The 144,179-nt window shown below is 39.9% G+C and overlaps 3 protein-coding genes across 7 annotated transcripts in view; 1 reads left to right on the plus strand and 2 right to left on the minus strand.

The window, feature by feature from the left end:
- Window positions 1-19,235: 19,235 nt before the first annotated feature.
- LOC149323684 (protein FAM240B-like) lies at window positions 19,236-47,776 on the minus strand. Of its 5 annotated transcripts, XM_089511986.1 has the most exons (4): window positions 29,039-29,086; window positions 26,100-26,128; window positions 25,518-25,660; window positions 19,236-19,685 (listed from the first exon to the last, which is right to left on the minus strand). In XM_089511986.1, exons 3-4 carry the CDS (start codon window positions 25,655-25,657, stop codon window positions 19,601-19,603), a joined length of 225 nt encoding a protein of 74 aa, XP_089368112.1. In that variant the 5' UTR covers window positions 25,658-25,660; window positions 26,100-26,128; window positions 29,039-29,086; the 3' UTR covers window positions 19,236-19,600. The 5 variants fall into 5 exon arrangements, with proteins under 5 accessions (XP_089368112.1, XP_089368103.1, XP_089368131.1 ...); XM_089511977.1 differs by lacking the exons at window positions 26,100-26,128; window positions 29,039-29,086 and adding an exon at window positions 47,729-47,776 and having other exon boundaries at window positions 25,518-25,678; XM_089512005.1 differs by lacking the exon at window positions 26,100-26,128 and having other exon boundaries at window positions 29,039-29,102.
- A 29,323-nt stretch (window positions 47,777-77,099) lies between these two features.
- Window positions 77,100-84,730, minus strand: LOC149323685 (cryptic protein-like). Its single transcript, XM_089512019.1, has 6 exons — window positions 84,708-84,730; window positions 83,810-83,859; window positions 83,520-83,699; window positions 80,919-81,033; window positions 80,722-80,828; window positions 77,100-77,233 (listed from the first exon to the last, which is right to left on the minus strand). The coding sequence occupies exons 1-6, from the start codon at window positions 84,728-84,730 to the stop codon at window positions 77,100-77,102; spliced, it is 609 nt and encodes a 202-aa protein (XP_089368145.1).
- A 47,600-nt stretch (window positions 84,731-132,330) lies between these two features.
- LRRC2 (leucine rich repeat containing 2) overlaps window positions 132,331-144,179 on the plus strand; it is a 75,688-nt gene continuing 63,839 nt past the window's right edge. Inside the window, exon 1 of the mRNA XM_089512032.1 lies at window positions 132,331-132,429. The gene's annotated coding sequence lies outside the window, so the exon portion shown is untranslated. The remainder of the gene's footprint in view (window positions 132,430-144,179) is intronic.

The raw sequence follows: 144,179 nt of genomic DNA on the forward strand, positions 1-144,179 counted from the left end.
GTTTAGCTCAAAGAGTAAGAGTGAAACTACTTTACTAATGTACTGAATAATGATTTCTAGGTACTTTTTAAAGAATAATCTTGACAGGAATCTTTCAAATTTAGCTAGTTCCTTATCAGTCCTAAAGTGGATTTTTTTTCATAAAAAGGCATGGAAACAAACAGGAAAGGAACAAGCAGAGCAGCTATTACCATAACAAGTAAATTTTCCAACAAAAGTAACTTTCCAAGCTCTCCTTAGGACTGCACTGTTAAGTGGCTTTAATAGAGAATGCTAAGAATTCATAGAAAATGCATTTTATGCTATTGGCTGTGATATGTAGGCAGATCTTCCTGATTGAGGAACAGTATAAAAAAGTAAAGGTTTTCTCTTGATATGAATGTCTAGTCCTAACTGACTGTAAGGGATGATGTTCATCTCTGTTACTAAGCTGAAGAACTAGAATTGTCTGAAGACGACTATGTAATCATGTGGCTGGCATGACTGCACTGAACACCGAGAAGCAAGATACCACTGAATAATAGTTTGGGGGAGTGAACGATGGAATTTTATTCCATTCATTTTCACAAAAATTACATCCTAATTCTCCTTCCCATTGCTAGTTATTCCTTTCATACTTTCATTTTCCTCTAGTCCTTTTCCTTTATGAATTATGTTCAAATTGCATGTATTTTTTCTTTTCTATATTCTTTTTCTTCCAATTTTTGAACCATTGTTCTATTTGCATATAAAGAAACCATGACATTTTTATTCCCCTAAGTTTCTCTTTTATATTTTCTCTTCCTATTTGTAATTCTATCCATTTTTATCTATCTTCCTTTCCTTTAATTCCTTATCTAATAAATTTCTTAAATTCTTTGGGAATGAGTTTACCATTATTATTGGTACTATCAATGAATTTTCATTCAAAAAATCTTTTTTTATGTTTATTCCATATTTCTAGTATATTTTTAATAAGTGGGTTTTCAATTTCTTTAATTTCTTTTCTACTAAATTCTTTAAAGAAAATATTCCCTATTTTCATATGTATTTCTTCTTTTCCTGTTCATAACCAATCCAGATCTGATATACTTAACATACTTTCTATTACATATCTTAATTAATTGCCCTCATAATATCCCTTTATATTAGGGAGGCCTAACCCTCCCTTTCCCTGGGATCTATACCAAAATTGCTTATTTACTCTAGTTATTTTTCCTCCATTACATTTACTAATTGTTGCCACTTATTTAATTCAGCTTCTGTTATTTTTAATGGTATCATTCTAAATAAAAATTTTAATTTTGGTAAGATTTTCACTTTAACTAGTGCTATTCTTCCAAACCATGATAATTTGATTTCCTTATATTTTACCTCTTTTTTTTTTCAAATTCTTTCCGTAATCTAACCAAAATATTATTTTTCTAAGGACAGAATTGTCCTTAGACAAAAAACAAAACAAAAAACAAAACAAAACCCAGCATTGATCCTAATGAGACCTTGGAAAATTACTTTTTAAAAAACTATTTTGGTGCTGAAAATATTGGTATTACATATTATTATTACAAGAGCTCACCCCTGAAGTAAGCACTGTGACTAGTTTAGACAAGTTTAGATGTTAGAGAAGTTTGCTCGTTCATAGCAACTTCACTTTCTAGTTCCATTTAGAAAGGCTCTATGTTATACAGTCAAGGAAGTCTCCTGGGTGTTCTTGTCTTTAATGACAATGAAGTATGACATATGTCAATAAAACATGTTGCACTAATTATCATGAAGATCATTTGTGGTATCCAGAAATTGTGCATGTAGGGGTGGCTGTTTGGCTCCATAGTCAATCTTTGCCCAGAGAGAAAAAAAGAGAGCAGGAAACTAATTATGGGAATTCAACACACTGACAGTTAAACAGTGAATAAAGCAATTAATTCATACAGTTGAACATCTCCTGAGATTATTTATTTATTTATTGCTCGACTGCATGTTGTAGAAGCCTGAACATGCATTATTAAATTTCTAGACATGCATTAAAAATGTAACTTATTTGTAAATGAAATTCCAAATTTTCCTGTCTTGTTTTTCCCCTTCATCTTTCAAGCTGTAACCATTCTGATGTTTACATAGGAATAAGTCCCATGGAACTCATTTATTTATCAGTAGACATGCTGTTTGTATTTGCAGATTAAATACTTATTTCCAGACTAAATGAATTTTTCCATTTTTCTGCTTTCATGTAGCTCTAATAAGGATCATTGCAGTGTAAGTTTAGTGAAAATGTCCATAAAAACTGTGGCTAGTAACAAAATTGTGTGTAATAGTGCCATTACCTGATTTTATGGATAACCACTGTCATACTTCTCACAGTGAATTTCCTTTTAAGCCCCAACCATGTATACTCTCTTTATGTGTGAGTGTGTATCAACATTTTGTGCATCTGATGAAATGAGTGATAGTTCACTTGATTAAGTTGATAAAACATACTATAATAAATAGCATGACTAAGGGCCTGTACAGACAGGCCAAAATGAAGCTGCTTCGAGTAACTTTGGAGGTATGCTGTTTAAATGACACACACATCTTAAGAGGCCAGAAGCTGCGCCAAAGCTGCGCTCCAGTCCTTACAACTGTGGCCCTGATCTAGTTGTGCCGCCCTTTGAGGCTGTATGTACAGCCTCTAAATCAGAACTTTGGGGCTGGCCACACTGCTTTGTGAACTGCTCTGTTCATGCCTGCCTGCATAAATACCCCTCCGTACCATCTGAACTGAGAACAACAACTACAACATCTTGAGAAAACGCAGGCCTATGATTAACATCATCATTTTTCCCCTCCTGTGTGATTTTTAACACCTTTGCTTGATGAAAAAGCCAGTGGAGTTTCGAAAGCTTGCAACATGTATATTGTGCATTTTGATTGGCCCAATAAAAATATCACTGTTTTGTAGATTTTGGATGATATTGTACTTTGCTATATGGTCAGTATGGCTACCAGTGGATATGTTTTCTCTTCTGCATTAGTGTGAAAAGGAAATCCTATATGTGCAATGTTATGTTTAAATCTAATTATTTTAATTTGAAAGATGCCTTGAGTCCCAAGCTGGAAGAAAGGTAGGGTATAAATAAAGTGAAGGATAATGATTATGACAATAATGATGTTGTTGCTATATACTTTCAAGTTGTTTCTCACTTATCGAAACCTTAAGGTGAACCTATCATGGGGTTTTCTTGGTAAGATTTGTTCAGGAGGGAATATCTTTGCCTTCCTTTGAGACTGAGAGAATGTGACCTGTCCACAGTTTCCATGGCTGAGCAGCAGTTCAAATCCTAGTCTCCAGAGTTGTATTCCAACACACAAATTAAATAATAATAATAATAATAATAATTCCTGTTTCTTTATCTGATCTACAATCTTGATTCTTAACACATTTAAAAAAAATTCCTTTAGAACGTTGTTTTACCTCTTTATACTGGAATATTTGTATCCTGCCTTTTAGCGCTAAAGAGAGCAACATTAAAAATAATACATATGAAAATAGGAACTAAAACATGACAGACAGAAGATAACAATCAAGAACCAATTAATCAATTAGTCAGCAGTAACTAGAAACCTTAATCCACTGGAAAGAAAAATATCTATTTACAGCAACAAGGGGGAGGTGATCCCTTCAAAGATTGCCTGAAGTCATTTCTAGAGTAACATAACCTTCAGCTGGTTATAACAGAGAAGAGTCAGATCAAACTCTCCCCAGGAAGGCACCTGTGCCACTGCTGAAAAAGCCTTATATGGGTAAATCTATGATCACTAATATTAAATACAAGTATGTCAGAGGAGAAAGCTAGCATGGTGTGATGTGAGTATTGGACAATGGAGATTATCGGATGGGGGATGGGACGTCCACATCCTGTCCTTGACTTATCCTTCCTATGCAATTACGGGAAGGACTTTCAGGTGACATCACACTGATCCTGTCATTGTCCCTTTAGTGAAGTGGGATTATACCATCCTTGCCCTTCATTTTGCATTAATTGAAGAACCCATTAATGTAATTCCACTTCACTGACAGGTTTATGACAGGATCAGTGTGACATGTGAGAATGTCTTTTGTGCAATCACTGTCACAGATGGGATAAGGACAGGCTTTGTTCTCACTCCCCTTCTGATAATCTCCAATGACTCTGTGGGCCAGGGTTCAAATTTCCATTTGTTCATGGAAACCCACTGGGCGATCTTGGGCAGGTCACCCTCTCTCAGCCTCAGAGAAAAGCTAGGGGACACCTCCTTTGAATAAATCTTGCTAAGAAAACCCCATAATAGGCTCATAAGTTGGAAACAATTTGAAAGCGTAGAACAACAGCAAAAACAACGAGTAAGGATGATACTTAGGCTGTGGAAATATATTTCCAAGGGGATAAAATCAGCGCGTATATTCCTTTTCCTGAAGCTTTCTAATCCATATTTTCTAGTTGCCATACTCTTATACCACCCATTAAGTTTTTTTTAAAATCTCTTGGAAATGAAATGATGAGATACCATTGAACTAGGAGCACATCCAAACTTTGGTTGATGTTCAGCATTACACAGAAGTCTCTCATTTTTCTTTTGACTACGAACCATATGCAGATTATACTTTGCTTTAATATTTTAATATTTTATTAAATTATTAAAGACTGACAATACAGTGGTTTATAATAATTATCAGCCACTGTATTGTCAGTCTTTGGTGAGACTGCGATCAGCAGTTCTATTATTAGCCTCTGTTTTGTAAGGCTTTATATCTTGTCTGTTAATAGTTATTCTGCAATGCAGGTTGACTCCTCTAACAATAACAGAATACTTCAGTATTCTGACTACTATTTTCTGCTTTTTAACTACTAAAGCTATTTTGAGCAAAATAAGAAGCCTGGTCCTTGAAGTGTTTTTAAAAACCAGTTAATTGTTATGGTCTTAGCTACCATGGCTCATTGGTATCGAGTTTTGGTAACTATAGTTTTGTGAGACATTCAGCCTTCTCTCTGTCAGAGAGCTCTGGTGCTACAAAAAGTACAATTCCCAGAATTCCATAGCATTGAGCCATGTGTTAAAGCTGTGTCAAACTGGATTATTTCTGCAGTGTGGATGCAGCCTAGGTGTGTGAGGGAGCTGGTTGAACCAGCATAAGAATATAACCAAGACAGTCTTGTTGAGTCAGAGGTTGTGAAAACTGTAAGAAGACTAGATTCTACTGTCTAAATCAAGCTTAACTTCCATTTATAGTTACCCCAAAAGTTTATTTTTTGAAGCTGGAGGAAGGTGTTGGTAATATCAAGTTTAAATTTTATTTTAAAAAGATCCCAACTATAGTTAAAAACATATAGTTCCTGAATATGATGAAATCACAGAAGAAATAGAAATGTACTACGGTGCTTGGTCTTATCTCTATAAACCCCACAAACCTTTTTTTAAAAATACCTTCACCTGATAATGAAATGCATATGTTTCAAAAGTTTGCACAATTAATTTTGTGCCTTTTTGGTGGGCTAATAAAGGTGTTGTAACAATATGGACTTTAAAGCCTTCAATCTGTCCCACACTCTTTATCTACACATTCACTGGCAGCAACTTCCCAAATAACTCAGGCTTGATTAAGGAACAGTTGTATAGTCCAAGGGATGGGTGGAACATGATGCCAACCTAGTTCCTTGTGTCCCTCCTCTTTCTTTAAGTGTACATTTTATAGAACTTTGATATGTAGTCTCTCTCTCCTCAGGATGAAAGGGGGCTCCTCTTTTAGTGCACAACCTAGGAATGGTGGCTAGGACTGCTGGACTGAAAACTGGAGAGGACTCTTCAAAGGGAATTTCAGCAGGTGTTGCTTGTCATGCAACCAGACTACAAGCAAGACTCTCTGAAATTCTATTCAGCCCTTAAGGATACAGCAGCAGCCCTCTCTAGTTTTCAGTCTGGTAATCCTAGTGGTGGCCACAGAAATAAAATGATAATCTCTTTTATAAAATAAAGAGTTCAATAGGCAACAGCACAAAATCTTGGCTCAGCCTGATCCTCTACATTTTTATTCCTTTACTCACGTTCAATACTGTATGAATTTTTTCGACAATTACAAGAAAAAAAGAAAGAAAAGGAAATCCAGAAAGTAAGTGGTGAAGAAGCAGAAGCAAAGAGCACCTTTTTCTCTTCAGCACTGGGCACGAGCCAGCATAAGTGCAGCAACTCCACCATTGACTGGAGTCCCTTGCCCTTGACTGGAGAATCCTGGAATCCACTGGCTAACCATTATTATTGACGTTGGCAGGGAGATTTTGGTGTTTCAGTTAAAAAAGTAACTTTTCCAAAGCTTGAGGGAAAGGTATGGCTGCCACTCTTAAGTAGTTCTGGACTCCTTTAAAGAGGTACAACACAATCAGATTATCTATAATGAGTCTTTCTCAGAAAGGGCCTATCCACCTGATCTTGCCTAGGATATCTACCCATCAATCCTTGACGATGACTCTGTGTAATTCTATTGCCATAAAACTGTTGCACTATGATAGCTAACATTTAATTGATATTATTATTGTTAATATGAAGTATTGTTTTGGATGTACTCCTTTTTATCGATTGTATTTGTATGTTTTTATTGGGTTGTAACCCCACCTTGATCCGTAGGGAGAGGCGGGGAAATATAAATAAAAATTATTATTATTATTATTATTTTGCAATTGCTTATGGCTTTTTTTGGCAGTTCCTTAGCACATTGGGAATAACCACTCTATGGGACACCAGAACCCTTTCATTGGCATGGATTTAATGAGGCCTCCCTAAAAGGAAAAGCTCTGCTTGAATAGCTGAAAGATTTGTGTGTGTTTGTACATGATACTGTAGAAAAAGTAATCAGATATAAACAATCCTTTAATCTGCTTACATCTCAGTCCTTTGTACATTTACTTGGAACAAAATCCTGCTGAAATCAGTACAACTTGCTTATGTCAAAAAGAAAGTGTTCTTATATCAAATAGAAGGTGTTCACCCATTGATTTTTACTTGGATTTGCTTTAGAACACTGTAGTTAGAGTGCAGTTACTGCAGTTAGAATGCATTGAGTGATGCATATTAATAGAAAGTAAATCTGAAAAATCTGTGACAATGTGGTTTCATGCAATTACCCCAGAATATAAAGGAGGTACACACTTTCTGTTGGCTAGAAAAAAGTTGTAGAAATAACTCAGAGACTATTGAAGAGTTCGTGTGACAGAGTGGGGTACCTCATGTTAGGTCTGTTACAGCAAAAACAACAAAGTACAAGTGGCAGAGTAGTTTGGCACCTTTTACTATGGAATGGGTTTTTGAGGACTACCATTCACTTTGTGCCTCTGCTGGAATGGAGTGTAGTCCATGAAAGATGGGGCCATAAGAATATTGGCTTATTCTGAAGGTGCCACAAGACTCCTGGTTTGTTGTTAATGATCCAGGGAAATTGCTTATGTGCAAAGGGTTATGGAGATGGAAGTTGAGGCAGGTTCTTAAGAAGGTGCACAGGCGCCTGACAGCTGTACAAGTCCTTCCCTTAAAGAATTGCAAATGATGGAGAAGGGCATATCGTTTATAGCCCTTTGTAAAGTGAATTGGATTGGATTGTAGTTGCCAGCTCCTTAGGGCATGCAGATATGATTTATCTAGCAGAACTCTTAGTTAAACTCCAATAGCTTTCTGCTCTTAATGTGAGCTCAATTACTGTAAAGCACATTGCATTAAAATCAATAGTACTTACTACTAAGTACTTGTGCTTAGGCTCAAGATGTAACTCCTGTTCAGGGGCTGCTAGAAGAATTACCAATCCTAAAGGGTTTATTCAGGAGTAAGCCCCATTTCTTAATGTAACCTCTTAATAATGTATTTAGGGAAGTTGCTTTTTTTTAGCAGGAGGTAAGGTCAAGAGTAGGTAATGAATAAATGTGATTAGGTAGAGAATGAACTATTTTATTCTTTAGGCATCTCTCTGTCTCATAAAGTAAAAACAAAATAAAAAATAAAGGAGAATAATTCCTAGAGACTTGTTTTCAAACTAGATGAAAAATATGCAAAAAATAGATCACAAATAGTAATGATTTCATCATAAACCCACAAGCTAGTTGCAAAGGGAGAATAGTACAAGGTTTTAAACACATGGCACTAAATGGGGTGTGTGAGCATGTGCTGAAAGCGCCTTTGTACTAGATAAGAAGCAGAAGAAAGTGATTTTCCAAACTGTATTTACTGTGTAAGGTATGCAATAGGAGTTGCAGTCATATTAATGCTAAATGAAATAAACAGTTTCAGTGTTTTGTATGAAAATATCTTTGGTTTATAATACAGAAAAGACAAAAATTCCAGTAAACCTATTTATTGAGGTGCAAGCTTTCATAAGTAATAGCTGACTTAATCTGATTTCTTTGTTTGCAATTTCTAGCATATTTTCCTCATTTTTTTAAAAAAAGTTTCTCCAAAAAAAATCAATATGTAACTAGTACGAAGATGACTGAGACGATGTTAGGTGAAATAAAGAGGGAGGAGACAGAAAAGTTTTTAGTTGACCAATAAACTGAATGAAATGTGGATTGATGAACTAATTAATAAGGTGAGAACGATAGATAATGAGAATGCAGAGGGCATAGTTGATAATTAATAAGGTGAGAACGATAGACAATGAGAAGAGAATATCTGCACTGAAATATCAGTACAGAGTAACTGACCACACAGGAAACAATCTTTTTTGTTGTGAGAGAATTACTCATAATCCCCATGTAGAATGTCTATGCCAAATTTGCTGTCCAAAGCTAATTCTACAGCCTCTTACTCCACTATTCTTTGCATTTTTATTTATAGCAACTCAGAAGGCAGAGATAGTGTCCATCTACTAATCCATTCCCATTGATGTCTTTATGTTCCCATTTGTATTATCTGATACATGTCTTTTCTAAAATGAGTTAACTTATCACATAAGTCTGCTATCTACTTTGTTTTGTATTTCCAGTATTCAGCACTCTCAGGCTGAAGCAGAGCAGCTACAGAAGACAGACTAGCAGAAAAAGTGCTGTTGAAGACAGATAGTGAGGTATAACAAGATACCAGTGACATACAGGACAGTTGGCACGTTTTCCTTCAAGGCAAATGGACCTGCTCCAGATCTTATGTCAGTCAACTGAAGCATTTCTGTTGGCCTCCGTGGGCATTTGGATTTGGTCACAAATGAAGAGAGTCCTTGAATCAGGCCTGAGGATATTTTAGGGTTATTTTAAAGTCTCATAAATCCTGGCTGTAGGATAAGGACAACTGTAGCTGAATACTAATTGGGTTGAATGCAGATTCTGATAGTAAATAGCCTACCTCTGACCAACAATCTTCCAACTAATTTCAGGGAGATTTTGACAAATGAATGCAATTAGCACAGTGTAGAGGTCAGCTCTGTTTCCTAGAAGTGTGACTGTCAATCATATGTACTGTACTGTTTTAGCATGAATATGAGTATGGAGACATAAGTTGACAGACATTTCTGGTTGTTGTGAGGTGTGTGTGTTGTGCCACAGTGTGAGGTCTGCTGTTATGTTCTGCTGAGATATAGAAGATGGAATACGGAAATCTGCATTGGTACAAGAAGAGTCAATGTGGTGCAGCGGTTGAAGTATTGGACCAGGGTTACATTCACACTACAGAATTATAGTGCTGTGATTCCACTTCAACTGTCACAGGATTCTATGAAATCCTGGGACTGACAGGTTGAGGGAAGGCATTTAGAATTCTCAGCTAGAGAGCTTTAACACCTTTGTTGGTTGCCTTCAAGTCATTTCAGACTCCTAAGGTGAACCTATCATGGAGTTTTCCTGGCAGGTTTCTTCAAAGGGCATGTGCCATTGCCATCCACTGAGGCTGAGAGAGGTGTGACTTGCCCAAGGTCATGGAGTGTCTAACTGAAAAACCCAGGATACCATAGGATGGAACCATGACAGTTAAAGTGGAACAATAGTGCTATAACTATGTAGTGTGAATAGCCCCCAGGATTCTGATAGATCAAGGTTGGAATTCCCAATCAACAATGGAATCCACCAGGTAACCTTGGACAAATCACAGTTTGGGGCTAAACCAGCTTGAAGTGCCAGCGTGGGGGTGGCGTGGTGTTTGGACGCCACCCCCCATGCCAGACCCAGGCCGGTATCACACCACCCGCCTGACTGCATGGCGAGTGGTGTCATGTTGCTCCTTTGGTGTGGTGTTCAGATGTGTATTTTTGTAAATTTCTTAGTGTTTTCATCTGATGTTACTATTTTGATAATAGATACGATACAGTTCTTTGGTCAGTATATTAGTATTGTTCATATGGTATTTTAATAATTTCATAGAAAGAAATTTATACTGTATTGTAAATCGGAGGTTCAAAACACACTTCAGAAATAATCCACTTTGAGATGGCTTTAACTGCCCTGGCCCAGTGCTAGGGAATTCTGTGAACTGTAGTTTCATAAGACATTTAGCCTTTTCTGTCAGGGAACTCTGGTACCACAATAAACTACAATTCCCAAGATTCCCTAGCACTGAGCCAGGGCATTTAAAGTGGTCTCAAACTGGATTATTTCTACACTGTGTTTTGGACCTGAGTTTCACATCTATTAACAATTCCAAATATCCTATACTGCAGATCGCAGGATCTCACATAGGCAGTTAAAGCACAATATAGCACTATAATTGTGTAGTATAAATGAGTCCCAGCTGCATAGACCTTTTGAGATTGAATTAATCCCTTAATGGTGATGCAACCTGGAAAATCCCATTCTTGAACAAACAACAGCTTCATTTATATACCACTTCATACTCAACTAACAGTGTCTAAGCAGTTTACAACTGTAAGCTAATTGCCCCCAACAATCTGGGTACTCATTTTAGCGACTTCGGAAGGATGCAAGCCTGAGTCAAGCTTGAGCCCTTTTGCTGGTATTGAACTCGCAACCTTATGGTTTTAAGTGAGTGGCTGCAGTATAGGCATTTAACCACTGCACCACCAGGGTAAGAGAAGTTGCCCAGCAATGAATGAATGCAATAAGATCTGCCTGAAGAAAGTTACATCCCATATCTATCCCAGCTGCGAAGCTAATGTGACAAACTACAAAATAGTTGTAGCATAAGCTTTTGTAGAGTTAGGTCTATTTTATTAGATGCATGGAGTGAGCTATTCAAGTGATCCTGAAGGGCAGCCCCATGTATAGCACATTTGTTGTTGTGTGCCTTCAAACAGTTTCTGAATTTGGTGATCCTAAGGAGAGCCTGTCACTAATCAGAAGATTTTCAGTGCATAAACAACTGGGGTCAGGTTATCCCTGTGCAAGGAAAGCCTGGGATGTAAGAAAAGTTCAGTAGAAAAAGTCATACAAAAAGTAGCATAACTAAATCCCGCTCTGAACAATAAATCCATATGGCCACTGGGTGACACTGTCAAGACACATTTCTGTTGTCTTTTTTGTTTTTATTAGAAACCAAGGCTTTTAACAAGAAAATTCTTCTACGTCAGGTCTACAAAAGTTCATCTAGTCCCCCTCGGACTGCTTGCCAAGAATGGTGTTACAGGATTAGCAAGAAATGACTTTGTTCCACTTGCAGTAGGTCATTGGTTCTCAAAGCACTGTCACATCCGATACCTTTTTTACAACAAAGCAAGCATAAGAAAACATATTCCAGGTCATTTTCAGTATAAGAGAACTCAAATATAAATTCAATTAAATATATTTGGGAATGTTGTCTGTTAACTAGTAAAAAGAGATCTGTTGGTTTATTGGCTGTTATCCGCACTAATAGCAGACCCTCAATACAGTACTGGCCAGCACTATCTGTGTTCTTTTGATAAATAGAAAATATAGTCCTCATAAAGAGAAACTGGGGGAGAAGTAGATTCAGACTGTTTCTGAACAAACCTTTATTCTGTACATTCATCACATTCATATTTTATGGAAGTGGGTGTTTTTGAATTGTCTCTCTGTCTCATATCCCCAGCTTTCTCTCCTTCTGTATGGAGCATGAACTTCAGTAGAAGAAAAAGATTGATAAAAGCTAAGAAAAATATATTTCACTGAAAATCAAAACCATAAGTGTGCCATGTAGCATCATTCAAAGAAAAACACAGGAAAATTATTTGTCTAGTAATGTACCACGTTGCTGGAATAAACCCTGATGAATGTTTTAAATAAAAAAGAGCACAGTGTGACATCTTCACCCATCTGACAAAACTTTTTTCATGCAAATGAGGAAAAAAGAGAAACGGGGCTAGAAAGGGAGAGGGAATATTTTTTGCCATCTAAAACTTTGATGAATTGTTAAGAAGGTACTTTGAAATCCAGTTCCTAATCTCAGGAATACAGTATAAATGTTAACTAGCATTCTGACCCTAAACATCTGCCACCAGTGCCTCTGTTTATATTCTTGGCACCACACCAGTGCTGCCTTGGCAAAATGCCTTTGTCATGAATATAGACATTTTCATGGACAGTCCAATGTTCCATAACAACTTTTCACAAGTCACCCACCTTGTGATAATCATAATTAAGACCAGTGGTGCAATTAGGCTATGGGATTCATTTATTGTTTGTTTACTCATTATTGACTGCATGTATTAGATGCATCATAAAATAAATTCTCTAGGCATTGCACACTTCAGATAAGAACAATGTCAATTAAAAAAATCCACAATAGATGGATAAAATCCAGTAGAACATACAACTACACAAACTCTGATATAATGGTTTTAAGGAAGTGTAGAGAGCTCTTTAGATGGTATGTATATTATGACTTATTTCCAAATGTGGTAAGGTCCCCTTTCTGTGTTTGGAGCTCTGCCCTGCTCATTCTGCTCATCCAACTCTGCTGTATAGAGTTCTGGGCTTCTTCCTCAGTGTTTTTCCTTGTGGAACCATTGATTCAAGGGGGAGAAGAGTCTCACGCAAAACTTTGCATATGTTGAAAGAAATGGAACTTAGAAAAATTACATTTTGGACTACACTTCCCATATTACACTCAACATCATTAGTGGCTATGCAGATGAAGGATTCTGGGAGGTGTCCAGGTGTCAAGACAACCTTTTAATGTAAAGATGTTCTTCCCATCAGGCTGTCACTTTCTATACATGGACAAGAACACTCTCTTTCCCTTACTCCCTCATAGTTTCTTAATGTAAATAACTAAATGCTTAAATAGGGCTATAACTAAATGCTTAAATAGGGCTAAAGATACAAAGAAGACCATAAATGTGCCCAATTTATTTCCGTGGGAACTGGACATGTTCAGAATGCACACAGTTATTGTAATATTTATTTACATCCCTCTCTGCTTGTGACGCAAAGTGGTTTACAACAGTTAAGAGACATAGCTAAAAATACATATATCAAATACAAAAGTTAAAAATATAATTAAACTACCCCTAAAATTAAAAAAAATTAAAAATAACTGCAAAAATGACAAATAAATAAAACTGTCAGCTTTCAAAGGCATGCTGATTTTTTTTAAAAAAAGTCTTAACTGTTTCAGAAAGACAGCAGGGAGAGTGCCAGTCTAACCTCTCTTCGAAGCAAGTTCCAATACCTAGGAGCCTCAGAAGATCCTATTTCATGTGAAGGTGATAGGATAAACAGAAGGACCTCTTCAGTAGATCTCAAAGCACGAGCAGGTTCATAAGAGAGACAAAGTCTTGCAGATAACTTGGATCTGAGCTGTATAACCTTAACTTTGAATTGTTAAAACAATTCAAAACAAACCAGAACCCAGTGGAGCTGTTGCAACAAAGGAGTTGTGTGCTTCCTGTAATCTGGTTGCAACTCTTTACACCAGATGGAATTTCTGAACACTCTTCAAAGGCAGCCTGACATACTATGCATTACAGTAATCCCACAGGGATGTAACTAAGGCATGTGTTACTGTTGACAGATCTGACATCTCAAGGAACTGGTGGAGCTTTAACTGTGCAAAGGCACTCCTGGCTACCAATGACACCTGGGCTTTGAGGCTTAAGACTGAATCCAGAAGTACACCCAAGCTGTGGACCTTTGTTTTCATGAAGAGTGTAACCCCATCTAGCACAGTCTGAATCCCTGTTCTCTGATCTTCCTTTCCACTGACCAAGAGCACCTGTCTTGTCTCAATTAAGCTTCAGTTTGTTTGTCCTTATCCAATTCTTTACTGATGACAGACACCAGTTTAGGATCAAAATAGGGTGGATTGGGGTGGAAAGGTGTAGTAGAGCTAACCATCACCTGCATATTGATAGTATCGCACCCCAAAAGTTTGGACAAGCTCTCCCAGAAATTTCATGGGAATGTTAAATAGCATGAGGGACAAACAGAACCATGGAGGACCTCATAGGTCAGCAGCCATGGGATCAAACAGGGGTCCTCCATCCCTCCTTCTGGGTTTGCTCATCCAGGAAGGAGCAGAGCCATTGTAAAATAGTACTTCTGAGTCCTATACCAGCAAGGTAGCCAAGAAAGATACTATCATCAATAGCATCAGAAACCACTGAGAGGTCCAGCAGAACTAATAGGGACACATCTCCCCTGTCCATTTCCCAGTGCTTCTGTCCCATAGCCAGGCCTGAAACCAGACTGAAATGGATCTAGATACTCCTTCTCATCCAGGAATCCCTGGAGCTGGGATGCCACCACATGCTCTGGTACCTTGCCTAGAAATGGAATATTAGAAGCTGGCCAATAATTGTCTAATACTGGGGAATCCAGAGAGGGATTTTTTCAACAGTAGTCTTACAGTTGCCTCCTTTAGGTATAATGGTACTATGTCTTCTTTTATTGAGGCATTGATCTCTCCCTCTGTCCAGTCAGCCAGTCCCTCTGGCTTTTTTGAGAAGGCAGGGGAAGGAGAGGATCTAACAAATGTGGTGACTCTCACCTCTCCAAGAATTCTGTCCACACCCTCAAGGTATACAAATTTAAAAGTATCACTGGTCATGCAGGGGCAACAGTTACATCCATTGGATGTAAAATAAATTTTGTCAGCTGTTCAGACAAGAAAAAACAATAGTGAGGAGGAGTGATACCATATTGCCATGTGGCTACTTATCTCATTTTCTTTTTAGAAGACTCAGCACAAACTTCAGGTCTGATAAACTATGGAAAAGAGGATGCTGCTATGCAGATATGGTTAAAAAAAATAACCCACTGTGGTCCTGAGAGTTTTGGTCTTTGATCATAAGACCACAATTGTAGTAGACCAGAAAGCTGTGATACTACCGTATGTTCCTTTGGGATATCTATTTTCAGACTTTTATGTGCTTTTTGAAAGATTGCAAGTTTTGTCTTTCTTCCTTTGATTTTTTTTCTTTATAAAGACCTTCAAGATGAATGAAAGATTTATACTCCTGTCTTTTCAACTTGCCTTAGATTTTATTGAGTAATGTTTCTGCTGCTGATTAAGTTTTTTTTCTTGGCATTTTAGACTTGAATTTTAGCTCTATTTTTTTCCTGATTGATCTTAAATTGTATTTATTACTAGGGAATGCATTATTTTTGCTGTCAGTAATTTATAAAATATCTAGCCGGATCACCCAATGAAAGAGAGAAGACAGAAAGAAATTGAATTTGGGATTTTGGTACTTGTATAAATATAGATAATATGACCCTGAATTCTAAATCTACCTCTGTAGAATCTGGATCTAAAATAATTCATCTAGACATTAAAAGTGAACTATAATGCAGAAGTTATTACAGAACCAAATCCAGCAATAAAATGTCTTTATAGCGAACTCATAAATGAAAAGTGAAATAAATGTATGAATCAAAAAAGTTTCAGCTTTCTTGTTTAACATGTCTCAATTCTTGCTACATGTAAAATTGTAGGATGAAAAAATATGCTAGGTGGTGGTTTGATCACGGGAAGCTAAGTCTTACTTTATGAAATAAGGTGTATCTAAAGGCACCAAATCCAATCTAATCTTGGACACTAGGGAGGGTTAGCCCTGGTTAGTACTTGGATGGAAGATGGCAAAACCAAATCCAAGAATTCCTTGCTTAGGAAAATCCTGTGAAATTCATGGGGTCGCCTTAAGTCAACAGGTGACTTCAAAATGCATGCACACACACATAAACACACTTGCACACACACATGTGCATGTGTGCACATGCACACACATAAACACACACAGTGTTTTCTATTTTACCTTTACGCTGTCCCAAGCCATACTAATACCTGAGGTGGATCAACACCTCACCAGGGCCCATACAATGGCAATTTAAATTCATCACTAGAAGCATGCAGTTAAGGTAACTTACATTTTGCCCCTCAGTTTGAACTACTAGCTAGATGGAGTAATTGCTGTAGAGACTCCCCAGATTGTCTCTCCCTTTAACAGCTGTCTGACCTTGACAGTATAGTCACCACTGGGTCTTCCAAACAGAGCTTGGAAAAAATATTTTTGAGGGACCACAACTCCAAGAATCCATTCACCATCAACATGCCTGCAGCCCCACCAGTATATATTGTCCTATGATCAAGTTCAGCAGTATCTCATTTATTATGTCAGGCTGAAGAAATCGGTCCTGCAACCACACCAGTGGGCACTAATAGTATTAATAGCCCATATATTTCCAATCACTCCCAAAGTTGTTGTTGTTGTGTGCCTTCAAACCATTTCTGATTTATGAGGACCCTCAAGTGAACTTATAATGGGGTTTTCTTGGCAAGTTTCTTCAGTGTGGATTTGCCATTGCCATCCTCTGAGGCTGAGAGAATGTGACTTACCCAGAGAGTGTGACTTTTCATGGCTGAGCCGGGATTTGAACCCTGGTCGCCAGAGTCCTAGGCTCAAATCATTACACCACACTGACTCGCTAAAAGACAGTACTGTAATTCTTTCCCTCCACATTCATTTATCTCTTTTCTTTTTCTCCCTCTTCTGTTTTTATGTTCCTTGTTAGGCATTGAATGCGAAAATGACTGTCACAAAACATGTGACACTATAAACACTATAAAATGTTTTTTCCATATTAAATATTTGCCAAATATCTTTGGTTATTAAAAAAAACTAAATAATCAAATGGATACCAAATACCCAGTAATATGGAAAATTATAATTAACCCCCCCCCCCAATGTGTGAGTTGTAATTTTGTAGGTGTATAATTTTTGTAATAGGAAAACCCAACAAACTTTTTTTAATGGATGGAAGGTGGGGCAAGTATGAAGCAGAGGAACAAGGGTGTTTTCTAAGAAATGAGACTTTGAATTGTGCTATGAGTCTGTCTCATGCTTACTGAGTTTCTAAAAATTGTAAGCCCTTAACTACAGGGTTCCTTTCTGCAAAGCAAAGAGAATAGAGAATTATGCACCTGAAAGGATGACTACAAAGGTCTTTGACATTTGCAAGAGCAGCGTAACAAAATGTTTGAGAACATCGCCTACTGTTTGCTGGTGACTGTAAAAAAAGCTATTTTATTATTCCATTTATCACAAGTTGGAGTGCTTTTGGACATTCACAGTATAGAAAGATATGCAGCCTAAAGAGTCTTGGGAGGAAATGTTGGGGAACTCTAAGAGAAGATGGATCTTTGGGCACATTTTCGCATATGCATATTCATTAGAACATAGAACAAAGATCAGAACCCTATTGATGTCTTATGCTGATACAACTGGGTGTTACCGAAATGCCTTTGTTTTCAACACTGTGCAAGGAGGTATCCTTATCTTTCCTTAGGCTGTAAACCTTAGCCTGATGACACCTTTATGGGGTGCCTCCACCTCAAAGGACCACTGACAGGCCACAGGAGTGTGTACTAGAAGAGCTCTCACATGGCTTCACTCTGTTGCCCTCCTGTATCCTCCCAGACCTCCAGCACAACTATGCTGCTGGAGCGGCACTGGTGTAAAAAAAGATTTTGGTTTACAACATTATCACTCGGGCTGCTGCCACACTGCAAAATTAATGCAGTTTGACACCTTTAACTGCTATTATGCTTTTCAGTGGAATCCTGAGATGTGTAGTTTGCTGTGGCCCCAGAGATCTCTGACAAGGCTAAATAGCTCACAGAACTACAAATCCCAGAATTTCATAGCTTTTAGCCTTGTCATTTAAAGCAACATCAAGCTGCATTATTTCTGCAGTGCAGGTGCAGTCTCAGATGTGAGAGGCAGTAATTAGAAATCAAAGGCCACAAGGAACTTTTTAATTACAGAGATGCTGAATACAGCGATTCCTATAATGCATAATGTTGTGGTTTGAGTGTTGGACTATGACTGGAGACCAGGGTCTGAATTCTCACTCAGCCTGGAAACCCACTGGGTGACCTTGGGCAAGTTACAGTCTCTTAGCCTCAGAGGAAGGCAAAGGCAAACCTCCTCTGAACCAATCTTGCCAAGAAAACCCTGTGATTGGTCACCTTAGGGTCGCCCTAAGTTGGAAAAGGCCTGAAGGCACACATCAAGAAGAACAACAATGTGACACTGAGCGATTTGCTTGCCAACCCTCACAGCAGTCTCATGTTTTTATACATTGGATCAACACAATCTACAGGGCAGCCCTACATTTAACCAGAGAGAGGCAACCAGTTCTGGTGAAAATTGTTGGAGATCAAGTAATGCAGCCACCTTGCAGTTCCTCTTGAGCTCTGCAACCATTCACCAGTTTTGAAGGAGAGAGTTCTTGGTGTCATGTTGTCTTTTTTTGTCTTTTCCAAAGTAAGCTGCTGCCCTCATATGACATTGCCTTGCCATTACAGTTGGTGTAAAATCCAGCTATCAGGCTGCTCCATTTTACTTCTGTACATGTCCTTTGCCTCAAGTATCAAAATGCTTGGGGTGGCCCTGACAGTCTATGCATGCTAAGCCATTAAAGTGTAAGGTGATGACTGTATGACTGGAAGGGGATGGCTCAAGACCAAAATGTTGGTATATTATGTTCCATATTTTATATATCATATATAAATATTATAAAATAAGGAGCATAATTAACAACATTTTGATCTTGAGTCACCTCCTTACAGTCTTACAGTCATCCCCTTTGGGTTTTTTGGGGTTTTCCTATTACAAAAAAAATAAATAAATACACATCTCTGGTGTATTTAGTCCTGTGGTAACGATGGAGTTCTGCTAAACCTATGTGAAGTGAATGTTGTCTAAACATGCCTTAACTCTAAAATCTTAGTAATTCATAAAACTTTGACTTTTGATTTCTTGAATGAATTTATTTGTGGCTCTTACATAATTTTGATCAAAAGCCACAAAATGACATATCACCAGAAGTATCTGAAAAACAATACAGTGAATTGTTTATTTATCATATTTATCAGTTGCCTCCTTGCCTAAAGGCAACCTAGGGCATTTTACAACATTATAAATCTAAAATCTACACTTTCAACAACATGAAATTACCAGTTAGGAAGGTGTGAGAGACTATGGCTAAGCAAGCATTCAGGTGGAATAGAAAGAGCAGCTTTTTGATAGCCAAAGTATGAAGTCAAATATTGAAAGACATACACAAACAGTAGTACCTACATTGCTTTCCCACATAAGCTTAGTGAAGTTTCTGAATTAATACAAGCCAGACACTAAAGCTTTGCATCAACACAAACTTTTATCTTTCACTTTAACTTATGGCAATATTTCTGTCAAACACAGAAGTGCATGATGATCCCATCTTCAGTTATTGCCTTCTTCATTCTCATCCTGTTCCTGTAGCATTTTCAGTCTTTTTTCCAGCCTCTCTTTCCATTCGTTTCTGAGCCTAATTGGGAGAAAGATATCTGGTTAGCATGTGCATTGCTTAGCAGGAAGAAAATTGATGGTCAATAAAATCTCCATTTTACTGTTCCTTTGGGCACTGGTTAGCTATATTCACATGGAGTCTTTTCACCATTCTGATCCCTCTGTTTGTGCCTGTAATGTACAATCGTCTTTAGAGAACTTGTGGTATATCAAGAGACCTCATGGGTATGTGGGACATAGGGCAGAACTTTCTTGTGGCTTTACATCACTGTGACTGGGGGTTATCATAGTATAACTACTTTTTCTGATGTTACACAAGGAGGAATCCAGTACCTCCTTGTGCAAATGGATTTGTCTTGCTTTGCAGTGGTTGCTGGATGGGCTCATCCCTGTCCATGCCCTGAAGTGTTGTGTGGGCATGTGCAGCACAGCTTCCTTGTGCTGCCACCCTACTGATCATCTTTACCTTTCCAGACCACCTGGTTCTTCATGCTATAGTGAATATTTGTAGTAACTCTGGCAGCTCCAAACAGAATCTTGGCTGCAGTCTTTTCTCTGTATGGGGGAAGAGAGCAGACCCATATCTTTGCCTAACTCCTCTCCACTGCACATAAGATGCATAGGGGGGACACAGGATTATTGTTATTGATATTTTATTCATTTATATTCTGTCTGTCTCTCAATAATGAGCCTCAAGGCAGTTAACAACATTTTAAAAAACAATGCAGGTTAAAAACTATACCAGAACTTCAATAAAAGCAAACCCATAAACCTTATTTAATAAACAGTTTATGAAGATAAAAACATTAAAGTTCATTTAAAGACTATATACAAATCACAAAAACAGCACCTGAAATGATACTCATTTTACTGATCTATGAAAGGATGGAAGGCTCATTCAGCCTGGAGCCCTCTGGGATTGAACTCACAATGTTGTGGCTGCAGTAACGATATTTAACCAGCCCACAGTGTTTTCAACATGGTGCCCCTATCACAGGGGTTTCTTGGCAATTTGATCAGAGGTTTGCCTCTGGCTTCCTCTGAAACTGTGGTTGTTTTGCCAGTTCCTTCCTCTGAGATATAGCCTACGGCATCTGGTATTCATTGGCAGTCTCCTATCCAAGTACTGAATTGGGCTCACCATGCTTAACTTCCAAAATCAGACGGGATCTTTAGGGTATTTGGGCCCCACAAATATAATATTCTAAATCTACGTTAATTCCAACTTTTGGAGATTCTGTTATAGGATTTTCTTATTGAGAGGAGTTTCGCTGTTGCCTTTCTTTAAGGCTGAAAGAATGTGACTTGCCAATTTCACCCAGTAGGTATCTGAGTGAGCATTTGATCCTGGTCCCCTAGAATCCCAGTGTAACACTTAAACCACTATACTACACTGGCTCTCAGGGGCTGAATAAAAACCCAAAGTTCTCTCAAATCCTTATGCTCCTGAAGTCTTAGGGGCAAAACAGATGGGCAGGAAAAAGTGGCTTGAAGCTGCCTTTTGTGAAGCCACATTGAAAACCCATCACCTCCACTGTTAGCTCCCAAGGCAGCTGGAGTGCTCATGTTATGACCACATGATATGGCTTCAAGCCAAGAAGAAGCTGAAAAAAGTTGCTTCTTTTTCAAATGGCTTTTCTCTGCATAAGGTGCATAGAGGGCACTTTCCTGCTGGCTTCAAGGCATGTGTCATCTAAATGCCACACCTTCAAGTCAGCCTGAAAGCACCTCTTTTTTGCCTGCCTGTTTAGCCTCTTAGTCTGATATTCAAATCGCTGTGCCAAGCTATTGAGTTGTAAATAAACACATATAAATCTTATTAAAATCTCACTTTCCCATATCCCTTATGAATGTAAATATAATTTCATTGATTTAGTAGTGGGTCAACACTAGTTGGAAACAGCAATTGGATTTTGTGTGAACTTTACCATCATTAATAAAAATCTGCAGATATTTGGAAGTGGTTGCTGTCATGATAACATAATCTTTTGCCATTCTGGATCTGCCAACTGCAATCACTCAGTACATTTATTGCATTTCTCTGTGGGAATGTGTGGCCAAGAATGATTGTAGCTGTATTTTGAACTGGCTCTGTGAAGGATGCTTACTGAAGCTCTGGAGAGCTTGGAGTCCTGAGAAATTAAAACAGCTTCTAGTCAGGTTTAGCCTCATGCATTCCAATGGGTTTATGTGCTCAGAGATGTGGTTTATAAATACAGTTTAAGAATTCTTGGAGATCTTCCTAAAAATCACTTTATAAACAAGGATTTTGATTTTGAGAAGGTTCTTACAATCTTCTAAAGCAACCCTGAACAAAATACCACTAGCCAATGCAGCGAATGGGGAGTAATTATTAGAATGTTTGAAAAATATCTGACCACCTGTGCCTAAAAGTCTAATGATTTTTTTTAAAAAAAAAAACCCAATTCATTATAATTGTTATATCCCACCCTGTATTAAAAATAAATATGGGCTGCATTTTTTTAAAAAACACACAACAAAACAGTAAATTCAGTTTAAACAACATAGAATGTAAAATAATAAAACATATTAAACAACTGAAAAAAATTATAACATTAAAACATTTGAAAACTAGATCTGGATAAATGCATCAGGCCTAAAAGGATTTACTGAAAAGTCAAATTTTAACTTATTATTGTGCTGGAATGAAACTAATGTTGGTGTCATCAGGTTTTCAAGGGGTGCCAATTGGCATGCCACAGTGGAAAAGGCCTTCTTCCACATCCTTACAGCATGGAGATTATCATATGGGGACAGGGACAGGATGGGACGGGAGTGGGTCGCTCTCCCATTCTTATCCAGTCCATGGAGTTTATCAGACAAGGGAAATTGGAAGTATAATCCAATGGCAATCTGAACGCAATCATGGGGTTTAAAGTTATTGCGTGATAGACTGCCACACACAAATTCAGGCAATGGGAAGTCAGTCCGAGCGCAAACATGGGGTTTCACGTTATTGTGTGATAGACTGCCACATGCAAATTCGGGCAATGGCATACTATTTTTGGGCAGTGGGGAGCCAGTTCAAATGCAATTAGCATTCACGTAATTTCACTAAACTAGTGACTTTAAATGAATGTGTTCTGGTCCCACTTTCTTTTCATACGAATTTAAGAGAAATTCCTTACGTGTGATAAACTCCCATGACTGCAATCATGCAAAAGAGGTTCACACATGTTGTCCTGTCAGTGAAGTGGACTAGTATTTATGGGTACCACTTTGGTACTGCTTCGGGAATTTACTCTTTTGGACCACAACTACCCAAATAATCCAGTCAGCATGCTCCAAAATAAAGAAAAGGGTAGGAGGGGAATATTTCCATTTTCTCAATTTTTTTCCACCTTATATCATGCAGATGCATATCTGACATAAACTTTGGAGTGGACAAGAAGAAATACAACCTTTTGCTAATCCCATTTATTGTGCTATTTCATTTCATCAGCCTTCCAATTTCACATGCCAGCCCGGATTTATAGGAGAAGTTATGAAGTGTGTGCAAAGGCCTTGGAAGCCCTGTTTCTATGTGTGTGTGCACCTTCAAGCCACCTGTTGACTTATAGCGACCTCATCAATTTCTAAGGTTTTCTTAGGCAAGGAATACACAAAAGTTGTTTTGCCAGTTCCTTTCCCTGAAATGTAGCCTACAGCACTTGGTATTAGCTGGCAGTCTCCCATCCAAGTACTAACCAGAGATGACCCTATTTTAGTTTCAAGATCTGGCAGGATCTAGTCCATACTGGGATCAATGCTCCTTCACTATTATATTTTAATTTTCTAAAAACATTCTTGTAGCAAAAATGATTTCCTTTTTTCCTCTTTAACCTTAGTATGAAATGGGTTTATGATGGAGCAAGATAAATATTAGGGCTGGAATCCTATGAAGTGTGTGCAAGGGCTTTGTGCATGATTTTGGTGAGTTTTTGGGGGACTAAGTTGGACATATACTATTGCAACCTAATTTTTTGGTTGTTGTGGAGATCAGAATACTTTCTGGAGGATTCTGGTTTCACTATAGCCAAAATCTCCTGCAACCTACTTTTTTTCTCAGCTGCAGCCCCTCAAATTCAGCCATTTCCTGAACAGTAGAAAGCAGGGGGAGCAGTAAAAAGTGTCCAGATATTTTCCTATAGCTGGAAGTAGAGCAATGACACTATCAACAGAAACCTTCAGAGGGCTTCCAAGCGTTGCTGCAGATGCTTGTCACTGTACATTTGACTATAGGAAAATAACTGGATGTTTGTCTGCAGCTTCTCTCACTCCCATGCCTGCATTTGGGAGGGCTGCTGCTGAGAAAATGTGAATTTTTTGAGAAGGGAGAGTTTTTTGGGGAAGGAGAAACCCCGTGTCCAGAGACTGTCATAGCTATGTCTTGTGGCTACATTATGGCCTAGGTTTTAAAGAAGTGCTTTTTCAGTTGGTTGCACATGTCATCTTTCTACCTCCACTCCCTGGAAGAAAGCCTGTTTTGCACTCATAGAAAGGTAAAGGTTTTCCCTTGACATGAATGTCTAGTTGTAAGTGGTTATAGGGGGTGGTGTTCAACTGAAGAGCCAGCGTTCTGAAAGACGACTCTGTGATCATGTGGCCAGCATGACTACACAGAACGCTGTTACAGTTGGCCCTCCTTATACACAGATTTTTTATACATGGATTCAAGCCTTCATGGCTTGAAAATATTCAAAAAAAGTATAAATTTTAAGCATCAAACCTTGATTTTACCATTTTATATAAGGGACACCATTTTGCTATGCCATTGTATTTAATGGGACTTGAGCATACATGGATTTTGTTATTCACGGGGGGTCCTGGAACCAAACCCTAGCGGATAACAAGGGTCCACTGTACCTTCCTATCAAAGTAGTACCTATTTATCTACTTGCATTTACATATTTTCAAACCAGTACCATCACTGGGGAGGTGTGGGGGTGCAGATTGCACTGGGTGACACCCCAGAAGGGGGTGACATCAGACCAGCTTTTCGGCCCCATGTGGGGCCTTTTTGGGCTGGCCAGACCCCCACATGGGGCCTTTTCAGGTCACCCAGACCCCATATGGAGGCACCCCGGGTTTGTAGTTTGCTCCTTGGGGGCGCACGGGGTATTTCCGGCACACGTACACGTTCCCACACATGCCAGAAGTTGCACTCCAGATGTCTCGCCCCCATAAATCCTGCCCTCCCCCCATGAGTGACCTCACCATGTGACACCAACCCTAAGGACGCCACTGTTTCAAATTGCTAGGATGGCAGAAGTTGGGACTGGTGACGAGAGTTTACTCGTTGCCAAACTTGGATCCTCAGGCATTGTTGGATTACAGTTTTCAGGAATCCTGGCCACTGGCCTTCCTGGCTAGGGCTACTGGGAACCATACCTCAACAACATCTCAGGACCTCAGTCTGTGGATGACTGCCTGAATGTGTCAGCTGTTGGGGACATGGGAAGTCATCTGATATAATTTTTCTGATGCAGGAGTCTTGCATCACTTTATACTATAGCATCCCTGAGAGTTCTCTCTTGTACTTGATTGACTTTCTTGCATTTGAAGACGGCTATCTCATCTTCTCTTGATCTTCCCTTTGCCAGGCTAAAGCTACCCAGCTCTTTCAACCAATTTTCATCACGCCTGATTTCCATTCCCCTTAGTTGCCCTTCTTTCGACTCACCCATTCTGTCAATGGGCACTATTTGTAAGAAAGCACTTTCTTGAGGTCTCATTCACATCCACCCACTTCTGCCTCTACTATCTATATTCTCCTGTACAAGTTTTTAAACCTTGTCAAATGAAATAGGAAATACAAATGAAATACCAAATAAGGAAATGATGTACTCACTTTGTCAGTGCACTTCTTTTTTTACGGTCTTTTTCAGCTTCAAAATGCTGAGTTTGCTTTTCAATTGTTTTTTCCCAAAAGTTTTTCAGTTCACCAGTCTCACAAGCCAGAACTTCATGGCGAAAATACTGGCTGTTCATTTTCTGTAAATAGAAAAGACCCTCCCCGCCAACATATGCACAAATTAGAAACTCAAAGTATTTAATAAAGTTCATGCTGATGTTATACTTTGCAATGCAGATTTCAGAAGAATGAATGAGCTTTTCATTCATAAAACTCCAGCAATTGCAACCATAATTGTTCACCTAGCAGTGTTTGTGACAAAAATATCTGTCACTTCCATATAATTGTTGCGGTGACCTTTTAGATCAAAACACAAAAGAAAGTTATTGCTTTCACTTTGGCATATTAATGAAGACATTTTGTGGCATCTGTAGATTAGGAGAAGTAATGGGAAAGCAGCAATGACATTTTCAAGACACTGGAGAGATATCAATTACTGTGGATTACTAACAGTCTAATTTCCTGTTTCTTAGAGGATTGCAATACTTATCAGTCAATGTATCTCTGGCATGTATGCACCTGCTCATTTTCTCATACTTCTTCAATATCTGGAATGAAAAACTCAATTTTGAATCATTTATTTTTTTAAAAAGATGATCAGAATGTGCTCCCAAGTTCAACAATCATGCTGTTACATTATTAGAATTCCATATGTTTTGACCCAGTTAAAACTAAAATTAATATTTTGTGATGTTGGGCATCAAACTTATCAAATTCCAATATTTTGGAGAATGTGCTCCAGATTCCTTCTCTTTCTATGGCTGGTTTAACTGCCATGGCTCAATGCTATGGAGCTCTGGGATTTGTAGTTTTGAGAGATATTGAGCCTTCCCTGTAGAGAACTCTTGTGTATCAACAAATTACAAATCCCAGGATTCCATAGCCTATTCCATCTTTTCCTCAGATTGAGACTCAAAGTGGATTACAGCAATCACAAAAGATGGTGTTAAAAATCCACAAGATACAAAAGTTAAAACAAGATTCAGCCATTAAAAAACAACAACAAGCAGATCAAAACATACATCAGTAAACAAACTCCCCAGTACAAGAATTAAAAATATCTGGTGCACTGTGTAAGATGGGACTTCTATAGTTACTCATTAGATGCCAGTTGGAATAGAAACGTCTTTGCTGAGAGAAGAAAGTAGGGTGGGTGCCAGTCTAACTCCTCTGGGAAAGGAGTTCCAGTGTCTGGGGGGCAGCCACTGAGAAGGCCCTCTCTTATGTTTACTCCAGATGTACCTGTGAAGGTGGTAGGACAGAGAGAAGGGCTGTCCCAACATATTTCAAAGCATGGGATGGTTTGTAAAGGAGTATATGTTATTTCAAATAATCTGAGCCTGAGCTGTATAGGGCTTCAAGGGTCATAACCTGTACTTTGAATTGTGCCTGGAAATGGACCAACAGCCAGTGGAGCTGTTGCAACAAAGGAGTTGTATGATCCCTGTGGCCATAACACACAACAGGTAAAAATAATTAAACAATACAAAATGAAACACAGCATTCAGCTGCCCCACTATTTTTTAATTACTCAAATGTAAGTGCCTCAACCCATATTTGGACCATCAAGTGTAAGGAAAGAAATTTTAACCCCCTTTCTTTTTCCAAATATTTACCTTCTCCCCATATGATGTTTTGAAAAAGAGAGGGCCTCCTTTGGCACTACTAGAGGTTTTTTTCTGTTGTTTAATTGTCAATCCCTCAACCCCATATGTGGGAGAAAAGGGAGCTGGAGGGAGATTTAAGCTTTTGCTCCTCAAGCATAGTGATCCCAATCTAGAATAGGGCCTTACTTGGAAGCCATTAAGAAGTAGAGGAACATTTGTTGTTGTGTGCCTTCAAGTCATTTCTGACTAGGGTTGCCATAACTATCTACCTCCAAACCAGGACAAATGTAAAAAAATGTAGGACAAATGTAGGACAAAATTTGCCCCCCCAAATGTAGGCCATATTTTGGAAATGGAGGACATGAAAAAACAAAAAAATTACTACATTCAAAAAGCATTAATATAAATGCATGCTTCTTAGGCATGCTCAAAATGGAGGACATGTTGACATTCTTCCTGGTCCTGGATAGAAGTTTGGGATGTAGCTTTGTGTGGTGGACTAGGACTCTGGAGACCAGGGTTCATTTCCCTGCCTATTGGATGACCTCAAGCAAGTCACACTCTCTCAGCCTCCTCAGCAGAAAGCCCTGGCAAAACTCCTCTGAACAAACCTTGCCAAGCAAACCCCAGGATAGGTTTGCTTTAGGGTCACCATATGGTGGAAAACAACTTGAAGGTACACAACAATAAAAAACAATGTAGTACTATACCTTTGAGTGCAGTGGAGGGTCTAGTATGGTATAGTGGCCTAGGACAATGGGGGACCAGGGCTCAAATCCCAGCTTGGCCATGGAAACCCACTGGGTGACTTTGGGCAGCAAGTCACACTCTCTCAGCCTCTCAGGGGTAGCTAAAGGCAACCTTCCCTGAAGAAACTTGCCAAGGAAACTCTATAGGGTCACCATAAGTTGGAAGACACACAACAACAACAGCAGTAGAGGAGGAAAAAGGGGGGGGGAGAAGAAAAATGAAGAAGGAGAAGGAGAAAGAAGGAGGAGAAAGAAGAAGAATAGGAAAAAGAAGATAAAAATAAGAGGAGGAGGAGGAAGAGAAAGAAGAGGAGGAAGAGGAGGAGGAGATGAGGAAGAAGAGGAGGAAGAGTGGAAGAAGAAGAGGAGGAAGAGGGGAAGAATTGGAGGAAGAAGAAAAGAAGAGGGTGAGGAAGAAGAAGAGGAGGAAGAGGGGAAGAAGAAGAGGAGGAAGAGAGGAAGAAGAAGAGGAGGAGGAAAAGAAGAGGATGAGGAAGAAGAAGAGGAGGAAGAGGGGAAGAAGAAGAAGAGGAGGAGGAAGAGAGGAAGAAGAAGAGGAGGAAGAGTGGAAGAAGAAGAGGAAGAAGAGGAGGAGGAGGAAGAGAAGAAGAAGAAGAAGAGCGGAAGAGGCAAGGCTTCCTTCTCCCCTTTGGCTTCATCCTGGGGCTGGAGCCGAAGGGGGGACGGAAACCTCACCATGGCAAGGGCTCCTTCTCCCCCTCGGCTTCGTCCTGGGACTGGATCCGAAGGGGGGAGGGAAACCTTGCCATGGCAAAGCTTCCTTCTCCCCTTCGGCTTCGTCCTGGGACTGGAGCAGAAGCGGGGAGGGAAACCTCGCCATGGCAAGGGCTTCTTCTCCCCCTCGGCTTTGTCTTGGGACTGAAGCCAAGGAAGGGAGGGAAACCTCACCATGGCAAAGCTTCCTTCTCCCCCTCGGCTTCAGTCCTGGGACTGGAGCCGAAGAGGGGAGGAACGCTCTCCCCGCCAAAGGAGAGAGGCCTACACAGGCCTCTCTCTTTCCCCCGCCACCACTGCTGCGCCAAACGCCCAGCAAATGGCGGCCCCAACCTCCCCAACGCCCCACAGCCCTACCCAGGCCTACCTGGGCTCCTCCTCTCTGGGCCAGCCACTGCCCCTTGTGGGCAGTTGGAGGCACTTCAGGCAGCTTCTCCTGGCCAAGCCTAGAGGAGGAGGAGGAGCTGTGGGCCTGAGGGAAGTGCGCTGGAGGTGTGCAAGCGCCTGGGCCCCAAACTACTGAAACCGGGTGGGGACAATTCTAGGGCCCAAAACTCGGGATTGTCCCGGGTAAAATCAGGATATGGCAAGCCTATTTCTGACTTATGGCAACTCTAAGGTGACCGTATCATGGGGTTTTTTGCAAGTTAGTATTTCATTTTAGTCTGACCATATACTTTTGATTGTTTGGTAAATATATATATATATATATATATATATATATATATATTAAAAATCTATAGAATTCTTTTTTTGGTGGATTATTTATATAGTGTCCCAGAGCATTTATTTTTTTAAAAAATAATGAATATTGCTAGAATAACATAAGGATTAGAACTGGCTTGACTAAAGTATACTCTGAAAGAGATAAAGAGGCCATCCTGGGACCAACGATAACAAAACTGGGCTTTGAGGCAGCAGACCATTCTATGAGGAGATAAATTGTCATCAAATGTTCACTAGGGACCCTGGAAATGGCTGCAGATAGCTGTGCCTATGGCTTTATAAGAAGAGACATATTGATTTTTCAGTTAATCACTGAAATATTTAGCTTAATTTTAAATGGAAGAGAGAAAGGTTAACATTTATCCATGGTAGTGAATTGCAGATTCATGTTCTATTAAAAAGCTATATTTTCTTTTTAAAAGGTCAAGTCAATGGGTTTCCCTGCTGTTTTATTGCATCTTCTTCTCGTAGCCACTTCAAAGAGATTAGATTTTATGTCAGAACCAAAAATACACATAGGAGCACATCTTGTAATTAAAAAAAGGAGGGGGAGAGATTGTGATTGTGTTTTCAGATTATTCACATGTGTATGGTATAGTACTGTACTTTTAAATTTACTTAGGGTCATTTCACACTATACATTTATAATGCTATGATTCCACTTTAATTGCCATGGGACTATCCTAAGGAATCCTGGGTTTTACAGTTGAGGGAAAGCTATATAGAATTCTCAGCCAGATCACTCTAGTGTCTCAACAAACTACAACTCCCAGGATTCCATGTGATGTTCCCATAGCAATTAAAGTACACCTATAGTGGTATAACTGTGCAGTATGAAAGGACTATTTGTGGTTATATGCCTTCAAGTTACTTCCAACTTTTGGTGACCTAATGGGGTTTTCTTGGCAAGATTTGTTCAGAGGAGGCTTGCCATTACCTTCCCCTGAGGCTGAGAGTTTGTGACTTGCCCAAGGTCACCCAGTGGATTTCATGGCCAATGTGGGAATTGACACCTGGTCTCCAGACTTGTAATCCAACACTCAAACCACTACACCACACTGGCTCTATAGCTGCACTTAAATTGCAACTTGCAGAATGTATCACCTGCAATGTAATACTGTGGTGAGTTCCAGCCAAAACCTAAGAAAGATGATATGAACAATCGAGAGAGGTCAAAGAATTAATTAATTACAGAATGCTGACATTAAAGTTAGGAACAACTAATTATTTGTTGTTATTTATTTTTGCAATTATGAATATATAATTACATGATATTATCATTGTAATATTATGAAGGATAATTTAACTCCCTCTGTCTTGTAACTGTAACTTTCAGTTACTTTTATAGTTCTAGGGATGTGTTCTCACTAAATGGTGGGGGAGGAATGCCACAGGTTTGAAATGTTCATTTGTATTGCTGCCTTATGCTCTGTTCAGGCTACAGAGGGAAATGGTAACAAGCAGAAGCTGCATTTAAGACCATGGGCCAGCAACTCATAGCTTTTAGGCATTTCAATTTTCCTAAGAAACAGGAAAGAGTTACTGTGTTTTAAAAAGCCTTGGCATTTTTGGAGCTTGAGATTGTATGTCTAACTAATTATCTTTTTAAAAGCAATGGTTGGTGCTCTGAAATAAGGGGAATGGTATTAGAGTCTGCTTGATAACTGCAGACAAGAAGGTGTGAGACAATTATGGGGTTCGGGAATAAATGCGTTATTAAGAAAGGATAGTGGTGTTTTAACAAGGAAGGAGGCACTGGCAAACCCCTTCTGAACAAATCCTGCCAAGAAATTCCTGTGATAGAGCCATCATAGGGTCACCATAAATCGGAAATGACTTGAAGGCACACAACAACAACAACGATGCAAAACAGCAGCCAGTTTATTTTACATGATATTGTCATTCTGCTTTTTACATCATTTGGGATCATTCAGGAGTGCTTGTATTTCTGGCCTAAATGAGGTATAAAATGTAAATACAAAATGAAAACATATGCATGCTTACGTGGGAGTAAGCCACATATAACATAGTGACACTTGCTTTCAAATAAACATGCATAGGGTTTCACTGTTAATTCTGAAAATACCAAGAACAAGCTCTTGAATTTGTCACTGAATTGTGTTTCCCTGTTCCACCACCAAAATCTGAAAAGGACTCAGGCAGAGAAATAGCATGTCAGAAAGCAGAAAGAGAGGAAGGCTGGAAACAGAAGATGTGGATAATAAGCCAATAAGAAAGAAACAATGGCATTTCCTATGAAACAGGGTCTGTGGTAAAACTGTACTCTTGAACTATTCTGATTTGGCAGGGCTAATTCCAATTAAACCTCTGTCATCCCACTTTTTAAGCTGCTTTTAAAATGTCCCAGTTTCCTTCTTTCTTCCTCCCATTTCCCCCCTTTGTCCTCAGTTAACTCTGGTTGTTGCAAACTGAGTTCAAAGTACAAAAGTAGTTTGTATTCAGTTAAGAGGAGAGGAGAATCTTGTCCTTTCCAGTACACTTAGGCAAAAGCAAACTACTGCAGCTTCTCTAGTATTAATAATTTATTTTATCCTGACCACATTCTGAAGTTGCTTGGCCACGTGTCCCAGTTTTTGTTGGTGAAACGTTGGAAGGTACGTAACACATAGGCATTTCTGAAGAAATTGTATTTTCTAACAAAAATGATACATTGCCCAGATTCTAATAAATATGGTATAGAGTTGAACAGTATCATGTCTTAATACACATAGCATATGGTAAAACAATGGCATTTCTTTAAAATTATGGCATATGGTAAAAAATGTTCTTCCTAAGAAATATAGCTAATGGCAAAGCACTGCCTTTAAAAAAAAAGCAATGGTATTTCCACAGAAGAATGATATATGGTAAAACCGTGGCATTTCCTATGAAATGGTGTTTCCTAAACAATTTGCATATAGTAGATGCTTGAAAGGAGCTGCAGGAAGAATAAAATGTACCCGTATTTCAGATTAATGTTGTATTATACTCTATTCTAGGCCCATCAAAAAGCTATTGCTTACTCCAGTTTCTCTCAGCTGCAACCTCTTCTCTATCTCTCATCATAGAGGAAAGGAATATCTAAACATACATCTATACCACCCACATCTCTTCTTCAATCATACAAATTTCATTAGACTTACTCTCCCTACCAGGCTCACAGAAGAAAAACAAAGCTGGGAACTACTAATCTTCATGTAAATTAAATTATTGGGCTGGAAGTCCAAAGATCCTGTATGTCAAGAACAGAAATAAACTCTTTGAAGTGGTCTGTTTGTTTTCAAAGCTACTTTAAGCAAGGCCACTGGATTTGTGGGGCATGCCCAGCAGCATTTTTTAACTCTTCCTCTTTGAGTGGCAGCCCCCTGCCCTGTCACAAGATACCTTTGGTACTGCAGGAGTGTTGTTCAAGAAACAAAAATACCCGGGTCTCTTGGCTACCTGGAACATACAGGGTTTTGGAATCTGCCCAAATCTTCTATACAAGTTTGTGTAAACCAAGAGTGTAGCTAACAGGGGATGGAGTGGTGCAAATGAAGGCATTCCCTGAAAATAAGTTTTCTTTCTCCCAAATAAAAAATTGCTCAAGTTACCAAAGATACCAGGGGAATGTGAACACAGCACATGTAAAGGTTCTAGGTATATATGATTTTCAATGTTTAATTCTCTGCAATGCTGGAAACTTGAAGAATAAGCAAAATTTCTTATCTGGAGGGCAACACAATGATTTTGCCTCCCCTGCAGCTACTTCCATGCTAAACCTTCCTGCTTTTCTGAACCTGAATAACAAGTTGTCACCTTTTACACCATGAGTGGATAAAATGCTGTCACATGTGACATGTGCCTCCATGCTCATTTTGGGCCCCCAGGATACCCCCTAAGCATCTAGATCCCATTTTTTTCAAGTGTTTATCTCCAAAATTGCCCAAAATGGTGGTTTCCCCCCCACAACCTGAATAAAAATGGCTGAAAATCAGTCCCAAGGCAAAGTGATGTGACATTACTTCTGGAGTACTGGTGACATGTTGGTATGGACTGCTGGAATGCATAGGTAACAAAATAGGACCAGAAGAACAACTTTAAAATCCTTGGTAAAAAAAAACAATAACCCAAAATACCATAGAAATCTACTGGAACAATGATGGAGTAAAAGAGAAAGGAGCAAAAACAAAACAAAACAAAACACATACGTCGATAAAGCAAGCAAAATAATATGAAATGAGAAGACAATTCTTGCTCAGTGGTTCAAACAGGTGTTGATACTTTCTCAAAATCATCTTTTTGGAGTGTTATGAAGAAGATAGGTGCCAACATATCTTCAACATGGGTTATAGCTGCCAATATAGACCCTCTAACATTTCACAAATGAAAACTTGGACATTGATGGCCCACACAAGAATGTGCTGAAGACAGCAAGAGTTATTAATGAGGAAGAAAGCACAAACTAGGAGAGACTGCAGCAGTTTGATTTTCCCTGAGCCTATTGGGAAGTGCATGATCCCATCTTTTTCTCTTTTCTCCTTCCTCAGTTAATTGAGCTAACTGAATTCAAACTACAGTTTGCAGCAACTGAAGTAAGCTGAGGATAAGGGGGGAAAGTGGGAGGAGGAGAGAGAAGCTGGGGCATTTAAAAAGAAGCTGAAAATGTAAGATGACAGACAACTAATCAAAACTGTTCTTGCCAAATTGGGACACTTGGATGATATGACATCTACCAATAGATCCTTACTAGGTATTTTTGGTGTGTCTGCCTGTTTGGGGGATCTGTAGATGTCCCCCAAAAACTCCCCAAAGAAGGAGAATATCCATTACTTTAAGTTTCCAGGAGCATCAATGCTCCTCAAATGACTTTTTTTTCTCACCCCACCCCCCCACAACTATTTATGGAAATGGTAGTGGTCTTCTGCTCATTGAGAGCCAGCATGGTGTAGTGGTTTGAGTGTTGTACCCTGGGGAGCATGGTTCAAATCCCGCCTAGGCCATGAAAACCCACTTGAGTGACCTTGAGCAAATCACACTCTCTCAGCCTTGGATGATGGCAATGGCAACCCCCCACTGAAGAAACATACCAAGAAAACTCTGTGAGAGGGTTGCCTTAGGGTCACCATAAGTTAGAAATGACTTGAAGGCACACAACACACACTTCTGCTCGCTTGCGTTTTCTTTTGAGGGAGGTGTGACCTGGAGTGGGTCCCAAGGGTGGCAAATTGGCCCCAAAGCTTGTCCACCCTACTAAAGCAGAAGACCGTCAAGCATCTAGAGGCGGTGTGAATACCAGCCCCTCACACAGAAAGTGGAACTGGCTGCAAGGTCATGTCTGGAGTTGCCGGGTCAGGACTTTTTTTTGGGGGGGGGGGGAGGGCAAAACCCTAAACTTTAGGAATGACCCCTTGCGCTTTCACAAGGAGATATAGTGAGGGATATTTCCCAGTGATGTCATTAAGCAGCAATTGCATATTGTGAGGGATATTCCCCAGTGATTTTATAAAGCACATAAAGCATCAATTATGGTTGCACATTATTTGTTATTAAAAAAATAAAGAAAGAGAGAGAGATGCACACACTTTTAAGGCTTGAGTTAGCTCCCTGAGATTTCTCCCCCTCACACTGAGGCCTGTAGAATAGGGCCTAAGCCCTGAGATCTGAGCAGCCCTAGCCAGGTCTCTTCCCTCACCCCCCTCCCAATAATTGTTGCTAAAATAAGGTATGGAGGAACTTTATTTTAGAGGAGAATGATGCCCCCTAGGAGACATTTTTTTCCTTTTTTTAAAATGGCATGTTGGGCTTTAGGTATATATATAGAGAGAGACTGACTTGGTACGACACTTGGGATTCCCACCCATCTTTGCAGTTGTAGCACCAAACAATTTTGTGGCAAAAAGATACAACCCTCTCTCCCACCTCACAAAAAAAGAAAAAGGAAAAAAAATAGTTGCCGATACTGGGGATTTCCATGGTTAAGTATACCCCTCTGAGCAGGATCGCACCCCAGTTCAAGATGGAGAGTGGGAATGAAAGCAGATATAACCCTTGAAGGTTGAAATGGACTATGTGATTTTCAAATGTGTTGAATGACAACTCCCATCAGCCTCATCAGCCAGAAGGGACAATGACCCACTAACTGGGGATGATGTGAGTTGTAGTTGAAGGCACAGGGAAGCTGTGAGTGCATGAAAGGCTGGCTTAATACATTGTTTCTCTTTTCGTGTACCAGAATGTATATCTGATTGCCAGCAAGGCTGAATATCGGCAACATAAATGTAAACATCAGTATTAGCTCAGAAAATTTAGGATTGTGAGTAACAGCACACATAATACATCCTGTACTTAATTTAGCTCTTGCCAGTCAGATGGATGTTTACATATCTCATACTACAAGTGAAGTGGCGAGGAGTGTGTCAGAAAACTGAAAATTTTAACTTTAAGCAGGCATTAACTAGAGCCTGTATTCAGGATCTCGTAAACATGCAATGACACATAATGTTTTGTTCAAGTATGCGAAATGCTTCAAGAAGTCGTCTTGTAAATCTCCAGAGTTAGGACTGACCTGAGCTGGCCTGTTAATGCTGCATTAGTTCTGAGTGAACAAGATTTAATTTAAGCCCATGGTGACAAGCCTCCAAAAGGACAACAATGAGAAACCTGCTCCCAGGCAATCATGTCTGACATAGCGCAGGTTGTAAACAGGCCTAGCAGATGCGTCGCTTGCCAAAGCAAAGAAATCACTGGATGGACTTCAGAAAGTGTTTTTACTGCACAAGATAACACAGGAAGGCTTATTTTTAGGTTTAATCATATTAGAGTGCATTGATTATTTTTAGATTGAATTTGTGAAGGTAGGCCTCGCAGGGACTGGAAAACTGCATTACCAAAGCGGGTAAATGGAAATTTGGAAATGCCACTAATGTTGTTATGCGGAAAGTGAGATAGACTGCATCTTAGCATCTTGATTGGTTTGCTCGCTCTAAGAAGGGAGGAAAGAAATGGGAGTGGAGGCATTTTTCAGATAGCTTTTACAGTCAGTGTGTGGAATAGGCTTTGTGAGGCTGAACCATTGGTATACAGAACATGAAGGGCTACTTCTTGGAAGCTTGGACACCAGAATGCCATCCCCTCCAATATTTCACAGATGTGGGGCCAAACACTGATTGAGTGCAGGCAGGTGAGCAAAAGTTATTAATGAGGAGAAGCTGCAGCAGTTTGCCTTTGCCTCAACCTACTGGGATGCCCAAAATTCCAACTTCACTTCTCTCCTCCCTACTGAGTTACTTGAGTGCAAATGACTTTAGCATTTTGAACTCAGTTTGCATCTTTTGGAGTAAACTGAGAATGAAGGAAGAAGGTGGGATGAAGGGAAAAAATGAGGTCTAGTCTGCACTGCAGAATTAATGCAGTTTGATGCTGCTTTAACTGACATGGCTCAGTGTTATAAGCCTGATACACACTGGTGCTTTGCGCCGGCCCAGGGCCAAAACTAGGGCTCAGTAGCACGCACCAACCACATGCTGCCGTGCCCTAGTATGTGTGGGGGCTGCCATGATTGCACAGCCCTGCCCACATGTCGCACGTGTCGGTGACGTCACAACTGTGCCGCATCCAAATGCCGTGGCACAGCTGCGATGTCACTGCGCCGTCCCAGCTGTGCCTCAAACTGGAGCTGATTCTGTACACTCCTTTTTTGCTGCACAGCAGTACCGCACCATTTGCTTGCTGCGGTAATGCTGCGCAGCAAAGAGAGGCAGCTCCAGTCTGCCTTTTGCAGGCAGTTTGTACCACACCCTAGAATCCTGGGATTTGTAGTTATGTGAGGTATTTAGCTTTCTCTGTCAGAGAGCTCTGGTGTCACAACAAACTACATATCCCAGGATTCCATAGGGTGGAGCCATGGCAGTTAAAGCAATGTCAATCTACATTATTTCTGCAGTGCAGATTGGCCACTGAAAAAGTGGAACAACAGTGAATTAATTGGACATTCCCTGTCAAAGAGGGAGAGCTGGCAGGTGTAGAATGCTTTTAAGCAGATGATGCCTCATGTACATTCTAGACTTTTTCCAACTTATCTGAATTGTTTTTTTGTTTTTGTTTTAGGGACTGATGAAGAGAGCACAGTATCAATGTTTTTAGCCCCCTTCCCCAGCCTCAAATATATGAAGTGTTTCAGGGAGTACTAATCCCCTCTGGCCCAAATACCACACAAGGCCACAACAGGCTCAAGGTGACTTTGCTGGGCATTATTAACAACCAAAGTTTTAAAATGTTACTTTCTAAGACAATAGTTTCCACCTCCCCAGTCCAGTATGGCAGGTGTTGGCTGGGACATTTTGAGTCCTTATATTGGGAGAAAGGGAGGATATAAGAAAATAATAATGATAATAATAATCCCCCCCAAAAGCAAAATTTTACAAGCTCTTGATACCCTGTGACAAAGTTGGAACACAGAGAAGAAGATGGTAGAAGTATTCCTTTGCAGAGAGTTGGAAGAGACCCAAAAAGCCATGCAGTCCAACCCCTTCTACCATGCAGGAAGACACAGTCAAAGCACTCCCAACAGATGACCATCCATCCTTTGTTTAAAAACCTCAGAAGGAAACTCCATCAGCTAGAACACTGATCATATTATGTACTGGAGTCAATAAACTGCTGGAGAGGTTAAGGCTCACCAGCCAATATTTAAAATCACATGTCTAACTGAAGCTGTTATTTTGTTTTATGATTTTCTCATCTACATCAGGGGCCACTCACACTACAGAATTATAGTGGTATGATTCCACTTTAATTCCCAGGGTTTTGTCCAATGGAATCCTGGGATTGGCAGTTTAGAGATGGGCATTTGGAATTCTCTGCCAGAGTGGTACAGTGCCTCCCAAAATTACAAACCTCAGGATTCCACCATATGCTGTTAAAATAGAATAACAGTGCTATAATTGTGTAATGCGAGTGGACCCCAGGTGAATGATCCATTTCTGGCTGTGAATGCTGTAAAATTCAGGTGTTTTCAGTTGGAGGCCATGGCAAATGTCAGGTGCACTAAATCAACATTGCTGGCATCTGAAAGCCACATGAAGTCAAGTTCTGTCTCTCCAAATAATAATAATAATAATAATAATAATAATAATAATAATAATAATAATAATTGTTTATTTATATCCAGCCTTTCCTTGGAGATCAAGGCGGGTTAATAACGATAAAATATACAAAAGTAAACAGATAAAATACAAGATAAAAACAGTATAATGAAAATACAGATTAAAAAACCATACAAAAAAACTAGCTGAAGTACAAGTGCAAAAGAGGGAGGGAGAGGAAGCATTACAACATCTGAGGGAAAGCTTGGTGGAAGAGAAAGGTTTTTAATCTCTTCCGAAATAGGTCGAGGGAGGTGGTCGAGCGGAGCTCATCGGGAAGAGAGTTCCAGAGCTGCGGGGCCGAGATAGAGAACGCCCTCTGTGCAGTCATAGAATGTTTTGTATCTGGAACCCTCAAGAGTTGTTTCCCAGCTGACCTGAGTGTGCAGGGTGGATTATATGGGGAGAGGCGGTCCTCCAAGTACCCTGGGCCCAATCTATTTAGGGCTTTACAGGTTATAACCAACACCTTGTATTGTGCACGGAAGCAAATAGGCAGCCAATGTAGATCTTGAAGGACAGGTGTTATATGGCTGGTCCTGGAACATCCAGTGACCAGCCTGGCTGCCATATTCTGCACTAGTTGAAGCTTCCGGGTTTGGTACAAGGGTTGCCCCATGTAGAGCGCGTTACAGAAATCCAACCGAGAGGTTACCAGAGCATGTACTACCGTTTCAAGGTCCCCCCGGCCCAGGTAGGGTCGCAGCTGGCGTATCAGCCGAAGCTGATAACAAGTACTCCTGACTGTCACATCCACCTGAGATGTAAGGTGGAGCGACGAGTCCAGGAGCACCCCCAGGCTGCAAACAGAGTCCTTCAGGGGAAGCGTGACCCCATTCAGGACCGGTGGACAAATCTCCAACCCTGGACCCGGGGAACCTATCACGAGTACTTCCGTTTTCTCTGGATTCAGTCTGAGTCTGTTTTCCCTCATCCAGCCCATTACTGACTCCAGACAGGCATCTAGAGGAGAGATGCCATCCCTGGTCACTGCATCAGTCGGAGACACAGAGAAACATATTTGGGTGTCATCAGCGTACTGATAACACCGTGCCCCGTGTCTCTGGATGATCTCTCCCAGCGGTTTCATGTAAATGTTAAATAGCATGGAGGACAGAATGGCTCCTTGAGGGACACCAGATGTAAGGGCCCTCTTATCAGAGCACACATCCCCCAGCTGCACCATCTGGAATCTACCCGAGAGGTAGGAACGGAACCACTGGAGCGCAGTGCCCCCAATACTCAACTCTCTCAGGCGTTCCAGAAGGATACCATGGTCAATGGTATCGAAAGCCGCTGAGATGTCTAAGAGCACTAACAGGGATACACTACCCCTGTCCATGCCCAGACAGAGATCATCAACCAAGGTGACCATGGCAGTCTCAACTCCATAGCCTGCCTGGAAGCCAGTTTGAAATGGGTCTAGAAAATCAGTATCATCCAAGACCGATTGAAGGTGAATGGCAACCGCCCTCTCGATCACCTTCCCCAAAAAAGGCAGCAGTGAAATAGGCCGATAATTGTTATGAATCAGGGGGTCTAGGGAGGGCTTTTTTATCAGCGGTTTTACAATGGCCAATTTTAAGCTGAATGGAAAGCGCCCTTCCCTAAAAGATGAATTAATTATGCGACGCAACATGTTAGTTACGGTCGCACCCCTCTGAGCTGCTAGCCAAGAGGGACAGGGATCGAGAGAGCAGGTTGTTTTCCTAACACTTCTAAAGATCTTGTCCACTTCCTCAGTACTCACAGACTCAAACTGATCCAGTACAATAGAGTCCATGGAAGCTCTGGAGACCTCTATTCTGGATCCTGTAGAAATACTGGCATTGAGATCAGCCCTTATCCGAGAAGTTTTATCCACGAAGAAGTTGTTAAATTCATCACAGCAGGCTTTGGATGGTTCCAGAATAGAGTTCAGGGAGGAGGGTAGCTGAGTAAGCTCCCTCACTACCCTGAACAGCTCTGCCAGACGCGACTTCGCGGACGCGCTACGTGCAGCAAAGAACGAGTTCTTTGCTGCGCTTATCACCACTCCGTAGGCAATTGTGGCATTGATGTCCATGACCATGCATCTCTTCAATTAAAACAGTACAACACTATCCCCTTATTTGAAGCACATTTACCAAGAAAATACATTTACATGTACATACAGTTCAACAGTGTAAACCTAATGGCTACAATCCAAGACAGAGTTAGGTGGTCTTAAAACCTATTGTTCAATGGGATTAAGAGTACCTACATTCTGATGGATTATAGCCATTGCATAACTCACTTGCACTACAAAGGCCTGAAAGAAAAATCCATAGGCAGGGATGTCATTTGATGTCTTTTTTAGAATAGGGGTAAAAATCACACATATATGGGGTGCATGTAGACCTTAGGCCCACACTGCTTCCTTGCCATTTTTGTGTGTGAAAATTTTTGAGAATTATGTTCCAAGAGAACAAGGTGTGCCCTTTATTTTAACACACATAGCTTGTTTCTACAGCCAGCATGGTATAGTGGTTTGAACTCTATGACTCTAGAGATCAGGGTTTGAATCCCCGCTCATTCATGGAAACCCACTGGGTGACTTTGGACAAGTCACATTCTCTCAATGTCAGAGGCAAAGGCAAAACCCCTGTGAACAAATATTGCTAAGAAAAGCCCTGTGATAGGTTTGATTTAGGGTTGTCATAAGTCAGAATTGACTTGTAGGCATAGAACATTTTCCCCCACTTCTAAAAATATACCAGAAAAACAGACATCTTGCTTTAAAACCCAAGAGAGAGGCCTGGAGTGAGATCTAGTCCATTGCTTGATTTGTATATATGTATAACACAAGGTGTAAAACTGCTTTAACTCTGGAGGTGAAGAAAGTTGTACATTTCTTTTGTCCTCATCAGTGTTCTAAAAGTGTATGTGTCACAGTCCAGTCTTTATTTGCTGAGATTTGTTTGGGGACTTATTTATTTATTTATTATTGGGGAGAAAATGGGGGATAACTTCCTGCATCTTCTGCAATTTCTGAACCCAGGAACCCCAGGGGGAAGGGAGACAGGAGCAAAATTGAAGGCATGACCTTATAAAAGTGAGGCAACTCCCCAGCTTCATGCCTATGCTGAATAGTATCCAGGGATTAACTATAACAGTAATGCTATACATATCACTAAACACAATGCAGCTGTCAGAATCTTTTTTCTTCTTCCTTGCCTAAGTCTCCTGTGTTATGTCATAGCAGTGTTGTTTCCTATAAAAATTGTTTCATATCCATAGGTCTTGGGATCTGAAATTTATCTGTTGCCCAATTGATGATCTCATTGAATTTGTATCCTGCCTTTTCCCCAATATGAGACCCAAAGTGGCTTGCAAGATAAAACAATATATACAGGTTGAGTCTCCCTTATCTGGAATTTTGAAATCGGAAATACTCAAAAAAATCAAAACTTTTTTCACAGGTGGCTGAAATAGTGAGACCTTTGCTTTCTGATGGATAATTGTATATAAGTTTTGTTCCATGCACAAAATTATTAAATGTACCCTTGTATAAAGTTACCATTAGGCTATGTATATAAGATGTATATGAAACATAAAGAATTCTGTGTTTAGAGATTTTTTTTTCATTTAGAGATTATTTGCTTATTGCCAAGATATCTCATTACTTATGTATATGCAAATACAGGTATGCTGGAAAAAAAATATCCAGAATCCCAAACACTTCTGGTCCCAAGCATTTTGGATAAGGGAGACTCAACCTGTAGTACAAAATGGTGTTTTTTTAAAAAATTAAAAACAAGTTAAAGAACTGGTCCAGTTAAACATTTAATCTAAAACAACGGAAACACATTCAGCTTATAGTAAAAGATACAGTGCCCCTACAGAACATCCTTTCCCCCAGCCCATTAAAGGTTGAAGTCTGGTTTACATAAAACGGTCTTTGCTTGCCAAGGAAAAGAAAGCAGAGCAAGTACCATAGGGGCTCGACAGATGGGCAGCTTCGCACCACCCATCTTTGCCCCAAGTCGGTGCTACAGCAGCCACATGCTACAGCACTGACAAAAAGGAGCCAAAAAGGAGCTGCCTAGAGTGGCTTTTTTTTTTTTGCAGCGCCACAAACAGGAAAGGGCGCCGCCATGACGCCACTTCATGCTAGTGGCGTCTGGATGCTGTGCAGTGCTTCCATCATCATGGCGTCCCCCGTGTGGATGGGAGGCCGCCATGATGATGCAAGCGCCACATGCTAGGGTTTGGGAGCGTGCGGTTGCTGCATGCTCCTGAACCCTAATTTTGGTCCAATGACGGCACTTTCTGCCCATCTGTACCAGGCCATAGCCTAAGACTAGCTATCAAGAAGGCCCTATCATGTGTTCTCACCAGATAAGCCTGATAAGGTGATGGGACCAAGAGAAAATCCTCTCCTGAAGATCATTAAGACTTGAGCAAGCTTACATGGGGAGATATGGGCTTTCAGTTCATCTGTAATGTAATATCTTTGACTAATTATTCATATTGTGATTTCATCACATACTGAATCAAAAGTACACCATGTAGAAAAGTAAACCATGAGAAAGCACTGCTGGTAATCCTCTTGCAAAAGCTTTTAAAAAACCAGAATGCTGCATGCTGTATTAAAAACACTGGTATCCCTTGTCCTTGGTGGCGCAGTGGTTAAATGCCTGTACTGCAGCCACTCACTCAAAACCACAAGGTTGCGAGTTCAAGACCAGCAAAAGGGCTCAAGCTTGACTCAGGCTTGCATCCTTCCGAGGGTGCTAAAATGAGTACCCAGATTGTTGGGGGCAAATTAGCTTACAGTTGTAAACTGCTTAGGTGGTATGAAGTGGTATATATATATATTTAAAAAAGTGAAGCTTGTTTATGTGTGGTGTGGTGCTCCCTGTCAAACATATAAGTTCACATAAAGCCTGAATCCTAATGTGTTTGCCATTGGAGACTTCTCCAAGGTCACCCAATGGGTTTCCATGGATGATCAGGGATTCAAACCCTGGTTTCCAGAGTCATACTCTATTGCACAAACCTGCTACACTATGCTGGGTCACAAGAATGTGTATGTGTGTGCGCTTCTTCAAGTCACCTGTTACCTTTTGGTGACCTCATGCATTTCTTAGTGTTTTCTTAAGCAAGGAAAACTGAGAGGTGGTTTTGCCAGTTCTTTACTCTTAAATATAGTCTACACCACCTGGTATTTGTTAGTGGTCTCCCATCCAAGTACTATCCAGGGCTGACCCTGCTTAGCTTCCAAGACCAGGCTGGATCTGGTGCCTTTTTTAGTTTAGGGTATTTAGGCCACAACCATTTAAATTGTTTATTTTTACTGCTAAAAATAAATGTGCGCACAGAAATATTACACATGCTAGAGTTGTGGTGGCAGAAACCAAATTATTAAATTCCTTTTCTGAATTTTCCTCTGTCCTGTAGGGCCTTTTCAAGGCAATTTGCAGCCACAGCTATATGACTAAATGTTTTCTATTGCATGTACATATATCAACTTGATTAGTGCTACTCACATTGGTGGTGTGCTGGTCCATACTGGCATCACCTGGTGCGGTAACTCATAGTGTCACACCCTTCCTCCCACACCACACTGTTCAGAATCTTTAGTAATACTTTCTGTACTCAGTGATGTTACTCTTAAATCATAATTCCTATGTATCACTGAATGTAATAGAAATAGTTGTGACGTAAACGGCTAGCAAAATTAAAATTGTCCCTTAAAGTTTACAATATCATGCACATAGCCTAAATGTATTTACATGTACTTAGTTTTATGTGGTTAAAGTGAAAATTCGGAAAGATGTGATGTTTTTAAGGAAAATTTTAAATTAAATTTTAAAATCCCTGAGGCTTCTCCTTTTTCTTCCCATTGAGTCTCACTCCACTCACATCATTTCTCTTCCACAGAGCTCCAGCATTTTAAAGGCATGCAGGCAAATGCCACAGCCCATTTCTATCCAAAGGCAGATATTTGGGGAACAGTGATGTCACTCCTCCTTAAGATGTCACCTGGTGTGGCCCGCACCCCGCTTCCGCATCCCTTAGTGATGCCCCCTTAGGGATAAGCTCCCAGCCCTTAGAGGTTTTCCAGGAAAGAAAGAAACAGATTGTAGCCAGTAGGAAAAAATATGATACTCGTTCCTGGAACCTTGGAAAAAATAATAATTGCTGGTCCCTCACATTAGACAGCCTGAGATACACAGCACTTGACAATAGCCTTTCAAGTATTACAATGCACACACACACACACACCGCCAAACATGGAACAGAGGAAAGTATGCCCTTTCTCCCTCAGTCTTTGATTTCCTCATGCGGAAAGTGTGCCTCCGGAGAGGAGCGATTCTTATGCATGTTGCATAAGTCATGTTGCAAATCAGAACCCCAATTTTTTCATCAATTTTTTTTACCATATATTCCTTGACACTATTTCAAGAACATTTTAAAGTGTTAAGTGACAGGAAGATGGAAGAAACAAAAGTTGGGGATGTCATAGGCTTTGGCCAATATATAACTCCCTGTAGCTTGATTTTCTCTAGCATGCTGGAAGCTTGCAGGATCCTTCCCCCCTTCTCAGAACTTGGTCAAGAACATTGAAATGTGCTCATGTTTTCAGTCTACAGAGGATACTTTCAAAACAGTTCTACAAAATGAAAGATGTTACAAATGCATCTCTCCCCCTCCCTTTTAGTGGTATTGTAAAAGTCACTGCACAAGCTTGTGTTGGCAACTGCTGCACTTCAGGAGTGAGCTGACAAACAGATTATAACGTCCACAGCCAGACCAAGTAGTAGAACGATGATGGTTCTTTTGCTAACTCTCAACCTTGGGCACTCTTTCAGTTTCCTATAATTAAAAGTGGTTTACTTCTATAAGCTGCTACTGCAGTTGTTGTAATCAAACTAGCCATCTACTCATTCACAAGATAAAGTTTCTGGCCAAGGATGGCCATTGCTCTAGTCAGACAGGTCCCTTGCATTGCCATTGCTGGACCATGGGTCACCAGTAGCTCAGCCCCACCCATTCTAATAGCTCTGGCTTAGACAACCCTATTCTTGGTAGTATTGGTAGGATCTACTCTTGATCAAGTTTGTTTGCTTGTTTATTTCAAGTGCTCCGTCCACATTTTCTCTTTTTAAGCAACACTGCACTTATGAGTACAGTACTTATTTTACATATTTTCTATGTCATAATCCACCATGAAGGCTTTAAACTAGAACGTTTTTAAAATACATTTTAACATGAATTGATAATTAAATATAGAAAACCCCTGTGATATAAAATGCACACACACACACACACACACACACACACACACACACACAAGAAATGCAGTTTGACAGCACGTTAACTGCCAAGGCTCAATGCTATGGAATCCTGAGATTTGTAGTTTTGGGAGATATTTAGCCCTCTCTGTCAGAGAGCTCTGGTGCCGAAACAAACTACAAATACCAGGATTCCATAGTGTCGTGCCATGGCAGTTAAAGTGGCATCAAAGTGCATTCATTTTGCAGTGTGGCAGTAGCCTAAGTAGTTAGAATGCTGGGCATGGGAGATCCACATTAAAGTCCTGCCTGAGCTGTGAAATTATTAGTGGCCCTTATAGTGTCCTCCTTTCCCCAGATGACATAACTTTAAGGGTGGCTGTGAATGGAAAAGAAAAGATGAATGCCTTCCACTTTAGCTGATTGGAGGAAGGGTAATAGTAATAAATCAAATCAACACAAAGATATTGCAAGGGTGATTCTGTTTCTAGGAGAGTGTGCTCAAGGACATCTCATGCCTGCTCCCAGAACTTAATGGAAAAGCTGCAATTCTATAATGTACTACAAAGCCTACAATGAACGGTAGACTGACAGAGGAGAAAACAATTTCCACAGCCCACAGGCCAAGTTTACATGACAAAAAGCAGCTGAGAAAATGTACTGATGAACCAAACTTTAGAAACATTAATTAATTCCAGGAATATTGATGATGGGGACATGTTTTCAAAAGATAATGTCTTGGACTTTCAGCTTATTCATTAAGGTTGGAATCCTGTGCTCATTTACTAGGGAATAAGTTACAGTTAACATGGTAAGATTTACCTCTGAGAAAACAAGCATAGGATATTTACTACATGATTATGTATCTCAGCTGATTTCAGAAGGGAATGTAATTTTAAATCTTGAGATTAACAGCAGCAATAACAGTTATAAAACTTGGAACATTTACAACACTTGGGCTCCAATCCAATTCATATTTTGCTAGGGGCAAGGGAGGTCCATTGAGCATAGTGGGATTTAGTTTGGAGTAGATGTGTATAGGCTTCATCTGCAGAAATAGACATTTCTTCTAGTTTCAGAAGGCAACTTAAGAACAGATTTATAGCTAGAAATCTTATGATTAAAAGCATTCATAACATTTAATAACAGTTGGATCATTTGAAAAGATTAAGATATAATCCAGTGTCAATCTACCCAAGATTAAGCCACGCTGACCCCAATGGGACTGAGCAGACATGTATGGGATTGCACTGGAGGACTGTTATTATAAGAATGAAGTCAACTGTAGTAATATTTTGCATTTGTTGATGCACTTATATTTACTAGATGATAACTGTAACATCAACTGAAGACTTGCAGGTACAAAGCAACCATCACAGATGCTGTTCTCTCAATACATTGTCAGGTTGTTCACATATGCAACTGAAAGTGAATGAATGACCTTACATGATGTATCATTTGTGCATTGCTCATTTCCAACAAGAATGGCTTGGAGTTGACCTTTTGGATTCTTAAATCGACAAACTAAGTAACTTCTCATACCAGAAAGAATGCAGAGGCTCCCACAATGGTCAGAACAGTCCTTTTATTTGATGCCATGTCTACAGGGAGCAATAGATGAAATGTTTTGAAGAAATGCAGTACAAAACTTTATGGACATTAGTAGCATGACTGATGTAACTACCCAGAAGCATTCTGCAATATCTTGTCCACTGGTTGTGTCAGGGGACAAAATCCTAACATTTCTCTCCTGTGCCAGCACTACTAAGCTTTAGCACAATGGTGATAAACTGGGCATCTTTCCCTGTCTTTCTTTTATGTTCTGAAATGTATTTATCAGAGCTATAGCAATGTATTTATTCTTATGCTCTCAACCGCACCGCTCCTTTGGCTGCATACATCACTGAAATGTATGATCCACAGGGCAAACAAAAGCGCCTTACTTACTTTTAAGGTGGTCTCGATGCGACAGATGACAAGTATTACAATAATGGTCCTTGCTTCAATGCAAGTGGCATAAGAGCAGCAAGGAAATATATACCCTTGTACTTTGTATTTGATGTTGGTGATGGTGGGGGAGGGCAATATAAATCCTTCATCAGTTGAAGTCTATTTTGAAATCACCAGAAGACCAAGCTTGTTTCCTGAACATTGCAGCCCCCTGCCTGAGATTAGCAGGAAACACAGCCCTCTTGAATACATCTGTCCCTCCTACATTAGCAGTTGCCACAGATAGAGAAAGCAGACTGACCTTGTAGAAAGAGCCTGGCGTTCAAGAGGACAAGAAAGAGGGCATCCTGAAGAAAACATCTCTATGGCAGAGGATTAAAAATGGCATGCTACCGTAATGGAAGGCATAATGGAAGATTTGGTGGTTGTGGGGTCACTTTGTTTCAGGGTGAATTTTAAGAAGCACATTGAGCTGGTTCTCTGTGCAAAGGATGCTCAGGACCATGAATACCCTAAAATCAGCAAGTAGACCTGTAAACACTATTTATTTTTTCATTTATAAAACGTGTACACATTTTTACACAGAAACCTAGCTTCTATGTGTATGGCTGGTTGCATGGCCTTCTAAACATTGCTGAACTGCAACTCAAATCAGCCTTTGCCTGATCAGCCACTGGTGACAGGTAAGAGTTGCAGTCTAATAACATCTAGAGCAATGTTTCTCAGGTTATCTGATGTGGGAGACTTATAAGTGTGCCAGAGACCAGCACTATATGTGTGCCCATTCACTGCAGTTATTTCTTTGTTACCTGGAAACTTTCCAGGGACAAGTGGCCAACAGTCCAGTACTGGTCCACTGTTTTGGCTAGTACTAGTCTAGAGGAGTATATGTTCCCTATCCCTGTTCTAGGTCATGAAAAGTAGGATTCTTCAGCCTTAATAAAGTTTTCAATGAATTTGCTTTTAAAGTCATTTTGAAGGTTTTTAAAAAAAATAAAAAAGGGCTTAAAAGGCCTGAAACAGATAAATAAGAAAGAAAAAAAAGTAAATAAAAATGCACCTTGAATCTTTTGGCCAATCCTTGCCCTTGTTCTAGCATTACTATTGAAACTAGATCCATCCTAAAATATCCACAGAATAGATTATTATTATTATTATTATTATTATTATTATTATTATTAACCTTTATTTATGAAGCGCTGTAAATTTACACAGCGCTGTACATACAATCTTTTTAATTAGACGGTTCCGTGCCCTCGGGCTTACAATCTAAAAATACATGACACAGAAGGAGAAGGGAGTGGTGGAGGGAAAGGGTAAGAGGTCCAGCAGTTCCTCTCTACCTCTGAGGCCTGGACCAAGGCAGATGGACTGGAGGGAGGGCTTAGCTTCATAATGGATGGTTAATCTTCTTCCAGGGAAAATACATACTCTCAAGTAGCAATACAAGAAATGGTTCGATAAACAGGCACCAAAAGAACATCAAATAGTAAGTGACAATTATGCAATGCCTGGGAAGGCTTCTCTGAACAGGATGGTTTTCAACTCCGTTTTGAAGCTGGTTAAAGAAGTGATGGCTGTTGCTTGTGGGGGAAGAAGGTTCCAGGAGTGAGGGGCAGCAAGTGAAAAGGGGCAAATAGATTGTCTCTTCTCCTGAGTTATCAAAGCAGAAGGTTTCTTAAGAATTATGTGTTGAGAGATCTCAGTGTTATACCATTGCCACCTTCCAATCTATGTGCAATCATCTTGCAGGATTAAACTAGCTGTTTTTTTAATTTGGTAGTTCTTTCAGAACAAATTGATCAGAACAAATTGTCAAATGTCAAAAAATTAACAAAACTCAAAAGAACAACAACAACAACACCCTACAGTAAATGAAAACTGATGTACCAGTGTCTGAGGCATGTGCAAAAACGCATGGCTGTTTAGTGTGCTTGATGTGTTTGAACACTAGTGTTTTGCTTTTGGTGGTGCTGAAACACAATGGAGAAGAAACAAGACATGACCTAGAGAAAGATATATTTGCTGAGGCTGTGCCTGAATATAGTGATCACCAGTGGGATGGGATTCATATCAGGTAACATGGCATTCTCTTGTCCTTTGTGCCTTTCTGAAAAGGAACAAGCAATCATAAATGTAAGGCTTGAAGGAAGTGATATTAGAGGCAGAACACATTTGGATGTGAACTGCCCAACTTAAACATAGCAGATCGTATTGAAGATAACCAGTGCCTAAACACCCTAAAAACATCCAAAAGGCAGCATTCCCCAATGCAGCACCCATGTACACATTCCCCAGTGTAGCACTCATGTACAACAAACCTGTAAGGGTCTTTGCTCAGCATGCCATCTTTAATGTAAAAACATTTCTGTTGTCCACACCAGCAAGACAAAGGGGAGTTGCACACATAGGGCAAAATACATATAGGTTGAGTCTCCCTTATCTGGAATTCTGAAATCCAGAATACTCCAAAATCCAAACTTGTTCACATGGGTGGATGAGATAGCAGCAACATGAAATCATGTAAAGATGAGCCATCTATGAAAAGCAGGAATTATTGTCTGAACAATACACCAATGCCTTTTTAAAGAGCTGAAGACCCTTTGATGCTTTTGGGTCAGTTCTAGGAAAAGACCATGTGCACTCGATTCAAGAAAGAAAAGACAACAAAAAGTGGGGAGGAGTCAAAAAATTACATTTTAGGTATAAATTACAGGTAACTTATATATACCATGTATTTATTATAAATTATATTATTTTAATATAAATATTATTAATGTAACTTTATATTATACTATTTAATTTTATATTATAATATTATGTTATATATTTTCTGATACTAAATTTAATATTATTATAGTCAGTTTGCTACTACTAATTTTTCCACACTGAAGATAGGAACTGGAAATAAGCAAAAACTGAAAAACAAAAACAAAACAGATCTAACAACAGAATGTATGTAATAGAATAATACTGCAGATGGAATCAAGGCCTGGTCTATTTATTTTGCACCTTGGTTCAGAAATATTGTAAGCACCTGTTTTGTGCTATTAACATCCACCTCTGTAGAATCCATAAAATATTTGACTGTGTTGGATTAACCTTTGGTAATGGTGATGCTTTACTTTATTTGTAGCTATCAAATTCTCCTTTCGTGCTGAGAATGTGTTATGATTCCTGTGCGGGTGGATCTGTTAAATTTAAATGACAAAGTATTTGAATCATAATGAATTAAACATGTGCAAGTTCTGAAATTGCTACTTTGAGTCCCTATGTTATTATAACAATAATTGTGTCCAAAATGGTGGCCCCTTTTTGTTCTGAACAACACACACACACTGATGCTACTGAAAAAGAGAGGAAAAGAAGGTAAAAGCACTACAAATCAGGCAGTTTGATACGTTTCTTTGGTCATAACAATATCCAAGTCTTCCCTTTCACTTTAAATATTACAAAATAAAAGTAGTCTTTAGAGGCAGTCCTTGAAGGCCTTTGGCATAATGGTGGCTTTAAATTGAACTGTTGTTGTTGTGTGCCTTCAAGTGGTTTCTGATTTATGGTGACCCTAAGGCAAATTTATCATGGGGTTTTTCTTGGCAAGATCTTTTCAGAGGTGGTTTGCTATTGCCTTCTCCTGAGGCTTACATCATGTGATCTGCCCAGGGTCACCCAGTGGGTTTCATTGCCAGGCAGGGAATTGAACCTTGCTCTCCAGAGTCTTAGTCCAACACTCACACGACTATGCAACACTGGCTCTAAGCCAGACTCCTCTCCATTTTTAAATATTTAGTGAGAGGCAAAGGTCATGTTTTGTAGCTTAGTCATGTCTATCTCTCAAATCGTAATTCACACTGTCCATAGATACAAGATGGATACACTCTCATCTGGGCTGTGAGTCAAAGCTTGGAAACAATAGTTGGAAAAAGAAATAATCTTTCTTGACCCTAATCTGTGGTCAAATGATGCTTTCTCAAAAACAAAACAACAAGAAAAAAAAAAGAAAGTAGCCAGTTCCAATTATTTATATGTCCTGCTTATATTTTGCCTTTCTTCCAATGAGCTCACTGCTTCTCTTTCTAGCCTCACAACAATCATGTGCAGTAAGTTAGGTTTCATGACTCAGTGGATCCTTGAACATGGATTTGCCAAATCCCAGTTTAATGCTCTAACTACATCACCTTAAAAAAAAGTTAAGGTGAAGGGATATAAATTCTGTGTATTAATGATTTCTGGAATCCTCTCAGTTTTGCTTTAAAATTAAGTATGTTCTCGGCCTTGAAATTTAGTTGTTTTCTTGGCTGAGAGTCCAGGCCAGGAGGCCAACAGAAGAAAAGTCATTTTGATGATCCCAATGCTGGCTAGTGTTTCTGATAATGTTGGAGTTGTGAATCACTTCATGTTGTAATCTAGGCTTCTCCAAGGTCCCTCAAATAGCTTCAGAACTTTGGATAGCTCCTTTAAAACTCCCCAAAATGGAAATGGATTCACCACTGTATTGACATGTGATTCACTAGCCACCACTGGATGGCCCCATAACAACTTTTGAGCATGATTATTTATGGAGCATTTTTTTTCCAAAAGCCTGTGGCCAGTCTTGAATGATTTAGTTCATGGTGATGCTCATCTTTTCCCAAGACCCATTTCTGTATTATTCTGTATCATTTCTATTCTGGTTTCTATCATATCTATGAAGATATGTGCAAATATGTCAAGATTGTGCAGAAATTTGAAATGTGTCAGTGCTATCGGTATTCTGAGAATAACTTTTTTGAAGTGTTTTTCAGCCTGCCTGTCACTCTCAGAGCTAATCTAGACATGACATAATTTCTGTCTTTAGTCACAACATGCTTTTAAAAAAATGCAATAGCTTCCTCCTAAGACTTTGTCCCTGCTACGCAACTGATCTAGGTCAGCACTCTTTTCTCCCCATGTCTTGGACCCAGTAAAGATGGCCATCAAGTAAACACAACTATTTTTTCCAGGACACAGATTCAATGCAGTTCAAGCAAAGGAAAGAGGAACTTCAGCATTAGAACAAAATTATCCTAATGCTTAATCAGTGTACTATTGCTAAATACCTTAGTACTCCTGAATTAAAAAAAAAAAAGCTCAGTGGAAACTGGTGAAAAACAATTTTGGAAATTGTTGGGTATGACACATGATCCATGGGAGAAGGAAGAGGAAGGATACAAGGGAGGAAGGGAGGGAGGAAGGAAGGAAGGAAACAAACTCCGTATATTCCAAGAGAGAGAACTGAGTCCAAAACCTATAATACAAACATAGAATCAAAACAAAAAGAAATGGAAACTCTTAATATTTCAAGGCAGTCCAGTTGAGCCCTGAACTAAAATTTTCTACTTTCTTTGCTGAATACTACACAACATATTTTTAAAGACACATGTTTCCCCCTAATCTTAACAACATTACAGCTCACAATGGCCTGTCGTGGTAATCTTGAAAGTAAAAAATTGGGGCAATAAAAGTATATATCTGCTATCCAAGAATAACAGCAACACGTGGAAACAAAAAGCCTCATCTTTGCTACTTAAATGTTACCATGGAAATTGAAATTCAGCTTTGCTTTCTGTAAATGCTACTGGTATTACATTATTTACATTGGATTTTTCACCTTTAAATCGTTTAAAAATGTTATCTTGGTCTCTTCAGCTGCCATTGAAATATAGGACAACAAATCTCTTTTTAATACTATTTTATAGGGAAATCTGAAGGCTAAGAAAGCATCGAACTGCAGAGATGGCATGTTTTATTAATTATTGTAAGTTTTTCTTCTTCTATTGATATGAGTTATATGGCATTGGAAACATATATAAGGAGATTCATTTAGTGTTCATTGCAGCAATAATCCTGCTATTGACCCAAACAGATAATATTAGATACATACGGCCATAAGGTCGTAATCTTGCTGTCTTTACACCAAAGAACACATTTTGTGAATAGGTGTAATGTCTTTTATGATAGGAGCATTCACCGCTTCACAGGTGAGATGCGGTAATGTTCTCCCATTATTTCCACCTTACTCTAAGGATATATGGCTCTCTCAGAATTGCATGAGGCCTGAAAAACAGCCTAGAGGCTAAATGGGCCTTTTTGGGGAGGGGGTCATTCATTTCTTCTGAAAGACTATAGTTATAAATATAGCAAACAGCTGGGATGGTGGTGACATACATTGATATAACATCCTATTATGTCAGTGTATGTACTTTTAAGGTCATTGTGGAAGGGGATATCCAGTGCCTCCTTGCTCAACTATTCCCATGTGCAACCTCAGCTGATGGCATCAGGATGCACTCCTTGGCCAGTCAGTGGATGGTGGGGGCAGAAAGTTTCTGCACATCCTCTGACTATGGTGATGGTCCAGGAGAGTGACAGCTTTTCCCTTGCTCCCACTGTGGATTGGTTATGGAGATATACTGCATGGGCAGAAGAGGAAACTCAACAGAAGAATACTGGTGTAGATTTATACCTGCACTCATACAGAATCTTAGGCGGGATACAGACCGCCATATAGTACGTCTTCTATACGTACTAGGGTTAGGAAGGGGCGGTGCTTCCGCACCCCCCTAACCCTAGTACGTATAGAATACGTACAACATGGCGGCGCCCCTTCCACATGGGGGCCGCCATGTTTACGTATCGGACGCTGAGTGTCCGTACGTGTCGCGGCGCCTATGACGTCGCGAGTCCGTGCCAGGTGCCTCACGACGTCATAAAGGCACCGCAAAAAGAAGCTCCGAAATTGAGCTTCTTTTTTGCTCCGCGCGGGAGCCGCGCGGTTTGGCTGCTGCGGCTCCCTCGTGGAGCAAATGGCGCCGGCGGGAGACCGCCGCAAAGCGGCGGTCTGTATCCCGCCTTAGTCTATGTATATATCTATGAACTTATAGTTCATTATTAAAATTTCTCAGAACACAGAGCAACACCTTGATTAGGCAACATAACTACTTAACAAACTTCCCTGCTTGCTAGTACAGCCATATAGGCCTAGGATGGTTCATATTTTTTGGGGGGGAGATGATTCAGTCCCCAACTGATTATATTAGCATCTACTTCTACTAGGTTCTGCGCAGGAATGAACATTTTCATGGCCTAGTCGTGCTGATGGCCTATTGGGCTTATTGCTTAAAAAGGCAGCACACAACAACAGTGGTACAGTTAATTGCAACTTGAACTTGCTGAAATGCTTACTCTGGATTGGTAAAAAGCCATAGATGGCAAAATAAGCTCCAGTGCAAACTTTGTCCCATTCTAATTAGATTACATTGGCATGTATAGGTACCTCTAATGTTTTAAAGTATATACTGATTTTTAAAATTTATAGTATATTTGCTATTACTGAAAGTAGACTTGAAACAAAAATATTTTTAAAAACCCTAATAATCACAAGACATTATTATTTTACAAAGATTCCTAATGCATAATGGAGTAATGGCTCAACAAAGGATGATGCGTGAGCCACAGGTGTATCCTCAACTATTCAGATATGTATACCCAACCACCTTCAGATATGCTTTCACATGTGAGCCAAACATTTTGCCATGTTGTCTGCATTACTTTTGCCTTTAGGATCTAAGGATGTTAGGAGTGCTGACACACTGGTAGAAATAAGTCATAGGATAAAACAGGATGGGTAAACCAGATCACAGTTTAAAACAGGCCATTTCTTAAGATCAGGATTTCCACCAAGTCAAGGAGAAGACTGAGGAAGATAAAAAAAGCTGAAATTAGAGGAAGTATTTCTGTCAAAATTCATTACAAAGATATTGAGCAGATCAAGAGAGCTTCTCTGGCATCCATGATGAATCACTCAAGAGAAAAGTTATTTACAAGATAGTCCTTCAAAATTACCCACAGAAGAAACTGGAGACTCCTCCCAAGATGGTCAAAGGTGGTTGTGTTATTATTATTAATAAAAAAGCTCATCATGTCTCAGCCTGTGTATACTCTTAAGGGGCTATATAACTTGCTAAAATATCATTATCTTGTAGCTCATTTGAGCATCTGGTGACATGCTTTGGATTTCTTCTATGGATTCCATTGGATGCTCCCCAGTTTCTGATTCATTTGTTCTTCAAAATGTCTTAGGTTGCATTTATGTACACCATAGCATTAATGCAGTCTGTCACCATTTTAACTGCCATAACTCAATGCTATGGAACTCTGGAATTTGTAGTTTTGTGAGATATTTAGGCTTCTGCCAGAGAGCTTTGGTACCATAACAAATTATAAATTACAGGATTGCGTAGAATGGAGCTATGGCAGTTAAAGCAGTGGCAAATTGCATTAATTCAGCAGTGTGGTAGTAGCCACTGAGTGATTAATTTTGACCAGAAAGTATCTTTTTACAGTTTAAAAATATGTCTCAATCTGAAATATGGACTGGACTGTTTAAAACTTATTAAAATGTTGCATTGCCCCAAATCTGGAGTCTCCTGTGCCAAAAACAGTTAAACAATTCTGCAAAGAACCAATCAAGCTTCAAGAATGGAGAAATAAATCAACTGTCAGTTTTTGAGTTCTCCTGAATAGTTCCTAACACAGTATGATATACAGTTAAAAGTAGAGGATACGACTGACCTTTGCCTTGAAATCTGAATATGCTAACTCAACTTGAGATTCTGATAAACATCATTTGAAACCCTGTGCTGTGCTTGGTGATGAAAAGACACAAGGCATGCAAAGGATCTTCACGGGCAGTTTTTACTGTAAACAATGAGATATCAAGCTTTAGAAGCTATTGTTAAAATGTCTTTGAAGTGAACTCTTTGTCTTTGATGTGAAAGATAGATGCTGCAGTTATAAAAATGCCAGAATCTTATGAAGTAACACTTTCATTGCCTGTCTAAGAACTCTTTTCAGCAACCAGAAAATTGACTTGCAGATTATTGTACAGAGGGTCAAAAATCCATTTATGCAAATAAAGACTGATCGTTTAAGGAAATATCTGTCACATCTATTGCTGGGGTTAAAAGTATGCAAACCTTGTATTACACAGAGCGCTTCATCAGATTGGTAAGTTCTTCATGTCTGGGATGACTCCATATCAATGTCATATTCGCTTCAACATCCACCTACTAAGGAAGAATGTGGACTAGCCACTTTGATTTCATTTCATCGTTACTGAATTCTTGGAACAAATTTTGACTGTTACTTGTTCAGTCATGCATGCGTTTTTTTTCCTCAAGGGACAGCGAATTTGTATAATTGCCTCCAATTTCACAATATATCAATACCTTCACTGACTCTAAATCTGATCCAGTTTGTTGGAACGGAGAGGAAGCCTGAGATGGAAATAGCAGGATTCCATGTTCATGGAGGAACTCTGTTAAAATAAGGTAACAGAACAATGAATCAAATTCAACAAAAATGTCTGGCCCAAGACATTTTACTTCTTGAGGTAAAAGTCAAGATGTTGCCTGGCTGGCAGTCAAATTTTACTTTGATACTCACAGTGGAATATGGACTTTCAGTCAACCCAAAGGCAAAATACTAGTTGAGGAGTACTACATATAAAACTAGGGAGGTGAAAGACTAGGGTCCTTGCATACTACAAACTTCTATCACTATGATTCCACTTTAACTGGTGTGGCGTGCAGTCCTGGGGCCACAGTTTGACCAATTATAAGTTATCCAAAACAATGCCTTAACGCAGTAGTCCCCAAACTGTGCTCTTTAAGCAGGGACGTAGCTAGGATTTTAGGAAGGGGGGGTCCAGACTAAGTGCCACCATTATAATGGGGCTTGAGTGTGGCGGTGCAGCAGCACACACCATTCATTTTTCTAATGGAAGGGGGGGGGTCGGGACCCCAAGAACTCCCCCCTTGGCTACGTCCCTGCTTTAAGGGATTTTAGACTTCACTTCCCAGAATCCCAGACTATAAAGGCTTTGTTTGGGGACCACTGCCTTAACACCCTGATGAACCTAGATCCTATGTGATCTCAGATGCTAAGCAGGGTCAGGTCTGGATGGGAGATTGCCAAGAACTGTCAGAGGAAGATAATGGCAAACCATCTCTGAATAAATCTTGCCCAGAAAACCCCACATTGGATTGTCATAAACTGGAGACAACTTTAAGGTGCAGAACAACAACAAAAGGTATGTAAAAGCTTATCTGTTCATTAGATGTACTTCAACTATATCCATCCTACAAATTGAAATAATTATTTGAAGTGGCCTAGGACTCTCAGATGTCTGAGCACTGTCACTAGTTTACACTTCCTAGGACTCTTCCTAGGAACATAACAGGTTGGCATCGTATTTGAAGCACCAGGCTTCACCATGGAGCTACATTTCAGATGATGTGAACAATGCTCCAATAAGGGATTATATATTTCTTAATAATGTTGAACCATTACTTCTGATCCAGTATTTCCCTGAGATTTTAGAGCTTTACATAAATGTGGTTTTTTCCCATTTCTCTTTTTCATTAGAGAGGTGGGCTGCTTTTTTTTTTTTTTAATTGTTGTAGTAGTCAATAGCTTTTATGTCACATTCCACTTATGGTGACCCTATGAATGAGAGACCTCCAAGACACCTGGTTTTTAACGGCCCTGCTTGGTCTTGCAAATTCAAGACTGTGGTTTCCTTGATTGTGTCTGTCTAATTGTAATATGGTTTCTTTCTTTACCTACTGTCTTCCATATTACCAAGAATTATTGTTTTTTCCAATTAGCCATGTCATCTCCTGATATGTCAAAAGTGGAATAACCTCAGTTTAATCATTTTGGCCTGTATAGAGAATTCAGGCTTGATTTGACCTTGGGCATTTTTGTACACCATTACATACATACACTTTGCTGCACTGGTCAGCTATCCATTCATTTATATATTTAAGAAATGCATCCCAAGAAGAAATCTTGATGCATTAATGTGCGTGACTCTTTTTTAGGTGGTGCAGTTCTTTAGTGCCTAAGACAGTGGAGTTCTGCTGTTGTGACAGGGGGAAAATATGGCAAAATGTAAGTGCTTCACTTTCAAAATTTCTCGAATCCTTTTTGTCAGTGCAGAAAAAAGAGCTAGGACTCCCCCCTGGAACAATAACAGGATAGAACTGAGGAAAATCTTCATGTCCTTAGACAGGATGTGGATACAAAAATTTGACCTAAGTTCTCTAGTAAGCACTAAGAAGTTTATAGAAAGAAACTTTAAACTTTTAATTGGCAAACTAAACAGAGTAGGATTTTAACCTAATGAAACTGAACAGTGCAGTTCAGAACTTTTCACATATCATCTACTTGCATCCATATAATTTCATCAGTTCCTGAAACCTACTGTGGGAAGAGGCAGTAGCTCAATAGTAGCAGAGCAAATGTTTCCAGTCTTTGACATCTCCATGCTACAAAGTTCAGATAGCAAGTGATGAAAGAGTCTGTAAAGGCTCTGGAATTCAAAGAGCTGTAGTTCAAAAACTCTTGTTTTTATATCTTAGTTGTAAGTCAAAACAGAAGTTCTGAGGGTGCATCTACACTGTAGAAATAATGCAGTTTGAAACCATTTTAAGTGCTGTAGCTCCATCCAATGGAATTTTAGGATTTGTAGTTTTATGAGGTGGTAACACTTCTGTATTAAAAAAAGTACTGCTGTCTCAAAAAACTACAAATCCCAGAATTCTGTAGGATGGATCCATAGCACTTAACATGGAATCAAACTGCATTATTTCTGTGTAGATATAGCCCTATTCTGTCAGCAACTGGAGCAGGAGTGAATGACATGAATGATGTTTCTATAAGGTTTAAAGTAGTGCTCAGACCAGGAGAGGTTACTTGGTCCCGAAACAGACGGGCCAAATATGGCAGCTTCTGACTGCTTTGGGATCATGATGAGATGATGCATACTCCTGAAGTGAGTGGAAGCCACTCTGAGACCAGCTAAGGAGAAGCTGCTGAGAAAAGGAGTGGTAAAAAACTGTTCCTGCCAGCAGCCTGTCCTGGAGCTATGGGGGCCACTCCTTTTGGTCTGTCTGCTTTGCCCCTGAGTTAAATGTACTTAATTAGTAGTTGATACAGGTTTCTGACCCACATTGTTTGTCCTTTTAAAGGCCAATGTATGTAGATCTCCATTTATTCACATGGCCATATTCATTAATGTGCCTGATGCGCCATTCACACAGATAAAGCATGGAGATGGATATGTATCACAAGACATGGACATATTTTTACAAGTGTATTTGGTTTTTCACATTTATACCACATCTTTTCCGCATAAAATGTCAAGGTTCTAACAAAAATAAAAGACATAAAAACAACAAATCAATATCATTCTTTAAAAGATAATTTTAAACATTTACATCTCACCTTTCCCCTAATAATGAGACTCAAGGCAGCTAACAACATATTTAAAACAATACAAGATAAAACTCATACAACAGTCTATATACAATATAAATATAAGATTTAAAGACACTTAAACAATTTATGAGTTAAAACATTAAACCTTAATAATATCAAAATGCATTAATAACTACATTTAGGTGCTGCACACGAGGGACGTCATCATGGCACGCCCCCATGTAAACGGGTGTGAGCTAACATGGCACCCTGTTGGAGGAAGAAGGGTTTTGAGGATATGAACACTCAGCCCTACTCTGCAGTCAGGCTGGCACAAAGTGCCAGTCTGTATTACTGCCTCTTATATATTGTTAAAGTCTTGTATGTTTGTATATTCTGTGAAATCTTGTAAACTGCTTTTACATTTAAATCAATAAAATTTAGTATTTAAAAAGCTATATACAAACTCTTTAAAACCTTAAAAACAGCACTGCACCACATTAAAAAACCAACACTTATCAGATTGTAAAATCCTGGCAGCACAGAAACCTTTGACCTGCTGTTGAAAGGAGAGCAAGGATGTGGCCGTTCTGGCTTCTCTAGGGAGGGAGTTCCAAAATCTGGAAGCTGCCGCCACAAAAGGACTTTCTCTTGCTTCCACCAAGTGAGTAGAAGAGGGTGGTTGGTCAGAGAGTAGGGTCTCTCCAGATGATCTTAATATTCTAATGGACTCATATAGGGAGATGTGGTCCTTCAAATAATAGCAATAACAATAGCACTTACATTTCTATCCTGCTTTATAGTGCTAAGCACTCTCAAAACAGTTTATGATCTGTTAGCCAGTTGCCACCAACAAGCTGGGTACTCATTTTACTGATCTATGAAAGGAAGGATGCTGAATCAATCTGGAGCTCAGAAGAATAAAATTTACAATATTTTGACTTCAGTACTGGCATTTAACCATGTGCCACTAGGGTTCATAGTCATAGATCCAAGCCGTATAAATAACAACCAACATATTAAGCAACAATGTATTAAAAGCAAATATGACAGGTATAGCAGGTATATGTCAGAAAACTGCCAGTTACAAACATTGGCTGGTTTCGTGTATGGGAGATAAACTGGGTAGTTATGGTGCTATGCAGTGAATCCCAGCTTGACCACCCACAATCCCCATTTACCAGGAAACAGCCACTGCAAGCAGCCTGTTTCCTTGGAAGCAGTTGCCTGCCCTTTCCACCTCCTCCTGTAAATGATTTCACAGAAGCAGGATCCCTGGTGGGGTGAGGATGTCAATCAGTTGCTTCCTGAGTAACAGGTGAAGACACCCCCCCATATCAATTTCAGAGGGTGCTGCCTGGGAATGGGGGACTTTCATGGTCCTTACATGGCCCTGGGGGACATTGGGATAGTGAAAATTTCTCTGGATCGGGGCTGTGGCAACCACATGCCACAGCCCCAATCCGGCACTTTGCCAGCTCTAAAAAGAATGGCAAAATGCTGCTCCTTTTAGCACCAGCAAAAAGGCGCCCTTGCCTCCATGATGGTGGCTTTTTCGTGCTCCTTTGGCGCAGCATGTCTAAACACTGCGCCAAAGGAGGGCTGTGGTGCCCCCCACTGTGTGGTTAGGTGTGTGGTGTGATGCCAGAGTCGGGGTGGCATTGAGGCATGCAGACGTCATACCCCCACTCTGCCCTGAGGCCAGTGTTAAATGTCGGTCTGTTTAGCCCCTAAGTTATGTGACACCATGGCCAAATCTGATACTTTTAGGAACAGGCATAGCTCATGCACAGGTCTTTGTAGAGCAAAAGTACACACATCATAGGAGCAACCTGGACATCCAAGAGTAAATTGGAGGGGGGTACATCTAAACTGGGAATGCAGTGGCTTAATGGTTAAGATGCCAATTCTGACATTGGAAGTTTGGTAGTTCAAGGTCTGAGTGCTGCATGATGGGGTGAGCTCCTGTCACCAGGGACGTAGCTAGGATTTTAGGAAGGGGGGGGGTCCAGACTAAGTGCCACCATTATAATGGGGTTTGGGTGTGGCAGCGCAGCAGCACACACCATTCATTTTTCTAATGGAAGGGGGGGTACGGACCCCAAGAACCCCCCCCCCCTTGGCTACATCCCTGCTGTCACTATTCCCAGCTTCTGCCAACCTAGTACACTGGTGCCTCGGCATACGAAATGATCGGCTTACGAAATTTCCGGGATACGAAAAAGTTGGATTGGGGAAAACTGTTCCGGGTTACGAAATATTTTTCGGGTTACGAAATTCATTTCGGCGCGAAATTCAAATGATGCAAAGTGCAGCTACAGGCTTTCCAGGGCTTTCCAGGGCTAACGGAAAGCTAAGGGGGCTGGGTTAGGGGTTAGCTTTGGCGCGAATTTTGAATTTCGTTAGCAGCAGTGATTGGCTTGAGAAATCAAGCTGATCATCTGGATTGGCTAACGAAATTGGGGGGGTGGCCTGGCTTGAGAAACAAAAGCCGGCTTCCATTGATCTGCCCCCTTTGTCTGGCCTTGTGGACTGTGTGAGGAAGAGTTTCTTCTGAGCTCTAACTCTTGGTTCCACTGTTGGTCTGGACTTTTCCTGGCTTTCTGCCTTTGGACTTGTTCTGCCTTTGCCAGGTGTACAGTACTCTTCGGATCAAGACCGGCCATCAGGAATTTCTCTACAGGTAGGTGGATGGATTTTTACCTTCTTCTTGTGGGGTCAGACAGTGTGAGCATGCTTTTGCTGTGTGGATTATGGGCTTGGGGTGCTGGCTTGCTTTTTTTTTTTTTTTCTTTGCTGTTTTCAAAGTGTGGAGTGTGGGTTTTAAAACTTTGGCTATGGTCCCATGTGGGCCAGAGAGTCTCACCATAGGGTGGCATGTTCTGATTTGTGGATTATGGGCTTGGGGTGCTGGTTTGCTTTTTTTTTTTTTTTTTTTTGCTGTTTTCAAAGTGTGGAGTGTGGGTTTTAAAACTTTGGCTATGGTCCCATGTGGGCCAGAGAGTCTCACCATAGGGTGGCATGTTCTGATTTGTGGATTATGGGCTTGGGGTGCTGGTTTGCTTTTTTTTTTTTTTCTTTGCTGTTTTCAAAGTGTGGAGTGTGGGTTTTAAAACTTTGGCTATGGTCCCATGTGGGCCAGGGAGTCTCACCATAGGGTGGCATGTTCTGATTTGTGGATTATGGGCTTGGGGTGCTGGTTTGCTTTTTTTTTTTTTTTTTCTTTGCTGTTTTCAAAGTGTGGAGTGTGGGTTTTAAAACTTTGGCTATGGTCCCATGTGGGCCAGAGAGTCTCACCATAGGGTGGCATGTTCTGATTTGTGGATTATGGGCTTGGGGTGCTGGTTTGCTTTTTTTTTTTTCTTTGCTGTTTTCAAAGTGTGGAGTGTGGGTTTTAAAACTTTGGCTATGGTCCCATGTGGGCCAGAGAGTCTCACCATAGGGTGGCATTTGCAGATTGGGGGGTTTTGGCCTATGGGTTTGTGTTCTGGGGTGCTTTGGCCATGGCTGTGATGATTTGAGAGTGTGGGATGTGAGTTTTGCAAGTTTGGCCTTGGTCCCATGTGGGCCAGAGAGTGTGACTTTGGGGTTGCATTTTTAGATTTGGGGTTTCTGGCCTATGGGTTTGTGTTCTGGGGTGCTTTGGTCATGGCTGTGATGATTTGAGAGTGTGGGATGTGAGTTTTGCAAGTTTGGCCTTGGTCCCATGTGGGCCAGAGAGTGTGACTTTGGGGTTGCATTTTTAGATTTGGGGTTTCTGGCCTTTGAGTTTGTGTTCTGGGGTGCTTTGGTCATGGCTGTGATGATTTGAGAGTGTGGGATGTGAGTTTTGCATGTTTGGCCTTGGTCCCATGTGGGCCAGAGAGTGTGACTTTGGGGTTGCATTTTTAGATTTGGGGTTTCTGGCCTTTGAGTTTGTGTTCTGGGGTGCTTTGGTCATGGCTGTGATGATTTGAGAGTGTGGGGTGTGAGTTTTGCAAGTTTGGCCTTGGTCCCATGTGGGCCAGAGAGTGTGACTTTGAGGTTGCATTTTTAGATTTGGGGTTTCTGGCCTTTGAGTTTGGGTTCTTGGGTGCTTTGGTCATGGCTGTGATGATTTGAGAGTGTGGGATGTGAGTTTTGCATGTTTGGCCTTGATTTGATGTGGGCCAGAGAGTGTGACTTTGGGGTTGCATTTTTAGATTTGGGGTTTCTGGCCTTTGAGTTTGGGTTCTGGGGTGCTTTGGTCATGGCTGTGATGATTTGAGAGTGTGGGATGTGAGTTTTGCAAGTTTGGCCTTGGTCCCATGTGGGCCAGAGAGTGTGACTTTGGGGTTGCATTTTTAGATTTGGGGTTTCTGGCCTTTGAGTTTGGGTTCTTGGGTGCTTTGGTCATGGCTGTGATGATTTGAGAGTGTGGGGTGTGAGTTTTGCAAGTTTGGCCTTGGTCCCATGTGGGCCAGAGAGTGTGACTTTGGGGTTGCATTTTTAGATTTGGGGTTTCTGGCCTATGGGTTTGTGTTCTGGGGTGCTTTGGCCATGGCTGTGATGATTTGAGAGTGTGGGGTGTGAGTTTTGCAAGTTTGGGCCACAGAGTGTGACCATGGGGGTGGGGGTGGTTTCCAATTGTGGCTTTTGCTCAGTGCCTGTGCCTTTTGTCCTTTTTAGGCTTGAGCTATGGCTCCCAAGAAAGCCACAGATAAAAGCGGCGGTGAGAAAAAGAAGAGGGCTCCCTTGTCCTTGGAGGACAAGAAGGAAATCATCGCCAAGCACGAGAGGGGCGTGCGCTTGGTGGACATTGCCAAGGAGTATGGACGAAACCCTTCGACAATTGGCACTGTCCTCAAGCAGAAGGAGGCCATCAGAGCCGTTGTGGCTCCAGCGAAAGGCGTGACAACGATTGCCAAGCAGAGGACACCGAAGCACGAGGAGATGGAGCGCCTGCTGCTCCTCTGGATTAAGGAAAAGGAGCGAGTCGGGGACACTGTGACCACCTCGGTCATCTGTGAGAAGGCCACCACCATTTTCGAAGACCTGGCCAGCAAGGAGGCAGGTGAAGGAACTTCTTCCCAGGAGGAGCCAGCCACCCCGGAATTCAAAGCATCACGTGGCTGGTTTGAAAGGTTCAAGAGGAGGACCGGGATCCACTCTGTCGTCCGTCACGGCGAGGCGTCCAGCGCAGACCACCAGGCCGCCGAAGCATTTGTCATCGAGTTCAAGGCCATGGTGGAGGAGGAAGGCTACGTCCCGCAGCAAGTGTTCAATTGCGACGAGACGGGCCTCTTCTGGAAGAAGATGCCTCGCCGCACCTACATCAGCCAGGAGGAGAGGAGATTGCCAGGCCACAAGCCTATGAAGGACCGCTTCACACTTGCGTTGTGTCCCAATGCCAGCGGGGACTGTAAGGTCAAGCCCCTGTTGGTGTACCACTCTGAAAATCCAAGGGCCTTCAAGGCACACAACATTCAGAAGGACAGGTTGCCAGTGATGTGGCGTTCCAATGGCCGCGCATGGGTCACACGCCTCCTTTTCGTGGAGTGGATCAACAGTGTCTTCGCCCCGACTGTGAAGCGGTACCTGGAGGAAGAGGATTTGCCCTTGAAGTGCCTCCTCCTCTTGGACAATGCTCCTGCGCACCCGCATGGCCTGGAGAAGGACATCCTTGCAGAGTTCTCCTTCATCAAGGTCCAGTTTCTGCCGCCCAACACGACCTCCCTCTTGCAACCCATGGACCAGCAGGTGATTGCCAACTTCAAGAAGATCTACACCAAGCACCTGTTCAAGCGTTGTTTTGATGTGACGGAGAGCACACAGCTGACCCTTCGAGAGTTCTGGAAGCAGCATTTTGATATCGTCGTGTGCTTGAAGATGGTGGACTTGGCCTGGCAGGAGATCACCAGGCGCAACCTGATTGCTGCGTGGAGGAAGCTGTGGCCTGATGCTTCTTCCTTGGAAGGGTCACAGACCGAGGGTGCTGAGCCAGGTGAAGAAGAAGAGGTTGCTGAGATTGTCTCCATCGCAAGGTCCCTGGGACTCGACGTGGACAACGAGGACGTGGAGGAACTCATCGAGGAGCACAGCGAGGACCTGACAACAGAGGACCTGAAGGCCTTGGCGGCCATGCAACACTCCGCCGTGGATGAGGACGTGCTCCATTTCGACAGGGGCCAGCAGGAGGAGGCTGCGGGGGCATTTTTGCCAACAGCAGAAATTAAAGACATTTTGCGGCAATTCCACAATGTGTCTTCATATGTTGAGAAGCACCACCCTGAGAAGGTGCTCACCAGCCATGCCATTGCACATTTTGATAATGTCTGCCTTAGCCATTTTAAGAACCTGCTTAAGGCCCGGCAAAAGCAGACATCCTTGGACCAGTTCTTCACTAGAGAGGGAGAACCGTCATCCAAGAAGGCAAAAGGTGACCCTTAAAAAAAAGGTGACCCTTAAAAAAAACACCAAATTTTTAAAAAAAAAATTGTTGTTAAACTGGTTAACTTTGTTAAATTGGTTGCATTGGCTAAATTGGCTGAATTGGCTAAATTGGCTAAATTGGCTGAATTGGTTGAATTGGCTAAATTGGCTGAATTGGCTGAATTGGGTTGAATTGGTTTAAATTTGGCTTTTTTGGCTGCCCCTTTCCTCCTCCTCCTGCCTCACTCTGAGATGCCAGGACCAGATGCCAAGACCAGCAAAAGATAAGTCAAAAACATTTTTTTTCTTTTTTTCTTTATCCTTTAGAAAGTTTAGAATGGACCTGCCAGTCATTGTTAAGCTCTTTAGTGCCTCAGGCAACTTTGTATTACATTGTATTGTAGGGTACTTAGCTTAATAGGCCTCTATTGTACCTTTGTTTTCACTTGCAGGTTCAGTCTGAGGTCATAGAACGCATTAGTTATTTTCAATGGAAAAAGCGTTTCGGGTTACGAAATTTTCGGCTTACGAAAGGAATAGAGGAACGAATTAATTTCGTAACCCGAGGTAGCAGTGTAGTTTGAAAGCATGCAAATGCAAGTAGATAGATTGGCACTACTTTGGTGGGGAGATAAGAGCGTTAAGGGTCACATGACCACCGGAGTAGTCCTTGGACAACCCTGGTTCTTTGGCATAGTATTGGAAATGAGCTCTGCCCCCTACAGTTGGTTACAACTAGAAATTCATGTCATGGGACTACCTTTACTTTTACATCTAAACTAGGAACATAGATTTTCAAGGGGAGGCCAATCCAAACAGGATGAACTCAAGTTACTTGGTCTGCCATTCTATGGACAATAACATCTGTATCTCTTCTAGATTACACTTTTATAAGCCAGGGGTAGTGGGAGCACATCCATATTAATAATTTGAGATATTGGTTCAGTACCCAGATGGCTTCCTTGGACTGAGACAGAAAGGACTGATTGTGCTGGGTGTCATCTGCTGATTGTACTTGATGACTGTGTACTCAAAATCTCCATTCAGTTTCCTGCAGTGGCTTATACATAGATGCTAAATAGCAAGTGGTAGAGAGATCTTGTAGCACCTTTGAGACTAACTGAAAGAAAGAAGTCGAAGGCTTTCATGGCCGGCATCTATAGTTTTTTGTGGGTTTTTCGGGCTATGTAGCAATGTTCTAGAAAAGCTGGCGAAACGTCAGGAAGAAACTTTTCTGGAACATGGCCACATAGCCCGAAAAACCCATAAAAAACTATGAAAGAAAGAAGTTGGCAGCATGAGCTTTCATAGACTTAAGTTTACTTCCTGAGATGCATTTGGTGCATTTAAATCTGAGGCAGTAGACTGTAGTCTATAAAAGCTCATACTGTCAACTTCTTTCTTTCAGTTAGTCTCAAAGGTGCTACAAGATCTCTCTCCATACTAATTCTACCGACTAAGGTGGCTATATCTTAGAATTCTACCAAACAGCAAGTGAGTAAGGGCATCTATACCATTCCATTTCTGCTATCTTCAGGTGATTGAAAGATTTTTTCCATCATCTAGGTCCCTTAGTAATAGATCCAGTCTGGGATAAAAGTGTTTGGAGCAACCGATTGTGAGGAAAAAATGTGTCTGTGTGTCCATACACACATTTTGTTGCAGAAATTATACCTTCTCCTTTCTACCTATTTGAAACCTAAGTGGAACAGACAAATAAACAACAAGCCTGACACAATGTCATGGCAAATTTGGGCTTGACAATTTCCATTCTGTTTATACCAAATGTGGGATTGAGGTTCTCAAGAACACTACAGCTAGCTCTGTCTCTAGACACTGGTGTGCATATTGCTATATCACCATACATCTTTGAAAAGAGATTCCACCTAAACTTTAGGAAGAACATCTTGATGATGAGAGCTGTTCAACAATGGAATATGTTGCCTTGGAGTGTTGTAGAGTCTCCTTTGTTGGAGGTTTTTAAGCAGAGGCTGGATGGCCATCTGTTGGGTATGCTTTGACTGTGTCTTCTTCTATGGTTGGGGGTTGGGCTGCATGACCCTTGTGGTCTCTGTCAACTCTGTGATTCTATATAGGGCTTCCTAAATGGAAACAGGGAGTCCAGTTGACCAGGGTTCCTGCCTCTATGAATAGAGCACTCTGCATAGATGGAGCTCCATGGATGGAGCACTTGGGCCTATTTCAGTTTGACACTAATCATGCATTGTTCAGAGAGCATGATGACCACATATTTAGGTGTCTAGAGGTCAGGACTACTAACTATGCATTTATTATGCATTTAGACCAAATGTCTGAGACATAACACACAGGGCCAAACACAACTAGGATATTCCTGAAATTATTTAACAGAATCTTAATATTAAAGGAGTTATTTATTTGAATTTTAATTAATTTGTATATTAAGAGAAGTGCATTATTCTTGCTGTCCAAAATACAGTAGTTCCTTAATGTAATGCAGGATTGTTAAATGTACTTTTGCTATTTGCATTTTAATGACTAGCAATTATCACCAATGCCACCTACTGGTTGATTCTGCTTGTGCATGCAAGTTTCTGCTTGGGTTTAAAATTTAGCTCTTCAAAACCAGTACTTGCACTGGAGGCCTGGGAAGGCTTTCACCAGCCCCATGTGCATTTGAAGTTTTGCAGCAATAGAAGGTGAAAAGAAATGCCTCTGGAAAGGTGGAGGAATTTTACGCTCTAAATAAGAGAATGCTAATGAACATCTTCTCCGAGATTTCATTTACCTACTCCAAAATATACTATAGGCCTCTCAACTGTTCTTCTTTTAAGAAATACTAGATTTGTCCATACCACATCTTCAGCTCAATTGTTTGGAAAGGAAGTTAAGAGTGAGCCTTCTTAGCTAAAATTTCTGTACTGGTGAGTCCAGGACAGCAAAGCTTTGTTTTGATTATATATGAGGCTTTTTTTTACCCACTGACATAAGGTATCATGCGATATGGATTCTGGCAAATCACAAGGCATTTTGACCATTTATTTTCCCATATTATAAAGCTCAAATGCTTCAGGGTTTTATGTTTTATCTCCCTTCTTATTGTTGAGTTGTTACATGCCTTCAGGTTGTTTCTGACTTATGGCAACCTTAAAGATTTTCTCAAGGTTTTTTTTTACAAGATTTGTTCAGAAAGGTTTTGCCTTTTGACTCTTTTTCCTATTAACCAGCTTCTATTTCCCATGTCTCCCATTTTTCTGACTTTTCACTAGTCCTTGCAGAACTAATTCTCCAAAAAACAGCATTCGGAATAAATTGTATAAATCAATTAAACCTCACATATAATATAATAATGTGGAACACAAAAATAAGATTTCTGTTGGATAAAATCTTGACTGTAAAAAAGACATAGGCTTACAAACACTTTTTCTTTCATGAAGTGATCATTTAAAGGTCATTTTAGGACACATCTTACTGTGCTTTCATCAGCTGGATAAACTGTATCAAGGATACAGAGGAGAAATCCCTCAAGGGACCTATCAGAAATGGAAACCAGAGCTGGGTATCAACAGTTTTTCCACTTGTGGACATGAGGTAGGAAAGACACCATAGGAATCTAAAAACAAATTAAATTCTTGCTTTTCCAGTTGGTAGCTCATGTCATGCTCTCAATTTATCCCATAGCCTTTGCAACATATATCTATTATTGTGAATTTATTCATGTAGCATTCTAAACAAAGGACTTTTTCTTCAATGCAGACCTGCCTCTCCATGTTTTTCCTCCTCCAAGCATGAGACCTGCCATAAATAGAAACAGATAGCATTAAAAGAAATGTGTGTGTGTGTGTGTGTGTGTGTGTGTGTGTGCAGGAATACAAAATACTTATGAACAGACAGGCTTGTCTGAGTTTTTGTCTGTATACTTTAACCCTGAAATAATGAAGCAGTATTTTGGCATTGTGATTTCCAATTTTTATTATTCAAACCCAGTGTTTCCTAGATACCTGTAAAACTCCACAGATTTAATTCCTTTATTAATAGTATTAATACTGATTTCAAAATATTGTTAAGAAATGTCTGGGGGGTTCCTTAGAAGGGTACCTCAGTGAGAAATAAAGGTGGATTGAGCTTTCCAGATAGCTACCTTGTCCACAGTTATGCTGCTCCACAAGTCAAGATGGATGCAGTACCTAAAGCTAGACATGTTATTTGAGCACATGGGACAGAAAATTCCACAAGTGCCTTTCTTACTCCCTGTTAGCAATAATAAAACAAATCAGGACAACCCAATGACAACCCAAATCTGCTGCATCAGGAAAGGCCAGCCCTACCATTAGACAGAGTCAGTGTGTGCTGGTGACATATATGGGCAATGATTCTGCTCCACACCTCAGTCTGAACTTTGAAGTATCTATCCAACATACTGATCTATAGCCCTGCCCAACAAGTTCAGGAACCTTTAAATTTCCAACTAAAACATGTAACAGATTCATTATCCCTCTGACATGGAAGCTACCAGCTGCCAGTGCCTCTAATCGTAGGGCTGGCCCTTCCTGATGTTCATGCACATGGCTAACAAGAAACAACTTGCAAGGCAGCACAAACACAACCATGGCCTCACAGATATCTCCTCTTACTACTTTTTCCCCTTAGTGCCTTCCAGGTGTTTCAGTGCACATTAAATCATGAACCTGAGAAAAACTGCCATAAAGATACACTGAGCAGCATCCCTTCAACATTTAAAAGGAAAACACATGTGGAGTTTTATCACAATAGCTGCTGAAGATCCTGGTTGCCCATTATTTTTCAGAAAATAATCCAGTACTTTACTGATCTGCACTGCTTTAAGCCTTTTTACTTTCCAAAGGAAAATGGCAGCAATTACACTGGGTGCAGTGACAAATTGGAACTATTTTGTGAAATCAGAAAAATGTATGTTGCATAAAGCAACACATGCAGAGGCCTGAATTAGGGGTAGGAGAGATGCTCCCTCCTAATATTCAAACTTCCTTGCTTTTCATCACTGTTTTTAAAAAAATAAATGGAGCCATGCTTCCATATAGTGACAAAATGGCATTAATGAATGTGAATAGTTTGAGTTGCTGCAGACTGAAAGGCATCTCATGCAAGGTGCCATTTGTTTTCCCTCTGAAGTAAACTGTGAGGAGTGAAGAAACTCATTGTCCAGGGAGCCATGTAACAACTTGACAAATATTTCTCCTTTGACATCCCTTCCTTCATAGCAAAAGCTATATAGCAAGGGAACATATGTGATGAGTGGGTGGCTGCAGGAGCCTTGGTAACAGGAGCACATCTAATCTTTACAGTAGGTTTGTGAGGAGCTGTCAAATAAATTTCAGTGTTTGCTCCAAATAGTCTTCACTCAGGCGCTAGCAGCTTGCTTTGTTGGAAGAGCTGGCTTTGGCCAATATGGCAGAAGAGGCTTTTCTTTTATCTTCTCCTTTGGACAGCTGGAGACAGATAAGAGGGGGAGACACTCTGACCGAGCCAAAGAGTCTGCCTGAATTCCTTTGCCTGTTGCTACTTTCCTGTGGGATGCAGACACATACTTTTTTGAGGTAAAGATGCAGTGTGGTTTTCCTCACTTTGTACAAATCCTGAGCAACTGATACATATCCATTCCCCCCTGGGAAGCTGAGTTCCATTGCACTGAGGCAATGTAGAAGCTCCAGTGTTGGAACAATGTGTTTTTATGCACCTGGAAGGAAAACTTTACATGGTCAGAGATATGCTTGACAAGGATTTATGACTGCCAAAATGACTTAGGAACAACACGGGTTTCTTTTCTTACCTGTGTTCAGGTAGATTACACAGGCGTGCAAGCACAGTCATAAAACTTTTATTACAAATGTATGCTGTTTTTTGGCATTCTAAATCCAAAAAGGACCTCAGATTTGCTCCATCACATGCGATTTTATTCACAAGTTGCTTTGACATTCCTACGTTGTGATATGTGACTGAATGAAATGATCCTGTAGAGTAAGAAAATCATCTAATAGACTTTCTTCAAATACTTTAATTTGCTGATATGCAACACAAAAATCTGTTCAGAAGCACTAAATAAATAACACTGGAACATCAGTGTCTGCAATTCTTACTGGCTAAATATATATCTGCACATCCATCCAACATATGTTCATTTACCTGTAACTACATCTATATTTTTCTGATACTCATATTTACCAGTCTGCAGATAAACAGTAAACTATAATAGCAATATCACAAAACCTTAATAATAATAATAATAATAATAATAATACCTTGTACAGCCCAAAGAGGTACCCAGGGGGATGGTGTTGGCTTGAGATGGCATACATATGTGGTCTTTCATATTAAGACATACTAATAAACTGAAATTTAATGGCTGGGTATTTTTGATACCTAGTGTGGCACAGTGGTTTAAGTGTGGACTGAGACTTTGGAGACTGGGGTTCAGTTCTCCACTCGGCCACTTGGGCAAGTCGCATGCTCTCAGCCTCAGGTAAGGTAATGGCAAACCTCAATGAAAAAACCTTGCAAGGAAAATCCCATGATAGGGTCACCATAGGTCAGAAATAAGTTGAAGACATACAACACCAACCACCTGATTTTTTCTTGGGACCTCCTCCTCAATGCAATTATAACACTCTATGGTTCTACTTTTAAATGTCCTGGTACCCTGTAATTTATAGTTTAGGGAAGGATATCTTCAATTCTCTGCCAGAGAGCTCCACTGCCTATGACTAAACTACACAGGCAGCCAAAGTAGTTGAAGTGGAATCAAAGCACTATAACTGTGCAGTGAGGAAAGGCCTTTGGTCAGGTGTAGGGAGAACACAATAACTCAAGAGATTGGTAGCATCTACAGCGTCATGGGCTGTTTACTTTTGCCTATTAAGGGAACCAGGTGGATTATGAAGATAATAGGTAATATGAATCAGCATCCCATCGTTTACTTGTGATTTCATTCTCTCATGTAAACACACCAGTGGACATTTAGGGATGGAATAAGGAAGAGAAAGCACCAGCAACGAAAAACAGGATGCAAGTACATTTCAAAAGACATGTAACATTAAGAAACATGAAGGAATGAAAAAGCTTTGGGAACAAATTGTGAAGATGGAATCTTTGGTGTGGTGGAAATTAAGTACAATCCCACCCCCATTGCCTTTTTGAGCTCTGATTGCAACCTAGGTTTGATTGCATAGAACTTCTTTTCTTTCTTTCTTCTTTTTTAAACAATGGATACTCTGAAACCATAGGAACCTTTTTTTGTGAAGGAACTGCAAGCAAAGCTATGCTCGCAGAGGAAGGTGCATAAAATCTTATTTTCTATGAGGCGGTTACAATTTGGAGGAAGCCGGCTCTTACATTTTCTCCAGGTACAAATGATGCCTTGCATAGCCATAAAAGGTCTCAAAGCAGAAACACAGCCTTGAAGGAAATGGTGTACACAATAAATAATAACAAATTCACATTAATTAAGTGCAAGGAAACCAATCATTAGGAAATGGCTGGAATCAAAACTCACTCCTTGGGCTTTAAATAGTTTGTATTTTCACTCCCTCTTCTTCTTTCTTGTTGATGATGAACTGACAGTTTCCAAATATAGGCTCCCCTCTCAACACTCTCTAAAGGCACCTAAGCCCTTGCTGCAGGGGTTGGAATGGGGACAACAGGAGCCAAAATGTCTGCTCTCCTGTAAACAATGACAAAAAACTACCAATTTTTCTGTCCCAACAAGTGTAAGTAGTCTAATCTGGCAAATTTCTAGAGGGACGGACAGATTTTATCAATGGGCTTGTCTGCAGTCCCAGGGAGAACACCAGCTATCCTGATGTAAACTGCAAACAAGGCATTCCATGACAGATCAGCTGCAGATACAGAGAACAGAAAGAATTACAATGCATAATGTTAGGGTATATGCAACATTTTATGTAGATCACGGGTCCTCCTCTGCATTTTAGTGAAACACAAAACAGAATTAAAATTAGGATACATTTCAGGTAAATGCCAATGAGACGATGCACTTTACACCTAGTTTTAGTGGATATGATTCTAAACTGTCCCAGCAGTAGTCTTCCCTATTCTTTTAGAAAGAATGTTTATAGAAAACACTGAATTTCACGACTTGGTGCTAATGTGTTTTATAAGCCACTCGGTTAGTGGCAGACTATGGCAAACTAAAGGCTTTGGATGTGCCTGCACTGGATGACCATTAGGAAGAGAGATAAAAATATTTATTTAGTCCTTGCAATATCCTGTACCTTCAAGTCCTTATTTAGGCGCATATTATCATTAAACCTATGTCCTCTGTATCTTGGGAGTAGGAATTATGAGTGCTGATCCTACTCATTACATGGCACAGGAATTTTTACGACTAGACTATGTAAAATCTATACCAGCCTTTTCCCAGCAAGATTTTTTTTTTTAAAGTCAATTTTTAGCAGCTAGTGAATCTCTTCTCTTGGAATGAAAATACCTTCTTTTTGTAGAGTGGAATCATACAGTCCTCCAGATATTGGACTGCACCTCCCAGCAGCCCTAGCCTGCATAGCCAATAGTGAGAAATACTCCAACATCTGGAAGACTGCATGATTCTTCCTCACAAGGAGGGAATGCTTTGACCATGTATACATACTCCCCACTCCCAATAATCATTTCAGGAATACAAAATCCTTAGTGAGGCAGCAAATAAAAACATTTTGTGCTCTCAGGCTTTTTCAAACTGACAAGCGTTTGGCTATAAATGCTGTGTAAATCAGATTTTAAAGTTTGTGTAGTGTTTTTAATATATTTTAAATTTTAATGCACAATTGCTTTAACTTTTACATTTTTAAAAACATTATAAATTTAATTTATAATGCTTTTATATTAAATTTATAATTGCTTTTGTATTGTTTTTAAATTGTACTGTTTTAAATTTGCTGTTTGTTGCTTTGAGCCCATATTGGGAGAAAGGTGAGATATAAGTAAATAAAATAATAAATAAAGTTAGTCACTGTTCTACTCTCCACTGTCCCATCTCATCTCCTTCATTATTTTAGGCTAAGATGAATAACTTGGCAGTTCTACGGCTGTTATTGATCTGTAATGCCCATCAGACCTAGCTAGCACAGTAAGTAGTGAGGGATAATGTGAACTGTACTCCCAAGATACGGAGGCTCCCATAGCCGATCCTTGCTCTACAATATTTTCCTTTCCTTTGGGGCATTTGTAACATTGTATGCATTTAGCTACAGATACCTCATTTATCTCATCTGTCAATTTGTTTTAGCAGAAACCTGAATTTACCTGTTTCAGCCACCCAAATCAGCTAATTCATATACTTCCACCCTGTATTTTCATCAAAGCCTAGTAAAAGAGGAAGTGTGTGTACACGAAAAACATAAAGGTTAGCATTGGGAGGGCATGGATGAGAATAAAAATGTTTCAAAGTGTAGGTTTGGATGCACATGCTGGAACACACATATATGTACCTTTCTCCTGCATGAATGTCTCTGAATGACACACGTGGCTTCTGTGATTTTGTTTATGGACTATGTTCTGAGATTTTGTGGAAGGCCAGCATTATAAACATGCAATACAAAATAAACGCCAGACTAGTAATCTGGCTGTGTTTGCAGCGGGGCACAGAAATTTTATCTGCTTGCACAGGTCACAGCTTGGAGAAGTTACTTTTGGACTGCAGATCCCAAAATCTCCCAGCCTCCATGGCACACTTTTCCAAGCTCTGGTACAAATATAGTATCAAAACTAGCATCAAATTGCAATGTGAAATGCACATTATTTGATGAAAACATATTTAAAGTTGTATAATTCAACACAGGTCACAGATTTTTGAGGGAAAAAAAAGTAATCATAGCTTGAACAATCTTATCCAGTCCTGACTTCTAAGTATGATGGCAACATGAATCAGTTGATTGAAACTGACTTCTTCCCCATCAATTCCTGAAGTATCATACATTTGGAAAGAAAAGAGATAACACCTCTAATGTATATAAATTAGTCTTTTACTATATTTAATATTAAAATCACAGTATACATATAGGATCGTCTTCCACTGGAAGAGTAAATATTTCAATCAAGATATACAGAACTGCTTAAATCAGATTCAAACAGAAACTAAAAGAATAAGCATTTGTGCAATATAGTGCTTTCTCTTCATTATGAAGCGTTTTATGAATATTAGTACCTTATGCTGGATGAATACTGGGATTAAATCTCTGAAACAGCTCCTGAACACTGTTAAGATTGCATTTCAAAAGGAATGGTTTTACTATGGGCTGTTTTACCACCTCCACTTTGAGTGGTCCAAGGGAACCAAAGGCATTTTATATCCATTCCTAAGGTACAAAATGATGGCTACTGTCTTCCTGAACTTGAAGCACTCTGTTCTTTTCTGGTGCAGTTTTCATGTCCCCAGGAAGAAAAATAAAGGTTCATTGCATTCATTGTTGTCCCTGTATCTCTTTTTCTTGTTTTTATGTGAGGATGGGAACACAACAGAAGTGAGGTAGTTAATGCTAGGATTCAGTGTGGTAGTAGAGCTGCTGAGTATAAAATACATTTTTTTTACAACCAAAAACATTTCTGTTGGACAGGTAAATAAATAGTAGGCAAGAATGTCTTTTGTTTTAAAAATCTACTCTTCCAGCCTTTTTGAAAGACAAATCTGATGATAAAACAAATCACTCCAGGTCTGAATAAGTGATTCTTTTCACAGCTGATGGAAGAGCTTTGTGCAGAACAATGCAAAGAAACCACCTAGCAAGAGAATAAGAAAGCACATTGTTTGCTGCAGTCTTGGACAATTTGAAGGTAAATGGATAAATTCCTCTTCCTCTGTTAAAGCTGAGGGGGGAAGAAGGGGGGGGGGAGAAAGGTCAGTTAACAAGAACACTCCCAAAAAGATCATTTCAAGAAGATTTTGCAATTTCCTCTTGGCTTCCTTGCAAGTTTAAGGGATCATCAGTAAAAGCCAATCACAGATGGGATTCTCAGAGAAGTGCAAATGGGAGCCATTGGGAGTCTTTAAAGAAACCACTGATAGCCACTTATCAACTCCTGCACCCATTAATCACAGCCTAATCAAAGGTAAATACAAGCCATGGGTAAAGAAGTTAGCTAAATAAAACCAGCTTGTACCTCTTTAACCCATTTGTCACAGGTAAATAAAACAGAAAATCAAATTAGATTAATACTCTAACCCTTGGAATGAAATTCTATTGCAGGGGCTGAAAAGTTTCCCATTAAGAAACTCAGCCTATCCTATGACCCTTCCTGGAAATAAAGATTCACTATGATTAGGTGGAGAACTGTTTTCAAATGTTATCAGCTGAAGCAGAAAGGTGTCAAAGAAATACCTCACAGCCCAGTTTTGCAAATGAAATCCCTTTGCCTATACTCAGGGAAGGCTCCTCTGGGTGTTAATAGCAGTGCTATACATTTAATTTCCACATAAAGGCTCATTCATAAGACTGCTGTCTTGTTGCTCATCCCAGGCAGATCACAACAAGTCTGTGTGAATTGAATATGTCTTCAACTATTTGGTCAGGTCTGAACTGACTGGTGGTGCCACAGTCAAGATGACTTTGGGTTATCTGCATTACACAATTTTAGCAGTTCGATATTAAATTAACTGCCATTGCTCCAGTCAATGGAATACTGGGTTTGTACTTTTCTGAAGGACTTAAGAATTCTCTGTTAGAGAGTTTTAGTGGTAAACTTCAGGGCAGGGCACTGGAGAATTCTAAGTCTTTCTCCAAATTACAAATTCTATGGGAACTTCCATGGAATGGATCCGTAGCAATTAAATTGGGATGAAACCCCTTTAAACATGCAGTGTAGGAATTAACTGTTTAGGAGTGGGAGTTTTTGCCAGTGATCCCTGTAGAACAAACAGTTGTATGTCACCTTTAAGGGTAACAGATACATTATACCTTGAGATTTTGTGGAAAACTAGTCCTACACTTTGTTAGATGCTTGAAGGACATTTCTGGAATTTTAGGGATATATTATATTACAATAAATGCTCCATATTTTCTGGGATCAGGAGCACAGGAACTGCATGAAAGTGGTAAAAACACAAACACTACTTTTTTAACCTGATAAGACCTCTCTAGGAATCTCCAGGTCCTCCAGTGCAACTCTATAACATCTGCCAGAATTTGACCATAAAATCATGCTGGAGGACCTACAAATGCCTCGAGAAGTGCCATCCCATGTAACTACATGGTCAATGCCCTGCAGAATTTCTCTGGAGGACCAAGAGATTCCTAGAGAAAAGATATTAGTTAAATCTGCAAAAGTCAAGCCGCAAATGTGGAGGACTGATTGTATATGGTTCAGGGTGTGGGACAGTTAGGCAAGATAAAATTCACTAGCATGAAGGCACCAGATCCAGTCTGATCTTGGAAGCTAAGTGGTGTCAGCCTTGCTTAGTACTTGTATGGGAGACCCACAATGAATACCAAGTGCTGTAGGCCATATTTCAGAGAAAGGAATTAGCAAGACCATTCCTTGTCTAAGAAAACCCTATGAAATTCATGGGGGTCATAAGACAGACAGGTGACTTGAAAGCACATACACAAACACACACCACAAAAGGTGGAAGCTGTAAAGTGAAACTGAAGGTTCTGAACGTTGTCCATGTTAAATAGTCTCAATGGTCAGAGAGAGAGAGAGAGAGGGGGGGGGAAGAGAAATTGAGAGAACAGAGTTTTTTGGCCCCAGGCTGCTCCATGCTTGACAGACAGAAAAAACACACCATTAGCACATATTTTTATGTAACTAGCAACCCAGCAAATGCAGATCTAGTTTCTTTTTAAACATAATTGCTTAATCAATTTTATCTCATCAAAGATTTAAATGACTTATAGATGTATTTGATACACTTTGAAAGGTCACAGGAACCATTATGATAAACTAATGTGACCTTTTTTCATGACCCAGGCAATAGTTCACAGAGCAATGTCTAGTATTTCTTCTATCTGCTCCATTTGCCTATATTTTGTAAATGTAATTTGAAGGAAGAAATATAATATACAGGCAAGAAGCCACTTGGGCATTCTTTTCTGCTTCCATCAAATATTCATGAGAGAATGAGGCTGTTTGAAAATAAGGAGAGGAAAATAAATCCCCAAGGGACAGCAATGTCATGGTGTTTTGGCTGAAGTGTTTCAAATGAAGTGGGAATTAGAAGAAAACTGAAGATAGCTATTGCAAGCTCTCAAAATATATGAAAAATTGAAATAACTTTTTTAAAAGGATCACCAAAGAATATCCTGTTTTGGGAGACCCAGGTCAACATTTTGATTACTTCCTTTCAAGTTTAGATTAAAACCCAGATCAAATTAATTGCCACCAACCACTGGGGCACTGAGCCTTTGTGTTCTTAGAAATGGAATCAGGTTGTTATTCTGGATCTCAGCATGCACTGTGAGATGTAACCACACACTTGTACACCTGTCACTAATTCATTCAGTTTATAATCTCCATCCCGTACTGATCTGAACTGCAGACTTCATGGCAACATCTTGTTTATACTGAAAAATGCTTTCTGTTCATCCCCCCATTCCCTTACCTGGGATTTGTTCACACTGTACCATGACAGCACTATGGGTCTATTTTCATCTGCCATGGCTGGATCCAATGGAATCTTGTGAGGCACTAGAGCTCTCTGAAAGAGAATTCTAAATACCTTATGAAACTACAGATCCCATGGGATGAAGCCATGCCAGCTAAAGAGAAGTCAGTGCTGTCACTGGGAAGTGTGAAAGGACCCCAGATTTTCTTTGCATTGTTTGCCAGTACGAAGTGTACTGCTTTGTACTACTAGACAGTAGAAAGAGTGGGCAATTTCCAGGGGCAACAACAATTGCATCCCAACCCCATCTTGGGATAAAAAAAGAAAAAAAAAGAGACAAGCCTATCGCACCCCAGAAGCAAATAGGAAATTTGATTCACCATTTTTGGTCATCCTTCATATTTACTTTGGTGGGGAGCTTTTTTCAGAATTGAAAGTGATGGCATGGTCACTTCTCTTTTTGAGAAGTGCTCCCTCATAAGCTTGAATTAAAAAAACAAACAAAAAAACACCTAAAATATCAAGCCCCATAGAGGCATCTGTGGATGGGGATCTAGGGGCTAAAAATGGGCTTTTGGGGGCCTGCACTTTGCCTATCCTTGACCAAGCCTCAGTGAATTCTGGACTCAAAAACATGCATATTTTTGTCACACATGGGTGTGTCCTCATAAAGGTATTGTTCAACTGCATTTCATCTACATACATATATACACACACATAGATGAACCTTCCCTCCAAAGAACTTCATTCTTACCACAGTTTTGTATCTGCTCAGATAAACAGTGTAGCACACCGTAACCACATCGACACAGCTGGCAACCTTTTCGCATCCATTCTCCATGCTTGCTTGGGCCACAATTGCTGTCAATGACAGAAGAGATGGTTCAGAACTTTTTGCATTATCACATTAAAAAACTCCTATCTCTCAGGAATTCATTCCAGTCTCTTTACCTCTTCCGTTCATCATATTCACAGTATCTGCCAGCAAAGTGTTTGGGGCATGCACAAAAGCTGCCGAGGATACAAGTTCCTCCATTTTGACAGCAGTGCCGGTTTAACGTTCGACCTGAAAGTGAATATTCAACAGTTTACTGACAAAAATCGACTTCTTTGAACCTACTTTCTCACTTGCTACATCATGTCTCCCTGGCTGACAAGGGTCAGACTTTATTGGCTTTAAGGGCACAATAAAATTAGCCGCCTGTTAAGGGGTATTTGTTCAGTTAAGCCTGGATTGTTTAGACAAGGATTAAAAGCACACTACTAGGGATTACCGAGAGGCCAAGCACCAACTCCCTCCCCACATGTTCTACTGGAGAAGCGTGTGTGTAGGATGGCGTATTTCACTTGTGTAGACAGCTCTCTTGAGTCTCTAATAAATCAGCCTTTTAGGTAGCATCACCAAAAGAATGCATTTTGTCATTTGCTGCTATGTGCAAGAGAGTGATTCAAAGATCTGACACTTATTTTTCAATTTAGTAGCAAATGATGTATTGAAATTTAACAAGCTTTTCTTTTATGAGCAAGTATGTCCATTAAAAAGAATATGCTTTTATACTATGTGTAATAATGCCCATTGGTTATGCTGGCTGAGATACAGGAGTTATGAACTGATGCACTAGGGAGATCTAATTAGCAAAGAATTCTGTAAAGACTCTAGATATGTGGTGGTGCTGGGGAAGGTTAGTGAGCTGGCAACTTTATTTGCATAAATTGTGGGTGTATCTTCCTCACAGGGTTGTTGTAAGGATAAACATACAGCTGGAATTATGTGTGCTTCTGGGAGCTCCTTGGAGGAGCAGTGGGATACAAACATTTCATTACTAGTAGTTCTGCAAAAAATATATATGCTGGATTTGTATTTTGTGAACTGCCTAGAAAGCTCTTGTTACTGGAGAGCATTGAAATATAATAAACAACAAAACTAAACACATTTGTCACACCCTAACTTCTACTGTATATTTCTTTTCTTATTTTAACATTTGTAGGAAAGGCTATTTCTGATGCAAGAATGACATTTAGGGCCAGATTATTAAAATCAGTCATGAAAATTTGACAGAAGGACTTCATCATGTCACTATTTTCTGGATGTAATGGCAATAGGATCTAAAGATTTACCTCAGGACATGTTCAGGGAGGCAATGCCAGAAAAGCTGACATGAGCAATGGCAGCATGGAATTTTCATGCAAAACAACACATGAACTCTCGAGGGTTGAAAGTTGGTAAACTCCCCAGTAAGTGTGAAGACAGAGTAGAGTCTCCTGAAGAAACAACTGTATGCACACAGATGGGGAACTTGTGGACCATCAGATGTTGTTGAACTACAATCCCTATCAGCATAACTATATTGAGGGTTGATGGAAGGTCCAGTACATCTCCAGGGCCACAACATCACCACTTCTGCTCCTGATACTCAGATACATGTGTGGGGAAAGTATGGAATCCCTTCCACTCTCCATGTTGGCTGCAGTGTTTGCATAGCTTATATATAAGAAACCCATGTGCGCACTGTAACAAACATAGGCTTATGAGCCAAACACAGGATATCTGCTTCAGTGCATAGAGAATCCATAAATGATACATTCCCGAAGGACATGTACACCTTAACAATATAATATTTTTATATCATTCTCCCTTCCAAGAGCACAAAAATATGTTTCCCATTTCACCTTCATAACTCAACAGTTGGTAACTGGCACTCAGGCCTCAGTTTTAGACCCATGACTCCCAACTGAAAATAACAGGTCGTACTTCTGAGTAAGTATGTCTAGCAGGCAATTTGGTGCTCCTCACATATTTCTATACTACAACTCCCACTATCCTTTACCATTAGCCATACTATGTGGGCCACATGGGAATTGCAGCATGACACTGCCCTCAAAATGTGTGATTCCAGTTCCCATCCACTCTGAAACAGTTCATTAACATCTAAAGGGCCACAAGTTACCAGGCCTGGCATATAAGATTGTGTTGCCAGTTCAACAAGGCTTTGAGCTGGGTCTACCTTGTTCCAATTCAACATACCATGATTTTACAATCCTGTGACAAGACTCTTCTCTTTACTGAACATGTCTATGTAAAATAGGCCTAAACTGCTCAGTAGTTGAATCATTCGAAGGACAATTACTGTAATTTAGTCAGTATGCAAAGGATCTAATATTTTTAGCTGAGTCTAATTGGACAAAAGAAGTCTAGCACAAGCTTTCATAGGTGAGCCATGTTCATGCATCTGAGGAAACAGACCAAGTCTAGGAAAGCTTATGCTATTTATTTATTTATTATTTTATTTTATTTATTATGCTACAATGTCTTCTTGCAGCACTCTCAAGAGTGATACAAGATCCTTTATATACTGATATTCCAGACTAATGTGGCTATGTCTCAGTAATTTAGTCAGGTTAATATTGTAGAAAACCCAGCAGGAGCACATGGCATGGTACACAAATCTGGCCTGAAAATACAGCCAGCCAAAATTACTTGCAAGTAACAAAGACACCCATGTTTTACCAATATACCATAACAGAAAAAAGAGTAGAAAGAAAATTACTTACTCTGTGTAAGACCTGTGAAAGGCACCACTGGCCTAGTGTTCACCTGCTTTTTGCTTCCATAGCTCTGATTCATATACTTGAAGAGATTTAATGTGGCAAATTGGTGTTTTGTGTGGTACTTTTGGGCTGTGGCATCAGAATCTTCTCCACTCTCATGTCTGTTCCCTTCCTGTACATAGCCTTGTAGAATACAAGTCAAGAACACAACTTTTAAAAAATAAATGAAGGGCATCTATTTTATTATTAAAACCAACAAACAGAACCATACAATATAAGGGAAAGTTTCTTACCTTTTCCAAAGTAAATACCCTGGAAAGCCAGAGTCATTGTTAAAATAAATCTAGAAATACAAAGTAAAAAAGAGAGAAAGTAGTTAGGTTAGCTAGAAAAAAAAGGGGCTAGTGAACAGTGCATTTACCCCATTTGCTTGAGGGGAAAAAAACCTCTGCTCAGTTCACCTGGATTTACTCTCAGGTAACTTTGCAAAGGGATCTTGTAGCACCTTTTGAGACTAAAATAAGTTGTAGCATAAGCTTTTGGTCCACTTCTTCAGATGCAAGGGAATAGACCAAGTTTACCTTTCACTCAGTCTCAAAGATGCTATAAGATCTCTTTACAACATACTGATATTCTGCTCTCAGTTAAGTATAATTAGGATTGCAGAATTAAAGAATAAGATGGTCATGATTACAAACTTGCAATGCTTACTAGGGAGAAAGTCAAACTGAATTTACTGAGACTTCCTTCAGATTAAATAAAGTTAGGAGTATGTTTGAAAACAGTAGTGTAGCTTAATTCATGAGACAAACCTAACACCAAAATGAAACACAGTATTATGCCCTTCCTAGGTTCTCTTGCATTCTGTTTCTACTGCAATAGACGTACATTTGCAACCTCCTTAGTGTAGCATAAAAAATACAAACCCCAACTACTTGGGGATTTTCTATTTGCTTTCATTGGAATCCAAATGTGCAATTTCATAGCCATCTGTATCCAAACTTTGCCAAAGGGGACCTACTGATTCCAACAAGTCTAACTTGCATGCTGAATGCTGCATATTGATGCTTTCCCTTTGACTTCTTACATTTCTTTCCAAAATTCTTCCATTGGAAGATGCAAAGAATAAAAGATGCATGCCCCCTCACTACCAGGCCCCCCTTATGGGCTATATAAAAAAACAAGGCTTACCTAACGTTTTGTCTCCAGTTCATTTCTTGTTGCTTTGTCAGTTCACCTCCAACTCTCATGCAGTTTTCCCCAGAGAACTAACTTGCTCTGTGCACAGCAGTTGCCTTCACTTTGACCATCAGAGTAGCAAACCACAGAAAGAGAATTAAAAAAATAGAATAAAAATTGTAGAGCAATAATTTTTTGGAAAAAAAAACCTTTCCCCACCTCTCTGCGTTTTGGAGCAGCAGGGGACGAGACACAAGAGTTGGCAGATGCTTCTCAGAGGTGAGCAGAGTCAGTTCTTATCTCTCAGAGTTGCAAGGCTCTTCCTTCCCCCTCCCCTAAGACATACAAACACATCTTGCTGGAGGAGGAAGCTGCTCCCATGTTTAAAGAGAAGGCGAGAGGCTGAGAGACAGACTGAAGACAGATGCAGGCAGAGAGTAGGAGGGAAGAGGAGATGATGGGTGGTGCATCTACACTGTAGAAATAATGCAGGTTGACACCACTTTCACTGCCTCCAGAATTCATCCTCTGTCCTACAGCATCCAGGGATTTGTGCCTTGTTGAGGCCCCAGCCCTCTTGGGCAGAGAAGGCTGGAGAGCTCGCAAAACTACACATCCCTGGATCCCAGAGGATGGAGCTACAGCACTTAAAGGGGTCTCCAAACTGCAGTCTTTCTACAGTGTAGACACAAGAGCTGGGGAGTAGTCTGATTTTGGGGTTCCTCCTTGCCTTACTCTGGAGTAAAGATTTTTTTCTTAATGTTACTCCTACTTCTGTAAAAACCTCTTACTCCTTTACTAATACTCCCCAGCCCTGGAGGAAAAGCCCCAGTTGCTTTTTACTTGTTTTTTTTAATGTTGTGAAGCTACTCTGAATCCCAGTTCTGGGAAAAGAGGGGGATACAAATATTAATAATAATAATAATAATAATAGCAGCAGCAGCTTTGCAAAGCTTGTGTGTGTAAGTGTCTTTCTCTGCCTCCCAGTCCTTTCCCCAAAAATTGTTTTTTGGTGTTTGCATGTACAGTATATTACAAGAATAAGGAATGACAAATATATTTTGTTATTTCTTATTCCTACTCCTTTTTGTTGTTAACTGCCCTCAAGTCAATCTCAACTCATTGCAACCCTATGGATGAGACATTTCCCAGACCCTCTGTCCTCTATTGCTCTGCTCAGATCCTACAAATTCATATACATGACTTCCTTAATAGAGTCTATGATTCTATGAATTGTCAGGGATGCCGAAAATTGAAGTCTAACAACATCTGGATGCATCTCGGGAAGTAGACCAAGTCTTTGAAAGCTTATACTATAATATCTTTCATTCAGTTAGTCTCAAAGGTGCTACAAGATACCTTTTCATAACATCTGGAGAGACAGGTTTTTCAGCCTTCTTTTAAAATGTCAGCAAGTATGGAATACAAAATGGTGACCAGCAGATTGGAAGTGATCAATATATATTCCCATTCACAAAAGACTGTAGCAACTATAGGACCATAGCATTAACTTCCCATGGTGCCCTGTGAATGAGAGACCTTGGCTGTATCTGCACTGCAGAAATAATCCAGTTTGACATTGCTTTAACTCGTGGCTCAATGTTATGGAATTCTGGAATTTGTAGTTTTGTGAGCTATTTAGCCTTTCCCTTCAGAGTTCTGGAGCCACAACAAACTACAAATCCCAGGATTCCATAGCATTGAGGCCTGGCAGTTAAGGCAATGTCAAACTTAATTATTTCTGCACTGGAGATGAAGCCCTACATGAGCTCTAGTCATCAACAGACTTGTTTTGGGCTTGTAAAATGAGCATTATTATCTTTGCCAAAGGGCTCACATTGTTCATTGTTACTTCCAAAGTATGACAGCTTCAGTCCAGTGAGAGTTCAGGCTTGATGTGCTCTGGGACCTGTTTATTCATCTCTTTGACAGTCCACAGTGTCCACAGAACTCTCCTCCAGTTGATGAGTTGATCATTTTCCTTTCAGTTTACACAATTGTACAAAGAAATAAAAAAATACTGTGCCCTGGATTTTGCTGCACTATGGCTTGAAGCCTTGCTAAACGCATTGAAATACATCTGAGAGAACGTGCCTAGGAGTGAGATTTATAATGGCCTGAAGACTGTCCAAACAGAGCTGTGACATACTATGTTATCACTGTGACATAACTCTGTGTACATAACTGAGTTATTACAATGCTTGAACTGTGGCAAAATGAGAAAGTAACAGTAAACAATGTTTGATAAGCCAGAAGTTTTTAGCTGGTGAAGCTGAGCTAGGTTGGCCAATGAAAAATATTAGAGAGGTCCTGTGCTTTTAATAGATGTGGGGAAGAGGAAATTTCTGCAAGTAAAACTTTCATGACAAGCTACACATGTTGGAATTGTACCCCTGCACACACATACATATTAAAGGTACAGGAACCTTCTCTTTTTCTTGAGGCCATCTTGTTCAAATAATCATATTCAAACTATTCAAGAAAAGGGAAGGACAAGGGAGCATGGTATAGACTTTACATGAGAAGATGTGTAAATTTACAGCGCTTTATAAATTAAGGTTAATAATAATAATAATAAGAAGAAGAAGATCTGGGTTCAAATCTTTGCTCAGCAGAGTTTGTAAATAAGAAGATACAAAGAATGAATTTTTTTAAAAAGGGACTCCAATTTCAAAAGTAACGTAATTTATGGAACAATGCCCCATTTTGATTTAATGGATAATGTTCTCTAGTTTATCCTGGGGAATTTTGTAGACTTTTTGGGGAAGTATTTTAGCAAAAAAATAATAATCGGATTTTATGTTATTATTTTATTGATCCTTTTTAAATAATGGAAATATAGGCACACCTCTGAAAAAGAAGCACCTTTTTACAAAATCTTTTTAATGCTTACCTAGCCCCCCTTTTGTCTTTGTCCTCTGTTTAGTTGGAAAAGTTTTAGCAACATTGACTTTGGGAGGATGGTAAAGAAGGCCTGGAGTAACACAGATGTTTGGTGAGAGGTTTACAACTTGCAGCGGTGTGTCTGACTCTACAGTAAAGAATGCAATAAAGCTGGAGGTGTGAACAGTAAAACAGAGAGCAAGTAGAAAGCAGGTCACCCTGCCTTACCAGCTAACTCAGTATGTAAAAAGCAAAGACTTGTAGGCCCAAATGGAAACCATTAAAAAGTGGAGGCTGGTGAAAGCAAAATTTTCTTGGCATGCATTTTGGGAGAAGGCTTCAAATGGTCTCTGGATGGTTCCAAATGTTTTTGTGCACTTCTGTAAGGCTTACTTGGTTGGGTTCTTTCATTTCATATGGACATACTGTTAGTTATGAATAAAAAGTTTTTTGAAACATGTTGAACTGCTTTTCTGTTTTGTAGTGTAGAGTCCTACCCCTACTCTTTCCGTGTCATTTTTGCCTGTAGTACCAGCTGTTAAAGAAGTAATCCCCAGGAACTTGTTCATTTTCTTAACTGAAGAATACCTGTAACACAATAGCATTACAAGTTACTAGGGCTGCTGGAATGGAACTGGGACAGGGCTACTGTAACTTTAATGCTTCAAGCAGGACAAAGTACCATAAAGCTTGTACAGAGATACCTCTCTTTCCTTTCCTTCCCTTCCCAACCCCAACTTTTGCCTTGCTGGTGCAAACTTGGAGGCATGATAGCTATGTTGGGAGAGGATGGCTGCAGCTGTAAGTTGTGGTTTGGAAGATGAGGGAGAACAGGTAGCTTGGTAAAGCCTGACAGAGCTTTATAGTGGGGGTTGCTAACTGCCTTTGAGTTGACTTTGATTCATGGCAGCCTTGTGGATGAGACATCTCTAAGTAACCTTATCATCAACCTCAGCTCCTGCAGGTTCAGGCCTGTGGCCTTCTGGAATGAGCCTAACCATGTGGCATGCAGCCTTCCTCTCTTTCTACTACCTCCTACCTTTCCTAGCATTATTGTCTATTCTAATGAGTCCTTTCTTCTCATGATGTGGCCAAAGTATGACAGCCTCAATTTAATCATCCTGGCTTCCAGAATGATTTGTTTTAGGACTCATTCATTTGTCTTTTTAGCCATCCATGGTCTCCTCAGCCTTCTTCTCCGGTACCACATCTCAAATGACTTGATTTTCCTTTTATCTACTCTCTTCAGTGTCTAGCTGTCATATCCATACAAGGTGATTAAGAATGCCATAGCTTGGACGATCCTAGGTTTGATGTTCAGTGCCATACTTCAGGATCTTGTCTAATACTTTCATAGTTGCTTTTCCCATTCCTAAATCTTCATCTGATTTCTTGACTAAAGTCTCAATTCTGATCAATGTTTGAGCCAAGGTATGGGGAATCTTTGACTAGTTCGATTGCCTCATTATCTAGGATGAATTCATGTAGATTTTCTGTGGCCATTATTTTTGTTGTTTTCTTAGGGGTGAAGCAGACAGGCCAAATGTGGTCACTTGGCTGCAATTGCTCTGGGATCATGGCGATTGGATGATGCTGTCCTGAAGCCGGCCACTGTCATGGTCCCAGATGGGCCGCCAGCAGGAGCAGCTTTTTGCCACTCCTTTTTGGGCTGGCTTTGGGACATATTAACGGGTTTCAGAGTGGCTTCCAGATGCTTTTGGAGGCACGCATAATTTGAACACCACGCCTCCAAAGCACCCAGAAGGCACTTTATTTGGCCTATCTGCTTTGGGCCAAAATGTTGAATGTTAAGCCTACTCCAGCACTTTCCTCTCTGACCTTTTCTTAGTAATTGTTCTAAGTCTTTTTTGTTTTATGCTATCTCATGCTAAAGATCTGTTACGATTTAAAGTTACAGAAGCTCTCTCCTGGATCCAACTGGCAACCCTACAAGTTACCAGCACTTTTTTTTTGTAAAGGTTTGCTATTAGTGTATGCCTTAAAGTCATTTCCAACTTATAGTAATCCTATCATGGGGTTTCCTTGGCATGATTTGTTCAGATCAGGGTTGCCCAAGGTCACCCAATGGGTTTCCATGGCTGAGTGAGGATTTGAACCCTGCTCTCCAGAATCATAATTCAATGCTTAGCTTAAACCACTATACCACACTGGATCTGAATGATGAGTCATTATTGGGTGGTCGTGTGAGTTATAAGCATTCATGTAATATTTTTATAAAATAGATATAAGTTTTCTGGCTGAGCTATGATCCCCACTATGTAGCCATCATCAAGAATATTCAGCACCTTAAAGATAGTGTTCTGGTTGGAGGGGAGGGGCCCCAGGGGTTAAGCCACATATACTACTTTCCAGAGGATGCCTCTTTATCAGAAGGGCTGTTCAGGTTTTCACCCTGCTTAGGAAAATATATGACATGAGATGTGATTTTTAATTTGAAAAATGTCATGAAGTGTTAAGAACTTTTTGCCCCTCTACTGAAGTTTGCACCCTTGCTTCATTTTGGGTGCATCTACACCACACTTTTATTGCACTTTGATATCACTTAATCCTATGGAATCTTTAAATTTGTAGTTTCACAAGATGCATCTGTAGTACATTTCTTTGAACAGCAGCTTTAGAATTCTCCAGCAAAGAAATGGAATTACCTCACAAAAATGACAAATCCCAGGATTTTATACAATGGAACCATCATGCTTAAAAGTAGGATCAAACTGCTCTGATTGGGAAAATGACACATATCTGAATATCTGTATAGTGTGGCCTCTGGACAACTTTAGGATAACATCCCATATCCACATAACCCCATGAGAGGATTAGCCCTTCCATAAGACAAAGTGAAACAATTGTTTCAGACAACAGATGTTTGGGAGAAGTGGAACCATCTCTATCTTTGTCTCTTGAACCCCCCAGCTTTTCAATACAGTGGTATTGAAGGACAAGACTGTGTATGCTACAGAGCTTGTCTTGTGTTCCTTAATTTAACCAGTTGCTTCAGGTGAAGTGGACAATGCTTTCCCATCACCACTGTTGAAGTAAAAATTCAACTGCCAGTCTAGATTCCTTTAGTAAATAGATGAAAGTGTGACACCATCTTGTCTTTTGCCTCAGGTAGCTGAATGTCTTTGGCTGACTCCTCTATGCAACTTGACCTATACCTTGATACTGCAGTATTTTTATACTGTAAATTGGTGTCTTCACTTTACATAAAAATGCAAGTTTGGCTCTTTTAAATTAAGGATATAGGCTTCATTGCTTTCAGATGTTCTGCAAAAATACCACTCTAGGATTTAAAAACTTAGTAATGTAAAATATGTAAAAAAATTATTCATTCCTTGATGAAATGAGAATTTGACTTTCCTAGTGGATATCAGATAAATTACTTTATGCTGTATTTACATAATTTAAAAAGTCTATGTTTAATCCCCATGTGAGATTTGTTTAATGAATCATCTCAATCTCAGTTTCTTCTGTGTTTAATGGGAATAACACTGACACATTTTATTAAAAATTTGCAAGAAGGAATAAAATAAGAATTTAAAAAAGCAATTTGCACAGCTATAGTTGTCAGGAGGGTAGCCATGTCAGTCTGATCCAGCAAAAACTACGTATATTCTTTTAGGCTAACACGTTTGTTATGGTATATACATTTCAGTTCATCAGATGGGTGAAATCTACTCCAAAATGATCAAACCTGAATGTTGAAACGGGGAAAATTGTTGGGTTTTGGTGGTGTCATACAGCTACTAAATACATGTACAGACTGTAATATTTAGGATGAAGTCCTATACCCCAAGGGTAGGAATGCACAATCCTACAGATGATGTTGGATTAGAATGCCCATCATGAATTGTCACTGACTGTTTTATTTTGGGGTTGATGAGACTTGCAGTCCAAGAATGTCTGGAGTGTTACACAGGTCCCATCCCTGCTATATTTATTTAATAAATCACTTACTAAATCCCTATTTATTAAGATCTTTATACCCCATTGTATATCAGGAGATCGCAGGGTAGTTTACAAATAGCACTTACCCAAGAATAAATTTTACAGAAAGCAAGAAGGCATATTCCTGGGTGCACATGCATAGTAATTTTTTTTTAAAAAAAAATTAAAATGTTATTTCTATGTGAGCTCAGTTTTAACAATATTTCCTTTACAACACTCTTAGCATCTGATGAAGTGATCTCTAATACACAAAAGGTATTACATTCTTTGCCCAAGATCTTATTGTGATGTGCCTTCAAGTAATTTCTGTCTATGGCACCCCTAAGGTGTACCTATCACATGGTTTTCTTGGAAGATTTGTTCAGAGAGGGTTTGCCCTTGTCTTCTTCTCAGGCTGAGAGAGTTTGACTTGGCCAAGGTCACCAAATGGATTTCCATGGCTAAGCAGGGAACTGAACTCTGGTTTCCCACTATCCTAGTTGAGCTTTCAAACCACTACACTACACTGGCTCTCTAGCCAAGTTCTAGCAGTGTAAAATTGACATCTAATGCCAATGAAACTGGAAAATTCTTACCTCCTTCTTTCTGCAGAAGTACTTCATAGAACCAAAAACCTGTTCTCACTGATTTCCCAGACCTCCAGAGCATATTTTTAAGGTGCAAAGGGAAGTTGCAGGTGGGAGAGGGAAGCCACCAATTCTGACAGAAACAGCAGGAGTCAATGAAATCAATGTTGTTGATTTTGCAGGTTTCAAATACGTATAATACAGTCGGCCCTTCTTATACACAGATTTTTTTTATATACGGATTCAAGCATCCACGGTTTGAAAATGTTAAAAAAAAAGTATAAATTTCAAATATCAAACCTTGATTTTCCATTTTTAATAAGGGACACCATTTTGCTATGTCATTATATTTAATGGAACTTGAGCATCCACAGATTTTGTTAGCTACGGGGGATCTTGGGACCAAACCCCAGTGTATAACAAGGGGCCACTGTATTGCTAACAAGATTTCTTTTGTTACAGGCACTAAGAGGAAACATTTCCAAAAACTGATATTTCTTTTAAAAATTACTACTGCATTATGTCTCCTAATATGTCTGTTAATTTCTTTTAGATTAAGTGTGTGCTTAGGTATATATTAAGAATTATTTATGGTAAGAGGAGAAAATGACAAATTAAATTCTGATGCACAGTTTATTTGGAAGGAAGTGTCAGTTAACTGTGTGAGCCAAACAGACAAGTTAACATTCATTAGATTGGGTTGAACAGTAACTTTGAAGATTCATTAGAATTAGCAGGATGTGTTTCTGAATAAGCATGCTTATAGGATTTGTGTACAGTTGGCCCTTGTTATCCACTGGCATTTGGTTCCAGAATCTCCCCATGGATACCAAAATCCATGGATGCTCAAGTCCTAATAGCAAAATAGTGCCTGTTATATGAACTAGCAAAACCAGGGTTTGCTTTTTGGAATTTATATTTTTAAAAACATATATTTTCAAGCTGTGGATGGTTGAATGTGTACATAAAAAAACCCCATTGATACAGTAAACTGTACAAATCTTAGATTGAACAATACTTTAAGCCCTATTTGTGTGGCACCAAATGTGTGAATGGTTAAGTGAGAATAGCTGAGGACAGAGATTCCACTTTAACATTAGGAGGAACTTCCTGTCAGTAAGGGCTGTTCAATAGTGGAACACACTCCCTTGGAGTGTGGTGGAGTCTCCTTCCTTGGAGGTCTTTAAACAGAGGCTGGATGGCCATCTATTGTGGATGCTTTGATTGAGAGTTCCTGCATGGCAGAGGGTTGGACTGGATGGCCCTTGTGGCCTTTCCAACTCTATGATTCTATGATCCTGCCCCCCATGGCAATGCATGCCAGTCACACCCATGAGTAATGGACTCAAATCCAAACACAGCATCAGGGTTCCAGTGGACATAGAGCTTCATCAGTTAAGGATCTTTTCCTCATGGAAGAAAACTTACATATGTCATTGTTGTGTGGGTGAATGTGATGTCTCATGTTTCTGAATGCCTGAAGAGCACTTTTCGTAATCAAATATGTAACCCTGCAATCTTATAAAGACATTTAGGACAAAGTTCTCTTTCAACAGCCAAGTCTTGGTTTTGCCAACAATAGGCTGAAGAAATACAAATTAGGCAAAATAAATGTAGATACAGAAAGTCCATGTTAATGAAATTTCAGATGTCTCCTTTATTTTAATGCCAATTTAAGCCCAGACATATTCCTAAAAGGAAGATCCTCCCTGCCACTAGTTCTGTCTCAGAAATTAGGGAGGGCAGGTTAGAAATACAGATGAAATGTCACACTGCATGCTTTAAGATCAGAAGTTCTTGTATTCAGTGAAAGATCTCTAATGGCCCAGCCAGGCAAGTGTAAATCAACGGAGAAATCTTGTCACTATCATGCCATGTTGTCTTCCATTTCTTTCGTTATAGCTAGTTACACAGAAAGGCTACATGTACTGAGGTAACAGATGTAGGCTTCTTTAAGTCTCTGCTTTTCCATGACTTACCTGAAAGGCATTTGGCATTCAACTGTGGAAAGACCTCTAATGTTTGGTGTTAAGAAAGTCTATCAGAAAGCAATTGTTGAGGCCCAAGAATCTGAGAAAGACAGTAATGAGATTGCTCAACCACTCTTCATCTCTTCCACCTTTATCAGCTCTGGAAACAAGATAAGAAGATTGGAAACTCTAGAGAGCTGGCTCTAAAAATTTCAATCAAGCTTTATTTACAGGAGAGAATCCTTGTAAGATTTAAGCAAACTGGAAAATGCCATTCCCCTTTGTTCTTGCACTGCTTTACCATTTTAAGTAGGATTTTGAAATCAAAATATGCAAAGCTAGATCTATTGATCACTCTTAAAGAAATGGGTGTGCCACAACCTTTCTGATGCAGTAATATGCACTGAGGACACAGGGCTACTGTCAGGACAGAAAATGGAGAAACAGAATAGTTTCCAGTTGGCAAGGTTTTTTTTTTATCACCTTATCAGTTTAACTTGTGTGCTGAACATATCCTGCATAAAACAGGATTAGACTCAGGAAGGAGGTGTGAAATCCAGAGGAAGGAACTTCCAACAGTTTTATACAGATGGTACCATACTACTAGCAGAAAATAGCAGACCTCAAATGATTACTGAAGAAACTCAAGCAAGAAAGTACAAAGGAGGTTTACAGTTTACCATTAACTGTAATTGTAGTTTGTTGTGGCATGAGAGGATTGTTGTACTTTGGCCATATCATGAGAAGACATGGCTCCCTAGAAAAGAAAATATTGCTTGGTGAGGTAGAAAGCAGAAGGAAAAGAGGAAGACTGCATTCCAGATGGATAGACTCAATTAAGAAAGACAAGGCCTGGAGTCTGCAAGACCTGTGATATGGTGACTTGTGCTGCATCTGCACTGTAGAAATAATACAGTTTGACATTCCTTATCTGCCATGGCTCAATGCTGTGAAATTCTGGGATTTGTAGTTTGTTGTAGCATGAGAGCTCTCTGACAGAGAATGCTAAATATCTCACAAAACTACACATTAACCATGGGAGGTAAACTGGTGTCAAACAGCATAATTTCTGCAGTGCAGATCAGACCTCAGATATCTCTCATTATAAGATCACCATAAGTTTAAGTAGACTCAACAGAAGTTAACAAAAAAAACCTTGTATATAGGCCCAATTAATTATTGAATCTTTATGGTGTAGTTCTCTGCCTGAGAATTCTAAATACCCCTCCTTAAAACTGCCAATCCCAGAATGCAACAGGAGGCAGCTAGAGGAGTCAAAGTGGAATAGTAGCACTTTAAGAGTATAGTGTGATAAACATCATTGAGACCTATTAGGCTTACAAAAGACCCATTAAAAACAGAAATGATTTCCTGATATAGATCAGTACATCTGTCTAGTTTATTGGACTCTCTTTGGACTGAACCACTGCTTACCTCTCTGCGTCTTCTCTCTCAGGTGTTTTTTCTTAAGGTTATGGTCACTTTTAGAACTTGGCTGATTTAAAAGTGACCCCAGAAGCCATATTACAAAAAGATAACCACCTCTGAGCATTCCTTGCCTAAGGAAACTCTATGAAATTTATGGGGTCACCATAAGCTGACAGATGACATGAAGGCACTCACACTCATACACACACTGCTGCAATGTTCAGCTTGCTTTCTATGCTTTGCATAAATACAAGCAGGAGCTTGTATTTATGTTTTAGCTTTAATCTTTGTATGCTTTATGTTTAGCTCGCTTTGCATGTCAGGCCAGGTTAGTGATCAAGTTTAGTGGTGAAAGGTGGAAGGGCTGTCAATGAAGGTTTCTGGTGACTTCACCTATTTTTAGCCAAATTGGACCCTTCTGCTAAAAGCAGTAACTGAAAGATTGTCATGTTGTGTGTGTCTTATATTCCACCCTCTAATTCACACACTGGGAAAGATCTTAATCTTAAGAGATCACACAGCTGCAGACCCCTAGACCCCTGATATCTGATGTCAGAGTAAGAAGACTGCAAACAGAGTTAAAAAGGTATAATCTGTGAAGATTTTATTACAGATGTTGGTGAAATGTTTCAAGTTGAGTTTTTTTGAGAGCTTTCTGAGTGGTTCAAATATAATTGCACAGAAATGAATGCATGCTATTTTGTATATTAAATGATTGAAGACTTTCATAAGAATTTCACTTGCCTAAATAGATGCTGGGAACACAGTACTGTGAAATCCCTCAATAGGAAAATACATCTAGATTGATTGAAAAGTCCCAGATTTTGTTCCTAACAATGTTATGTTGCTGCTGTTAACTGCCCTCGAATCAACCTCGATTCATGGAAACCCTGTGGATGAGACATCTCCAAGTGCCCCCATCTGCCACTGCTCTGCTTAGGTCTTGTAGATTCAGGTCTTCACCTCCCTAATTGAGTCCAGCCATCTGATTTGTGCTTTCCCTCTCTTCTTACTACCTTCTACCTTTCCTAGCATTATTGTCTTTTGTAATGAGTCATGCCTTCTCATGATAAGGCCAAAGTACAACAGCCTCAATTTAATCATCTTGGCTTCCAGGGAATGTTCAGTCTTGCTCTGTTCATTTGTTTTTGTTTCTTTGTTTTTGCTGTCCACAGGGAATACAACGGCATGGATAATTCTAACTTTAGTGCTCAGTTGTATATGTTTACTTTTTAGGATCTCGACTAATTCTTTCGTAGCTGCCCTTCCCATTCCTAATTTCCTCCCGATTTCTTGACGGTAGTCTTAATTCTGATCAATGTTTGATCCAAGGTACAGGGAATCTTTATTTCAATTTCTTCATTGTCTAGGTTGAAATTATGTAAATCCTTCATGGTCATTACTTTTGTTTTCTTTATGTTCAGCAGCAAGCCTGTCTTTGCACTTTCTTCTTTGGCATTCTTTAATAATTGTTCTAAGTGTATGATGATTTTATATCTGGTTAAAATAAACTGACCTGGGGAGCTTTTATAAAAGTCTCTGATCATATCAGGGGCTGACAGAAAATATGATGAAATAAATAAGATATGTGTGGATCTAAAATCTAAAATAAAACTGGACAGGGCAGCATCAAAATCTGGGACTTTGAAGAGAGAGGGCTGGGGTGAGAGGAAGAGAGACAGAGAGAACAATACAAAACCAGGATAGTGGAATTTAGCTGCTTTTAGCTGTCAAACCAGGCCCTGAGGCTGCAGATGAATAGAATTGTCTCTCTGTCAGCCTTAAATCTCTTCAGTATGCCTGGATGTTGTAAATTTGAAAACAAGATTAGAGCTGATGTACACAAGGACGACAAAAGGATTTTGCAAGGATCTGTACAGATAGAATCAAGTTCTTAAGGAAAGCTGTTGAATAACATGTTAAGCTTAACTTGGGAATTATCCCTTGAAATTGCTTTTCCTGTTTCAGGGTGGAGTGATTGCCAGAGAGTCTGAGAGAAAGTGATCAGTATTGTCTTAGGCATTTGTTCAGTGGTCTTTGGCTAAGGCAGCAAACTATTAATTGTGTTTACACTTTATTGATAGGGAATGTTTCATATACCATCCAGATTATGACAATATCCCAAGTAGCTTTTGAGTTGGGGAATTCAACAATGAATAAATAAATTTTCAACAAACTTGATTAAGCATTGAATACTCAATTTTGATTTAGCATAAATGTGTTTAGTATAACACATTTAGACCAGAGTTTGAATCCCCACTGAGCCATGAAACCCAATGGGTGACCTTGGGCAAGTCACACTCTCTCAACCTCAGTGGATAGCAATGGCAAATTCCCTCTGAAGAAACTTGCCAAGATAAGCCTGTGGTAGGTTTGTTGTAGGATCGCCATAAATCAGAAACAGTTTGAAGGCACACAACACCAACAAAAAATGTGTTACTGAATTCTGTTTTAAACAACAATGATAGTATATTTTAAAAATTGTACCATGTCATAAGATTTTTGAGTATATATTTTTATTACATTTTTATATGGCCATGGTGCAAGGATTTTAAATAAATATTTTTAAAAACAAATCTATACTGTCTGTTGTCATTAGATGAAAAACTAAAAATGACCAAGATCTGGTGTACAATAGTCAAGATAATGACAAATGAATGACTATAAATTGCTAAAAAGGCAACCACTGGGAATTTATCATATCCTTTAACCCCCCCATATCATGTCAATTCACTTTTTCAATGTAATATCCCCTTCTTGCAGTTTTTAGGATAGAAAAGAGTACTCTCCAACTGTCTCAACTGTTGCCTTGTTTGGCAAGGGCAGTCCTGAGTAATTCTCTGTTATCCCACTTTTTCAGCATCTTGTAAAATTAACCAGTTTCTATCTTCTTCTTCCACTTTGGTCATTTGTGTCTGGTTTGCTTCACTTGTTGCAAACGGAGTTGAAAATGTAAAAGTAGCTTGTATTCAATTAACTCAGCAAGAGGGAGAAGAAAGGAGGGAATGAAATCTGCTGCAACCTTTCCTAGCTTTTGTGTTCTTTCCTGTTAATAAATGTTGCCATCTTGACCATACTCTGATGCTGCTTGGCCATACATGCCCTGGTTTTCATCTGTGAAATATTGTATGTTGGGCTACAACTCTAGTGACAAGGGTTTGATTCCCTGCTCAGCTATGGAAAGCCACAGGGTGACCTTGGGTGAGCCACACACTCTTAGCCCTAAACAAAATCCACAGTGCTACTGTCTCCATAAGTTGGAAAGGATTTGAAGGCAACCAACAACAACTACTGGACATGGCAGATAACTGAAAGGAAGATTAAAGTTAGATTGGTCTCATGCATGATTCTAAGTAGAGAAAAACTCCATGTTGATCTACAAAATTGAATCAAGTCTTTACTTAGGTTTTTAGTTTTGCATCAGTCAACAATCCTGTGAGGTCAATCTTGTTGAGAGCAAGGGGTATGTGTGATACAGTGTCAGCCTGGCATAATGATGTGGGTGTTGCACTGAATTCAGACCAGTGTGTGTCATCACCATTGTAGTTGGTCTGGGACTGGTATAGGTCAGTTTACCCTGCCACTAAAAATGTTTGAATACAACCTGTTTTCTCATCTCTTTACCAACACAGATCTCAGGAGCCAAGGATCCAGAAGGAAGAAACATAGCTCATTCATACATTTATGTGTGCACCTCTCCTGTCCTCTAACTGCCCTGCATTGGTTGGAATAATCTTAGAGTCTCTACAGACTGGCATTATACGTTGGCACGGGGCAGTGTGGGGGTGTGGCATACACATGCTGTCTGCACCCACACCACCCCCATGCCAGTGTCATGCCGTACACCCAACCTCATGATGGGGGGGTGTCATAGTGCGCCAAAGGAATGCTGAAATGCTGCTACCATGATGGCTAGCGCACCCTTTCCATGGCGCGAAAAGGAGCTGCTTTTTGTTGTTTCTTTTTGTGCCACAGAAAGGCCAGATTGGGATGTGGCGTGTAGTTGCTGCAGCCCCGATTTGGCGGTGAAAGGGGCGGCTGCAGGCTGCTCCAAAGGAGCAGTCTGTTGAGTCATCTTTTGCCATTCCACTTTTAATATGACCCACTTTCTCTCCTCCTCCTCCCCCCACTTTCCCCCTTCATCCCTGGCTTACTTTAGTTTCTGAAAACTGAGTTCAAAATGGAAAAGTAGTTTGCACTCCAGTAACTCAGCTGGGGGGAGAGGAGAGGAATAGATGGAGTCTTGCCCTTCCCAATAGGCTCAGGCAAAAACAAAGTGCTGCACCTCTCCTATCTTATCTATTCTTCCTCATTAATAATTTTTGTCATCTTCACCACACTCTGATGTTGCTTGGCCACATGTGTCCCAGCTTTCATCTGTGAAATACTGGCAGATATTCCCTTTGATATCCTGGCATCAGCAATTAGCATGACAGGGAAACACCACTGTTGTTGTAGGCCTCCCTATTAAAGTTTATTAAACTTTTTTTTAAAAGCACTTAGGATTTAGTCATCTAGACAAAAATGCTGGCTGAGGTGGTTGCAGCCACTGTCTTGTTAATGTCCCCAGTATGGCTATGTGACCCATTGCAGGAACAGCAGAATTATGAGGAATTTAGAATGATGCTAATTGCTAAGCTGCTTTGCCAGCAGGTGGCTAGATACCATGCTGACTGCACTTAACTCAGGGACCCCTCTATCCTGGTGGGGCTCTTGCTTTCAGGGACACAGCTGATTTTCTCTGCTTGCATATACTATGCTATATTAGTACATCAAAATGATACACATCACCTGAAAATGTATCTGTGATGTTTTGGACAGACCCATTCTTGTGTCTAAGCCCTGGGTTAAGAACAGCTTAAGCCCTGAATAGACGGACCAGGAAAGCATGGGCTTGGCACATGTGGGTTGATTCCCAGGCTGGTGCAGAGATAGTGGGTGTTTGCAGCACACACACTCCCTACCTTTCTCTCTTGTTGCAGCTACTGAAGACCCCCACCACAGCATCTAATGTGGAAATGGGGCACCTGGCTGCACCCGTTTCTGCATCAGATGTGGCAATGGGTCTTTTCAGTAGCAGCAATGGGAGAGTAAGGTAAGGAGTGCATGAAGCTATGTCTAGTCAGCTTTTATCTCAGAATTTCCAGGAAACTCCTGTGGCTATTTTGACCCACATTAAGCCCCATTTACCCTGGAGTCCTCATCTGGTCTGCAAGAATATGGCCCAATCTTGGTTCTGGGATTTTGAGACTGGGGAAAACATGGGCCTTTTGGCTCATTCAGACAACCTCCTAATCCATCCCAGGAAATTGTGCTCTTTCTCTCTCTCTCTGAGTGAAAAGATAATCTTTTTATGATCTTTTCTGAGGCTGGTAGAAGAATCTGAGTGAGTCTGACTGAACATGGGGTTGAGCATATTTGAAGACCTAGTCCATGGCAGTGCAGGCAGCAAACAAATTATTTTCTGCTACCATTATGTCTTCAAGGAGCCATCCAGCAAAGCTGTTTCAAGTGGTTAGAAGTTTATTACATTCTGGCCCTTGAGTAGAAACTGTAGACCACTCAACAGCTTGCTGTGAAGAACAGTACTTTGCAGATAAAATCACTCAGATCCATACTGACTTGGATGCTGTAACTGATAGAACAGAGAGCTCCTGCCAGAATGTTAACAGGGTGGGGAGTTAGAGGGATCGTACAACTCTCCTGTTACAACAGCTCCACTAACTACCAGTCTATTGCTGGGCAGGATTCAAAGTGATGGTTATGTCCTATAAAGTTTGTTATGACTATATCCAGGCTATCTGGCAGGCTGTATTTCCTGATATGAGCCTGGCTGGGCCCAGAAATCCTCAGAAGAGGCCCTTCCATCAACCCCACAATCTTGACAGACATGGTTAGTGGGAAGACAAGACAGGGCATTTTTGGTGGGTGCCATCAAGATGCTGGAATTCCCTTCATTAGGAGGCCAGAACTGCCCTTCCTTGCTGTCTTTTCATTATCAGGTTTTTAAAGAAAGAGCTTTTTATGAAGGTGTTGCATTGTTTTTATTAAACTGTCTTTAAACTGTCTTTTGTGCCTTTTAAGTATAAGTTTTATATTGTTTTAATACTGTGAATAGTTTAGTTGTATTCTTATGTTACCTTTGTATATTTTTACCTTTGCAGCTATACATCACTTAATGAAGTCGATGTGTTCCTGGACATTACTTCTTTAACTGAAAAATTGGTACCAGAGGAAATAGCATGGAAAGAATAGAGATAGGTTCCTGCATTGCAAAAAAGAAGAGTAACTGAACATGTTTCAGCAATTTTTTAAATTCAAAACTAACATGCATATTCTCAGTGAGGAATTCTGGAGGCAACTGCTGTTTATCTTGCCAGTTGTAGGCAGGCACACACAGCTATACTAGATCCCATTTTTTCCTTAAGTTTTAGTGCATTGTTTAGTATAGATTTGGTACTACAGCCCAACACCAAAATCTGTGTGTCTTCAATCTCTTCCCAGTGCTGCTAAAAAACCTTCAGCTACACAAAGAATGACTGCATGTAGGTTACAGAGAGAATGTGAAGAACTAGAATCTTAACTTATAGCTGTAATGCATCCTCTTTCTTATTATTTAGAGCAGAAAAAATCCCTTTTTTTGTACACCTCCTCAGTCATATGGCAGTTCTGTAGCTGTAGTCCTAAATCTGTTTTTTTCTGCATAAGTTCTGCATAAGAGTCTGATGTCCACAGCAGCCCACTAAATTATTTTTGCTAAAATAAATTATTATTGCTGCACTAAATTATTATTGCTGCAAACACTATGCAATCCTCTAAAAGAATCTAGAGTCTAAACCACTGGAGATGGTTCCCTCCCTGTCTCACACACAAGCCTATAAATACATGTTCAACAAATATATTGAAAGTAGAAGATTGCATCCACTAGGAGGCTAGAAGTTATATTTGTTTGTCTGCATTCATTTTGCCACTGCTTTGCCAAAGAAAATGATGTTGTATTTCGGATTCTGCACCTGTCTACTTTTCCTGCTGAGGTCATGCAAGCCTGCCTTTCCACTTTTCTCTTGGCTTTTATAAATGCTATTAACTTTTAACAAGCCAAATACTCTTCTGGTGCATATAGAGAGCCTACTTAACCCCACATGGGTATGTGTAAACCTTTTCCTCCACATTACTAACTGCAGGTACCTGATGATGACCCATAAGCTTTCAGAATCAGACCAGATTTCTCCATAGTCTAATTACCAGAACAAAGTGAGGAATTATGTTTCCAGCCTAAATGCTGAGATAGAACAAGAATAGTGACAGAAAACAAATAACTGTGAACTGTATAGTTGTGGGATATCTTTGCTGAAATCCCATTCTCAAAAAGCAAAACAAGAAACCATTCTGAATTTGTTTCAGAAGTTAAAACTCAAAAGTAATATGAAAAAACAATAAATTGAAAGTTGAAAGTTGTGATGTGAGAGGAAAGGAGGACCAAGTTTTTTTTACCCCATAAGCTCTGAAATTGGAATCTGATCTGTTTCTCTGGCTGAAATGTAGTTTCTGTTATTATGACCATATTGCCTTTCTAACATGGTAGATTCATCTTTTTAACTGTCATTATTTATAAGTAATTGCTTTTTAAAAAAGCATTTTTTCTGTACATGCAATGAAGATGTCAAAAATTAAATTGAACTCCTTTTATTTGTTTGGTAGAAGACTCAACAAAATGCAGATCCTGTATGTAATACAGAATGGTTGTGGCTTATTTAAGAAGTCACATTTTCTAGAATGCTAAGAAAAAGTTAGAATTTGGGCTGGTGAAGATGAGGTTTCTATAGATTAAGTCTTAGAAACTAATAAGTTTCGAAGAAGGAATCTATAGAAACCTCTTGTTCACCAGTCCAAATTCTGACTTTTTCTTAGCATACTAGAAAATATCAGATCTACTTTACATTTTACATACTAATCAGACAGAATCAGGTGGAAAAGACTTAAATGGTACCTGGGTCCATCATGAGCCTGGAATTTGTTTTCAATGCCAGAACTAGAAACAGGATCCTCTTCTGCAAAGCACAACACGTGGCCACCCTTGCCCTTAAACAGGTGCTAGGGGACATTTTTAAAAAGAGGTAATATTTTGAGTCACCTCACAACTTTAGAGTCCCTGAACTCTTAACCTCCTGAATATCACCTTTAACTGGTATTCAGACTTTGCAAATGCAGATTATAAATTGTGTCCTTGCTATAATGAACTTGCATTTTATTACTATAGTTGCCCACTACTGTATTTCAACCTACTAATATATTTATTGTTGTTGTTGTGTGCCTCCAAGTCATTTTTTAATTATGGAGACCCTAAAATAGTTTTCTTGGCAAGTTTTTTCAGAGGGGGTTTGCCATTGCCAGGCTCTCGAGGCTGAGAGACTGTTGCTTGCCCTCTATTGTACTTCAACGTACTAATGTATACTTGCCAATTTTATGCTGGCCCTTCACTAATAAAGCTGATGCTACAATGAAATAATCTGTTATTAAGACATTATAAGACTCTTTCTCCATGCTGTACATTTAATGCACTTATATCCTTAATGTTATTGTTTTGTACATAGTTTTAAAACTGTGTCTGTCTCTGCATATATCTGCAGAGCTGCAAGATTTCAATGCATGCGTTAATTGATTATTGGAACTACACTGCCAAGAAACCTGTCCTCAGATGGCCCCTGGCTTGGGGAGGAGGCAAACACAAGCTTGTTAAAATAAGGCTGTAGCTCCCTGAGGTGTCATCACCTTCTTAAATTTGTGGGAGGACAGGGGGAAAGAAACTGCTTCACACATATTGAGCCATCCTTTTGACACACAGAAGTTATGCATTTGCCTGCAATGCCATGAGTGAATAACTTGCCATACTCAGCCATGCCGCTTTCATAATCTGATGTATGTGGGTCAAAGTTTTTGGCCTTCACTTTATGACTACCATTTTCTGCTAAGACGGAGCCACTAGCTGCTCTAGCTCAGGTTTTCAGTTAATAATAGAAATGTTTCATGCAAGAGCTCCCTCTGAGAAGATCCTACCACTGACAGATAATCAATGGCTTCCATGAGTAGGTCAAGTCATTTTACAGTGACATACAAAAGCCTGCTTAAGGCAGTCATCCTGGGAGTTCTATGGACATGATTTTAACATTTATTTTCTAAGAAAATACAGCACACATGACAGACAGAATGAAAAGGGCTTATGTGCCTGCTCCAGAGTGCTGAAGTAGTATAAGGATTGATATCACTTGTGGCATGTTAATTTTTTTATAAGTGTGGTAATGAGGACATAACAATGGTTCTTTTGCAAAATAAAGTTTTTCAGGTAATAAATGATGAGAGACAGTGTGGTGTAATAACCAGTGTGGTGTAGCAGTTTAAGTGTTCATGTAGGACACTGGGATACCAAGGTTCTAACCTCCGCTCTACCATGGAAACCCAATGGGTGTTCTGGGGCAAGTCATACTTTCTCAACCTTAGATGAAGGCAATTGTAACCCCTTCTTCCCAGGAAAACCCTAGGATAAGGTTGCTATAAGTTGGAGTTGACTTAAAAGCACCTAACAGCAACTAAGGACCCATTCACACTTTAAAGAGGATAGAAGCGGCATACCCAGACATTTGGGACAGTAATGCAAGAAAGTGAAAGTGTGATATCTCCAAAGGTTATGAGTATAACATACACAAACCAGACAATCCAAGATGGGGCATGGGGTGAAGGGGCATAGAAAGGGCATGTGAGGGGGGTATGATCATGCATTGCCAGTGTTTTATTGGGTACACCTCTGCTCTGATTCCCTGTCCTGGTGGAGGATCACTGGTATGACTGTGTGCACAATTGCAGGGGTGGTCATCCAATGGCAGGCAGTTGTTGGTGATGTGTTTGTGTGAAGGTGCACATGAATGGTGGGGGAAAAATTACAAAATAATATTACCCAGCAGCATAACTTGATGCTGCATCATGCAGTCATGGCTTGTGCATGTGGGCCACCTTGGGAGCAGGTGGTGTGGTCAGTGGGGAGAAGTAGCTCCGGACTGCTCTTTCCTGTCCATCTGCTTCATCCCAGAATTATTTGTATCCTCAACAAAAAGCAAGTGAATGAAGGGTGACAACATTAAAGAAGCAGCTAGTGGATATATGTGCTCATTCTGGCAAACAGAACTGAAAGCCATGATTTCAGAGGCTGCATGGGCTCATATTTGGTCTTCACTCCCATATAAATCCCGTTTAGCATCCGTGAGGAAAAATACTGGGAAAACTAGTCAGAGATGGTATCTCACACTTGTTACACTGTCTAAAATGATTAAAATGCTTTCTCCAGATTGCTGGAGGAGTTGTAAATCTAGAGGCATTTATATGCATATTTGGATTGAATTCCCTAAAGTGAGTAAATTCTGGGATGCAGTCCTATATCAAATTTCATGTATCACTGATCAAACCATAAGTTTTTGTCCAGTTTTAATTTTGCTTTCTATATTTGTTAAAGACAGTTCTTACTTGAAACATAGGAAACTAATCATTTTTCTCTTCACTGCTGCCAGATTAGAAGGAGCCAAATGTTGGAAGTCAGGTGACCACTCCATTGAAAACTGGTGGGCTAGAATTTGGGGTATGTAGTTGATGGAAAAAACTGTCTGCTATGATGAAGTTCTGCATTGGTCACAAAAAGATTGACACATTTCAAGAATCATAGAATCGTAGACTTGGAAGAGACCACAAGGGCCATTGAGTCCAACTCCCTGCCATGCAGGAACTCTCAATCAAAGCATCCCCGAAAGATGGCCATCCAGCCTCTGTTTGAAGATCTCTAAGGAAGGAGACTCCACTACACTCCGAACTCTGAATGATCTTTATTGTCTATGTTAATCATCACTCCCACTGGATCCAACCTCCTACTTCACAGATGGATCTCTGGACAGACACTCTACAGCTGAATAGGTCAGATTCCCTGACTCTTGCTCTGGACCAGTTTTGTAACTCTGCTGCAAAATGATTATTCATCTGATACATACCCTTGGTCCTGTAGTTAATTGTTGTTTCTGTTTTTGTCATGTTATGCAAGCTTTATATGTTTTAATGCAACAACTCAATAAAAATATTATAAAAAAAGAAGCAGCTAGTGGGTTAGAAACAGGCAATAAGGAATTTCTGACCAACAGCTAATTTAATTACTGCTTGTAAATGACTGAATTGATGACACTAGGTTATCAGATGATGAGTATGAGCAATATTTCCATCAAAAGCCACCAATCACTACAACTGGCATCATGAGCTATATTTTGGTTTGGTGGACTGCACCACAGTTCAAGAAGAATATTGACAAGCTGGAATGTATTCAAAGGAAGGCAGGCAAGATTGTAAAAGATCTGAAAACCAAACTCAATGAAGAATGACCTATGGAGTTGAGTAAGTTTAGGTTGGAAATCTGGCATGGTGTAATGGTTTGAGCATTAGATTACAACTCAAGAGACCAGCCTTGGAATCCCTGCTTGGCCATGGGAACCAACTGGGTGACCTTGGGCAAGACATTCTCTCTCAGCTTTAGAGGAAAGTAGAATGAAACCACTCTCTAAAAAAGTCTTGGCAAGAAAACACTGTGATAGGTTCATCTTAGGGTCGCTGTAAATTGGGAACATAGGGTGCATCTATACTGTGGAAATAATGTAGTTTGACACCACTTTAAGTCCTGTAACTCCATCCTATGGAACCCTGGGATTTTTAGTTTTACAAGCCCTTTAGCATTCTCTGCCAAAGAGAGCTGGTGCCTAACAAAACTACAAATCCCAGGATTCTGTAGGAAGGAGTCATGGCAGTAAAAGTGGCATCAAACTGCATTAGTTTAGATGCATCCAGTCCTAAACACAGTTGCTAAGGAGTATGTCAAATGCTGCTGCCACACTGCAGAAGTAATGCAGTTTGACCCCATTTTAACTGCTGTGGCTCCATCCTATGGAATCGTGGGATTTGTAATTTGTTGTGGCACCAATGCTCTCTGACAGAGAATGCTAAATACAAAACTACAGATCCCATAATTCCCATAATTCTATCACTTAAGCCATGGCAGTTAGATTGGTGTCAAATTCTGCAGTGTAGACGTAGTCTCTGAGATTTGTGACTTCCATGTGAATAAGGATATGTCCACCTGTGCTTTTACCTAACAAAGGCACTAAGTGCAACTGGGGGCATAGTTTATGTATATATTTTTCCTCCATTATTGAGGCTGCAAAGACCCAGCATCTATGGCTGTCAGATATCTATCTTTGATTGATGTTTTGTTTCAGGTTATTATATTCCAAACACACACAAACAACAGAGAAAACATTCCTTTTTCTGTTTTTGCTTTTATCATGAATTTCTGTTTTACAAGAAGAAATGGCAGCTGATATATCAGAGACTTTTCCAGGTAGGTGCTATCAATAAAAGCAAATGTTGTTACTACTGATTAAATGATACTAAAAGGTATTTATCCATTGAAAACCACCGTTGCCAATTAACCTCTTGAGCATATGGCTAGCAATCTCCCTGGGATGTCATTCGTGAACAACTGAAACATGACATCACAAAAGCAATGGGGTTTGAAGAACAAAAACAAAAACCAACTTAAACAGATGGAAGAAACTTCCCCAGCTTGTCAAACACCCATTCTTCTTACCGAGGACTGTAAGTTTGGCTCCAGGTCCTGCTGTGCACAGCAGGCATTTCCACTCAGAAGAAGAGCATGGGCACAAGGCAGCAAAAGAGGATGAGTGGTTCCCTTGAGCCATCACTAAGAAGTTCATTTACTACTGGAGGAGTTTTTGCAAGAGGCTCCAGTATGATCGGAAAATCACATTATGGGATTAAAATATTTTTTTAAAAGAAACCCATAGGAAACAATTAAAGAAAACAGCAGGTGTTTGATGATGTACTCCACATCACTATCCCCTGACTTGTTAACAAAACAGCTGAATAGATCAGCAATTAAAACAAGCAAGTAAATCCCCACACCCTTGTATCTTTCCGCCTCTTTCAAACACACACACAGAGTGTCCTTTTCTTCCACTGCTTGCCCATGTTATCCTGTGAATGTCAGCTTGAAAACCTAATACCATCAGTTTGATTGGTGATTCTCACTTTGAAAAATCAACCCTGTGTTTTCTTTCTCTGGTATCATGCCTTTTCTCTATTTTTCTTTTCCCTGCTTTAAGAAGCAGTACAAAATTCAAACAAGAAAGTTTCTTATGTGAGTTGTAGTTCAAAGAGGAAGCTTTTCTAGACTCTGATTTGGAATTTGTCCAACCATAGAAGCCTCTTCATGGAGGAAAGGGAAGCAAGTGCATGCAACTCTCACTTGAATAGGCCATGGTCCAGTCCCAGAAACCCCCGTGATAGGTTCACTTTAGCGTCACCTTAAGTCAGAAAGAACTTGAAAAAATAAAACTGTGATAATTCATGAGGCAAAATGACTCTTTCAATGCATTTCCTGCTTTCCTTTTTAAAAAATGAGGATGACTTTTATAGTTATTATATTAAACAGAAAGTGATTGTGTGCATACAATTTGGGCCAAAAGGAAGAATATATCACACTGAGGTCAGAAATATATTGGGAAGGCTTGGCTTGTGCTGACATCAGACTGTGTCTTTCATCCCAAGGCCAACTAACTACAGCTATCAATAATTTCCTCAGAGTAGAAATGTAGTCCCTCAAATGGGAGAAAAGGTACAGAAGTCCACATCTTTGTTTGCAGAAGGTCCAAATTTTTGGGCGGGCATTTATAAAGAAACCCTTTTTTTTATTCCAGAGCATCTAGTGTTAGACCAAGCAGCATCTGATTTATTTTTCCTCAACATCTAGCTGAGGAAGAGTGCTTATGTCCAGCACTCTAGAGATCAATTTGGCAAAATCATATCCTGGTATCTCTAATTATAGTCTTTACTCAAAGCTCCAGCATTAGGGTTCTTAAGGACAAAAGCACAACCCTGTTGGATTAAACAGCCATCTAGTTCAGCATTCTGTACATCCAGTGGGCAACCAGATATTTATGGGAAGCCTGCCAGCAGGAGATGAATGCGACAGCACCCGTTCTCTAGTTGTATTGACTGGCAACTGATATAGTGATGCTGCCTCTGGTACTGATGGGAGTATGTATATGTGTGTGTGTATCCATTCTGACTAATAGTTACTGATAGAGAGCATCCATAAATCTGTCCAGTCTCCTGTCTATCAATAACCACTATATATTGATAGACACTCCCAACCCGTGGTAGCAACATTCACAGCTCCAGCATTGTTTGAAGAAGCACTTGTTTTTAAACAGGCAGAGATCTTTCTGTTCAGGCAAACTTGTGGCCACTGCTAAAGAGGGGGCTTTAAATGGATGCATACTCCTATAAGATGCTTTAAATTTTATTTTCAATTATTTTTAATTTGGAGGGAGGTTTAATAATGATGATCTGATATGCTTCAACTATGCCAACTTGGTAAGGACCGTCCTGAATAATCTGTCATCTCACTTTTTCAGTTGCTTTTAAAATGTCCCAGTTTCTGCCTTCTCTTCTTATCTCCTCACTTGGTCCTCAGCTTACTTCAGTTGCTGCAAAGTGAGTTCAAAATGCAAAAGTAGTTTGTACACAGTTAACTCTGGAGAGGGGAGAAACAAGGAGGCTTGCCCTTCCAAATAGACTCATTGTTGTTGTGTGCCTACAAGTAATTTCTGACTTATGGCGGCCTAAAGGTGAACCTATCACATTTTTTGTGGGGACAGAATTTGTTCAGTGTGGTTTTGCCTTTGTCTTCCTCTGATACTGGGAATGTGACTTCACTGAGATCACCCAGTAGGTTTTCCTGGCTACACAAGGATTCAAACACTGGTTTCCCAGTGTCTTCTGAATAGATACACGTAAAAGCAAACTGATGTGACTATGCTAGCTTGTGTGTCTTCTTCATTAATAACACAGGCCTGTAATGAAAATCTCTCCCCCCCTCCTGACCACACGTTGTTGTTTGGACATGTGTGTCCCAATTTTTTAATCTGTGAAGTATTGAAGAGTATGCAGCGTGTGGAACTGCATTTCAATATTGTAACATGTGATTTTATTTGTATCTATTTTTAATTATAGTTGAGTTACAGTATTGAGAGAAAGGTGAGATATAAATAAAATGAAATAAAAATTTTGGTTTCAGTGGATCATTCCAGGTTCTAGTGTTATGATTTCTTTCTTCATACTATGAGTACCTGTTTTTACTACAGCTGTCATTTAATGTGGTCAGGGGATAGCAGCAGCTTTTTGGAAATGTGTCAGCTCCTAAATTGGCATATGTTGATGTAAGCCATTAGTCAGACTCATGAGCCAAATATGTGATAAGAATCAAAGCCATCCTTACCATTAGGCAGAATGAGGCCGCTGCTTTGGGCAGCGAATTTTTGGTAACAAAACAAGACAGAAAATTGTTAGTTATGCATTTATTAATGGATAGCCTGCTAGAAACACAGAGAGGCACCAGGGAGAGTTTCTACCATATAAACACCCCAAAGACACCAGATCCTGTCTGATCTTGGAAACTAAGGAGCCCTAATTAGTACTAGATAGGAGAATACCAACAAATTCCAGATTGGCTAACTTTCAGTGGAAGAAGCTGGCAAAACCACCTCTGAGTATTTCTTGCATAAGAAAATCCTATGAAATTTATGGGATCACCATAAGTTGAGAGGCGACTTGAAGGCACGCACACACACAAATGCCAAAATAACTTGTCAACTTTGCGTTTCCATTTTTCTTGGGTCTGCCTCAGGCAGCAAAATATTTTGTACCTGACAAAAATGGAAGCAGCTGCTACTATCCTTAGCTCTGCTTCCCCAGTTAAGGTGATACAAGAAACCCTGCTTTAGATAGAACACAATTGTTGCTGCTGTTTCATGTACATCATCTAACATTTCACAACAAGAATAATTGAATTTTGAACATATTTGCTAGCAGAAGCAAAGCTCTGAAGTGATTATTGTTTCTGTCTGGGGGAAAAACAATCCCAGTATAATTTGCTTGTGTGCTGAGATGTGAATATTATGCAAAATTGCTTGCAAGCTAACTTGACTATTACAAGTGTGCAAGTGTGTTTTGAGAGATATAAGTAGTAGTTGGTACAAACTTTGCTTTGGGCAGAAACATGGATTTCTGTGTATGTGTTCTCTTATCTTGATTAGGGAAAAAGAGAAAAATACACAGAGTACAAGCCTTAGTTCTTCCAGAACATAAGAAATACCCTTTACCAAGATGTAAGTTGTTATGTATTGGTTTCCCTTATAGCTTCTGCTCTTCTTGCTGTTAAATGGAGTTGGCAGCATTACAGCTCATTTGAAATTGACACTCTTAGAACTACAAAAAGTGTGAAGCTACCAGTATGGAGTCACTGAGGAAGTGGTGATAACTGTTCTTAGCTTCTTTGCAGAAATACCCAGAGCATTAGAGCTTTGTTAACCCTTCCAAGGTCAATTACAAAAGGATAATCCCAACTGGGTGGGTTAACAGACCTTCAAGTTCAAAGAGATTTTGCATTTGAAAAGCCACATTTCCCCCAAGGACAGAAACCTTGTGCCAACTGCATTTTCTAGATTCTTTCTGAAGCTTAAGCCATTCTGTAGAATTTCTTTTGCTCAAGTCAGGAAGTGGCCAGCGGTGGTAGAACTTTGGAAGTAAGAGATAACATATTTATGTGTTTTCTGCAGACCAAGAAAGCTTATGCTGGATGAAATGTATTAATCTTTTAAAATATTACCGGACTGTTAATAAAGCATGGAGGTCTTTTTAAATAATTTTAAAAATGTTTTACCTTACAAGAATATTTGCAGGAACACTACCCTTTTCTGACAGAGATCTTGTTTCCTTAAAAATACAAGTAGAAAAGTTGTAGTTTTAATAGGATCTCTCCTTAAGATCCAACTAGAAGTTCTTCTCTGACTTGTTTTGTCAGGGGAAATTTAATAAGACCTTTATCTATGGCAGATCCTATCTCTGGAATACTCTCCCTATGCAATTGAACTAGTACCAACACTCTACTTATTTCAGCACCTGGAACCCTTTCATACTACACAACTATGACACTATGGCCCAGAACAGACTGCCGGTTTGTGGTGGCCTGGGGCCAATTTTAGGGTTCCGGAATGCACAGCATCCACACACTCCAGAACCCTAACATGTATGCATGGCGCCATATTTACATGGCACTGTCCATACGTGGCACGCATGCATGATGAAAGCATGGCACCACATCCATACCTCCAGGCGCCATGCTTGTGTCATGGATGTATCACAGTGCGCCAATGGCGCACGGATGACATCATCCCCGCACGCCAAAATGAACCTGTTTTTTCTGGGTTCTTTTTGGTCTGGAGGTACGCCACACAGTTTGGCTGCTGCAGCGTCCCTCCATGGGAAAACAGGCTGCTGTCAGCCTGGACTTTCCCCAGGTATGTACTGGGCCTATGATTCTACTTTTACTGCCATGGCAGCATGCTATGGAATTTGAAGTTTAGGGAGGAGCATTTAGAGATCTCTAATACCTCACCAAACTACAAATCCCAGGATTGCATAAGATACAGCCATGGCAGTTATAGGGGAATCATAATGCTACAACTGAGTAGTGTGAAAGGGCTACTAAAAATGCAACTTTTTTGTGTGCTGGAGCATAGAGCACTGTTGTAGTCCTGAAAAAATGGCTTTGAAGACTGCCTGAGATTTATAGTACACAGTTTACTGACCTGTGTCTTACAGAGTGCCTTTGGTCCATTCACTAGCTCTCAGTCAAACCTTACAGGTTTTTGGCAGTTAAAGGCTGTTACAGTATAGATGATGATCCCTATACATCTGAAGAAGTAGATTCAAGACTACAAAAGCTCATGCTACCAGTATCTTTCTTTCAGCTAGTCTCAAAGGTGCTATAAGATCTTGTTGCATACTGATTTTCCAGACTATCATGGCTAATGGCTATCATGAATTCTACAGATGATGATGATGACGACGACGATGTTATTTTGTTATGCACAGGAATTTCTGCTGGTATCATTTTAGTTTTTTTGCTATCAGGGATTTTTTTTTTGTGCGGGGGTGGGGGTTATGAAAACAGTATATATCTATGACAATTCTGCAGGAAGCCCTATAAGACAAAGACATACTGTGATCTGCTTCATAGGAAAATGCAGATTACAAAATTCACATGAAAAATGCAGATTATATATATTCCAGTAAAATCTGTTTTGCCCCATTTCATTTTTCTTCACATTCACTCTATTAATCAACTAATCTGGGTTGGGGTGTATCGAAGAATGGCTGGTTCTTAATGACGCAGTTACGGTCAATGCTTGTACTTTTTTGCACATCAATTCCCTTTCAACTCATGGATCCCAATCTCTTACCCAAACATAACTATAATGATTTTGTCAATTGTGGCAACATTTCCTGCACTTGGTGAAGTGTCTGGCAGTCCATGAACAGGGTTGCTTCTATCTTTAAGCAATACAAGACAACTGCCTCAGCAATCTGGATGGGCTCAATATGATCTCCAGCAAGAGGGTCCCGCTGTCACAGATGTCTCAACTCAATGCCTTTCCTATCCATTCCACTCCACTTGCTGAAGGGTTTGCCCATCAGTCCTCTTTCTATTCTATCTCTTGACTGTGCCTCTTTTCTCCCTACCTGATGTCCTTCTATCGTCCACTAGCCTTCCATCACCTTCTCCACTGGCTCACTTACATGGTGGCTGCTGTTATTGCTTCTGTGCTGTGTCTGCCTGTTGCCCCCTCTATCTCTTGTTCATTTGTACAGCAGTGGAAGAAGCTAACCTCTTCCCAATTGGGGGTTCATTTGGGAACACCAAAGCTAAAGAGCTACCAAGCTAAAGAGAACACCTCCCTAGTCATTTCTAGCTCCTCCAGCACAATTCTATGCTCAATATCTTCCAGAAGTTGACCACAGAGTTCCACTGGAGGACTTAGATTCTTAGAGAGGTGTTCTCACCAGTAAAACAAATAGTGTTGTTTTTTTTAATTTTGTGTTTTTCCACTTTCATGGGGGCTCTGCATCCCTAACTGCAGTGAATGTGAAGGGCCCACTGTAGTTTGCTGTTTTCATGCAACAGACTAACACAGATGCCTGTTTGAAAAGTATTTCTTTGTGTTTGTCTATATTTTAAAACCAAATGATAATCCAATGTGGCTGAGCCATGTTTCTCTATTAACACTACTCTCCCATATTTTATTTTCACTTCTGAAAACCAATTCCCCTTACATCCATCTCCACTCAATAGTTGCTGTTTTCTTTCACTGCTATGAGTTACATCACAGTAGGAAATAATAGATACAAATATATAAATCTGTGGACATGAACTTTTGTCTAGACTCATTTAACTTAATAGGTAAAATTAGTCTGAGTAAAGGATTTAAAACGCTATATACTCATATACTTAAGACAAGGGAATGTGGAATTAGTCATTTCAGAAGGTCTTCCTTTCTTTATTATTTGAAACTACTAATCTATGATCCACAGCACACATCTATTTTACCTCAATACCATATCACAGCACACATCTATCTTACTTCAATAAGCAGCTATTGATCTGTCTTTCAGTCTAATTATCTATCTATCTATCTATCTATCTATCTATCTATCTATCTATCTATCTATCTGTCTATGCACTCTTCTTGCTTTCAGTAATCTTCTCCTTTCAACCTGTGAACATCCAGTTTATCTGCCTGAGAAAAATAAAATTGAACTTACATTTTCTGGAAATCCAGTAAAGGTTGATATACCTTTGCAGAAGAACAGAGCCCTTGAATACTAATGTTTTTATTATTGTGTTATAGCATTTTGCCTTGCTTTACCTCACCACTTTGTTCTCTTGCATTTTTTCCTTTTACATTACCATGCCTTGGTTCTGTTATTTTCTTTGCACTGTATTCTGCTAGTTCTGTATGAATTTAGCTCTGCTCTCTGCAAACAAGCTAGGCTTTCTACACATATGGCACAATTTACCAGGGTGCAGATCACTTTAAATTTCAATGACACTATGATAATTCAGTCATTAGCTAAACACTAAAAGGCAGTTTTCAAGAAGATAGCAGTAGCAGGCTCAGGTCTCACAAAACAATGTGGTGTACTTTTTGCCTTCTATCTTAGCTCAAGGAAGGGCTAGAGACATATATTTTAAAAAAAGAAATCTTAGAATGTGATCCAAGTACATAATGGGTACAATGTCTAGAATCTGATTTGTTAGTCATCCATTTTAAAAGAGACAATGAAGACATTAAAATAGTTAAAGATTTCCTATACCATGGCTCAGTCATAAACCAAAAGGGAGACTGTAGTCAAGAAATCAGAAGAAGACTAAGGAGTTTATCGCACACATGTTTGTAAACGTTCCGAGGTCACAATGGTAATGGAACGGAATGGATTTTATTGCATAGCCTCGTTACTGAGACGTTTGAAATGGGTTCCCGTTCCATTCCGTTCATGTAAAATGTCCCCGACGATTCTCTTCCGTCCTCCCTCACCAGTAAACGTTATGAGAACGGAAAATCCTCTGTGTGCGATATCCTAGGCATTCCAATTGCATCCCCGTCCGATCCCTACAGTTATGACGGGCCATCATGATATCTTTCCTTTACCAGGTTCCCTTGCAAGATGTTTTAACGACTTTCATTCCTCAAAATTATAGAACATCTAGACATGTCTCTATATGAAAAATAAAGCAGGAAACAGTGTTTGATACCAGAAAAAGATTTCAGGTAGGTATGGTAGGTTGGGAATAACTGTCCTCTTTTGAGAAAATGTAGGACAAATTTTAGACCAAACTGTAGGACAAATGTAGGACAAAAGTAAGCCAAAAATGTTGGACCTTTTTCTGAAACGTCCTACATTTTGGGCTTAGTTTTGTGCTGTAGTTGTCCTACAGTTTGTTCTACATTTTGTCCTACATTTTATCCCTGGTAATAGAGGACAATTATGGCAACACAAAGGTAGGTATGCCTTAATTATCCACTAAACCCAGGAATAAATGGAAGGGCATACTTATGGCCAAAATGTAGTTCATTGTCAGAAAATGTAGGAACATAAATGTAAAAGTTTTTTTCTATTGTTGGCTATATTTGGTCCTACTTTTTTCCCTAGTTTTCAGAGGACAATTACGGCAATTCTAGATGGAGGGACATTGTAAAATGGATATTTTGATATGGTAAAGCTCTTATTTGTGTACCCTCCCCCTTATTAGGATAACAATACTCCACCTGGAGGGTAATTAATTCAGAGATGAGAAAACATGGGAAATTAAATGCATGGAATGTGAATGTTTGTTGCAGATAAACAATTAAAAGATTATTTCCTAGGACACTACAGGTAAGGTTCTTACATGTGAACTGCATTGTATTTTTCAATTAGAGATGTTGACTGTCAAAGCATTATGTGATTACATGTTTTTTGTAATTGCTACCTTTTGTCACCAAACGAAAGTGTCAAACAACGAAATTGTATTCTACACATTTCAGATATCATTGTAGCCATGACTTTTTTTTATTTACAGTACAGTCTCAATTTTCCATAATTCCGTTTTCAAGGGCATGGCTGAGAGCAACTTTTTTAAAAAACAAGCGGTACATAAGTGTCCTCCTTCTTCTCCGTTCCTGCTTCATTATCAGGTAACAGAAGATGGTATGGAGAAGGACCAAAACATGAGAATCCATCTTAGGATAGAACACACAGGGAACAAGAATGCCCCAAGCTCCCTTTGAAAACAGAGCACAATTTTCTTTGTAAACTGCGCATGCGCAAAGACGGCATGGCCAGGGCATCATCAGGATGGGGCCTGTTGTGCGGTGATATCTGTTCACAGCGAGGTCCAAAAACGACCTCGTTTTCTCCGTTAGCGGTGTGTGATAGCAATCGTTCTTTTCGCGTTCACATAACGCTAAGAAGACTTAATGTGATAGCGTTCGTCGTCAGCCCGTTTCCTGATCTGTCCGCGTTGTCAACAGGAACAGAACGGGAAAACTGAGTGCGATAAGGTTCTAAGACTTGGAAGGACAGCTATGAAAGAACTAGACAAGATCCTCAAGCATAAAGATATATCGTTGAATACCAAGGATAGAATTGTCCATGCCATGATATTTCTGATTTCTATGCATGGTTCTGAAAGCTGGACAGTGAAGAAAGCTGATAGGAAGTTGTTGTTGTTGTTGTTATCTCATATTTCTCCCAATATAGCGACTCAAGCAAATTTAAAACAGTATAATTGAAAACCATTCAAAAATACTAAAATAAATATAAAATTTTAAAAAAAACAATATTAAAAGTTAAAACAATTATACATTAAAATTTAAAATGTGTTAAAAGCTCTAAACAAACCTTAAAATCTGAATAACACAGCATTTAAAGCTCTACCTTTGTCAATTTGAAAAAGCCTGATGACACAAAAATGATTTTATCTGCTTTCAAAAGGGGAGCAGGGATGGAAAACTCATTTGAAATCTGGTGCTTGAGGAGTGTTCTACAGATACTTGGTTGTTGTTGGCTGCCTTCTACTCATAGCGACCCCATTAATGAAACTCTCCAAGCCCCTCTGTCCTCAACCACTCTGCTCAGGTCCTACCTCTCTTTCTAGGGCCCTCCGTCTTTCCTAGCCTTACAGTTGCCCCTTCAAGTCTGCAGACTTGAAATCTGTGGACTTGAAAATCTGTGGAGGGGTGACCGCCATTAACCCCAATGGGACATGCACCCATGGCATACACCCTGCATGCACACACCCCATTCAAGCCTATGGGGCTTGAAGATGCAAGAGTTTTAGAACTCGTGAGGGGGGTCCGGAACGGATCCCCGCAAGTTCCAAGGGGTGACTGTATTGTCTTTTCTAGTGATTCTTGCCTTCTCATAATGTGTCTGAAGTATGATAGCCTTAATGGTTTCTTGGTTTCCAAGGAGAATTCAGGACTGATCTATTCTAGAATCCATTTGTTTTTCTTATTGGATATCCATAGTATCCTTAACACTCTTCTTCAGCATCACATCTCAAATGATTGATTTTCTTTCTTTCAGTTTTCTTCATGGTCCATCCCTCACATCTGTACATGGTGATAGGAAATGCGATGGCTTGGATAATCCTAAATTTGGTGTTCAGTTTTATATTGTTGCACTTCAATATCTTGTCTATTTCTTTCACAGATACTTTCTCAATACTAGTCCTTCTGATTTCTTGACTGCAGTTCCGGTTCTGATGATTGTTTGAGCAAAGGCATGGAAATCCATAACTCCACCCCACTATCATCACAAGCATTGGTTGGTGGTGACAAGAGAGAGGGCCTTTTCCGTGGCTGCCCTAGACTCTGGAACTCCCTGCCCAGAGAGACTAGAATGTCCCCTTCTTTGATGGCCTTTTGCTGACAGGCAAAAACCTTCCTCTTCAAGACAGAACGCTTTAAAAAAAAGAAGAAGAAGTACACTCCATTACAGCTGGCAAGACAGCTGGAACGACTCAGTCAAGGAGATCACAGCCCTGAGCCTGCAAAACTTGAGCCCAGTTGTTGATAACAGGGAGACTTAGAGGCTCTCATTCATAGGGTCACAGTAAGGTAAAATCAATTTGACAGCACTTAAATGCATCAACATGAGAAACAATAACAGTACATTTGTTTTGTAACGGTTATAAAGACAAATACAATGACGTTTGAGTGTGCGCATGCGCTCTCTACATGAGTTATGGTGACTCTATTAATTTTATATGGTTTTCTTAGAGAAGGAGTATTCAGAGGAAGTTTTATTGCTTTCTTCCTTTGAAATATAGCATACAGCACGTGCTATTCATTGGTGGTCTTCATCCAAATACTGATCAGGGCTAATGCTGCTTAGCTTCTAAGATCAGATGGAATCTGGTCCCTTTAGGATATTTAGGTCATATTCAAAACTGCAATGCCATTTAAAAGTTATCAGTAAAAATAATAATAATGGAAACGCAGTCTCACTGTAGTGTCAGAGTTACAACCATGGTGGTGATTGCAGGAAATGTGTAGAAATGACCTTTGGAATACAAAGGCAATGGCACTTTTAATATTTATAGGTATAAATATATCTGCAGCCAGGGTGTTAAGTAGTCATCCTACACATTATTGGGAGTGAATTGCACTGACTCAGTGGGGTTTGTTTTTCAGTAGACATATACAGGATTGTATTGCAAATTAATTCACTCATTTATGGGCAAATCTCATTCAAATGAAAACTCATAAACATGTTTGATTGCATGATTATGTTATATACAGACATTTTAGCTGCTTTATTTATATTTTATTCATAATTTAACTACAACATGGTTAGGTTCATTCCAAAATATTAATCCACATTTAATTGTGCCATATTTTGATCAGCTTTTCATATTCCCATATTTACCCATTTGTTTCCAAACTAAATAATTTACAAGACATTTTTAAAAGATACACAAACAAGTAAAGTTAACTCTCTGTTTTGTAGCAATTAATTGTAAAAAGAGAAGCAACAACAAAAAAACCCCTTAATGCAGTTGAAAGAATATGGAAATATGTAATATATATAAACATATATCATAAAGGCAAAATCTATGAACATTATATTATTCATATTTTATAGCTCTCTATATAATCAGTGTCACAATATCTTAAATGTACTAAACAAATACCATATGGTGGTGCTTTTTAACTTGTTTATAAGTGATGTATAGTCAGGGATAAGCAGCGAGGTGGACATATTTGCTGGTGACACTAAGTTATAAAGAGACAATAAAGAGACAGTGAAGAACTTCAAAATGATCTCTCCAAGCTAAGTGAGTGGTCACCAAAATGACAAATTGTGAGCAAGTGTAAAGTGATGTCCACTAGGGCAAAAATATTCTAGCTCCCCATTGGCAGTGATGTGTGGACTGAACAGGAAAATACCTTGGAGTTGTGGTAAATTGCATCATAACAATGTCCCAGTGCATAGTTGCTGTGAATAAAGATAAAAATGTATATTGGAGAATCATTTGGAAAGAAATCTGATATAAAAAATACCAGTGCCATAAGACATTTATACCAAGTGTGGGAATCATGTGGTTCTGCAGATATTGTTGGACTGCTGCCCTAGCCAGCCCTAGCCAGTGGGAAGGAACTCTGTGAACCAATAGTCCAACAACAACAACAACAACACATTTTTATTTATATGCTGCCTCTCCCGCAGGATCAAGGCAGCTTACAATAATGGATAAAATACAATTTACTGTAAATACAACATATATTAAAATACATTCCATCAATTTCCTCCCCTGACCTAGGACACATAATTTTCACCCCTGCTTTATACCAGAAAAACCCTAATGGTCACCATAAATTGAAAACAACTTGAAGTCACACCACTCCCATAACACCAGTTCTAGAAATGACACTTCAGAAAGGACACTTTGTTGAAGTCACAAAGATCAAGAAAATTTGAAATGGTATTTTTCATATGAGCACTTTTTCTAGTAAAATAACATTTTCAAGAAGACATAATAAACATGGAGGAAATTGAGTTATTAATAATTCATTTCAGAGAGAGCAACCATCGTGTGTCCTCCTCTTTTTGAAGGGCTTTCTGGTCCAGATATGTTTTTTTAAAAGGTCAAGATATAAAGCTGATGGGCGTAAAGTTTTACTTACATGGAATCTGAGCTGCTGGGGAAGGAGGATGGAGTCAGCAACCAGCAGCAGCACAAGGGGGGGCTTCCTACTCTAGATAGTCAATCTGTCCATTTAGGTCAAGGGACCCATCTTGCATCTATTGTGCTGTTGAACAAATATCTTGTATAAGGAGGTAGTGAATACTGTAAATAGTAATTTACAATGCTATTTGCAATGGTAAAATTGTCAATAGAGCCAGTGTGGTATGGTGGTCTGAGTTAGGACTATGACTCTGGAGACCAGGATGATAATCTTTTCCAATGTGAGAAGATATTGGATAATCTTAGGTGATAATCTTTTCCAATATAAGATGTACTGCAAGTGTATTCAAAGTATAGTAATTATTTTAAAATAAGTATTTTTAATATAAATTAGCTTTCACATTTAATGCAAACCACAGCTCTCTTGTTTTGGGTGATGCCACTCCTTCCTCTTTTTTGGCTATACACTCTTACCTCGGGATACGAATGCGCCGGGATACGAAATTTCCGGGTTACGAAAAAAAATAAAAATAAAAAGTATTTCCGGGTTACGAAGGTTATTCCGGGTTACGAATAACCTTTTGGTGCTTTTCGGCGCTATTTCGCACCAAATCGCGGCTTCTCTCCATTAGCGCCTATGGCTTTCTCGGCTTACGAAGCCTTCCGGGTTACGAAAATGGCGGCGGAACGGATTAATTTCGTAACCCGAGGGCCGAGTGTACATGACTGGCCATCTTGTCCTTTCATCTTCCCTAATAGTGAATTGAATGACCACTTCAAACACTACCTCATGCTTCATTATGTATTGTCTCATCATCATAGGGTTTTTTTTTTAGTTAAAGGCATTTAAAAGTGATTTACCAGTGCCTTCTCCTATACAGTACTAACAAGAGTTAGCTAAAGTGCCACTGTCATTGTTTTGAGACGCCTTCTGTCAGTGTCACCTTGCACTCTTGCTACTGGACAGTAGCTTCCTTTCTGGAGTTCTACTGACTTCACCATTAGCATGGTCAGTTTTCTGCTGATGTGCACAGGAAAAGTACAAATAGTGCTGTCTTGTGACACAATTTGACTCCAGCTGAAAGGATGTTCATTCACTGATATGTTCAGATGAGAAAGGAAAGTTCAAAACTATGCAATGCATATAATAGGAACATGGAAAGTGAGTGACTTGAATCAATGGAAGCTAGAAACTGTAAATTGAGAAGCAGAGCATATTTCTTATTTGGGGTGAATGAATTACAGTGGACAGATATGGGACACTATCAATCAGATAATCAAATAATAGCTGGCATTCTGTTTGTCTGTTATAAGGTTGTAAAGCTGGATGTAACAATCTCATAACTGCCAGAGATTTATGCATACAGTTGTGAACAGCTGAATATAACCCCCAAAACCTACCTTTGCTGACAGCACCAAATTGTTTTTGAGGTACTGTAGAATGGGATGCTGGGAAATTACATCTGTAGTGATCTGGTTGTAGGACATGTTGAGACAAGCAATTGTGACAGGAGCCTGAGGGGGTCTCTCCTGCTGCCTGTTCTCAACATGGCCTGCAATAAAGCAGCACGCTGCAGATAATGTTCCCCAGCTCCACATTTTGCAGTGCCTCAGAATCACTATGGTTGGGACTTCCAGGTAGGGTTGCCATAAGTCAGGACCTCCAAACTGGGACAAATGTAGGACAAATGTAGGACAACATTTTCAAATGTAGGGCACAGTTTTAATAAATGGAGGACATGCGAAAAAAATTGATTTTTTAAAAATGTTAATATAAATGCATGTTTCTTAGGCATGATCAAAATGGAGGACATTTTGAAATTTGACAGAAGAGGACATGTCCTGGAAAAGGAGGAGGATGCCTGGTCACCTTGTCTCTGGTCCAAAATACACTGCAGAAATAAAACAATGCTGGACTGAAATGCCCAGAGTTCCTCACCAAAGCTGCATCCGCACTGAGGAAAGAATCCAGTTTGAGAGTGACTTAAGTGTCCTGGGTTAGTGCTGGGGAATGCTGGGAATTGTAGTACACTGTGGCCCCAGAGCTATCTCTGACAGGGAGTCACATAACCCTCCAAACATAGTTGAACTGCAGTGCCCAGAATGCCTCCCCAGGTGCATCCACACTGAGGAAATGGTCCAGTTTGAGACTGCTCAGTGCTGGGGAATCCTGGGAATTGTAGTCTATTGTGGCCTCAGAGCCTCTGACAGAGAAGTCTCAATGTCTCCCAAACACTAGCATTCCCAGGATTCCCTAGCATTGAGTTAAAGCAGTCTCAAAGTGGGTTATTACTCCTGCAGAGTGTGAGAGAGATAGAAAGGCTAGGGACTGGATTCATTCATTAACTCACAAAAGGAGGATATCTGTGTCCAAAACACACTGCTTTGACTGCCAGGGCTCAGTGCTATGGAATCCTGGGAATTGTAGTTTATTGTGGCACCAGAGCTCTCTAACAGAGAAGGCTAAATGCCTCACAGACACCAGAATTCCAGAGCATTTGAGCCCTGGCAGTCAAAGTTAGAAAAAATACACAGGGGCAAAATAAATATTGAAAATGGCCACGCACCTCCTCCTCCTCCTCCTCTTCCTCATCATCCTCGCCTCGGTGCCAAAGGAAATGGCCCTCTCCCCTCTGCTGCCTTGCTGGGACCAAACAAAGGAGGAGCTCCTCTTCCTGAGTCTGGCAACAGTTGTTGCCAACAAGCCTCAAAGATAATTCCCCAAACGTTTGGCCAAAACCCGGGAGTCAAGGAGGAAACCGTGCAGGGACGCCCCCTAGTGGTGAAAAACCAGGAATGTCCCGCCGGCAGGAGGGTTATGGCAACCCTACTTCCAGGCAGCAAAGGTAGGGATTTTTTTTTTTTGGGGGGGGTGACTTCATCAAATATGAAAACTAAGCTCTGTCATTATCTCAGCCTTTTTATTTTACTCTGGAAATAACAACAGTATTTTATTCTGGAAAGAAAAGCAACAAAGGGTTGAAACAGACTACCCCAAAGGAGCAGCTTGCCACCACCCCTTTGAGTGCTGGACCGGGGCTATGGCAACTGCACACTGCAGCCCTGAATCTGCATTTTTCCAGGCCTAAAAGAATCAGCAAAATGCCACTTCTTTATGGCCTGGAAAAAGGGGTGCCCTTGCCACCGTGACGGCACTTTTCTGCACTCCATTTGGCGTGTGGCATGTGAGCGCTGTTCCAAAGGAGCACCATAATGGTGCCCGCTGTGCTGTCAGGTGTGACACCAGTTTGGAGGTGGCATGGGTTGTGTGTCATCCAAATACCACACCCTCACACCACCCCCAAACTGGCACTTACTGCCAGTCTTTACAGCCCCAAAGGGGCCAAACTAACCTCCTGCATGGAAAATTTCATACAAAAGAAAGAGAGGGAGGGAAGGAAGGGGAAAAAAAACCCTTTGTGGCCAGAGGTTGTCCAAGATGGAATATAGAAATATCAGTTTGTACATAAAACATTGCTGTTGTTGTTGTTAAGTAGAGGCATTGTCCAGTTAGAGCTGTATGTCTTTCCAGATGTTCATAGGGAGTTCTGGCATTTTTGCCTATTAATTTCAATGGAAGTTTGATTATCTTCCACTGCATGGGTGAACTACCCCCTCCTTTCAAGTGAGTAGGGCTGAGACTTGTGGACTCAATTCATGTCACAATATGTTCTTTTTGTATCTGCAACAAAACCTTGAATTGAAACAAACAAACAAAAACAAAACATAAAGGCAAACAATAAACAAAACATCAGAGTGTTAACAATTTCAGTTGCATTTCAAATGTCAGTTTTCAAATGCAGGCTTGATTTCAGAGAGCTGTTTTGTTCACATTTTTACAACTTCAGTTCACAAGTCATCACAGCATCGTAAAGATTATCTTCCTCTGAAGTTCTTAGCAGATAATTAATTTTCCAGGGCACCCTGTAAATGCCTTATAACATTGTTAAACTTTTCCAGTTATGGTTGGAAGCATTAAAAACCTCATTTACAGACCACAGTGATTAATGTAGGCTGTAGTGGGACAACTCCTTGCAACAAATTAAGTGCTTAGTGCCATTCAAACTGGCCTTCTTCCTATCATTACCTTACCTCTTGTTAATTATTTGAAAGTTATTGTTTCATCTCTATGTAAGTCATGGGCAGAAGTCATTAATTCTTTGTGGAGGGTTTCTTTATTCTTTTACATCATTTCTCATCCTCAGTGATGGAATGCATTGCTGCCACCTGTAATTACCTTTTGTAATTATCACTGCATGTCCTCCCCTGCCTTAATTGCAATATTTACTTGTCAGACTGAAAGCAAAAATGTAACAGTGGTGAGGGTGGGTGGCTTCATTTAGGCCTTGTTATCAATATAGCACATGCGCTAGTATGATCAGTGGCATGCAGCATTTAGTAAACCCTTTCAAAAGTCTGAAGTGGTCTTAGTTGATGTTTCTTCCTAGCATTAGTGTAACTAAACTTTTGCAATGACAACCTCCCAAGCACAAAACAAAACAGAACAAAACAACAAAAAGGTAAATAAAGCAATTTCCTTTCTACACTTTGTAATCTCATGGGAGTGCCTATATTGTTTAAAAGATTGAATCAAATTTATTTATATACAGTAGACCTGTCCCTTACACAGAGGATCAGTTTCGGACCCTCCTGCGTAAGGGGAATTGAACATATGCTCAAGTACCATTCAGAATAATGTGGTGTGCTTCCGCAGTGTGCCATGGTGTGCGTGCCATGTTTTGATTAGGGCTTGCCTTCTGCATGAGCTCAAGTCCACGGAAGGCAACTCCGCGTAAGGGGCAGACCAGCTGTACTATGCTTTTCCTTCAAGGACATTGAGGGAGCCTAGGAAGTCCTCTTTCCCTTATTTTCCCATTTCAACAATCTCTGTGAAATGGACAGGGTTGAGAGTTGGTGACTGGTCCAAGGTCATGTAGTGAGTTTCATAGCCAATTGGGAATTTGAACTCACATCTCTCCAGTCCTAGTTTGACACCCTATTACCTTTCCTTTCCTGACCTAGACAGCAAACCTGTACAAACATACTTTGAAATAAATAAATAAATCCCCATGAATATGATGGGTTTGGGGAATAAATGTACTCAGAAATGTATTTTACATTGATTTGAAAACAAAAAGCCTGGAACAGTGGAGACATTAGCCAGGTGTGGGGGCTGCGGACTGCACCAGGTGACACCGTAAGAGCGGGTGGCGCCACTGCTTCTCAGAATTTGCCTTTGGGCAGAAACAGGCTGAGACATTCGCATTCATCCCCTTTAAAATGCTGAAGAGATGGTCTTAGTGCAGTGAGATTCAGTGGGAGGAGAAAGGAGAGGCTGTAGTATTTTTTAAATTAAAATTTCAAATTTTATTTTAATTTTTTCTTTAAAATATTATTTTTATTTTTAAAAGAGTTCTTTTAAAAAAATCACATTTTACCAACTGTTCACTTTAAGCACATACTTTAAGCACATACTGTTCACTTTAAACACATACATTTAGGCTGTAAGTGCAATTTTAATCGGGCTAGTTGTTTATGTCATAACTGTTACCATTAGATTCAGTGATATAGGGGATTATGATTTAGGAGTAACATTAGTACTAAAACATTCCTAAGGATTCTGTATGGTGTAGGTAAATGGAGGGGGTGACACCATGAGTTACCGCACTGGGTGACACCAACCTTAGTGATGCCACTGGCCTGGAATATCACATGATACACCGAATGTAAAATATGTATGTTTTAGCTGTGATGTAGGCTGTACATACACACACATTGTATATCACAACTCCAATTTATATAAATTATATCTTCTGCTTTCTAGGTAAAAATCCTTTTTCTGTGCATGACAGAGATGCTAGATCAGAGTTCTAGTGCCATTTATGATGTAGAGTAGTGGTTATCAAACTATGGGGTTTGACTGGGGGACGAGTGTTACTCAAGGGGGGCATGAAACCTGGATGCCCTGATCCCCCTTCCTCTCCTCTTCCTCTTCCTCTTCCTCCCCCCCATCCTTTTCTGTCCTGGAGGGGAAGGGAAAAGGCAAAAGGGGCAATTGGAACTTCTGTCTGAGGGAGGAGGAGAGTTATTTCCTTATAAGATGTTAAAATATGAATATAAATAAAAGTGTAAACAAAAATATGCAGACTAAACAAAATATTTTTATTCCTATACTACTATGTCAAGTGTGTGTGTGTGTGTGTGTGTGTGTGTGGGAGGGAGGGAGGGAGCATTAAGTCTGGATTGTAAATGCAAAGGGGGTCACAAGGGTAAAAAGTCTGAGAACCATTGATGTAGGGACTATCTAGATATTTACAGTCTTTAGTCAGCAGATGGTGCTGTTAGTTTCATTATTACTTTACCCACTGCAGTACATTTTTTTCATGGTCCAGAGTAATAGATGTATTGCAACAGTTGGTCTGCACTTCCAAAGCAAATTGAAAGGGAAATTGTATACTTCCCAAATTGTAAAATGGCTTGTTCAAAGGGGATAAATCTCATGATTTCAGAGATCAATGGTCATTAGAAGCTGTCTTGCATCCTGTATGAAGAGAAAGGCATGAGATAAATTAAATAAATAGATAAATTAAATAAAAATGGTTACTCAATATTTTAAATGTTTACTAACTTCAAAACACACAAAACAGAGCAAATGAAGCATCTCATCATTGCTGGAAAAAGAAAAGAAAAATTACTGTGTTTATTGGTTTTTGATTGTTTTCATAAGTGTATTAAAAACCATGAAGGCCAAAAGTGTTCTTGTGGCCTTGTCTACCCTTCAGATATTTTGTACTACAAACCCCATCTACCCAGCAAGCATGACCAATGATAGTGGATGACCTGACCAAATATTGGTGAAGGTTGCTTCCAAGAGTTAGTGTGGATCTTTTGAGCTGTGCTTTTAACAGGAATGTGGAAACGTTACTTTTTTGGTATATAGCTCCCAGGGCTTTTATGTTTGTTAGGAGATTTTAAAAGCTACATTTCTACCCACCAATCTTTTCTAAGCTTTGTTTTCATCAGCAGTTTCATCTGAACCAGTTAGGTGACACCATTTATTTTTGTCCTGAGAAAACTTACACATGGTACATTCCTACCTATTGAATCATTATTAAAGGTAATTGTTAGAGCCTGACTGAAATGTCATTCCTCTTCACTGTCTTTTGAATAAACACATAAATAGAGTTCAGTGTTGAAAAGCTAGACTTGGCTAAGTGATGGATCAATACTAGTAACACATTAAAGAGTTTACAATTAGTTTGTGACATTTGATTTAAATACAGTGGTGTGATTGAGAAGTTATTTTTTTTTGAAGAAGAAGAAGAACCTGCAGAAACTCCGATTCAGGATGGCTACACTCCAAAAAAGTAAAATTTCCCAATTCTGAAACAGTGAAATTGTGTTAGAGCAAGATTTTCAATCTGAGGACCCACTCAGCAAAAGAGCCTCCAAAACAGCTGGACTAATTTAGGATATTTTGAATCTCTCTCTTTCTCTCTCTCTCTCTCTCCAACACACACACACACACACACACACACACACACACACGTAGATATATGTATAAATGAATATATTTAGGTACATTGCCATCTGAGTTGAAGGGAGGAATACATAAGTTCATTACTTCACTGCATCACAGTTAACAAAAATAAACAGAAATAGTCCTTTACATTTATTGGTGTCAGGAAATAGGTGGTACCAGGATGCTGCTTGTGGAATTTCTGGTGTTAGAATGGAGTTAGTCATTAGCCTTCATTTACAGGGGAAATGTTTGCTCTCAAATACACTGAATGCAGAAAAAAGCTAATTTGAGTCAGTATGACATTTGTACATTTCAGGTGAACTTAAAGTCACTACAAGTCCAGTGTGGGTCCAAAATGCATTCTCAGTCTCTCGCATGATCAAGAAAGGAATAATAAATAATCAAAATATTAAACCAAGCCTGAGAAATAAAAAAACAAATAAAAAAACAGGAAAATAATGAGGTCTGCAAATAAACTTTCTCCTTTTGCCTCTAGGAGTTCTGAATCCTTCAGACACACATCCATCAAGCTTTACCTCTGCAATGACTCACAGAACCTTGCTTCTAACTAGCATTCCAGTAAAAATTGGAATGCCCTTTAACCCTTGTTTACTGGCTCCTATTGATTCATCTAGCTGCACCAGGGATGATCTTACAAATGCCGTGATCATCTGGAAGGAGTTTTAGCTTATATAACAAAGTTGACTTGGATGATGGGTTAGAACCAGAGGTGAAACTAGAGGTGCCCTAATTTGTTTGGTTCACTGCACACTAAGAATAGTCAAAGGTTAGCAGGATGATAACAACCCCATTAAGTTGCTTATATAAGATGATTCTGAAGCAAGGTGGGCCAATCAAAAGTACTGTAGCAATGTAAGGGCTCATATCTGAATTTCTGTTTTTACACAACTGTTCTTGACCAATCTTATACAGTGGGCCCTCTCCTTATGTGGGGATCCGTTCCAGATCCTTCCTCTAAGGGGAAATCTGTGTGTACTGGAGTCCCATTACAAGTAATGGGGCTTGCACCCACACCACGGGTGCACAACCCATTACTTCTTCTGGGGCATGCGAGGGACTTTTCTGGTGTGGCTTTCAGCATATACTGAAAGCTGCATATGCCACGCCCATGTAAAATGTGGGTGCACTGTAGTTGCTTATATCCCAGTAGCTGAGTCCCACATTCTTCCTATCCAAGTTAGCAAAAGTTTTGAGAAGGGGAGAAAAATACATTTTAGAAAAATGGTCTCAGTACAGAATCATATTTTGCAATTTCACCTCTTGTGTTTTGATTCAGATTCTGCTTTATCTGAAAAAATGAAACTAGTTTTCATTATATTTCATTTCTTGCATAACAGAGGTGATTGAACTTCAGGACAAATGTGTAGTTCTGCAATTCTGTTCACAGAACTAAAAGTAAACAGTAGGCCTGGATCCTCAAACATGGATCAGACATACAGCACTGAGTTAGGCACTTTTTCCAGTTTGGGCCCATCCTTCAGCATTTGCTATTTGCATTGGCAAAGACTTCCAAAGATAAAATTGAGACCTAAAGCCTTCTTACAATATCCCTCCCCCCGGCTGCCAATTTGGACTGGGATCCATGTGCCTGCTATTTATTTTTTAAAAGCCATTTACAAAATTACTAATTGCATGCTGGTGTTGTGCCTGGCTTGCCAGCAGAGATCAGCTCTTTTATCAAGTGAGCAAGGAACAGAAATCAACAAGTGAAACATTTTTTCCTGCTTTGAGATATTGTGATAGACAGGGTAGGCATTAAGGAGACTTAAGGGACCTGCCTCAAGTAGCAGATTTAAGGTATCATTACATTATAGTGAATTTTTAGTTAATTAACTTCCTTTCATTGTATTTATATAGTTAATGATGCCTGTTCTGCAATTGTTAAAATCACAGACATGTAGGCAAATGGAGATCAACCAGACTGTTTTAAAGAAACATGATTCCTTACAATACAGCTGCTTGGATCTTCCCACTTGTTCTTTCTGTGTCCACTTGCTCCATTTCTATTAGGGGCTGTTTGTAACAATTTATTGGAATTTCATTAGGGCTCTTCCAGTTTTTATTTTCAGAATGCGGGCATAGTTTGCTGAGGTGATCCTATGGAAAATTTTCTTCTCTCTGATTTGTAGTTCTAGTGCTACTTTGTTGTTGTTGTGTGCCTTCAACACGTTTCTGACAAATGGCGACCCTAAGGCAAACCTGCTGCCTTCCCCTGACGCTGAGAGCATGTGACTTGACCAAGGCCACAAAGTGAGTTTCATGGCTGAGATGGGAATTGAACCCTGGTTTCCAGAGTCACAGTCCAACGCTCAAACCACTACGTCATGCTAGACTGCCATTTCATTGCTGCAGCGATGCAACATACCTTTTTTTTAAAGAGTGAGAACAGAAACAGAATGTTTCAGTGTTTAGCTTTCATTTATTGTATTTGTTAGTAATTTATCAGAATTTGTTCTTCTGTCCAGATTTAATGTTAATTTATAGAGAGATGTGATTTCTAGAAGGAACCTAGGGTGAAATATGCAATCTAGTTTGAAATTTATTAACAGCTTATATTTCTTAATGTTTGTGCAAAGGATACCTTGTGAAAAGTCTTAGAACTAAAAAGATGCCCACTTGAGGGTGGGAACAAAATATTGCAGCTGGTGCCACGAATTGCCATAAAACAGCCCAGGACAACAGAAAGACTCTCTTTGTGTGTGCACGCGCACGCTTGTGTGTAGCAAGAAATACTGCAACTCTCTGTCATGTTTGCCTTGTCAGGAGGAGCCCATAGTTAAAGGTGGAAGCCAATTAATTGTGTACTGTTATATCTTCTACAGCCTGTTTACTTTGAGAGTTTTCTTGAGTATGGTGGATTTCTGTCACAGCTACTCCACAGGCTTTTTAAAGCGGCGGTCTCAGAGATAAAGCCCTGCCAAGAATAAAAGTTGGATCCATTCCTTAGAGAGCCATGTTTGAGACTATATCAGGAAATGCTGGACTTGCCAAGGTCAGAAGGGCAGCAACACCTTTCTCTTCAAACAGGTGTTTGTCTTGCTGCAGTAGTTTGTGACTGGAGATTTTGGCCCTTGTCACTGAAGGCCAGACTGCTGCTCTTATTCTTTCTCACTTCTCTTTCTACTCCCTCTATTTTCAGCTCCAAATAAAGTTACTTTTGGGGCTACAAAATCCCCCCCCCCGACAACATGGCCCCCAGGAAGTTGTGATTAAAAACAAAGCAATTTCCAATCTTTGCTGATATTATGAACAGGGCTCTAGATTCCAAAAACATTACGTTAAACCTCAAACAAGAATCACAAAACCCTCTGCCTGCTCTTTCCTCCTGGGAAATGTCTTTTGGCTTCTCTGTGTGATTTTGGGTTGTAGGTCAAAGTAATGTTGTCTTTATCACACTTGTGACAACACCAATAAGATGCTTATCTTATTAAAAGTGTTGTTCTTTCCTCCAAGTAGAGCCTTGCAGTGTTGACATTCTATCATGCCCCTGGCTGCTTTCAGACCACAGATCATGTTAGCACATTACAAATATAGAACATTAGCAAATCTGGAAGGCTAGTCATGCTGGCAGGTCTATACAAACAGAGATATGGGGTTGACCACGAAGCTGTGTTGTCGCTGTAAACAACCTCAGCGTTTTCACTTTACTTACTGCTCAGGTACACCAAGGTCTCAGAATAAAAGTGCTCCTTAGATGTAGGTAAGTGTCCATTTTGCTGACTGTTGAGATTACAGTTCTTGGGATCAGGCATGCAAAGAGATCATTGTGTATAGATGCTGGTTGGAGTGTTTTAGTGCCTGCTAAATTGTACATGTGTGTATGCATGTCTGAGAGAAAAGACGGCCATTGTTTAATTGCTTATGCTTTTTGAAACACCTGCTGTTTGAAAAAGAATATAAAGTTATCTAGTTCAGTGCATTCATTCCTCTGAGCTGAACTGCTTCACCCCACAGAGAAATCAGTGTAGTGTATGCAGTGGAATTATTTTATTTTATTTTATTAAGTGTATAAATACATTTCCTTTCTTTGTCTCCATTATAAAAAGAAAAAGAAGGAAAAAATAATCCCTGCTACATCTCAAGGGCATAGGCTCCAGTGAAAATTATTTATTCTGAAGAGAGAGAAAATGTTTGCAAAATTGACTTTTTTATTTATCTTTGTTGAGTGTCAGAAACATAGACATTTCAAAGAGTTTTATTTATTTATTTAATTCATTTATATCCTGCCTTTCTCTCAGCGGGGGAAACACAATGAAACTAACAAGCTCTTAGTACAAAGGCTTCTTAAACACATTTAAACTGAATGTCTATTTAAAAAACACAAGTTAAAAATGCAAGTTAAAAGTTGTAAAAACACACATAAAATATCATAAAATGGAAAAACAACATCTTAATTAAAAACTCCATCTTGATGACATATTAAAAACTAAACGTCTCCTTAAATGAAAATGGAGATTATCAGACAGGGGACGAGAGTGAAGCCCGTTCTTATCCCATCCATGATCATGACTGAGCGAAAGACATTCATACAGTCTCACTGATCCTGTCATTAAACTGTCAGTGAAGTGGAATTGCATTAATGCATTCTTCTGTTAATACAAAATGAATGGAAAGGATGGGACAATTCAACTTCAATGATGGGATAAGCATCACATCATGTGACAGTCTTTTGTGCGACCGTGGTCAGTCACAGTTTAATGATGGGACACTGACAGGATAAGCACAGTGTTGTATGAAAATCTTTTCATGATCGCACTATAAGAATGGGAAAAGGACAGGACAAGAATGTCTCATCGCTCATCTGATAATCTCCATTGTCTTTATCTGTCCGCAATTATATCACTAATGAGGTGCGGAGAATTCCATCTGCACTAGGTGACACCATCAGAAAGAGTCAACACTTGGTGGGGTGGTCACTCACAGTCCATAAAAAGACTCCCTGGCCACCCACTTCTGCTGGCCAGGATATCTCTGCCATATGTCCACTGCAACCACCTGGTATCACCACTGTTGCTTCTTCTTCTTCTTTCTCCACCCTTTCTCCCCAGGACTGCACATTCTGACCATGTGTGGGAAAACGGAGGACTCAGAACCTGTTGCTGCTTGCCCAAGGGCAAGGAGGTGGTGGTTTGGGGCATTTGACCAGGGTGAAGCTGATGCAAGGGCAACAGTGGCATCCACCTCCTGCTTTCTGCCCTTCCTCCCCCCTTCTTTAGGGACAGGGGATTGCCTGGGATCCCACTCTAGGCCCCTTCCCACCTCTGACTTTGCTCTGGGGAGTAGGATGGGGTTGAGAAGGCAGCCAAGACTGTATCCCTCCCCCCCCCAGGTGACTCGCACTCATTGGAGCTGCAAGGTGTCTGTCTGGGGGTGACACCAACCCTAGTGATGCCACTGCTTGCTGGTGCAAAGACATAAGAGAGTGGGACAATCAGACTTCTTGAGGAAGTGATTTCCACAACATGGGAGCTGCCACTGTCTGGGATAGTGGTGGAACTGTGAGAAGACCTTCTTAGTTTGTAGAGAGACATGGTTTTTAAAGTAGTCTTCACCCAAACCATGTAGGGCTTTACAGGTCACAACCAGTACTTTGAATTCTGCCCTGATTATACAACACCTCCTTTTAAAGGCTTCTTATCCCAAAGATCTAATACAGACAAAGCATATCTAGTACACCAATAAACAATTGTAATTGAGAGGTAAAATGTTACTGCAGCTCATAAAGGTACATTACAGATGACTAAGTCATCACTGGGTGTCCATCACTGTAAGCAGAGAATGCATGCTAATTGACAAATGATACATTTGTCCTAACTCATTAGAATAATCAATATTAAGGTTGGAGGATAAGCTTATCAGTAACTACTGCCATGATGGTGCTACCTCCAAGATAAGAGACAGCATGCCTTTAAATACCAGCTGCTAGGGAACAACAGCAGAAGAAGGTAATAGCTCTCTGGTGAGCTTGTAGATACTCCAGAGAAATCTGGTAGGCCAATGTGGGAACATGATACTAGACCAGATAGACATTTGTGATGGGGAATGTGAGAGATAGTAGTATGTCTCCCAAGCAGAATAATTAGTGTTTAGCCAGCAGAAGGTGAGCAGCAACCAGTGTTATCACACACCAACAGGGTCTAGCATAGAAATAAAGCACATCTAGGGCCCATACTGACAGGCCAAAATAAAGCTACTTCAGGTCACTTTGGAGGCATGCTGTTTAAATGATACATGCATCATAGGAGTCCGGAAGCCGCACCAAAGCCATGCTCCAGTCCTTCACTCCCAATCAATCACCAAGGGCTCTACCTGCTTGACTCAGGACAGAAAGAAACTGCATGGGGAAATATGAAAGAGCTGCTATCACATTACTATACTGATTCATGAATAAGATTTTGTGGTTAATTTTTGGGCATAAATTTTAGACTGATATGCGAGTATATGGGGTAGAATGAAGCCTTTTCTTTAAATGCACTTCTTATCTTTTACATTACTTCATGTGCTTTTGCTTAGTTCATTTTTTCACCAGGGTTGGTGGTGGGAAGAAGAAATGTCCCTGAGCACTGGAGATGGAAAATACCCCCAAAGTAACTTCATACTGAGTACCTAGGGAAAGGTGGGATCAAATCAGTAGATGGTGGCAGCTCAGTTTATTTAGGTGAACTTGAGGGATCCCATCCAGCTCTAGCAGATATAGAATGGGGAGTCAAAAGCCTAACATCCTGCCTTCATAATTATATTGGCTTTACCCTGATGTTAATATGCCAAGGGCATAATTAGCAAAATTAAAAGGGCAGCAGTGGGGCATTTACTTCCCACAGTGCCTCTCTCTTGTGGCACTGTACAGTTGCACTCTGTTTTGAGCCCTGTGAGACAGATTGCTAGCCTGTGTGAGGACTAGGGGACAACCTAATAGCAGTGCTGATCATGGGTGTAATGGAGACTAGTGGCTTCCATATCAGAGGGTAGGAAATCTACACTACCTTTTAGTCCAAACATTACAGGAGCTATCCAAAGTATTGTGAAAGTTTGGGCTAAATCCTCAAGTTAATTCTCTGTTCGACTGAGACAGAAGGCACCAGTTGCCCCTGCATGCTATAGGAAAACTCTGAGCAACAAATCACATTGCTGAACTCACGTCCTCTAAGAATAAATCTAGTCGTAGCAGCTTGATGCCCCTTTCATTGTCATGGCTCCATCCTATGGAATCTGGGATTTATATTTTGGCATGAAAATTAGAATTCTCTGTTGGAGAGATCTAGTCTGTTCCTTTGGACTACATCACTAGAACTCGCTAGCACAGAATTCCAAGTATGTCACCAGAGAACAACTGTTGTGTGTTCAGTATTCCATAGGATGGAGCTGTGGTAGTTAGTGGTCTCAAATTAAGCTATACTCTGAATTCAAAGGAATTCTAAATATCATCTAAGACCATGAGTCTTGTTTGTTGGAGCTTATTGTCTGAAAATAGTGATGTGGTGATGAAGTAAAGCTGTAACTTTTGCAGTCTATGATAAATAATAATAATAATAATAATACTCCTATTTGTACCCCGCTTTTTGTTAAAACAATCAAAGCGGCTTACAGTGTTAAAAATGATACAGCAATATATACAAAGCCCCCCCACCTTAAAAAAGAATTAAACAACACGATGCTGTCTTATGGAGTCAGACAATTGGTCCTTCTAATTTAGTACTGTTTAATACTGTCAACTCTGACTGACCATGGTTTTTCAGGCTAGGAAGTGAACCCCTTTCCAAAAACCCATTTCAAGTTATTGATTTTTAGGGCTAAAGAGAGAAAACAGTTTACTGACCTGTGCTCTACAACACCAAGGGGCTACTAATACTCCTTGTTAGAGAGTGTCTGCTTGCTCTGCAGCTTGTAGACTAGCACTTGTCAGATGACACACCTACCAATTTTAGGTGTCACTCCTCTAAACTCTCAGATGTAGACATGGCTTCAATCTTGGCACTCATATAAAAGACATGCTTTTCTTGGGTTATTAATTTTAAATTATAATAAATATTTATGAACTCAATGAACAAAATTATATACTATTTAACAAAATGACAAACCAAATAATATAGCCTAATGTGCCTTTAGGGATTCTGTCAATTTTTGAAGATACATATAAAGAGTTAATAAATAAAGATCTCCTAGTTTTCCTCAATGCAGCATGTATGGAAGAACATGTAGAATATTTCATTTCACAGATGGTTGGACAGGGATTGGATGACTTTTAAAATTTATAAGGCAAGGGGAGATCTCATAGGGGATAATTTTGAAAATATATGGTATCCGTGTATCAAATTTGTTTCAGAAATCAAAATTGCACATGGACCTCCATCAAAATACATATTATTTTCAGTTAATATATTTTAACTTGATCTTGGCAGTGATTCGCTAAGGCAGTTATGAATGCATAACCTAAAGTTGCACACTTGTGACCGGTTTTATTCAGGATCCTTCCATATTCACTAATTTATGGAATATGTAGGGATTGGGAAAGCCCTCCCACAATCTTTACATACTGGGCAGCAGCAGCAGCTGCAATCGACAGTGGTCTGTGCCCTATCGATCAGGAATCAGATGTTGAATATTCCCATCCAGCTCTCACAAAAGCCAAGTGTGGTGAGAGGTAGAATTGTGATGGGAACCCCATTTCTGCTGCCAGTGCCACACCAGGATTACTCATGGGAAGGAAATGGAAACATCAGTCTTCTGCTCCTTGATTTTCAGGGAAACAGACTCCTGTTACAGCAGCTGCTACCTGGCATGTGAGGATTGGGGTGGGATACACTACTTAGTTACAAAAGTAAGGGGGTTATAAGTCACTATCACACTATACTGGTATAGTGCTATTATTCCACTTTAACTGTTATGGTTTCCTCCTGTTAAATTCTGTAGTTTAGTGAGGCCTAAGAGCTCTCTGGCTGAGAATTCTAAATGCCTCGCTCTATACTGCAAATCCCAGAATTCTACAGGAGGCAGCCATAGTAGTTAAAGTGGAATCATAGCAGTGTAACAGTGTAGTGTGATAGTTTACAGTAATACTGAAATGTGGTCATAGGGTTGTTGTTTTTTGCAGTTAAAAACTAAACTGATATTAATATGTGATTTATGATATGGAAAGTGAATAAATTATATTAAAATAAATAATTATGAAACAGTGATAAAGTTTTGTCAATAAAATAAAGATGAAAAGCAGGAAAGGAAATCAGCAAAGATATGATGTAGTTTCTTCAACCAGATCACAAACACAGCAGCAATCTGTTTGTGGAATGGGTTCACCAGCTCATTGAAGACATGGGGAATACATCTGTAAAAAATCTGCGATTTGTGAAGCATCCATCAAGCTTGATGGCAAACACATTAGTGCTGTGGGAGCAGGGGAAGTACAAGAAATACTCCCAAATGAACCACTAGTTAAGTCATAATTGAAGGCCTAATTAATGAACATCTTGATGAGGAGCTTAGATTTGGTAGCACAAAAAATAATAACATAAAATGCAGCAACATTAGAGAACCTTGTTGTTGAGATTATTCCTTTGATGAAGTCTAAAATATTCCAAATGAACTATTGTAGTTCACTATGGCGGGTTACATACTGCCATTTGGGACGTCCCCAGGACGTCCCAGCTTAAAAAAGGGGCGTCTCTTCTAGACGCCCCTACTCCTGTTACGGACTCTGTCCGTAACAAATGGCGGCGGCCGTTCCACACGGCCGCCGCCATCTTGACGTAGCGGACGCTGTGTGTCAGCATGTCACGCGGCACTTATGATGTCGCGAGGGCACCCTTGGCGCCTCGTGGCGTCATAACTGCAACGCGAGAAGAAGCTCAATTTTGGAGCTTCTTTTTTGCTCTGCGTGGGAGCCGCGCGGTTTGGCTGCTGCAGCTCCCTTGTGGAGCAAACAGCAGTGCTGGCAGACCGCCGCAAAGCAGCGGTCTGTAATGGACCTATGATTCCACTGCAACTACCATGGCTGCATTGTATGGAATCCAGGGCGTTTGTAGTTTGGTGAAGAACTACAGCTCTTTGGGTGAAAATTCTGAAGGCCCTGCCCTGAATTAGAAATCCCAGCATTCCATAGAATGTTACCCTGGCAGTTAAAATAGAATCATAGTGCTATAACTGTGTAGTGTGAAAGGGCTCTAGATATACACAGAGATGCTTTGTTTGCTATAATATAGGGGTGGGTAGTTTTCTACCACTGAGAGCTTCCACAGACCATGCAATGACTGAAAAAGCAGGAAATTAAAAAAAAAGAAAGATTGAAGATGGCTTCCAACTTTGGGATTTTTGTTTGTTTGTTTCAGTATTGGGGGCTTGGCTAGGTTTTTTGGGGCTGCTAACATCCCCAAATGCAAAACTGCCATGCACGGAAGCTGCCAGAAGCAGAAAAATGTCTTTCAGTGTTTGGAGGAAGAATGAAGGAATTGGTGGGCTCTGGAGAAATCTACAGGCTACAAAGCAGGCTTGGGGAAGTCATTTAGTTCATGGGTTGCACTTTGCCCACCTCTATAATAGTGGTCTTTTGACTCTAATTTTATGGTAATTATTTTGGAAAGTAAATACAGCATACTCAAGGGAGCTATTGCAGATTAACAATCCCAATATAGAAGTGATTAATTCCTGTAGTTAGTCTGCTAAAATGATAGTATAGCTATTTTTATGAGAATCAGCTACTCACACTATGGACTTGGTCATCATAAAAGTTTGATAATAGTGGCTTTGGCAATACCTACCACATGACACCATTTCCCTCTTGTCATTGCCTTGTCCTGAAAGCATGGTTAGTTTGCACTTCGCTACTGATGGGGAAAACACATCAATAAGCTTTCAAGAGTACTGGTATAGCACTAGTCCACAGGTGCTTAAATTAATCCTGTGCCAGATATGGGACTATAAGGTCACATGGTGTCAGTGCCTCTTGGTCTCTAACTCATTCACAGAACAGCATTTTCTACTTTTTTTACTTTCCTTTTCCTTTCTTTTTTGATTTTTGTTTGTGTTAAGCCACATTTATGTAAATCCAGAAATGCAGTTTTAAAAAACAGGACTCCACTAAAGTAAAGGGATGCTGGGTGGGTTATAGGGCAGTGGGAATAGGGTTAACAGTGAGGGTGGAAGAGCGTGAGAGGGACCAGTAACAGCCTGGTCATGCTAATAGCAATAGTATTTGCATTTCTATATAGCTTCATAGTGAACTAAGCACTCTCTAAACTTTCTGTCTGTAAACCAATTGCTCCCAACAAGCTGGGTACTCATTTTACTGATCTATGAAAGGATGGAAGGCTGAGTCAACCTCGAGTCATCTGGGATGGAACTCACAATGTTGTGGCTGCAGTGCTGGCATTTAACCACTATGCCACTAGGGCTCTTGAAGTGACGTGTGATAGGGAGTGCTCCCAAAACAGTGTACATCCACTTCCTTTTATTAACGTGATTGCAGCAAGAACAGGGGTCCTAAGTCTCTTTCTTTACAATGAGATTATGATTTTCTTTATGGCTCCTCTAAAATTTACCAGTACTCCTTACTAAGTTATTGTTTGACCGATACTGAAAATTACATACCCTCCAACATTTCACAGATAAAAACCAGGGCACATGTGGTCAAGCAATATTAGTATGGTCAAGATGACAAAAACGATTAAAGAGAAAGAACAGGCAAGCTAGGGGCTTGTTCCCATTATACTTTAAAGTGAATTGCTGATTGGTTTATATGACTGTCATTCCCATTTGAATCCGGTTCTGATCCTAGTGTGATCGATTTCAGTGGTGATGAAGCGAGGCAAATGCAAAATCCCCACTCTTCCCTGACACTAGTTCTTTGGTGGCTCTCTTGGAAAGAATCAATTCTGGAGCATGTTCAACACGTGGGAATTACGTATCTATATTGCATCATTCTGTAGGGGAGGGACTAATGGCAGAGGGGTGTTTACCAGCCCTCCTCAGTTTTTGGTAGATCCACCATTCCCCTCCTCTCTGAGCACTGTCCTTGTGCTTGTGGTGTGACCTATGGGTGCATTTAAAAAAAATTCATAGAAGATTTGATTCATTGATTTTTGCAACTGCTTGCAAAGGCACGTAGTTGCAAAACCAATTAATAGAATCTTTGATCAATTTATTTAAAATAAAATCTATAAAAATGCCATGGAGCCCTTTGGGAGTTTTAGCACTGTGCTCCTGAACACCTCTTTTGGGGAAGCACCTCCTGAGTGATGCCCAGCCAAGAGGCCCAGTGCCTGCCAGCGCCTTCTCCCCACCCAGAGCCGGGCTGCTGCTTATGTCACTGATGACGCACAGATGATTGACATGCATTTTGTAGTGGTGCAAACTAGTGTGGATGACACTTGTGCAAAAAATAAGTGATTAGAAGGACATAATGAAAAGATCCGCTTTCATAATGGGAACTACAGAATTTTTGGAACTGATTTACCAACACGGAGCAAAGGCAAATCCCAAACTGGTTTAAATGTAAGTGGGAATGAGCCCCTGTAATTTGTTTTTGTCTGAGCCTCCTGGGAAGTTTAAGATTCTGCCCCCCTCTCCTCTCCACTTTGCTGAGTCAACTGAGTACAAGCTACTTTTGCATCTTGAACTAAGTTTGACAGCAACTCAAGTAAGCTGAGGACAAAGGAAGAAAGTTGGAGGAGGGGAGATACTTTGAAGCAGCTGAAAAAAATGGGATGATAGAGGATGAACTAGGACTGTCCATGAGAAATGAGAAGAGTCAGAGGGTATGAAATCAGGTTGCAACAGTTTTAGGTTGAAATTGGCAACTGTAGTCATTCATATGTTTTTGAACAGTAGCTTTCTGATACCTCACCATTAGTGGTGCTGGCTAGAGTTGATGGGAGCTGTAACTCTTGAGGGCCACAGTTATCCACTCTTGGTTTTAGGACTCTGTGGTTCATGTGGTTTCATCATCTGCATGTACATAGAGGGCAGAAGCATAGTATAAGACCGTGAAACCAATCTTTTCCAAGGCCTGGTATACAACAAAATGTTGAATGGGAAAAAATAGATAGTGCTGAAGCCCATTCACTGAGCCAATTAATGTTATATAATGACTGACCTTTTGATAGCACTACATTTAAACCAAGCTACACCCAGAAGACACATCTTCAAAAAGTTAACAGTGCACAAAAGTATAATTAGAACTTAATTTAGGCACGCTGTCCACTGTACTTCATTGGAGATTTCAGAATTAGGTCTGCAGGCATTCTTGCTAAAAATTAAATAGAGGAAAACAGGTAAACTGCCTTTAATTTGTGCAAAATGAGTAGAAAAACAATAAAACCAGGATCAATGGAGATGAGAATGATAATTCCATTACTGAAACTATTAACAGTATATAATGTTAAGGATGTAAGAATGTTTTTAATGTTATAGTTAGCAGCTGTTGAGTAAAACAAAATCAATTGTAAAAATGATAGCTGCTGTTTTGGGAACATGTGTATATATTGGTGTCCATGTGCTCTGAAAAGTAGAAAGGATTTTGCAGTAGCTAATGCATTGACTCTTTCCTTGTGTAAATCTGATGAAGTCATTGGAGGAGCGCTGGGGACAAATCTAGTTCAATGTGTTAAACATGAGCATATTGACTGAATCCCAGTAAATTCTCCTTGTGTAAATAGGAATTGCTAGAGCTAAGATTACCTGCTACTAGAGACTTCAGTCTACAGAGCCTCTTTGTCACAGATTATAAATAAATATTGTACTATTATAAATCTCTCAACAAATCCTCTTTTTATGGTCTTGAACCCTTTCTTCTCAGTCTGGGATCCTGCTTTTATAGTATATTGCTGGAGACCGGCCTTCATGATCTCCCCGACTAATGGATCATAAAGCTGAGTGATACTATAACAATGCATCATCTAAGAAAGGTGTACCATGACCTAAAGAATAATTCAAAAGCAGATGTCATCTAGGAAAAATGAAATTCAGGAATAACCTCTGCACAGCGGCAGTGTAATGTTGTATGGAAACCACAGTTAAATGCTCATCCATCTAAAACCTGTGAGCTGCATGTGGGAAAAGCCCATCCAAGAGTTGAGGCATCATAAATTAGCAATAGCTTACTGACAGCTTCCTTCATAATGCAAGAAGCTAGGCAAATAGGATTTATCTAAATGTGCAGTATCCAGATATGAGTAATACAAGCACCTTCTTTGCTAGCACAGAGCTGGCTATTTATGGGAGATGATGCAGGTGATAAATAGTAGATGAGTCAGAGATGGAAAACAAAGATGTCAGAACATAAAATAAAAGGCTTGTGGGAGGTTGGCAGCATACACACAACTAGATTTACAACCCCCCACTCCATTTCCATCCAACAGGAACATAAAATGGACAGGGGACACGAGAATTGGTCTGTGTTTCAGGTGTGCCCTCAGCAATGTCTGGAAACAAGTTACTTTTTGGATTACATCTTCCAGAATTCCCAAGATGTCTAGGGGGTTCTGGGAGTTGAAGTCCAAAAGTGATTTCTCCTAAGTTCCAGCCCTCCAATCCTTCTTGTGCTTTCCGATTAGATTGGGAACATGTAGCTCTCCAGAATGATGCTGTTGGACTGCAACTCCCACCAATCCTAGCTAGTACAGCCAAGGGTGATGATGGGCATTGTAGTTCATCAACATCTGGAGGACCACCCATTTCTATCTCTCTTTCTAGAAAGCTGTCACTCGTTACTTTGCAAAACTTGTTATAATAAATTTCAAATAAATAAATTATGAAACAGAGCTACAAATAAGCCACTATTAAAACATGGGGGTTCTCTGAAATCTCTGCCACAATGATATATGATACATTATTATTATTATTATTTTAAAAAATGTATAACAGTCTTGGATACTTAAAAAAAAGCAATCTCTCTTCTAGGTTCCTATTAAAAACATAGCTCAGTATGGTGAAGGTTTTATTGATGAAACTGGTGATGCAGCTGGCAGGTTGTAATGCTAATTATAGGATTGCCCAGTAACTGAAAAGGTGGGTTGAACAACTCTTAAAACTGCTGGAGTCTGGCAAAACAATTTCCCTTCCTATTTATTTCCAATCCATTTTAGGACTATTTAGGATCATTTTTAAAAAGTGGTTGCCTCTGGAGGCAGATGCTGAGTAATAATAATCAGCAGCAAGGTATTGGTAGGAAGAATTGTGTGTGCCATACAATGTGTGTGTGTGTCTTCTGAACAAGCTGGGTACCTTCAGCTGTGATGGAGAATGTTCTCATATACAGGAGTGCCAACTTTACCTCAGGCAGCAAAAGTTATTGGGTTGCTTTAGACAAATTGGTCTGTTAATAATGCTCTATAACAATAAAATATCAATTAATACCATGTTCAAAGTCAGCAAAAACAAGAACCCCCAAATCCAAGTACAGATTAATTAATTAATCAATTTTATTTCTATCTGACCTCCCTCAAAAGACTCACAGTTATG

Source organism: Sceloporus occidentalis, unplaced genomic scaffold, assembly GCF_023333645.1.
Source record: "Sceloporus occidentalis isolate IW3139 unplaced genomic scaffold, rSceOcc1.0.p SCAF_1, whole genome shotgun sequence".
Taxonomy (NCBI): domain Eukaryota; kingdom Metazoa; phylum Chordata; class Lepidosauria; order Squamata; family Phrynosomatidae; genus Sceloporus; species Sceloporus occidentalis.

What these genes read in the sequence shown, in the direction of transcription:
- LOC149323685 (XM_089512019.1), bottom strand. Translation starts at nt 84,730, where the DNA reads ATGAACTGGAGACAAAACGTTAG. An exon ending in GGGTATTTACTTTGGAAAAG is followed by an intron (nt 83,700 to 83,809) that starts GTAAGAAACTTT and finishes GTATTCTACAAG; the next exon opens with GCTATGTACAGGAAGGGAAC. An exon ending in TGAGCAGATACAAAACTGTG is followed by an intron (nt 77,234 to 80,721) that starts GTAAGAATGAAG and finishes TTCCCCCCTCAG; the next exon opens with CTTTAACAGAGGAAGAGGAA.
- LOC149323684 (XM_089511968.1), bottom strand. Translation starts at nt 25,789, where the DNA reads ATGAATGAAAAGCTCATTCATTCTTCTGAAATCTGCATTGCAAAGTAT. An exon ending in AAAAGAAGTGCACTGACAAA is followed by an intron (nt 19,686 to 25,517) that starts GTGAGTACATCA and finishes TCTCCCAATTAG; the next exon opens with GCTCAGAAACGAATGGAAAG.